Source organism: Mya arenaria, chromosome 14 (genome assembly GCF_026914265.1).
Source record: "Mya arenaria isolate MELC-2E11 chromosome 14, ASM2691426v1".
In the NCBI taxonomy this organism is placed as follows: Eukaryota; Metazoa; Mollusca; class Bivalvia; order Myida; family Myidae; genus Mya; species Mya arenaria.
The window spans coordinates 10,793,131-10,937,309 of record NC_069135.1 but is presented as its reverse complement, the minus strand read 5'-3'; the positions used below and the strand labels follow the sequence as shown (position 1 = coordinate 10,937,309).

General features: G+C 35.0%; 6 protein-coding genes across 8 annotated transcripts; 3 read left to right on the top strand and 3 right to left on the bottom strand.

Annotated features, from left to right (window-relative positions):
- The first annotated feature begins 50,778 nt into the window (after positions 1-50,778).
- LOC128217545 (uncharacterized) lies at positions 50,779-51,811 on the top strand. Its single transcript, XM_052924747.1, has 2 exons — positions 50,779-51,145; positions 51,479-51,811. The coding sequence occupies exons 1-2, from the start codon at positions 50,779-50,781 to the stop codon at positions 51,673-51,675; spliced, it is 564 nt and encodes a 187-aa protein (XP_052780707.1). The 3' UTR covers positions 51,676-51,811.
- Positions 51,812-67,032: 15,221 nt separating this feature from the next.
- On the bottom strand, positions 67,033-91,836 carry LOC128217081 (mitochondrial inner membrane protease subunit 2-like). The gene is made up of 7 exons (XM_052923947.1): positions 91,745-91,836; positions 90,586-90,682; positions 88,462-88,607; positions 87,263-87,366; positions 67,980-68,045; positions 67,577-67,679; positions 67,033-67,274 (listed from the first exon to the last, which is right to left on the bottom strand). The coding sequence occupies exons 3-7, from the start codon at positions 88,570-88,572 to the stop codon at positions 67,098-67,100; spliced, it is 561 nt and encodes a 186-aa protein (XP_052779907.1). The 5' UTR covers positions 88,573-88,607; positions 90,586-90,682; positions 91,745-91,836; the 3' UTR covers positions 67,033-67,097.
- LOC128217075 (leucine-rich repeat neuronal protein 1-like) lies at positions 72,097-78,656 on the top strand. 2 transcript variants are annotated; one of them, XM_052923932.1, is made up of 3 exons: positions 72,097-72,233; positions 73,187-73,830; positions 75,401-78,656. In XM_052923932.1, the coding sequence occupies exon 3, from the start codon at positions 75,682-75,684 to the stop codon at positions 77,875-77,877; it is 2,196 nt and encodes a 731-aa protein (XP_052779892.1). In that variant the 5' UTR covers positions 72,097-72,233; positions 73,187-73,830; positions 75,401-75,681; the 3' UTR covers positions 77,878-78,656. The 2 variants fall into 2 exon arrangements, with proteins under 2 accessions (XP_052779892.1, XP_052779893.1); XM_052923933.1 differs by lacking the exon at positions 73,187-73,830.
- Positions 91,837-100,291: 8,455 nt separating the features above from the next.
- On the bottom strand, positions 100,292-111,481 carry LOC128217079 (protein SSUH2 homolog). Its single transcript, XM_052923945.1, has 11 exons — positions 108,416-111,481; positions 107,233-107,262; positions 106,787-106,936; positions 106,430-106,496; positions 106,125-106,254; positions 103,772-103,957; positions 103,314-103,486; positions 103,035-103,127; positions 102,695-102,797; positions 100,849-100,953; positions 100,292-100,680 (listed from the first exon to the last, which is right to left on the bottom strand). Exons 1-11 carry the CDS (start codon positions 108,432-108,434, stop codon positions 100,534-100,536), a joined length of 1,203 nt encoding a protein of 400 aa, XP_052779905.1. The 5' UTR covers positions 108,435-111,481; the 3' UTR covers positions 100,292-100,533.
- A 145-nt stretch (positions 111,482-111,626) lies between these two features.
- LOC128217078 (uncharacterized) lies at positions 111,627-120,269 on the bottom strand. The gene is made up of 8 exons (XM_052923944.1): positions 119,802-120,269; positions 119,085-119,108; positions 118,494-118,615; positions 115,508-115,822; positions 115,284-115,367; positions 114,996-115,040; positions 112,687-112,758; positions 111,627-112,545 (listed from the first exon to the last, which is right to left on the bottom strand). The coding sequence occupies exons 1-8, from the start codon at positions 120,235-120,237 to the stop codon at positions 112,393-112,395; spliced, it is 1,251 nt and encodes a 416-aa protein (XP_052779904.1). The 5' UTR covers positions 120,238-120,269; the 3' UTR covers positions 111,627-112,392.
- Positions 119,987-127,130, top strand: LOC128217073 (proprotein convertase subtilisin/kexin type 5-like). Of its 2 annotated transcripts, none has more exons than XM_052923929.1 (4): positions 119,987-120,126; positions 121,301-123,808; positions 124,789-124,917; positions 125,323-127,130. In XM_052923929.1, exons 1-4 carry the CDS (start codon positions 120,094-120,096, stop codon positions 125,425-125,427), a joined length of 2,775 nt encoding a protein of 924 aa, XP_052779889.1. In that variant the 5' UTR covers positions 119,987-120,093; the 3' UTR covers positions 125,428-127,130. The 2 variants fall into 2 exon arrangements, with proteins under 2 accessions (XP_052779889.1, XP_052779888.1); XM_052923928.1 differs by lacking the exon at positions 119,987-120,126 and adding an exon at positions 120,331-120,468.
- The last annotated feature ends 17,049 nt before the right edge of the window (positions 127,131-144,179 follow it).

Here is a 144,179-nt window from a genome sequence, read left to right as displayed (position 1 = left end):
CCAGAAATGGAATTAACTATAAATCGTGATGTATACAAAATTTACCATAAGAATCAATACAACTTGTAATAACACTTTGTTCATTAGTTGGCTAGGAACGTAAGTTCTAGAAGACAGTTACTCTTCAATGATAATATTTACATAATATAAACGTCAAACTATGATTATGAGCTGCTTTGTCAGCTGTAACGTAAACAATATTATGATATTTTATAGACGCAATATGCTTTAACCCGGAATCCCGATAGGAATAAATAGCCACTTTTGGTACAAAACAATTTGTACGTGAAGGATTTGCCATATCACAAATCGTAAAAAAGATCCGTCAACGTACAATTATTTGGACTAGGCCTTTATCTCGTTCCTCCAAACTAGGCTTGTCCCTTTTTTAATGTATAGTTAAGAAGTATGATATCAAATTTATAATACAATTAAAAAGTCTTTATTCTGGCATTATTATAAACAGTTTTAGAGAAATAAGCCATATAAATCCCTCCATTTTAATTAAAACAAACACATTTATACATTGTTTGACTATGGTATGGCATTATGTTGTAGAATAACTTATTCAAAACTTCGAAATATCACATTTTTTTATAAATAGACTTAGTGATATTTCACCAGTGCAAACCCTGTGTGCTACCATATTTAGTCATTAAATCCATTAAATAGTCGTTAAACGTCAAATATTTTTCTTACGAAATTCTCTGGATCTTTGTGAGAAGCGATAAAATCCATCATGCCAAATCACATCTAGTCTCTGTGCAAATGCTGGTATTACCTATCATCACGGACGCGTTTCTTGTCTGAGGCGGTGATTGAATAGATTCGCCTTGTTGCGTACGATTCGTGGACAATAATATTTGTCTCGTTTTTTATGGATATTTCGTTTCGGATATCTACATAGTGCAGCAAAGGTTAAGTGGTGCTTGAAGTGTTCTGTAAGAAATAAATAAGACAATAAATTTATCACGTTCCCATGGCTACCCGCTCAGGATCTATTTTAATCCTTTTTTAAGGGACGCCATAAGTTTCAATACGGCTTGCTTCTTATAGTTACAGGCCGTTAAGCATATTTAGCATTATAGGATATCATTTATTAATCCTCTTTCAATAATTACGAAAAATGTGTATTAGTTCACATAAGTAGATCACGATTTGATAACCATATTTAAGTTCAGATGTTTGGATTAATGAATTAATGCGTATATATCCTATATCAAGCTGGCCAATATCACGTACAATGATTTGCTGAAAATTAGTATTATGACCTCACCATAAGAGTAAACAAGATTAAAGAGGATGCGATTTGTATGCGTTGCGGAAAAAATACTAAGTCGAATAGCAAAAGACGGAACATGGTGGGGATGAAGTTGCTGAGAAAAATGCAGATTGTTCTGGCACAGAATGAAACGTTGGCGCACAGCGAATAACGACATCAAGGGCACCTTAAGAAACAATAGAGGTACCTGCCCTAGCACCTGCCCAAGGAGACATGTCCCTTATTATGTATGTTTTAAGATAATGGTGCCGATAACCAGTTGCAGCTGCATGAAACGTTCAAATTTGACAATCATTTACAATCTCCCTTTAAAAATGGATATGGCCGACTACGGGCTCCATCTTAGTATGAAATAAAAAAAAACAATGGTGTGTCAATCCGGTCACAGGTAAGATCAAATTGTCTCTCCCTCCTAAACGTAATAAAGATGATTGAACTTGCAGCAAATTTAACAAAAAAACACCAGCAGTAAGAACTTGCAAACATAAAGCTATAATACACAATTTCATCTCATGCCCATGCCAATCTCTTCAGGAACAATTTCCTTTGAAGGAGAGAATAACTGGAAACCTATTCATTTAAAAAAAAGCATGAGCAAGCAGATGGATGGATCGGTGAGAAGTCAAGAAACCATTATCTTATGCTGATATTTGAAAGGTGGAGCAAGGGAGCATTATTGATGCAACATACCATCTAAGCACAGCTCAGACGAGCATATGATGAATAAGCTGAGAGTAGTCACTCTCGCATGCAGGGTACATGGTAATATACCAGAGTACAAGACTTCTGTTATGTTCTGTTTAAAGAATAACCTGCTGGTCAGTTTTTTGTAACATCCGAACGGAATCTATGGGGGATGGTGTTGCACGCGCTCGGTCGTATCAGCATACCATCTCAACTTTACATGCGAAAAGAGAGGAGACGCCACTCTTTGTCACGTGTGAGAACATATCTATATACAATTTAAGCTATGTCAAATGCTATAACAGCTTCCATAAATTGAGAAGTCTCACCACAGTTGTGAATGAATTCGCAACAATGAGAATAAAGGTAAGATTCAAAATGTGAAAGCTCACTGCAATGTATAGCCAAAAGGTTTACCTCACCAATGTGCCGCGAATATTACAATTTGAGGCAAGAAGGCCACATCAGAGTACGACTATCCAAGGAGTGCCGAAGTGAACAAAAGTAATCATGTTTACGTCATACGAGGCGTCTGAATCAAAAAGTGAGGATGAGGGCACAAACAGACCCAAGCGAACCTTTTTTTCAGCAATTTTAATGTATCTGAGTTTTCTGAAATCAGGGCTTCTTGACACCGTATCCTTAGTTAATCTCTTTCACAGGTATCAATAGAATGATATCGATGACTTTGAAGTATGTCAGTTAAGTTTTGACTCCAGGTGTCGGGTTAATGTCGCTTTACAAATCTGCTTTTGTTAATTCATTAACCTAGGTCACTTGTATCTCTATCTAAATATTTAAAAAGCCTGATCCAAAGTCTACCGTTCAAAACACATATTGAACTGCAGAAAGAGAGATGAAGGTGGAAGGGGTTGTTGCTAAGCCAGTTGCCATACATCAAGGCAATACCTCGTATGATGTCCCTCTTTGTGCTTAGCTCCAATGGCAGAGTCTATCTTGTTAGGTATATGGCGTTTTGTAGCACATAGCGTGTTTATTTACACCGCTGACTAATATGTGACACAGTCATACCTCTACACACAAATGCGAAAATCAACGAAGCTAACAGATAAAGTGTTAGTAGCGAAGATAAAACCTTAACCCTGAGTACATCAAGTTAATTGCTTGATAGTGTGTGCTTTTAGTGCTTGTTAAAATTGGAACAAAATGTAATTTCGGTGGATCAATCAAGTCCAGCAAATCACAATCTATATTATTCAAATGTGTATCCGAGTTAGGTCAAATTATATTTCGCGAGTGGTTACGCTTAGAGTGGAATGTGATTTTGGCACTGAAATCAACAATTTTTCATTTTAATTAATTCTTTTCTCGTGATTTTGTCATTTTCTTCTGGATTGAGACAGTCATGTTTGACAACAGCTTGCTTATGGGGTGGCGAGACTTCAAGAACGTTCAGTAGCAGTTTATAGTATCATATATGCTCGTTAAATTGTTAAATTGCGAATTCCACAAACATAGTGGATTCTTACTACGTTTTGCTGTGAAACGCAGTTTGAAATGCGATATGAAGGTAAAAATCTATTAAGATGTAGGATTTGATTTTGTGATGCCCTTTTGTCTGGTCTTGTTTTATAATAAGATATAGAATCATGAGATCATTCTCTTTCTTTGAGGATTTTTCATGAAAACAATCGATATTTGCAGTCGAATATATCCCACCATAAAAATAAACATATTTTTTTTATCAAGTCGTGCAGCCTTAACTTAAAACAAGTATTTGTTAACATAAGTTCACAATTTATATCGGGAAGAAAATCAGCAAAAAATTTCATATATGTAAGAATATCCAGTCAAAGAGAAGCTTTGAATAAATACCGATTATCATTATTCTTCCGTGCCAAATTATACACTGAATAAGGACGATAACTGCCATTGTAGCCATCGCTGCAGTTAAATCGTAGGTGGTATTATTAACTGTTTAAATAAACTTCCAGCCAATCAAATGAGAGTGAACTACTCTTCCTCATGATGATATTTACGTCACTGAATATTTTACACTTTAAAATCTGTTTAAATTGAAAATATAGAATGTATACAAATTTCTAATAGGCAAGTTAATATTTTGCCAAAACTTATAAAATGGTTAATAGGCTCTGTCAGGTCTGTATGTAGCACATGCTCATTTTCTATTCTAAAAACATATTATCAGTTACATCAGTAAACCAAATACAAAAAAAAGCTAAAAGAGGACATAAAAACTACCATACAATCTGTAGATAGGCACAAGGATTTCAGTGAAACATTAGATCACGTTCCGTTTGTAATCAATTTGGTAATTGATTAGAATAAACGATGTTGTTGTTGTTTATATGTGTTGCCTTGTTTCCTATTCTGTTGCATTTAAATAGACGTTGTATTGAACTTCATGTTAACCATTGTGTGCTGTCTTGTTTGTTTTCGTTTGTTTTGTGTTTTCGTTTTTTATTTGTGGCAATGAATGATATCACAGCAAGCTTTTGACTGCCGTTCTTGTCTATCAATATGAAAGGAAAAGGCCATTTAAGACTAGCGCACATCATTGCAACTGTTTTTGGAAATACCATGTAGACGACGCATGCATACTTACAATTAGATTAAGACAGGCCAATATCTATATCATTAAGTTTCATTTTCTTGTACTTTTACAGACACTATAAAAATACAATATCAATAACAGTTTCATAGATGATCGTTAAACAATTTCCATTAAGTTCTTAGACATTTGAAAATCCTGACGGCAAACACAGTTAGAGAATGGTAAAGAAGAAATTATGGATTGTGTTATTAGTCATACAGCCCAGTGAGAACAATTTTGCATTACTTGATATAAGATACCCATAGTCTGAGGTGCTTATTGAATTCATTTCCGCTCTGATCCGAACGACACATTGCATTTTTGCCTCATTACTTAGTCCTCAATTGACTGTCAGATAACTAGAAATTACAGCGAAAGGAATATTTATGCTGTATTTCTCACGATATTATCTGATCTCATTTCATATACCACCTTTTGCAATCCTTCAGGCAGGTCGGCTTGTTTTGCTCATGAAATACAATCATTCTTTGATAAAACGGTTAACCTCGTCTGTAGTTCGAAAAAATTTGGGTAGTGTGATATACTTGGTGTCGTCGTCGTAATTTATGACATGCTGTGTCTTCATGATCTACATGTATATTGTTTACATTTCACCGCATTTTTTTATTCTCATAACCGAAACTGCGTAAATATATTGAATACGTATTGTTCAACCAATTATTTTCTTTATCAAATTTTGACGTAGTTTTTACCCCTTTCCAATTTCCCAAACGATGCATTGATGTTCCTTAACAACTTCAATTTTGAATTGTTTTTTATATGTATTTGTTAACAAATAAAGAACAAGGGATTGGTCGAAAAAATACCGTTAAATGTCCAGATACGTTTGTTTACACGATGGATGAAAGCCTTTTTGCTTCGTCTAGTGCCCTTATAGTATGCCTCTAAACATAGTTTATATTTGAATGTTTGACTATTTGATTTTTGAGTTCAGTGTATTTGTGGTAAGCTTATTGCATCATTTAATGTGTATAATTTGAATAACTCCAGCGCAAATAGTTGTGATCAGACCAATGATCAAGGGTTTTGTAAATGTTAATTGATGAATTACGGAATCTATTCTGTCACCTCTTTCCGTTTATATTTTTCTTCCAGATGTAAGTTATGTTTGTAATTCTAAATGTTACTGTACGTTAAGAACATGTTTTACACATATCGTAACACTATATAACATTGAGAACATATACATATTGTATGGTTTTAAAGGGAAGCAAGATCAAACAATTGATAAAAGAAATTCATGAACGCTTTGAATTTTAGCTTTCAGTTGCTACGACAACCCATGATTAAAGAAAAATCAGACTGCGTGACAGGAGACAAACGCTAATTACTTTGTCGAATGAGTGTATGATTCACACAGACAGAGATTCGTTTTTAAAGAGGAATTGGCAAGCCAGGATATGAGGCAAACAATACAGAGCCTCTATGCAAATACCATATGGCTTGTGTTACGCATACCGTACATATTATTAGAAAAATAAAGGGTTTGCCACGTTTGTGTCTGCCTGTTGAAGGGAGGGTTTGCCAGTAGGTTACTCATAGTCGTGGATACATGATAGATACACTGTGTTATATATACATATACGTGATCACCTGTACTTGCCTAAATGGTTAATATATATGGTCCGCAGCTTGTATCTGCTAACTACCCGACTCCAAATGAATCCTTACACAAACACACAGCTGCTAGTGCATTTTACAATATGTGATCTTGCAAATAGAACATATCAAAGATAGCTATAAATGATAGATTTTTATAAAAGGAAACGACGGGGGAACCCGCAGTATATAAATCGATGCTAAATTAACCCAAAATAACAATTCACATTCTACATCTTTTAATGAGGAACATTTAATCTTACATTTTATACCAAGAAGTACTTTATCTTTTTCTAGCAATATTAGATAACTAAGTTTTTTTTAATTTTTCACCAAGTCAATTGCACGAATCGACCTTCCAAAGTGATCCAGATTCAACCAAGAGTAAACATTACTGAAATTAACTCTACTACGAATACATACTACTGTATGATCACGTATGAGAACGTGTATGTGCTTACAAGTTCCGGCTGCAAACTAAACGGTATTTATATGGAATGATAAGTATGTGTGTGTATGCTTACCAGTTTTTGGTCCTGCAAACGCAATGAACCCTTACAAGTGCAGGTCCCTACTCGTCCAGATAGAGGTGCAAGATGTGGATCCCAATTACCTGAATAGAGTGTGCGCGTATATTTTAGGAAAGGGCTTGCTTAATATTGAGATTCAGAATTTAGGATATGTTTAAATCAGTTTATCCATGTCCAGACATGTTTGTATATGATTAATTGCAAGCTCTGGGAGTAATTGGCTAAGAGGGTTAGATAGCTGTGCAAGGAACATAGAATGAATAGACGGCATTGTAGTAGTTTTGGCATCTAATGTGTCAGGTTTATAGAGATATTGCATATCTTATTTGATACAATTCTTACTACAAAGCTTTGTCTGGATGATTCAAACCATGCTAGATCGGAAACTGATATTTGAAGGCTAATTTCACTCTCAGCTGTTTAACTGTTTTATTCATTGATCATATAGATATTCTTTTCTACCCTAAGGCATTTGTGGTCAATACAACACCTTCATTTGGATGGGGTTTCAATGAAACTTGAAGCATAGACAGAGAGGAGAGGGAGAGAGATGGGCAGAGAGACAGAAAGGGAGAGGAAGAGGGGAAGGAGGAAAGGGAAGGATAGAGAGAGAAAGAAGGAGGAGCCAGAAAATTTTAAAACTTTGGCAATGTGCTTACTGTTATGACCTGAATGTGTTTGAATATGTTTGTCCTGAGCAAGTTCCTGTCAAGTTCGAAATGTCTTTAAAGTTTTGCCTTCAAACTATAACATATCTCATTGAAGAATTGTATTTTGCATTTTTGAGTTATTGCCTTTTGTTGTTTTTGATACATAATTTTTATCCGGAGCTGTACTCAGAATGTTTTAAATTTTAGACTTCACACTACATATATAGAGAGAGATCGATTGCATTGAAAGTGCATTGCATAGGAACCAATTACTGTCTTAATTAATTTACGAGGTATTGCCTTTAGTTCATGATAATACATTTTTGTCCGGGGTTAGATGAGAAATGCATTGAATAATAACCATTCGAGTGCTTTAGGTTCCGGTGGGGATTATGCAATCTGTGACTACTTAAGGCCTAACGTGTACTTCTCTCTCTTTCAAATCGTCTTTATGTACACACACACACACACACACGCCATTCATTCGAGATGTGTTTGTAAATGAAACGACCGGAAGTTGGAGTGTAGACTCGGTTTGGCTGATCATTATCAGTCAATTGTATCGTTGTGGTTCTGTCGATGACGCGGCTATCAACTGTGACAATTCCGTGTGCTCATTGGCAACTCATATCTCGATCAGAAGTGAAAAGAACTGGTTATTTTAGATTTGAACGAACGCCGGAAGATGGCATCATCATATGTGTTTCGTCGTTTATACGGCCATCAGGTTCTGGGTTTTCATCTTGCGCGTAATATATAAACCAAAACTCTGTGATAAATTAATACCGACTGCACCCCTCCACCCGAAAAAAAGAAGAAAAAAATACAATTCACTGATATATGTACACAAGTTAACAATACTTGAGCTATTATGAATTATAAGTTTTAAGGGCAATTACTCCAAAGCGTCTTTCTTCGCATTGGGGTGTTTTCGAACATACATTTTAATGAGAACATGAATAGTTTGGGATTTAAGTGAATGAAACTTAAAATACAAATTGATGGCTGTGTTTCCTGATTGTCTCCCTTGACTAAAGAAATATGTTTGAAAATTCTGAAGACAATAATAAGACAAAAAAAGTTGAACCCGACCGTATTTCAAGGAAAATATTTCCGTTGCCATTGCCCGTTCGCATGGAGTGATTAAGATAACTTTTCATCATAACTTGAACCGTTTTGTTGGAGGGGAATAAACTTTAAACGGTAATTTATTGCGATGTGGAATTCACAGTTTATAGGGACCATTGTTTTATGATAAGTTTTTCTCTATGAGTCTCTGATGGCAAAACATCCAAAGCATATTTTTTAGGAAAAAAATGGTTTTTGAAACAATTTAAGTACAATCATTCTTTAATGTTGCACTCAAAGCATTCGACATATTTGAGGCAAGGTCAGTCAGAGCATCTGAAACAGTGTAATAACAATCTAAACGATTCAACATTTTTAAACAAAATAATTAGTGAAAGGAAAAATTGTCATTATTGTTACATTATTGTCCAACAAAATGAAATTACTATATAAGTAAACCGAGGCGTAAGAAATGTTTTCACTGGAGTTAACTAAACGGGATATTGTCCCCCAACATAATAGGAATAATTTTAACAATTTTGACTTATTAGTTCAGTTCATAACAATATCTTATTGAATAAGGAGTGTTATAGCAATTAGCATCAATGCATATCTAGTGAAAACTGCAAAACGCAGTGAAATTCGTTACCTTCATTTAGAAACGATATAAGCATTGCTTTTGCCTTTAAGGCAAGTGTCGATGGACACATTGTAAGCACTTATACGTATTGATATACACTTTAAAGCATGATTAATGTTGATCTTTCATTAATTAAATGTGTTTTAGTTTATTTGCCAATAACCAAGTTTAAAGAGGAAAGGGTTCCGACCTGATAGGAACTTTGCTTACTACATTGCTGACATTGACTTTTAACATACATCGATTGTAAAATATTTAATTCAATAACAACTTAAATGTCTTAGAAAAACCGTTCATTTTCTTTGATGAGCATTATTTTGATTGCATGTGTTTTATTAGCATGGTTTCCTTACTTGACTTAAACATGCTTTCAACATACTTCCCTGGACAAATATTCTACAAAATGGAGGCCATTACATCCTGTGATGGCTCTAATGAAAACAAAACACAAGATAATATCCGACAATGTCTGCCTTTCGTTTTATTCGGCCAACGAAAAAAAAAGAGTTCCAAAAAAAGTGTTATTCAATTATACTTGTATTCCTCCAGTGCGCTGTGCACAAACCAATATAGACGTCGAAACACCATACTGACTTTGGAATTGGCAGCTTTTCAAATTAAGAATAAACACATCGTGGTCTTATTTGAATTGGAAATGATAGCAAAAGCTTTTAGCCAACTAATGGCAGATGTTGTAAAGACCTATTTTTGGATGCTTTGCATATTTCGTTTCTCTCCTTTTGGTAAATTGTTGCCAGGCGCCAACCAAATAAATGGAAATTAAGGATAGGATCGTTTTTAAAGAATGCCTTATATGTCATTTTACTTTTTCTGTTTAACCGAAGGCGTTTGACAACAGGTGAAGCATTGTTTCTGTAAAACTTACCAAACTATCATCATAAGGACATATTTAATGTGTTCTTTGCAATACCCGTTTCGTGTTTATATAAATACTTTATATCACTTACATTGTATGGACAGTTTTTTAGTTACTCTTTTGCACCCACTCCTATATGATCTTACAAATGTTGGTGCCACATTTCGGCCATCGTTCCTCTCCACAAAAAAACATTGATTTCTGGTTTTCTTACCAGAAGGATACCGGCCTTTATTTGAGCCCACTCTCTGATCGCTTCGCTCGTTAAGGCTTCTTGTTGTATAATGCATACGTATTAAGGAAAATACCCTCGTTATAATCATCCGTTGTCAGATCACTAAATTAATAGTGTGAAAAGGCATTTTTGATGCACAACTGGATAATTTGTTGCTTATATCAGTTGTCACAGTTAACATGACATTATAGTTCAACCTTTCTGCTGCAGACGGATTTTCCTGAACATTAATTTGCCTCCATCGTGATTTAAACCGACAATACAAACACGGACTTCATCTTCTTTCAAGAATGTTCCGCTACAGATGATCAAATATTCGTGTCCGTTAAGAGACTATTTGATTACAAATATTAAGCTACAGTTGATGATAAAGAACAAATTAGCACACTAGGCTAATGATATTATAAATGTTATCGATTGTCCCATAGTTTCACATTTCAGCTTCAAGACTGTCTCTGTAAAGTTAATTGATAATAAAGTGTTGATGGTTGTTAAATATGTGTCTATTGTCTTGTTATCTTTGAGTGAGTTTCTCTAGAATTAAACGTTGTTTTATGTTTTCATAATTGTTGAAATATTTGAACCACGGTAATTTTTACATACATTTTTGTCACTTAAGTTTATAGAGAATTTTTGATTATCAATTAGATTATGTTGTCTCAAACAGATGTCAAATCTCAACCGGAAATAATAACAAATTATCACTCTGTTCAAACAAAGCTGCCAAACTGTTAATTGTAGAACAAACAGAATGTCCGGCTCAGACCATACTGGCGGAAGCAAACCAATAGGCGTTTTTCGCATCTTGAAATGGCTCAGCCCCTCGCAGCTTCTGTGTCCGGGTGATTACTGCAATTGCATTGCTACTTATTTACTCAACTTTTTGTAACGCCCTTTTTCATTGGATGAATACAATATTGGCAATATTCTAAAAGTTATGTTGTTCCTTGTTTGAGTCACTCTGCTGTTGACTTGTATGTGTTTCACCTGATTGATAATAAATCGAGGAAATAGACACACTTCTTGATCTTTTTCTAGATCTCGGAAGGGAGTTAAACGGAGTCGTGCGCACAGCTCAAAACTTGTTCAAAGATAATTCTTTGATTCCTTGGCTTATCTTAGTAGTGTTCATTTACACGTTTAATTCATTAATGCATTTGTTGTTCATCATCTCTGCATTTGCATCGTGTTCGTAGGGAATTTAAGAGATTCACTGAAATTGAACGCTCAAAAAAAAACACTGCGAATATTTACAAGCATGCGATACAAATGAAAAACGCGTCAATTTGCATAAAACACAGGGAATGGGAATCTTAATTTATACTGCCGTTAACTGGAAAAGCATAAGATAAATCTTCAGTTTGATGACAGGTTTTTCACCAAAAAATCTTCAAACCAATAAATGAAATCCCAAGAAATCCTAAGTTTCATTTGATCACAATTATTCGACCTTTGATTTATCCGCTTATTCTGTATGACATGCAGATAATGATACACGTGTAATTACAATTTCATTTCCTTACAACAAAACAGGCCAGACAAGCCAGGGTCTTACAAGAACTGATAAAAAAGGCAACAACTAAATTTGACGGGATTCCACTGGCAACTACCGAGTCCGATTTTTGCATTGCGTCATGTTTCAAGTGGGCTTCTTAGATGGACATCAGTCAGTACCACGTCTGTATAGGTCGATAGCTTGATGTAAAACATAAATACCGCGATTATAAACGTATGGCAACTGTTTAATCTGGTATTAGAAGACTTCTACAAAGACAGAAAATCGGGTTCATTGGCAAGGTATAAAACATAAAACTGAATTCAACCTCATTCAGAACATAAAGGCCTCCAACTTATAAATTGATCTTAAATATTGATACAGTAGTGACATTGCTTAATGCAGATTTTATACAAACTTGAATCTCAATCTGCATTTTTTTACAAGTCCACCATGATTTGAACATTTTTAAACGCAAAACAATAACTTTTTTTCGTTAAATTAATAGTTATTTCCGCGTAGTATTCCGATATACTGTTTAGGTTTCCCTCAAATGAAAACAGAGGTCGTTCGTACAATGAATAAAATTTATCGATGTAAACCAGTACATTTAAAAATATTTAACGGATTAAAACATATATGATTTCAAATAGTACAGGTCTACACGACTGGCACAAGCCAGCAGGTATGCCTTATATAGAAAAAGTGTGCTCAAAGATGAGTACTATTCATCTCCCAAAATGCCATCATAAGTATGATACTAGCCATGTTTCTGTTATTTGGAAAGTTCATTATGTATACTCTATCCGACGTTAATTGAAAAACAATGGAGCTATAATGATATATTTAGTTTCCTTTTAGCGAGAAGTTTAACATTCGTAGCCATGAATCGTAGCTTCTTATAAAAGATAGTTTCCAGTCGTAATGCACCTTTTTGTATCTGCGGTAGAGGATAAATGCAAAACAGTAATTTTTTATACATGGCGTGTATTAGCATGCATGCAAGGGAATAAAAGTTGCAAGAGGCACGGGAAGCAACACAAGGTCCACAAGGGCTTGCACCAGTATGCTAACATTGTCATTTATTTAACACCAGATAAAAGCCAATACAAATTTCTGTCACCTTAGAGTACATCTATACCAAGCTAAAACAACTTCATTTATGCTTTAACTGGCATGAGAATGCTTGACATGCCTATTATGATCAAAGTAAAAGGTACAATGAACCATACTCTGCCAAGGAATAAAAGCGGTAGTTTATTCTGAAAGCTTAACATTTTAAAGTTTTACGAAAGAACTAAGGTTTAACTTCCCACACTTTTTGACTGTCTCTAAAGAAATTTGAATGACAGCTTTTTTCAAGAACAAACTGAATGTATTTTTTAAAGATATATATAAACCAAACAAGCAAAACCGTTATCATTTAATTATATCATAGTTGTCCTAGCACCAGTTTGACCAATGGATTTATAGGTACCAGTATTACACATCCAGTGTAACGAGTTGGCAGATATAATTGTTGGAACTGAAGACACTGCACATACTCTCATATCCTCGTCTCCCTTATTTATTTCGTTAGTGCATCGAAACAAAATTCACACTTTACTGAAGTTGGTACAAATGAGAACGTTAAAGGTATTAGGGTTCTCAATATTGACAAAATACAAACAATATTTGTTTTATTCCAGTTGGATCATTATCATTATTCGGCACTCTTACTTAAACTTTAGACAAATGTGGTTGTATTTCTCGACCTGTTTCGTATTACTCTACTAACAAATAAAAGTGTAGTTCAATGGTAGGATAGGATCACAGAACAGCAGAAACAAAAAAAATACAAACATAAAACAAACGTAGATAATAGACATGATATTCTGTAACAATTGATACTACTGGATTAAATGCTTTTTAACCCGAACACTTTTCAACCCTGTATTCATTTCTGAAATCAAAGACTTTTCAACTCCTTTGTCATTTTAACATCTTAAGTGCTATGCCTTTTCACCACCACCACCCATTAAAACCCCTAATAAACGAATACTTTTCAACCCCTTAATTTCTCAACATTGTTAAGATAATGACTACAACAATAAACAATTTATTTTGTAGTCTATTTTCAAAATTAAGAGTATATTAAGCATAAAAATATAACAAAAAGGTAAAAGAAATAGTATAACAAATATATATATATATATTATGTACAAAGTATACATAAATGAAAGACATGATAATACAATAACTTATAAAATATTTACATTGAAAAAAATATCAAAAAATGCATGACTGTTCATTTAGCTGTTTAGTAGCTTAGCCATAAATCTCCCCTATCTCCGTGAGCAATTCCTCGCACAAAACATTATGTGCGTCGCACTGGTCACACAAGTCTTTTTTGCTTGTGTCATTGTCTGAATACATACAGTAGAAATGCGATGCGCCACTAAATTATGACCACGGCTGCCCCAGGTGGACACGCAGTACCAAGTGGACTCGCTGGTTTTGATTTCGCGCCGAAAAAAGTTTGGAATATGCCTAACCTAGGATGTCCCGGGGTGCAGGGCAACTCGGTGTAACATAAGATTTCATTCATGTATTTTTCTCAGATTTAAAGAATCGGATATTCTATGATAAAGTGGTATAAATGTATATTTTTGCTATAAAGATTGTATTGTTTTCTACATGTACGCGACACTCCAGTCGCTCAAATTTAATGTCACAGTTCAAAGTCAAAGGGTTCTAGTCAGAAACTTTATATGGCCCAGTATCTCCGAAACTCTTCCAAACCCAAACCATTGGGGAGACGTATGTATTTGTTTTCCAAAAAAACCATCTAGTTTCGTATTAGAAGATATGAAGTGTTGTATTGTTGCAACCAAACTTCATTCCATCACGTTTACTCAATTACACAAAGCTGACTGACACATATAGATTAAAGTCGCTATAATTACTCTAAACCATCTTAGTGTTTATAAATAACTTATTGAACAATATTCGATGGAAATCATAAAAAGAATCGTTTTCCATACTTACATTTTACATGCTTTTCTGATTTTCTGATTACCTTAACATATGAATTGTTTCAATTGTCAAGCTACGAAGTTGTTTCCACAATTTATTAAGTTGCGGCCTCAAGTTACTAAGTTGTGGCCACAATTTACTAAATTGTAGTCACAAGTTACTAAGTTGTGGCAACAATTTACTTAGTTGTGGCAAAAAGTATTTAGTCGTGGCCACAATTTTCTAAGGTGTAGCCACAATTTCCTAAGTTGTAGCCACAAGTGTTGCCACCTTAATACGTATTAGTACATATCGCTTCTGATCGGTGTATCAATAATATCGCACAAAATATGTATGAAAAACTAGAGGAACAAGTCGAGTAGTCAAAAGTGTACAACAAAACCCCGTTTTTAGGTACAACACCAACAACACAGAACAGCCAAACAAATATCAACAAACCAGGAAACGGAACAACAACACAAAACTCCACTTACAACACACTGCATATATAATATATAAAACTAGGGTTACCCCAAGTCGTAGTCTCAAGAACGTACTTTGTGGCGCGGACATACTTCTAGAAATTACCTTAACATATAAATGTGTTAGTGTCCTTAACATACATGAAGGTCCAACTACCCTCAACGTGGAGGCATTACGGACATGCATTTGAATAATGAGGGCAGAATTTATTATGGGGTTATAAAACTCTAGTTCGTGTGTTTATTTGGGTTTGAATTCTATTTACCGCATAACATATCTTTGATGGCATTTCCTTTCCTATCATTAGGTGGTATTATTGGTGGTATTATATATAAAGCAAGCTGAATCACAACTGACAACAACAGAAACTGTAATACACACTGCCATCACTCAATCAAACTCAACATTGTCCCTACATAAGAAAACTCTCAGGTTTGTGTTAGCACAAGGAAATGACACTTGAAGAAAACAGTGGAACCAATTCGTTTCAGTGTCCTATATATAATGAAATTGCTACAATTGCGTTGATACGAGAAAAGCATTTCAATGTTGGGTCATCCCAATAAAAGAACGGGTAAATAGAAGAAATATATTGAGGAAATGATTGTCGTCCCTAGCATGAAAACATAGCATATGCTTTCCTTAAATTACATAGAAGCAATCACGATGCAGCAACTATACATTGTTGTCTAAAATTTGTCGAACATTGTGGCACCCTAAACTATTTCTTTTTTAGTAGCACAATTCCGTTCGACTCCAATTATTTTTCAAATAAACCCTGTTAAACTCATCTTTCATCTTCAATAATAAGCAAACAAAAACAACTTAGCATTTATAAAAGGATTCGAATATTGTTCTTGATAAATATAAGTCCTTATTAAACGCATATCGCCTTCCAAATATATCTTTGGCGTGACTATATAGAAGTCAGTAAAGCTTCGCGTCGACATGTACCAAAATGCATCATTTCATTCAAATTGTGTTCAATTGTTGTGGTGATTTCTTTAGCAGAATCGACATTTTGACTGAGTGTTCTTTTTTAAAAGCGGTAAAAGTTATTTTTGGCAATAAACTTTTAATTAATTGTGATAAACTTGGAAAACATGTATACATGAAGACATTGTGTATCACAAATTAAGAACAAAATATAAATGGTTATCTAAAAAATTCTATTGATAACTGAACATAATTATTTTAATAGAAGTACTCTTAATGTTATCATTTAATAAACCCTATATAACCCATTGTATCAATGTTCCTATTGGATTATACAGATTTGTCGAGAAAACACACATCAAAAGACACTTGCAGCTAATAATTACAGTCATGGGCTGCACAAGATAATACGTTTTCCATTGATTGCAAGCGCGGAGAATACGTCATATACGTACCATTTAACTAGGCTGCATAAAACTTACGGTTATATTACATGCTGCTTTCGTACTTGAAATTAAAAAAAGGAAAACAAGAAAACGAAGGGTTCTGATAGAATTCCACTTCTGTACACCACTTTCAAGCATGCTGTAGGTCATACACCACTTTCAAGCATGCTGTAGGTCATACACCACTTTCAAGCATGCTGCAGGTCATACACCGATTTCAAGCATGCTGTAGGTATAAAAACCACTTTAAAGCATGCTGTGGATTAAAAACCACTTTCAAGCATACTTTAGCTCATACACCACACCCGGACCAAGAGTGTGTGTAGCACGTGCTCATTTTCTACTCTTAAAACACATTATTAGTTACATCAGTAAACAAAATACAAAACAAGCGAAAAGAGGAAATGAAAACTAACATACAATCTGTAGATACGCACAGGGAATTCAGTGAAACAATAGTTTAAAAATGTTCCCGTTTCTTTTGCAATCAATTTTGTAATTGATTAGAATAAACGATGTTGTTGTTAATGATAAGTGTTGCCGTTTGTTTCATATCCTGTTGCATTTAAATTGGCGTTGTATTGAAAATGATTTTGTCCATTACGTGCTGTCTGATATCACAGCAAGCTTTTGACTGCTTATCTTGTCTATCAATATGAAAGTAAAAGGCCATTAAAGACTTGTGCACATCATTGCAGCTTTAATTTGGATGACGCACGCAGACATGCATTTAGATTAGGACGGGCCAATATATATAGCATTACGATTCTTTTCTTGTAGACAGTATAAAACTACACTATCAATAACAGTTTCATAGATGATAGTTAAAAGCTTTTCCTTTAAGGTCTTAGACATTTGAAAATTCTGACGGCAAACAACGTTAACGAATTGTATAGAAGAAATTATAGATTGTGTTATTAGTCATACAGGCCAGTGAGAAAATTTTGCATGACTTGATATAACATATCCGTAGATCTGTCTGAGGTGGTTATTGAATTCATTTCCGCTCGGATCCGAACGGCACTTTGCATTCTTTCCTCATTACTTAGACCTTATTTATTCCTCATTTGACTGGAAATGGTAGCGAATGATATATTTGTGCTGTATTTCTCATGATACTTTCTGATAGGAAATTCCTTAGTCCCCATTTTATAAACCATGTTTGTAATCCATCAGGCTAGTCAGCTTGTTTTGCTCATGAAATACAATCATATTTTTAAAATGTTAGCTTGTAAAATATTGGTATTGTAAGATTATATGGTTTCGTTGTCGTCATCGATTGAAAAGACGTTGTGCAAGATTTAACATTTTCCATAACTAGAAAACAGTTTTAGATTTTCAATTTGAACATAGGACATATTACAAAAAACATTATGTACATGTTAACCAAGGACCATGAACTGTTTATGCTTTATAGTACGAGTCAATGCGATAGCCTATCCTGAAGTTATTTAAGGCCAAATTACACCAACTCAAAAGTGAATACTCAGTGTTACAACTGTTTATTCTTCATTTCAGTGAATCAAAGAATTGTTATACCATATCAAACAATTGGCTTCGCTCAATCGTTGAAGGTTTTATAATTCATGTTTGTTGATAGTCTTAAAACCCGAAGTTACATATTTATATATATAGGTGATGTGTTTTGGAAGTTCAAACTGACGTATTGTCTAGTCTTGGGAAACAAACTTGCTGAACATGTTTGGTCAACTAGATTGACCTGTTTACTGTTTACATTTCCCCCGCACTGTTTGTTACCTTTCGCGCAAAATACATTGTAGATGTTATATTTCTTTAAACAGTTATACAGTCAATGCCGCTTGAGAGTATCATTAAAACAGGGTCTTCGTACAGTATCCGGCCACGGGGTTCGTTTCTAAAACTTTTGATGTATTATTGGTATCTTAATAATGATTGGCAATATTATGTTTTCAATAATAAAGAAGTAATTGACTGTATTTGTTTCGTGTGTTAATGCTGTATGAAGGCAGTAAATTACAATAAGCTTATGTATTCTTCGCTATCATTCTTCATTGTTTTGTATTCATGTAGCATGGTCATGCCGGGCAATATTTATTTCGGAAGTTACCAGACAATAATTCGTTTCCCGGAAGCTACGATTATCAGCTAACATGATTAATGGACAGTGATTGTGAGCTCAAGCATGTTCTTACTGCAATTTAACAACTGTGTACATGACAACATTCAATTTCAATTGACACTGGACGAAGCAAATATACTTATCTGGACATTTGACGGTATTGTTTCGCCTTTAAGTTACTCTTTAATTTTCGAAGACATCACATCGCATCAATAGCCTCCATATTACTTCACAAAATATATAAATCAAAATTTTAAAATGGAAGTTGATATGGAACATAAAGTGGATTGTAACTTAAGTATAATTTTACCCATATTTTATTATGTTCATCCGGACACCGAAGCTTTCGGCAAATTGGAAAGGGGCGAAAATTACCTAAAACTTAATAGTTTATAACCAAAATTGAACTTCACCTTCATTGTGTGGTGTTAAGTATGCGTGTCAATGCTATTTAAATACGTCAAAGTGTTATGAGTTGTTGTTCGTTCATACAACATAGTATTTGCCAAATTCAAAGTTTTATACAGTAATTCCGTTAGATAAAAGTGGTGTGTAACCAACGTCGAATTTGATATTGCTAAGGATCTGTACTAAATAATATTTTTATCTAAATCTGTCAACCCTTTCAAGACTTATTGTCCGGTTGGAATAAAACCGACACACCGACCACACGACTAACAAGCTCACTTCTTTAAACACTCTCCCCCCTTCCCAAACCTTGTTGTGTGGGGTATAGTAACTAAACATGGTGGCGGCGACATTTCCGTGTGCACATGGGCACCTCATATTTCGACTCAAAGTAAAAGGAACAGGTTGTTATAGATTTTAATGAGGACCGGAATTTCACTGCAAAATACAGTTAAATTTGTTACCTTCCTTTTTGAAAACGATATTAGCATATTTGTTTTGCATTTCAGTCAAACGTCAATTGCACACAATTACAAAACTATAACGTTTTGGCATAAACTTCTAAACATATCTTATGTTGATGGTCATATTTCATTAATTTAATGTTAATTGCACATAAATGTGTTCTGAATAAATAAATACGAAAAATAAATGTTAAAGAGAAAATTGATTTGTTAGCAGCATTATTACATGACTGATATAAATTTAACGTCCATTCATTGTAGTATATTTAATTCATTATAAAAGTTAATGTCTTAGACAAACTGTATATTTTCTATGATGAGCATTATTTTAATTGCATGACCTTTATTTGCATAATTGGCCTACGTGACTTAAACATGCCTTCAAATTGCTCTCCCGATCAAAAATGCCAATCGGGGCCCTTATCACCTCCGGTGATGACTCTTGATAAGATTGCACAATATGATTTTCGACAATGTCTTCCTAACGTTTTCTTCGGCCACTTGGCAACAAAAGAAAAAGGGTTGTGAATAAATGTAATACAATCAGACTTATATTCCTCCAGCGCGCTGTATACAAACCAATATAGACTATTGAATTGGCAGCTTTTCAATTTAAGAAAGTAAAACTGGATGCCTTTGTGATTGTACAAACACATCGTTGGTCTCATTTGAATAGGAGATGAAGGCGACAGCTTTTAGCCAACTAATCGCTGATGTTGTAAGCACCAGTTTTTGGATGCTTTGCATGTTTCGTTTCTCTCAACTTGGTAAATTGTTGTCGGGCGCCTACCAAATACATTTTAGATAGAATCTGCCGTTTTAATAGAATGCCCTTAATGTCATCATACCGTTTGTGTTTAACCAAACTCATTTCAAAACAGGTGCAACACTGTTTCTGTAAAACTGACAATACCAAATAAGAAAATACTTAATGTGTTCTTTGCAATACAAGTTTCGTGTTAATTTCAATCCGTTATATCTTTTCCGAACAGTTTTCAGTATTGTTTTTGCACCCACGCCTATATGAACGAAGACATTTCTGCCGTCATTCAATCTTATGAAAAGGTTGATTACTGGTCTTCATACTAGAAGAATACCGGCCTTTATTTGAGCCCACTCTCTGATCGATTCGCTTGTTTAGGCTACCTGTGGTATAATGGATACGTATTAAGGAAAATACGCTCGTATTATTCATCAGTTGTCAGATCACAAAAGTAATAGTGCGAATAAAAAGGATTCATGCAAAACTAGATAATATGCTGTTAACTTCAGTCAACACTGTTAACTAAATATTGAAGTTAAACATTTTTATTGCAAAAGGATTTTCCTAATCAATTATTTGCCTTCACCAAAATTTTAACCAACAATGAAAAATACGGACTTTATGTTCTTTGAAGACTGTTTTCTGGTGTGGATGCTCAAACATTTGTGTTCGTTAACAGCATATTAGAGAACACTTATCAAGCTACACTATTTGATAAAAAACAAAATAGAAAATCAGGCTAATGATATTATAAATGTTATCGATTATCCCATAGTATAACATTTCAGCTTCAAGACGGTCTCTGCAAGACTAATTGAAAATGGAGATTTGCTGTTTGCTAAATCTGTGTCTATTGTCTGTTGCATTTAGAGTCCGTAGGGGGCTTTCATCATTGTTCAAAGATAAATTATTGATTCCTTGGCTTATTTATGCGAAACACTACAGAAACAAGCTCATTAGCAAATAAATTAAATATAAACCCGGTTAAATGGCACTGGGTAATAGCTTTTTTATCTCTGTAGTGTCCATTTAATCGTAGAGTTCATTAAAGTACGTTGCATTTGTGCCTTATCTTTCCATTTGCATCGAGTTCGTATGGAATTTTGGATTCACTGATTTTAAACGCTGAAAACATATCCTGCGAGTAATGACAAGCATGCCATACAAACAAAAAAGGTGTCCATTTGCATAGAACACAGGGAATGGGAAGCAGATTTTATGCTGACATTATCTGGAAAAGCATTATATAAATCTTTAGCTTGATGACAGGTTAATCATCAAAAAGCCTTCAAACCCGTAAACGAAATCTAATCATGCTATATATACATCTTAAATAACAACACAGTAGTGGCAATTGCTTAATACTAATTTAATACAAATTGTAATCTCAATCTGCTATTTTTTACAAATACACCATGATTTGAAAACATTTCAAAGCAAAACATCAATTTCTTTTTTCGTTAAATTAATAGTCATGTCCGCGTAGTATTCCGATATACAGTTTAAATTTCTCAAAGTAAGAACAGAGGTCGTTCTTACGTAGACTAAAATATATATGTGTATACCTGTACATTTAAATTTTTTAAACGGATTAAAACATACTGATTTCATATTGTACAGGTCCTCACGACTGGCATAAGTCAAAAGTTACAAATACAAACAGAAAAAGTGTGCTCAAAGATGTGTACTATTCACCTCTCAAAATGTCATCATAAGTATGATACAAGCCATGTCTGTGTTTTTGAATAGTTCATTATTTATATTGTATCCGACGTAAATTGAAAAATAATGGAAATATAATGATCTATTTAGTTTCCTTTCAGCGGGAAGTTTTACATCCGTATCCTCGAATCGTAGCTTCTGATAAGAGATAGTTTCTAGACGTGATGCACCTTATTATATCTTAGAACAGTAATTTTACGACACATTGCGTGTATTAGCATGCATGCAAGGGGATAAAATTTGCAAGCGGCTCGAAAAGCAACACAATGTCCATATCGGATTTTACTAGTATGTTAACATTGGCATTTTTTTAACACCAGATAAAAGTAAATGCTCATTCCTGTCACCTTGGAGTAAATCTAGACCCAGCTAATACAACTACATTTACCATGCTTTAAGTGGCATTTGAATACTTGACATGCGTGCCTATTTATTTCAAAGTAAAGGTACAATGAACTATACTCTGCAAAGGAATAATAAATGAAAGCGGTAGTTTATTTTGAAAGCGGGATATTTGGAAGTTTAACGAAAGTACTAAGGTTAAACTTCTTATATTTTCGGACTGTCTCTAAACAAATTTGAATGACATCTTTTTTTCAAATACAAACTGTAATTCTGAATGTATTTTTTTTTTAAATATGTACAAACCATAAAAGAAAAATCCTTACCCTTTAATTATGTCATAGTTGTCTTTTAACCAAAGGATTTATATGCACCAGTATTACACAACCGGTGTTACGAGTTGTCCGATATAAACATTCTTTAATAAAAGAAACTGAAGACACTGCACATACTCTAATATCCTATTCACCCTAAATTATTTCGTTAGTTCATTGAAACAAAACTCACTCTTTACTAAATTAAGTACAAATAAGAACGTTAAATGACCTAACACAAACAATATTTGTTTATTCCAGATGGATCATCATATTCATTCGACACTCTTACTGAAATTTTAGGCAAGTGTGGTTTTATATCTCGATTGACTCGATCGAAGTGTAGTTTAATGTTAGGAATAGATCACAGCAAAACAGAAACATACAAATTAATACAAATGTGAACATAAAACAAACGTAGACACTAGACATAATAACAAATTATGATTCTCTTGGGAAACTTAACAAGGCAACATATATTGTTGTATGTAATGTTTGAATTTTAATCACGTTAAGAAAGTGGGAAAAACTGTGTTTGTGTTGTTTTGTTTTGTTTAATGCAAAATAATCTAGGGCTGTTCAACCCCAACACTTTTCAACCCCTAAGTCATTTGTGAAATCAAAGACTTTTCTACCTCTTTGTCATTTCAACCCCTAAAAGTTCTAAGACTAAACAACTTATTTTGTAATCTATTTTCATAATCAAGAGTATATTAAGAATAAAAATAAATATAACAAACAGTTATATTATATTATGTACAAAATTTGCACATGATAATACAATACTTCATAAAATATTTACATGGAACTAATTATATATAAAAAATGTATGATTGCTCATTTAGCTGTTTAGTAGCTAAGCCATAAATCTTCACAATCTCCGTAAGGTACTCCTCGCACAAGACAACATGTGCGTTGTACTGCCCCAACAAGTCTTGTTTGCTTGTGTAAATGTCTGTGTATACCAAAAGACAATTTCGGCCAATATCAACTCCTAGCAGATGGGCCTGAAGTGGGACCAGCTTCGTCTTCTTCAGTAGAAATGTAATGCATCAGTCAATTCTAACCACGGCTACCCAAGGTCCGGGGGTATATCGGGGATAGCGTTGGGGGATGGGCCGTGTTATTTCCTACCAGATGGCCCCGCAGTGCCAAGTGAAAACGCGTTGGTTTTGAATTCAGGAAATTGGCCTAACCTAGGATGTCCAAGGGTGCGGGGGCATTTGGTGGGGATTTTACCAGCAGCTTGTCCCCGCAGAAAGGGGATTTTACCTGGGATTGGCTGGACCTAAAGTCAAAATCCACGCTATTCTCCGGACCTGGGGGGTATGGTTACAATTGACTGGTGCATAATATACATTGAGTTTCAAATGCTGTCAAATTACAAATAGAATTATAATTACAAATGTCAAGCCAAGATGAAACATTTTAAAACGGTTAATAAACAACATTTTGCTACTTATCAAAAATCTCCGGAAGAGAATAAACAGTTTCATTCACTAAGGGGTAAATGCTTTTGAAATGTGTTGATAAAATGTAAAGCACAACTAGGTTTGACATAAGATTGTATTCATGTATCTTTCTCAGATTTGAGAAAAAAATCGGACATTCTGTTATAAAGTGGTGTAAATGTATATTTTTGCTTTAAACATTGTATAGAATTTTACATTTACAAAACATGCCGAACAAACACTCCAGTCACAAATGTTTAATGTTAGAGTTCAAAGGAATGAGACACATATTGGGGAGACGTATGTTTTGTTTAAGAAAAACATGAAATGTTGCATTGTTGCAACCAAACTTCATTCTTTTACTCAATTACACAAACTGACTGGTAGATATAGATTCAAGTCGCTATAATTACCCTTTCTCATATTAAATAACCCATCTTAGTGTCGCGGCATATTTCAAGTTCCAGTTACTAAACTGAATTATAATAATAAAGTTGCCGACTGTTTTCTATTTATCGTTACATTAATATACCATGCATTATGTATTCAAAAATTAAAATAAATTAACGGCAACATATTGAATATCACACTTTCGGTGCTTGTTACAATTACAAAAGCTGTTTACACAATACATTATTCATCATTGATCATCGCTTTGTATTGGACTTATCTAAATTGGAATCATCACCGATATAACATTGCTTTGTTCACGAACATTGACGGGTAAATATGCACTAATTTGCAAATAATGTTGAATTTCAAAGATAATTGCAAAAATACAGAATGGCTAGCATGAATTATTGGACACAATACACATATTGAACAGTTTTCGAAAGAAATCATAAAACATGATCGTTTTCCTTTCTTAAATTATAACAAGCTTTTCTGATTTTCTAATTACCTAAAATATGATTGGTTTGAATTGTCAAGCTATTACTAAGTTGTGGCCACAATTTAATTTAAGTTTTACGGATGTCAAATCTGTGCAACCGTAATACGTATTGGTCCATATCACTTCTTGAAACTGAAACTGAAACTGATTTATTTCATTAAACGCCTATTTCTATATAAATATTCAATGGCGTTGTACACACAATACAAAATATAAGAATCACAAATTATAGAACAAAATCAAACACTAAGACATATACCATATAAAACATGTCAAACGTAGGTAGCAAAACTTTTAAACAATAAGAGAATTATTAAAATATTAACTATTCACGATACATACTACTTCTAAAAATTTAAATAACCTGCTTTAAAAAATGGATCGTTGTGACTAAAATAAATTTATACATCGATGCCACGAATAACAGAGGCTCGAATCAGCTGAATTATATTAATAAAAATAAAAATAAATTATACATGAGCTTGATTAAGATGATAAAAGTACACTCAACTTAAGACTTTAAACACTTTAAATTGCAATATATTACAATAAAAAATAAATCAGGATTCTAAAAATTCATATAAATATCACAGAACACAAATAACAGAAACACGGATAAGTCCAATCAGTCTATCTTCTATTAAAACCACAGTATGAACAATGACTAGAACAATGCATAAAAATCTCTAAAGAAGTGGGTTTTAAGATTCTTTTTGAACTGTTCTATGGAAGACGAGTTCTTGACGTGTACAGACAGTTTATTCCAAAGAACTGGGCCTGCTGTAGCGAAACCCCGGTCAGAGAATGTTTTTCGCCTATTAAATGGGACATCGTAAATAAGTTCCGACGTAGCAGAGGATCTCAAACCGGCACGTCGATGCATTTTTACGGTCAATAGTTCCGTGAGATATGATGGGGCATTTCCGGTTGAACAATTAAACATTAAACACAGTATCTTAAATTGAATTCGTGCTTTAACTGGCAGCCAATTGAGCTCGAATAACGCGTCTTTAGCACTGTCATATTTTCCACGCTGAAGAACAAGTTTCGCACACATATTTTGTATACGCTGCAATTTATATAAATCACAATCGGCTATTCCGTAAAGTAATGCATTACAATAATCGAGATGGGAGATGACAAGCGACAAAACAAGAATTTTGGTAGCGTCTACGGTCAGATATTTACGGATACTTTTAATCCTCAGATAGTTGAACATAGCACTTTTACACTTAATTCGAATATGTTCTTTAAAATTTAGAAACTGGTCAAGGTAAGCGCCCAAATATCGCATAACTTTCACGGACGGGATATTGTCACCTACAATGTTGATTTCAGTTGTGCAACATTTATTTAGTTGAGAACTATGTCCGAATAAAATAAACTCTGTCTTCGATGTGTTCATCTTAAGTTTATTCGCGTTCATCCACTCATTTATTGTGGTCGCACACTCTTCAAGCTCTTGTATGGCACTGTGCTCCTCAAGCTCCGAGGCAGGCCGGAAACGCTTGCCGGCAATATGGTCGTCGGCAAACCCGTACACGGAAATTGACGGTGGGATGACGTCAAACAGTGTGCCAGCATAAGTGAGGTACAGCCAAGGGCCGAGGCAACTTCCCTGAGGAACACTGCATTCCAGTGACCTCGAGGATGACATGGCGGCGTTGACACTCACACGGCAACTTCTGGGACGCAGATACGAATCGACCCACGCCAAGGCCGAGTCAGCAATGCCATACTGTTTGTGGAGGACATCAAGCAGGATGCCGTGGTCTACAGTATCGAAGGCGGCGCTGAGGTCGAGTGCAATCAATGCCGTCACTTCCTGTTTCTCCATGCCGTCCAGCAAGTCGTTGACCAATCTGACTATTGCCGTTTCACACGAGTGATAGCGTCTATATGCAGACTGGTTCACCGGAAGGACACTGTTGGCTTCGACGTGCTCATTTAGTCTTAGTAAGGCTGCCTTTTCAATCACTTTTGAGAGGAACGACAGGTTACTAACAGGTCTATAATTAGATAGATGAAGCTCGAGTCCCGCTTTCTTCAGTAGTGGTCGAACGATAGCCTGTTTCCAATTGGATGGAAATACACCTTCTGCTAGTGATAAATTGACAATTCGCGTAATACATGGTAAAAGTTCGTTTAGAAATGACTTCAATATATGAGTTGGTAAGATGTCAATGCTACAAGACTTGGTATTCAGTTCACTTATAATTCGCTTAACGTCCATTTGCGAAAGCTCCTGGAAACTGTTGAAACACAAGGTGTCCTTAGGAATAGGCTAAAAACACTGGTAGTCATTGAGTGCATTTCTGATAGTGGCAATTTTGTCCATAAAAAAAATCTGCGAATTGTTCAGCTAACGTTGTGTCGTTCACGGCAGAGGGCATTGGATTTTCAGATTTGGTGCCAGTAAGTTCGGACACTATACGATACAGGTGTTTGGTATTTCCTTTTGCGTTTTCAATTTTGTCAACCATGACTGTTTACTTCTTATCGGTGTATCAATTATATTGCGCAATATATGTATGAAAAACTAGAGAAACAAGTCCAGTAGTCAAAAGTGTACACATAAACCCCGTTTAATGGCACAGGGACAACGCCAACATCACACACAGAACAGTCAAACCAATATCCACAAACAAGATTATGGAACAACAACAACACAAGCCTCCATTAACAACACACTGCACATATAATATATAAAACTAGGGTTACCCCAAGGTCGTAGTCTCAAGGACTTACTCTCGGGGCGCGGACATACTACTAGAAATTACCTTTAAAGATAAATGTCTCAGCATCTTAAACATACATCAAGGACCGACTACCCTCAACGTGGGGGGAATACAGACATGACTTTGAATAAAGTGGGCATACCATAGTATGGGGTTATGAAAACTCTAGTTCGTGTGTCTATTGTGGTTTGAATTATTTGTACCACATCACAAAAAATTTAGGACATAGCCTTTTTCATCATAAGGTGGTATTTTTGGTTGTTACATATGAAACAAACTGAATCACAACTTACAAAAGAATAAGTTATACCCATTGCCATTAATCAATCAACTGTTAGTAAGATGAAATTATATTTGAAGAAAACAATGGAACCACATCGTTTCATTGACCTATAAATAATGAAGTTACTGATATGGCGTTAAAACGAGAAACAGATGAATGGCAATAGAAAAGGGCAATTACTTGAACCGATTCATAATTTCACTTTGCATTTAATTTTGAGGTACAATATATTACAACGGTTGATAAGTCAAAATTAATGTTTGGTACACTTGTGTTTGAAGTGATTTTGAATAAGAGTGTCACTTTAATTAATCGTGATTTACTTGGAATACATTTATACATGAGCTCAATGGCGTATCACAAATAAACAACGAAAAATAAAAGGTTATCCTAAAAGTTGCTATTGATTACCAAACATAATCATCTGAATAAAAGTACTCTCGGTATGATCCTTTAACAAACCTTGTATAACACATTGTAACAATGTTCATATTGAATTATACATATTTGTCGACAAAACAAACATCATTAGACATTTGCAGGAAATGATTTCACAAAAAAATACGGTTTCCGTTGAATGCAAGAGCGGAGAATGCGTCATTTCTGAATCAATTAACTAGAATGATTAAAATTCACGGTTATATAACATGCTGCCTCGGTACTTGAAAATGAAAAAGGAAAATAAGAAAACGACAGGTTCAGTTAAAATTCCACCGATGACGTTCAAGGGAATGCAAACGTTGCCTGACTATACATCACATCAGCTAGTCACCAATGGTGTTCACCCCTGGGTGATCATTATCCTAATTTATGGAATCATTAACCCAGGAAACCGATGACATCTACTTGTTCTACAGAGAGACAGCATAAAAGGTTCCGTAAATGAAAAGAAGACAACAAGTATCAAACAGTAGTATTTAAGACACACAGTGAAATATAGACCTGGTTTTAAATGAGAATCATAATTTTAGTTTGTTGAAATCTTGCTTAATAAAAACCAGTCTGACGATGCTTTGCTTAATTTATTGAGCCTCATTTTTCAGCAAAACAATAACCGTTTTATTTTATTAATGGTCAACACGTAAAACAAAAAGGTGTACAATTAATGTAACGCATACGAGTTTATACAGCATACTTGAAAGCGGTGTTTAACAGAATGCTTCAGAGAGGTGTTTAACCTACAGAATGCTTCACAGTGGTGTATGACCTATAGCATGCTTAAAACTGTTTTATGACCATAAGCATGTTTGAAAGTGTTGTATGACCTTCAGCATGTTTAAAAGTGGTGAATGACCTAGAGCATATTTAAAAGTGGTGTATGACCTAGAGCATGTTTCAAAATGGTGTATAACCTAGAGCATGTTTCAAAGTGGTGTATGACCTACAGCACTCTTTAAAGTTGTGTTCGACCTACAGCAATTGCGATGAACGCAACGACATGCAAAACATATGCTCGGATTGCGAATCATCGCATAAGATTATACATGTAAATTATTTATGTTGTTATTGATTTATTGGTTTTGAAGATTAGAAAGTGTTAATTTATAAAATGTTTAATGTATTCTTGCCATTTATGTTTTAATTTTACGATTAAAGTGATTACACGTGGTTGGTTATTTGCCATGTTATTGTGACGTCAATCGATAAACTGTTTCTGGTTACGGTCGGGCTGTTCTATTTGCGGAATGGTTGAGAAAGGTTTACTGTACGGTTTTCTTAAATGAAATGAAGTATTATTAACAATTATTGAATGACATAATGAACTATTGGTGAAAATATTAGTAATGAATTGCGGGATTGGTGTCATTATCGGGGATTTGGACGCAATTTGGCTGGTCAAAGTACGCATGGAATACTTCGGACACCACACATTTTAACCACTCAAACTGCATTCATGCACCGATAGTGACATTAATCTCGCAAATAATTCCATATGTAAAATCTGCAAGGCTAAGGTGTATTAAACCATTAAATTGTATATTTACCAGATATATAAGTACTAGCAGATAACATAAGCGGATATTGAAATTATATTTTATTAATAACCATGTTGGGGTTATTTGTAATAACATATCCAATTTGCATTTTCTTGCAAAATATGTCCAAAAACCCTTTCTTGTACGATAATGTTCATAAACCTGTGAACGGGATCGAAAATTGACCAAGGACAACGTGCATTTGTAAATAGACTCAATTTGTGTCAGTTCAATAAAGAGCCTATGATAGGCTTTTAATGGACGGAAAATAAACACCACCTAGTTCAGGGATAACAATGACAGTCTTGATGTTGTAAAGGAGCAAAATATAATTGGTGCAAAAATAAATATTTCTTTTTAATGCATAATCGTGTTTAAATCGTTAGGTTTTTAATGATTAAAAAGCTAAGATTAAGGTTTGCATCAACCAATGTTATTCAGTGGGTCCAACGTAAATAAAAAAAAATGGATTTTTAATTGAGATACATGTTTATTGCGACCAAAAAGGGTATTTTTACTTATTAAGTGTCCTTAAACATTTTAGAAATAACCCTTATCACAGCATGTTAGTTTCCCTTTCTTTACCTTATTGCATTTAAGTGTATTTTGTTTCGTTGGTACTTTTTCTTGGAAAAAATGGGATTTCAAACATTATGTCTTTACCCAAAGGTTTTGTACCCAAAGGTTTTTATTTTTTGCAATGGCAAGTGTTTAAGTATGACGGAAGTAGAAACTATCTCACTTCTGCAACTTTTCAACGGCAAGGTGATAATTGAACGCTCCACAGAAGCTGGTGAGACAAAATCTTATCACCGACATTACTATTAAACACATATGCGAAGATTCGTTTTACCTCTAACGAAATTATCATCCTTCTAGGGACCATCAAGTTCAAGCAGAGAGAGCCATTTTCTAGTGTTGTTTCTCCAATTAATTTATATGACGTGCTTTTGTTATATATATTACAATATGATTTAACGAATTAAACGAATCAAGTGTATGTTCCTAGCTTTAAATTTCCGCCCAACGTATAAATCTACAATAAAATTCATTGTAACCAGTATTACTTATTATTACCCTTTCAATTTTCTCAAGAGGATGAATGTTAACGTTTGCACCATCGGCATTTGGGCAATAGCTTTTCACTTTCAAAATATAAAGTTTTTGTATTATAGCTAAAATCACTCAAGAATTTAATAGCAATAAAGCTGTATATTCCGTGATTGCGTAACCGCCTGTAAGGAGTGTTAGACTCATGTTGTCAATACATTTCAAATATGCTTTTTGGAATCAACATTGGCTCATTGTTCCCTTAGACAGATACATAGAGGATCTCAAATGAGTGTTTATTTTGTATCGAATTTATTAAACGAGTTCATTTCAAAGTAAAAGAAACGAGGTTCTATTGAGTTTTTTTATCGGTTTTAAATGACGAGTTTATCAAATTTGATACAAAATAAACACGAATTAAGATTCTATTTATAACATAACTCATTTACGGTCGAAATCTAGGTCAAAGTTTCTTCAATACACTTCTCTTGTCATAGTGCGAAGTATTTACATTGTGTGTTATTAGGATGCTTCATCCGCAGGAAAGAAAATAGCCCGACATAAGAAAAAATATATATACAATAAAAAACATAAATCGTGTCTCAATTATCAACCGATTGTCAAAGGATATGCTTAAAAACAACAGAAGCACATATTTCAATCCATTTAAATCAAGCAATCAATAAAAACAGCAATGTTATAACTGCGTGACGTCATTAGTAATCACGCGAGTGTGTACATGTCATTTGGCGGTTGATGTTTAAAAAATGCATAAGTCAGCGTCACAGTCGCTTTCAATAGTGCGAATTCGCTTTGTACCTGGTCGATTACAGCATGGATTTGGATGGATGTGCACAAGGACATAACCTCCTTGATTTGAAGCACCATAAATGTTGTAAAATCCACCAGAAAATATGGGATTTGATGTGGAATCAGTGACTGTGACAGTGTGTGAACTTGAACATTTCTGTCGAACTGCCTCGAATGAGCATTTTGCAAGAAAGTAGACGGGTATTTTGACTGATTTGATGCTGGACATCACCTTGTGTGGATGTGGCACCTCGGTGAATTGCATGTAAAAAAATCACACAATTACCTTAAGTAAACGTATGGGCTGCCCTTAAATGAACTTATAAAAACAGCACGTTATAAATCAGTGTATTGTAATTCATTGCAAAACGGTATTATAATACTAATTATTTACTACGTAAGTCGTAAATATATCCCAAGATTTATTAATAATTCTCCGCCGGAATCTCATGTATTATATTGTCCCATTGCTCCGTCGGAACTCCACGTGGTTTTGTAACTGCACGGGGCTTCCCGCAATTGTATTCTACGTGTTCCTCGGGAAAACTTATGTAACTTGCTACTGTATATATATACATATATACTGAAGCATATTTAAACCAGAGGATTTTTTAATTTTTTTTTTCGGCGTTTGGACTATTAAAGTTGGATTTATGTTCTATTGGATTTATATTAATACTTACAAAACGTGTTTTAGGAAAACGTAAAACAAAATGGTGATTTCGTTGTATTACTTTGTTATTCAACGAAACAAAATTATCTTTCCAATGTGAGCGATTAAAGGTGTCTAATTTTCCGTCTAATATAAAAACAAATATAAACTTCGCCACCACGTTAGTTGGTGCTCTCCTGATAAGATCGATGCCAGAAACAAGTGAAACGATACATGAGCTCCATGTCAAATGTTTGTGTCTCCTTGAGACACGCGATAAATGGAGTCTGTATGCATGCTTGAACCACAGACAACAACAGTGTAACATGTGCCGTATTTGAGCCACAAAGACAAATCACTTTCTATGAACGCCGGGTTTTGCATGCGAAATGCATACGATATCCGGTCTCTATTCATAGCAACACGACCGAACCATTCAAAAATTGGGCTCAAAACACCAGGTTTTTCTTGTTTACAAAATTAAATGCACTTGTTGAGAAAAAGCTTTTGGCAAAATCAAGACGTAGCACCAGCTAGCACTTGCTGCAATTTGTGTCAGTGAAACTACAGGATTCTTCGAGAAAACGAGCGATTTCCGAATATTTTATGACGTAAAAAATGCTTCTTCCCCTTACCATTTGAAATCGTCCTAATCCTTTGTATATGATCTTTTTATAGAACAGCTGGGCGAGAAAGCTTGTTTCTGATAATTCTATGTCACCAAAAAAAACGTGTGTACAGCTCAGTGGTTAAGCGTGCTGGACCAACGAAGAACGTGCGGATTGTTCGCTGTAAGTTCAAATCCGCTGAGCATCACCATTTGCTCGAATACATTTTTCTGTCTTATTGAGTTTTGATTAGTTTTTGCTGACATTTTACTACAGTTTTACCTTAGCCTTACCAAGTTTTAAAAAGACGTCCACACAACAAGACCCGCCAAATGCGACTGTGCGAAAAGTACAGCAGAAGATATTTAATCTCTGAAGTATTCATTATTTATTTCTCTCCGAGTGTAGGTATTGCACTGAGTTTAACGTATAAAAATAGCATGTACATCACTCAGATTTAAACAATATATCAATCTGGAGTAGCATTCTCATCATATAGAGAGGGCATCCGGCCTGAGACCACAGTTAATTATTGCTTTATTTTTCATATACACACCAACCTGGCTTTTCACATCTAAACAGTTCCAATCGAAGAACAAGCAATTGGCTGCTGTAGAACAATCCAAGGCAAAAACCGTAAGCGCAATTAAACGTGACACTGACCATTTCAGCGTTTCACAAACTTTAGTAGAAACACTTGATTCTAAGATCAAGAAGGAATAAGGCTACAAACACCCAACTTACAGACTTTCACACGCAATGCGTTTTCCAATATTTACACTTGAAATTATCCTTTTTGCGATACAGCGTCGAATTATGTTAAGTTCTTTGCAAAAAGAGCACCCGTTTCTCGTTTCTTCTCTTTCATTCAACCTCAATAACAGAGTGATTCTTGAACACAAGCACTCCTTTTTTTGTATTAACATCCTGTTCATGGTCAACGGGGCTTAGGGTCAGAAAACTGTGGTCTTGAGCTATCCTGGACAACATCCTGTCCTGTACATCCATGCTTTCGAATACCAGATACACTGTCTATGGTCAAAAGTTTACATTGTCTCAGTAAATGCTTTATATTTAGCATTCTTTCTAATCATGACTTATGCTCTACTTCACTATGTAAGCAATACAGATAAGTATTAACAATATGTACAATTCGTCCCCATGCATGTTGACCCATTTGTGTTGTACAGACGAAAGCAAATGGTGACATTTTAAAATCAGGTAATACTCGTCCGTTAACATTCTTAAAGTATGTAAACGGCGTGAGTTTTTACTACGCTCACTTGTGCAATCTACTTATACAGATTTAATTATGCACTAATCGAACTGGGACATAATTATTGTTTCTATGTGATTGCATGGTGTCCGCAACTGGCTGTGCGGCCTTCTTCAGCCTTCGCTGAATCGTTGAATTGAGTATGTTGACACCGACAAGATTTTTTTTGAAACATGTTTTCTAATGTTTGACATTTTTTGACAGCGTGTATGAATACATTTTTCTGTGATGCGGTTAGCTAATTTGCATAGTCTGTACACTAGCTATATATGATAAAATATTGCATATGGTTATATCACTCCTGCGCCGTAAGTTAAGTTATAAATTGTTTTCTCCTATCACTTTGACTTTGAACAGATTTTCCTGTGATCTGAACGATCTTTGAGTTAATCATTGAAAATGTGGACAATACCGGCTAGATATGACCACCAACACTCTAACCAGAAATCAATGACCTCATGAGGTTTACTAATCATGGGCAAGAAAGAAGAAGAGTATATGTAAATCCCATAAACATGTGTATTTGACTGTATTCAGTAAGATGACCTGATGAAGTGAGAAGTGATGAAACTGAAAGCAATGCACGAGTAGTTTAATGAACAAATGCTTTCATGTTTTCTAAAAAGGTGCACTTTGGCATTAGTGTTTACAGAAAACGCTCATCCATCCATTAATCAGACAAGATATCGAATGTGTACAACATTTCACAAACCTAGAAATACTTTTTTATTCCATATACTTAAATGTAAAGTATGTATTTCAATTTACATTTTTTTTCTTGTTTCTATTTTACATTCTACTATTTAAATGTAATTGTGTTTATACAGTTACAATTAAATAAGTGACGGTCGTATACAGTAAATAAAGGTCAAGCACTTAGTCTGATTTTTACGCCTTGATCCGCGTTACATCTAGATTATGTTACTGTTGCTTTTTCTTTGGCAAATTTCACTTTGACATCCTATCCCTCTCTTCTGAAGCAGAACAGGTATAATATATCTTACAAATTTACCTCAGGATAGAAAGCCTGTCATTTGTTTTTTCCTTTAACGAGCATTGACCAGTAGCTTATTTTCATCAGGTCGAATGTTTAGAAGAGTTGTTAGGAAATTACCAAAATGAAAATTCAGCTTGTCGCTGTGAAAATGGCTGCCAGAGTCCTTGATCGTCTGCAAGTTCGAGCTTATATACTTGTTCATTCGGTGAAGAAGTGTTCCTTCGTGAGTTTCCGTAAAAATAGAACGTTTATTACTGCATCAATTCTATCAGTGCAAACATTATTATAATGAATGAAATGGGTTCTAAAATTTTGTGTATGATTAGGGGAAAGTCTAATTTACATGACTGCGACAAAGGCACAAAAAATCGAAATGCTAAAAGAGAGAGATTACAATAGAAACCTCAAAAATGGGCAATATTATGTCAGCATCTTGACAGTTGCTAGAGAGATTTCCCAGAATGCAAAGCGGAAGTAGCTCATTCAAGATGGCTTCCCCCATACTGATAAACTTGCTCTTTAATAATTATTCAAAAAAGGGGCACATATAAATCGTGGCTGAATAAAAGTGAGTTATATTTATGTTATAAACTGTGGTTAAAACTTAAAATGAAAATATGAATGCTGTCATAACATATTACAAAAGAAACGGCTTTGTTTACATGGTAAACATTAAAAACACATCATTTATGAATAATGAAGATTTGTTGAAAGTTTAGGGATATTATAATACTAAAGACAATTTATAAACGTTAATGATGCCCAAAAGATTTTCAGCTAATTTAAAGTTGGCTAGATTGATTGTGTCTAATCAACATTGCAAAGACCCTTTGTTTTAAATCGTGTTCGTCTTTAACTATGGAGACTCATTTAATTTCAAATACGGGAAATACTTAAAGCCAATATTAATATTGGTTACCGAAATGAGATTGCACTGCTGTATCAAGCTCGAAATGTAATTCGGAATGTACGCGGGCGGAAATTATGTTCAATTTAGGAACGCGTTTGTTAAAAGTTATATCTAATAAATATATGATAATGCCTTAAGTGAAACAACTTAAAATACTAAAGCGCACAATTAAGGTTTGTTAATTTCAAAATCACAGAGCACAAAATGCAATTAATATAGGCTGTGCTGGACATAATTAGGCAACATCAGAGAGGAACCGATTGGTAATCATCTAGTAAAGCAGGCCTGTGTTGAATAGCATGGGCTGGCCATACATCATGAGTCCAGCGAGTTTCACAGCTGGATAAATGTCAGACACAATGAGGCCATTAGCCTGATATATGGAACCGGCAGCTGCCTAAGTCAGTATAAGGCCTAATGGTGAATATCAATGTATTCCGGAGGAAATATCTGTTCTATTCCAACATATGAAAAATATAATATTTGAATAAATGATGCTAGTTAACATCTGAATTGATATGAAATGCTTCCGAAGACTGTTTTCGTAATTATAACAAACATACTTATATTTCCTATTTCAAACAATTTGGTTTTGTTCTTACCTCAAAGCCTAACTCGATTTCAATGTAAAAGGAACATCTATAATGTTGCGTATATTTCCTGAACGAGCGACAATTATGTCTTGATAGTTTGACAAAGCCGAATCTCATGGGGATACTTGATGGATATGGCTTTTGTAAAATAGTCAATATCACAAAATGAACACACAGTGCAAAAAAAAAACGGTTGACAGCAGATTCATTAGTCTTAGATATTTGCAAGATTATAAGATAGCAGTTATATTACAGCAGTCTAAGAAACGAATCTCATTTTATACAAGTATGCTTGAATATTGATAACCATTTACGGGGTTAAGTAAGTTTATGACTGGCATCTGCATATTATATGGGGAAATCTCATCACATTTTCTTTATGTCTAATCTCGAAATCTTTTAAGTAGCTATAAAAGTGAAATAAAAAGTTGACTAATCGTAGAGTCCTTTCACCTTACTTACGACAAGAAATATTGTAAAGATTTACCGTCTTTGGCTTGGAATGTTCCGGCATATTACGTCCCTATCTTCAAAATATTCTACAGAGGTAATCATGTTTGGAAGAAAAGTTTAGCTAATACATGTCGATTTTTATTTGAACAATGTTTTCTTTATTTGTTCCCAGACTAAGTACAATGATGCTTTTCATTATGAAACGCTATGATCACACAGTCTAAAACCTTTTATTTTATTTGCCCATAATTTCAAACAATATCATCTAAATGGTATACCAAATTATAAAACTTAGCGATATTCCGGATTCCATAGATAGGTTGAAGGGATTTATCCCACTATGATGTCCCGTTTACAAATATGAATTAGCATTATGTGTATATTCAATTAAGGAATGAATTGCCGGATGTAGATAAAAGGGGACTTGTCCAAAAGGTCACAAATCATGGGTTAAAAATCGGACTATATGTATATCCGTCTCCTTTCCCTAAGCTGTGCTGGGGTATTTCGACTTAAGTATAAACTTACCTTGAACCCTACCATAGTGGGTGAACACCATTAAACTTTCTCTGGCTATACATAAGTAAAGCCGTGATCTATATAAAATATACGTAAATCAAGCAAATTTTGGATGTTTTATGCAATATTTATTCTTAATGGTATTCCAAATTACAGTTCAAAACTTATTGTTTTTCGGTATTCCGGATTCCAGATGGTAGGTGGAAGGGATTAATCCCCCGATGATGTCCCGTTTACAACTATGAATTACCATTATATATAAGGAATGAATTGCGGGATATGGATTAAAGGGGCCTTATCAAAAAGGTAAAAAATTATGGGTCAAAATCGGACTTTATGCATACCTTTTCCCTTCTACTTTCCCTAATCTGTACTGTGGACTTATGAAATTATTGTTATTATAAACTTCAATACGACAATGATATCATCAGGGACATTTTATTTTCAAGACATAAAGCAATATTATTGCATTTGTTCACAACAAAAACTGTCCACTTGCCAAGAATTGAAACTTGAAACATCTAATTATCTCAGGATTTATTTCTTAAACAATTTCGTAACGTTAAGAAATACAATATTCTTCTTCCATTGCCGACGGAGAATACCCCTTTGATGCATTACATTAGTTGGCTTTTGACAAATCTACAATTGTTCATTTGCAGAACAAACACGTTAAAGACAATAATCTGCGCCTCCCAATCATCTAGGGACATTATTATTGCTTCCGGGATAGATTCTACAATGTTTTCAGGAGTGCGTTTTGTAATGAATGTTCCACTTATATCTAGGTTTCATACTTTTAAGACTTTTGTTCTGCATATGGTCTTATACTCTTAAGAGCCCATATGGCTATTCCAAATAATGTTAAATTATCATATTAAACACTTAGCCGTTTGTTAAGAGCTTCGTTAACAACGTGATAAAGAACCTTGTTGTTAACTGGAATGGCTGAAATATTTCATAATGTACTGAAATATTTGAATAGAACAGCTTAAACTTTTATTGTCTTAGAACAGTTCATATCGCAAGTGTACCTATGGACTTTACAGAGCTGTAAATATTTGAAAAGTAACAGCGGTTGCCACTTCTGAACACACAGTGTTATAGGTGTCTAAAATGTATTCGTTTCTAAATCAAAATGACCATAATGATGCTGTCTAATTTCAAAAAGTTTTTATTGCCACGGGCACACAGCGCGGCCGGCATCTCGACAAGCCTCGTTACCGGCTTTTTACAAAGTATGACAAAGCATAGTTTAATTGACGATATTCATTGACAGCAGTCAAAATGCAGGTCTGTCTTCGTTAACGAGTGCGTGACCAAAGGTCGGTTCGAGTGTTATCGTTTATATATTTCGTAATTAAATTTCTTAATCTTAGTGGAGTTGGAGCCGTTCCTAGAGCAACACATTCGTTCTCATAGCACTATCTTTGGAATTTAATAGATTCCATAAACCAGTAAAGAAAGTCACTCGTCGTAGAATAAAGAAATATGATAATGGTAACTAAAATCAACTTTCAACAGAGCTTTCGGACATTGAATGGTCAATAATTAGGGATATAATTTATTTGGTTACCTCTAATTTCACCAAATCAATTTATGATATTCCCATAATCTGTATTCCCAAAAAGGGAATAGATAGCAATCCTCTTGGACCTCCTTGGACGAAAACTGACATAAAATGGAAATTTCGACAACGAAAACCAGCTTATAAAAAGATCAAACACACTAACAATCCAATTCATTGGACTAGGTTTGAGGCTCGCGTATGAAGTTGTCGCTCTAATCCGAAATTGAAATATTTTAATCGCTTGCTTTGAAACTCAAATCGGGTTAACTTGTTTTTTTTACATAAATATTGGTTCTAGATTTTTTGAAAACTCCTCATCTACCAGTCCGGTCATTCCCCAACTACTTAACCCACTAGATGGTCAGTGCGTTTGAGACATACAAGGCAAGGCTTATATCCTTAATGATGTCTGTGTCGATCAAACCTTTGTGGACGGTTCAATACAAGTTTTACCTTAACTTTTATGTTATCGAATAATCCGAAGTTAAAGATGTTATAAGTAGTCTCTCGCTTGGTAAAGCATCTGAGCCTGACGGCATTGATAAACTTATTCTACTTGAAGCTTTTTCAAAACTTAGCCAACCTTGGTTTATTCAATGCTTCGTTAGCTTCATCGGTTTTTCCTTCTAATTGAAAATACACAAATGGCTGCGCTGTCTTTAAGAGCGGGATCCTTCCAACCCATCAAATTTTTATCCAGCCTCTCTTGTAAATACTATGTAGGAGTCTTTAATTATATTTAAACATGTTATCAGCAATCACCGTGATTCACATTTTGAAAAACTATTTTTTTCATATTAGTTAAGCATTTAACAAAGTTTTTCATCGTGGTCAACTTTATAAACTCGAAAACGCAGACCCGTGTGATCGCTTACTCTCTTGTCATTACAACTACTTAATAAAATAGGTGTCAGTGTATGGTAAATCCGGGAGTCACTCAGGGCTTGAATCTGGGTCCTCTTTTGTTTCTTTCTATACATTAATAATACGTCTTTACTGATGATTCAAGTTTTTTTCCATACAATGGACTTCCCTCAAACTGCAGCATTCAAATTACAGACATACATATATCTATAATGGCTGATACGTGGCTTGTTTAGTCTGAATCAATGTTCATATCTCGGAAAGGGAAAATGAAAGTATTCATCCGCCTGTGTACATATTTGACACTGATATTCCGTTTGTTGAATCTCACAAACACTCGGTTATTGTTTTTATCTAATGAAGGTTATTGGTTTAGTCGTATTTACTATTTTTCTGGAGGGTATTTATTGTTCTTTCATAAGGCCAAACTTGGAGTATGCGGACGTCATCTGGAATAAATATACACAATATGAAAAAACACAATTGATAAAATTCATAACGAACGCGAACTTTTTGTTACTACTCGCCTTGTGTTTCTGCGACTGCTTCTTATTGAACCTTGCCGTAAGAGTTTAGACATAATGCGAGAAAAACAATTTCTACAAAATGAATAATGATCTCTCTCCTGAGTATCTTTAGTTTTCAGGCGGCAGGTCTAGCCTCAACAAGATTATTTAGAAACTCATCCAATATTTCTAGCCTCAGTACACCCACGTCATTATATGTATTCGCTCCTTCAACAATCTGAGCATTGAAGAGTCTGCCAGTTGAAGCACAAACCATTGACACTGTTTTTGGTTTTAAAGCTTACCTAAGACGGACAATCCCAAACCAAATAATCTGTATCATTATCTTCTCATCTATCTTCTTTTTACTGATCGAAGGAAGATTATGCTGAATTCTGTGGAAGCTTTGAATGACGCAAGGCTTTTCATTTTATAAAAAAGTGAAAGTGTCCTGAAAAAAAGCAAAATAAGACATTGTGTGATGCAGTTCACCTCTTTATTCAAATGTCAAAAAGATTTGATAGCCAGTGATCAGCCACATCCAACTTCTTATAACTGCCCCCACCCTGAATAGTATTTATTCTATAAGCATGTGCTATTCACCACTATCATTCGTTTCTCGTGGCTCAGTGGAAGAATTGGCACTAGAAGAATGTCATTTAAACCAACCAACCAACCCTCTTCATTCCTATTTCTTTCTCCTTAGCTTTCTCATTCTCGAACAGCATCAACGCCGTTTGAATTCGATTTATTAATGTAAATGGAGACTGCTTTAACATTGTCAAAACAAATATTTTAATTTTAACTCGTCAGTGTACGTCGTCTCCAACGTATTGCCTTTAAACTATTTTATAATATTAAATAAAACAAAATCTTATTTTGAAGATAATTTAAATTCCACTACTATAACAAATGCACAATATTAATCTCATCGTTGCATTGACATAGCAAGCTGTATTGACATCGGTCACTTACCATGTTTATTTGCTAAGGTTTGGAGAAGAACTTTTTAAGATTATAAGTATCTTTCATGGCCAAGAGTGTATGATAGGTTCATCCCGACCCGAGCGTAGGGTGTTTTGTGGAAACGAGGTTTACCTCGTTTACGCAAAACACCCTGCGCGAGGGTTGGGATGAGCCTATCTAACACAAACGACTATGGTAAGATGCTTTTTCTCACACCTCAGTTAAACAAAATAAAGTAAAAATGTATTTTTTTGCTGGAACTCTTTTGTGCGTTGTGAAAATAAATGCGTTTGAACATGTTATAATTCGCGAATGTCATGGATATGCGCGCAGTGATTCCGATAATGTTTATAGTTAAATCGACCTTTAAATAGTTCTGAGGAGAGTGCAGCATTTTTTCTTGAATGGTGCTGAAAATCTTTTTTATTGTGCCATTTGAAGCGAGAAATAATTAATAAGCATTCTAAATATTGCCACAAGACAAGGTTTCCATAATGCTACAAACGACAGTCTTCAACAAGGGAGGTAATTATGTGATTACAATAAAATAGGAGTTCCATACGGGTACTTATTTTATCTTTGCCTATGGGCAAGATAAGCATTTCTAGCATGGTTAAATTTTTGGATCTACTTATCTAAGGTGGGAGAAATATTTATATTTCGTTCTGATCCTTTTTGCCTAGACGCTACATGTGTACCAGTTTGTCTTTATGTTATGAATACGGTGATGAATAAAATATGTTTTAAAACGTGTTAGTCTGTTTTGAATAACTACTTGATAATCATTTATGAACATAACTTTAAGAGAACTACGCTTTGTACATTAACACTGTAATGCTTCTGAAAACGATTCTCTAAGAATACGTTACAAATAAATGATACGGAAACATTATAAAACACGAATGGTACGACAGCTATTCCATTGTCAACTTAGTAAATGAAACACGATTCAACTGGCATATATCTTGGTTCCAGTGACTATGAGTAAAAGCCATTGCTGATTATTTTCCATGGATCAAATTATCATGATAAAATGCTGTGTATATGCACAAGGGACACGTTTTAACGGTCACAAAGAGAATATCACACTGCCGCTGACTTAATTATCTATAACTGCAAATAGCATTTTAATTGCATGGTTGGCCTCTTACTCCTTTCTTTTTTTCTAAATTTTCTCACTTATAATATTTTATGTTTAATATATTAAGTTGTATGTTGAATACAACGAATAACCCGTGCACGGCCTACTTCGCCTTATGCTAATGTATACGGCAAACGCCAATATGGCTGTATGTATTTTTTTCCTGAGCCAGAACAGACAATAACAGAACAGAAGATAATAAATATCCCGCCAACAAACAGATGCAATAAGATCTTCAGGGAATCTCGTTGACCTGTATTCGAATATCAATAGTTATGAGAAAACAGAACGTACACGGACATTTCCTCTTATGGAATAAAATGCGTAATTAGCATGCGTTTGAACCGTATATGCATGATTTCGACTCCAGCTAAAGTACGTCATAAAAAACAGTTAAACAACTCATTACTTTATAGTTTTTATTCCCTTATGTTTCAGTGTATATACAATCCGTTGGATTTGTTGCACTTTATCAAAAATGTACACACTGTGCTCGTTGATATTAGGAGATTAATTAAAAAAGATAAACACTAGACAACAAATATTGCAATTCATCACAGACAAGTACTCATTAAATGAAGATGATTTCAATAGCATCTATCACTGGAAATGTAAAAACCAGATTAATATATATAACCTATATAGTTTATACTTATGCAGCAGGAACATAGAACAACGTCAAGTCAAATCAATATTTGTTTATTCTCGGACTTAATGTAATATTTTAAACAAAAGCTATGTAAAGGTTTTTACCAACATGCAACGTGCTTTCGTGGGGAATACTTGAGAGAGCATTATAACCAGGATATTAGTTTTCATGAACAATTCTGTCTTGTAAATACGCTGCAAATTATACGATTTGTACCAGAGAAATATTTTTTTGTTTCCATTTAATAACAACAAGCCAAACATAACAAGCCTCAATGTTGCCAACAGAAGTGTGTCTTTGGCAACTTTCCAATTGACCTATAAAGTTTGCTACTTTGCTTAAGCACACGGAATGCACATTGAATAAACAAGTTCAATTTAAAACAAAATGTGTTTAAATATTGATGACTATTGAGCAAAATTTGTGTGACAGGCAATTGCATTTTCTCTGGGAAAATATATTTCCGTTTTCCTTTGTTCTGGTCTCTAAATCTGTTAAGCGCCAATAAAAGTGACATAAAATTGTTCGTTGAATAATGGTGAATCCTGAAACAACAGCATGTTCTCACGACAAGTATTCATTGTAGTGCTTTCATGCAGGATTTGGGGACTGTTTCTTTTTTACTTTCAGTCGGGGCAGCTCGATGACTATTTGGCAGCTTATATATTTACTTGTGCTGTTCTATTTGATTTGTATGGTTTCGGCAGGATTATATCAATGTCTCTCCGGTTTAGATGTATTGTATCTCCCTGATTCCAGTACATATAGTATTAGCTGACACATTGTCGGTGTGTATAAATGGTGCAACACTACAAATGCACATTTCAAACCCAATGATATAGAACACTTATTAAGTTTTAAAGCGGGCAAAAACACATGGATGAAAAATAAGTGCAGTTTTAACATCCCTTCAGTAAATTATCGTCCGTTATGGTATAATACTTTCATACTTAATTTAATGCAGCACAACTCTAATAAGTAATTTTAGTAATTTTTGTTAGAAGATGGTTATAAGTCTGTATGACGTATTGCTTCCGAACACCTCCGCTATATAGTTGGTGTGTTCATTGTTAAACAATAATTCCCTTCATTATGGCAGTAATCCGCTTGTTTATCAACAAGCATGCAATGGAAAGTAATAACAAAAACTTGCATGTTTCTTGTTTCTGATTTTTTGTTTTTATGGGGGTTTTTGTTCTATGTCTTTGGCGTTTACCCAGTGCTGGATTAAACCGGATTTATGTTTAAACTTTTTGCTACTGAGCTTGTTTCTGTAGTGTTTCGCATAAATATTGTTTTAATGTGCAGCATAATCAGCAGATTAGTTTCGTAATGGAGGTTTTTTTGTTTGCTTATTATTAAGATATAATAAGAAGAACATAATACTGCGGAAAGAAGTACGCTTCAGGCTTCTTTTTAAAGAAAGCTATCGAATAAGGTAAATGGAAATGAGATGCAATTTTAAAATGACTACACCACTTTACTTGCTTAGCTATTGGTCACTTGTATGACAGCATTAATAACCGAAAACTAATTCAATAAAACAGCTCATTTTTATAGGAGTGTGTTCAAATATTGGTAACATGAATGTGAATTTTTGGCTGGTCTAACATCGGACTTCCTTGTCTTTTTCTGAACAATCTAATATATATCTAAGGTCGAAGGTGCATATGTAGGATACCGATGTCACAACCCTTACAGTCATTTGGAACGAAAGTTAAAACAACCGAATACTATTTGTTCAAACAAGAACAGAATTTGGATTTTAAATTTTCGATTATTCAAACTAATGTAACCTCGTTCAGTGCGATAGCTTCAATGAAAATGAGGCTTGGTTATTGAGATGACAACTGCGTTCAATATTGTAGTTATGTCTACCTTGCGGACATCTTGCGAACACATCTTGTTACATAAAAGTTGTTTGTATGCAATACCGAATCCTTTCTTTGACATAACAGTGCTATGGTGTACAAAACATGCAACAAAATTCTATAGTGTAATTTGATAGTCTGATAACAATGGAGGCGATAACGAAGACTTAAGTCAGCCGCAAGGGTGGTAAACGAGATACTTTTCCATACACAAACTTAACAAAGCTTTATTGACGAGGCCAAAACCAATGTTAATTAAAATTATTATCTTTATTCCTTGACTTATAAGTAATAAAAAAATCAATTAAAGAGTTTCAAGCATGCCATTGGTTTTGAGGTGTTTTTTTATTAAAACTCGAGCACAAATTTTCTCTTGACGCAAGCAAAGCTGGATGGAATATTTTCTTCATTGGTTGATAAAGGACATGTCATTAAAACGCTTAAAGCAATTAGTGATCAGAACAAGGGTATATTAAATCCAATAAAATGTATATCTATATATATTTCTGCCTATCTATATATTGCAAACTTTATGTTCATCGTTGCTTGAAGTCGAGGTTATTTTTTGGATTTTATAACGTATTTAAAGTTTATCACGTGCTTCACATTGTTGCATTTAAATACAACCATTACGATGTTGTTGTTGTTTTTTAAATAACTCATGTGTAATATAACTTTCCTTTAATTATATAGGCCCAAAAATATAACTGTCCGCATGTTTCTAAACAATTTGTAGGTTTGTTTGTTTAACGAGTTAACTACCTTGTCAACTGCTTCGTAAATTGGTTTATAAAGACACATATTTAGCTTGAATATAAAACGCTAATTCATGTTATCTTTAAAACCTTTTTTGACTGACTCGGAGTGTTTTTGAATGTTTTTTTCAAATATTTTACATAGGTAACCATTTGGAAGTAAAGATAAGCTTATATATGTCGCTTTTATTTTTAATAATGTTTTCATTATTTGTTCCCTATTTTAGTACAATGGTGCTTTTAATTATGAAATTCTATGATCACACAATTTTAAACCTTTTATTTTATAAGGCAAACTGTTTGTGATGCTCATAGTTTCAAACAATGAATGCGTCGTATCTTAGAAAAGTTTTTGCAATAGGTCTTCTGAATTGTATTACTCCGTCTGCAGATAGAGTTGGGATCTCTAATCGTAGAAGTATTTGGGGTTTACCTATAAGTTTATTATTATTTGTTTTATGTTTCTTAGAATTGTTTAACTCTTTATTCTGAAGAAATTTCATGGAAAAGATTAATGTTCTTGAACTAAAGTAAGGGTTTGTGTAAAACCAGACCTGTAAACTACAATGGATCTATGTAGAAAGTTAGTGTCATACTAGTTGATAATGAAATATAATAAGTAGGTAAACTGGCCTTCAGATTGCTTAAACATGCGGCTATTGAATGACTGATTAAACGCCACAATTATACATACTCGTGTTATTAACATCATACCATTGTTTACATATTTTACGAAACCAGTAACAATAACAATCGAAACTTTTGAAAAACCCTTTCGACACTGGCTATGACATATTGCAGCGATATGAGAAACACGTCACCTACTCGTAGGCGGTAAATCAGCATTCACTGTTAAGGTAATGTTAATTTCTATGGCAGTAATTTCGTTTTATGAGTTTGTGTGTCTCTCGATTAGTGTTTATCAATATAATCAATGGCATAGTTTAGCGTTTTGCCTTCTAGGCTTGTTCCTGTAGTTTTCATAATGCTTTTAATGCTATGTATTCCTTTCCTCCATCTCCTTGTTACTTCTGCTGACAACTATTTGCCGCTATATTCTAAACTTAATACCACAGTTTATAAACATGCTAAAACTTAAACCTTATTCAAAGCTTTGACCGTTGGCAAGTATTACTTCACTAGAAAACATTGGACAACAAGTCTTACGGTATTGGCTTGTTTACGTGTCGACGGAAATAAATTCTAAAGAAATAAACGTATACCATCTGCAGTACAGACATGGTAAAGACAATAATGTAAGACGATCAATCAGGATCACCATCAATCATGGCTTCGGGGATAGTGGAGATATCTGCAATGGTTATTACAATTGACATCCGATGCATGGTTATTTCAATGTTTGTAAATTGACATCCGATAGCGAAACTTTTTTCAATTTATTGCCCAATCGGGAAATAAGACACCAATTTCAAATGTTAATCCACGAACAATATATAACAAAGCTGTGTTCTTGAATGATACATATAAAATCCTAACACTCGGAATTAAAGGTTAACATTGAAGGGGAATCCACTTGATCGAAATATATCCCCAACCGAAGACGGTCTAAAGGGTCTTTATTAAAATATGTCCATCACATACACTTGCACCATAATTAGCACTGCAGTTATATCACAGTTGTACAGGTTCTCCCATTATAGTCATTGTGGCTGCTAGTTATATGACATGGCTTGGTATCAACCTGTCGGGAGGCAGTATTCATTGTAGAGGGATTCAAACGGCCTAGGAGCCACACAATGTGAGTCGCTTTGGTCTTAATCAACCCAAGCGGCACCTACAATAAATAGAAATCAATGAAAACTTTGGTTTATCATAGAAGTTCTTAAGATGATTATATCACGTACTTGATATGGACTAAGTCAATCCCCGTGTCTCCTGTCAGCTGGAAATATAAGTTATTGGATTGTGTCAAAGAAAACACTTGGTCATCCGAGTAGCAAAATTATTATTAAACAAACAATGTATTGACGCTACCAATCTAAAAAATCCTACGATTCATGAAAACATTTCCAATAGTCCTCGATATAGCAACACTAAGATAAAACTAAACTTCAATCCAGGATTTTCGATAGAGAATGTATGTCAAAACTTTGAATATCGTTTCTTACATGTCAACCAATAGATATTTAATTACTAATATCTAAACCAGTAAAACGGGGTCAGAGTAAAACATGTATAGCGAGACTAGAAAAGGCAAAGAGCCATACTCAACAGGGAGGAACATAGTCACTGACATCTCAAACAGATATGTAATAAAAATTATATATAAATCGCATATTAAGTCATCCAAACTAATATTTACAGAGGCTTGTATGTTCTTTAAAATGTTTCCGTTTAATTCAATCAACTGTCGCGTCTTCATCGTTGTTTGTGTTTGTCATTGAAATAGGGGAGAAATGTTGATCTATGAGCACCAAACCTCTGATCAATGACCTACAAGGCTTGGCTTGATGTATAACGACGGATTTTCTGTATATATTTTGAAATATTAAAAACGTTCTTAAATGTCCTTTCCCTTTGACATATAATTGATATTAAATACGTCAAGGAAAAGCTCATTTACCAACAAATTTAGTGAAAAAAGGCATTTCTTCAATAACACTTTGGACACAAAAGATGAGTAAATTCACTTAATTATACAAGCGGTCGATATTGTAATTAGGAAGGCATTCTAATCAATTTGAACTTTATCTGACAAATCACTTTAAAGATATGGTAAAACATATGGCGGATGGACAGACGGACGGACGGACAATACAAAACAACGTAAATGGGGTTTAAAATTCTAAATTGCACGCCTTGATTCATGTGCCAAACATAAAAAAATATCACTTCCTCGCCCTTAATTTTCTAGTTAAGGTCTACCCAACTTGGATATATTGATCTTAAAACTAAAAAGTGGCTAACTTCTAATCACGGCCAATCGTTATGAAAATTGTACACAAACTGAAAGAGGTTGTTGTTTCGATCCCACCAGGGTACTCTCTCATGGACACCAGTACTGCTTTCTTCCCAGGAAACGGACTACTCGAGAGTGAGTCAATACGCTTTCGTCACAATTGTGCTGAAATAAATTAGTATTAACTAAAATTGATTGATCTGAAACGAATGTATTCCAAGGTATGCAAGATTTTCATATACATTATAACAAAGTAATCCATTTTTGTTCGACCTGCGATTTATGTTCAATCGAACAAGAGACATAAGAAGACAATTATTAAAACTTAATTAACTTCATTTAATACCTAGTATTAAAGATTATGAACGATTCTTTTAAATTTCATAATCAGTTTTCAGTTATGGTCATTAAATGTCCATAATCTTTGATATAAAAAGAGTTCTAAACATAAGCTAATAAAAAATCATTTGCTTTATTAAAGGTCTCTATTCAATCGGAAGCGATATATTTGAACATAATTTTACATTGTATCAGTCTAGCGGTTTTCTTTTTTTAACAATCACTGAAACATATCCAATGATCTGGATGGCCACAATTGAAGAACCTCCAATGTGGATAACCACACTATATTGACCGTTTAGAGGCCTTATACTTTTAAGTTGGTTGTCATGTTGCGTTTTGTATCACTTCTTAAATGGTAGGCCTCGTACCGTTTGCCTGTAAACCATGCATGCTTACATAGTTCTTGCTTCTGATGATACTCATTAAGGTACATGACCACGTTACTCCGAAAAATATGAATGTCGGCCGATTTCAATGAAACTTGGAACAAACAATCGTCAATGACTCTACTTTAACGAGGTGTAATTTTTTTTTTTTTGAATCCCGTGTTTTGTTGAATTACAGCGCCACCTAGCGGACACGTGCTATTTGGCGCTAACATTGATTAAACCGTAAAAAAATATAACTTTACGGCTTTTTTTTACAAAAAAAAAAACGGAATATAATTTATTGTACGATGAATAAATAATCCTATAATTTTAGTATAAGTATTTAAGAAATAAATAATTAATTCTAAGTTTTATGACAAAAAGGCTTTAATAAGAAATCGCCAAAAACAGATACCCATCGGTGAATTTGACGTATTTATCTCGAAAACGAACTCGGGTAGGGTAAGTTTTTATTTAGTCATAGGAAACGGAACGGAATAATGAATAAAATTATGTAAAAAAATAAAAAATTGACGGTGAGGTTAATTGCTAAAAGATATAAGTAACCTAAGAAAATTGATAGAGTTAGCGTGATTTCTACGCCACCGTCAACGTCAATAAAAAACACGTCAAGTTAGTGACGCCATAGGTTTGTTTGATGCATGAGAATAGTTGTGCAGTGTCATTTTGTTTATGCAAATGATTTTAATTTCACTGTTTGCAAATGTTGTGAATTGCAATCAGAATTACGAACAAAGTCAGAATACTGATAATATTGTTTGTCATTTGTTATATATGTTCTGAATTGATATATAGTAGTTATGTATACGGGAGCGAACTAATTAACGTTAGTAAGCTTTCTAAACATATAAATAGATAACGAACTTAAGTTTAGTGGAAATGCCGCGAAATTGTCATTTATACGTTACTGACGTCATTTTAAACGGATTGTCCTTCCGGGCACGTTCCGTTAACAACATCCGGTAAAGATGAGGAGGAAAAAAGGTCAGTTTATTTCTAAGAGTAACGCAAATCGAACCTCAATAATAAACAACGTGAATGTGGAGAAGAAAACATGCATTTCTGTTCCCGAAACCGTCCCGCCTTGGCTAGAAGGTCGCAGAGTCGTAGAAATCGGTGTAATTTTGGAAAGATTAAGCTCCTGTAGTTCTTGTGGAAACAGTTTTTGCATCAATGGCATTGTAGGGGAAACTATATATGGCCTTGGATCTATCCTTCATATCAGCTGCAACACCTGTAGGATGGTTAATCTGGTGCCTACGGGAAAACGGCATTCCACGAGTGACGGCTCCGCAGCTAGAAGATGTTTTGATGTCAACACTAAATTAGCTGCAGGTAAATTTTGTCACCATATCAATAGCCAGCGTTGTGCCAACAAATGTAGTGAATGATGTTAGACTTGGCACATAATGTATAAGTGAATTAACGTCAATACATACAGTATAAAAAAACGCCCTGACATATTGTAACGAAATTTGATTCCATTGATTCCATTTCATAGATTCGTCATTTCCTAGAAAAAAAGCATTATTTCTAAAACAACATTTTAAGCAGTAAAATGAACAAAAGTATAAAATGAGTGCACCATGATTATCGATTATTATGTGAAGGCGTCAATAGCGCTTAGTTTACTTGGTCGAAAACAAGCTTGTTGTGTATCTCTTTTAGCGATGATCAACGCAGGTGTAGGAGAGTCTCAGATCAGTGCGATATTTGCTGAACTCAATCTGCCTGGAATCAGTAAGACCGCACTGAAGGCCCGCGAGCGAGAGATCGGACCATCTATTGAAAGTGTGGCCGAAATCTCGTGCACCACCGCTATTCAACAGGAGATGAAGTTGCTTCAAGAAGTTAACAACATGTAAAATATTATTTCAACACGCTTTTACCTGTGCATAATTAAATATCTAAGGATGAGTTACTACTGTTGATAAAATATAGATGATGTTGGTGATAGTGATTATGCTAACGATGATGATCATTCAGTCGGCCAAACGCGTATTATTGTATATATGAGGCTGTATGAACCCACAGACCCCCACCAGCCCCCCTCCAGCCACAAACACACGCACAAGTGGCAAACAGTCTATACAAAGTACTACTTTTACACATATGATTTTAGGGATCCAACTGGTGATCATGTTGAAACGGATGTCTCTGCAGATGGGGCCTGGCAAAAAAGAGGCTCCAATAGTTTGTCCGGTAATTATTTATAACGCATAAAACTGTATCTTTATATAAAATCTGAGAAACATGTATATTTAAAGTTTGATGTAATATTTTAAACATATGATGTCTTGAGCATAGGTCTGAGTTAGTTATCCCGTATATTTGCATTATATTCTAATCTGTATTTTACATGTATTTGCAGGACACGTTACTGTTATTGGAAAACTCACAAAAAAGTGTGTTTCATACTCAGTTGCTAAAAAAACTTGCAGGACATGCAAGGTAGCGAAAAGGAATAAAATAAAAGCAAAACTTCATTCATGTAGAAAAAACTGGAATGGCTCGTCAAAAGCGATGGAGCCCTTTCTTACATCTACCTGTTTACAGGAAGTGAAACAAAAGGGGTTGAATATCGAACGGTTAACAATGGACGGAGATTCAACCACTTTTACTCGCGTCAAGCGGTCTTTATTTCCAGAACTTAAAAAATCAAATGATAAAAATCATATTGTCAAAAATTTCGGAAATGAATTGTATAAGCTAAAATCAAAACACAAATCATTATCAAACAATAATATTGCCCATATTCAGAAATGCTTCTCTTATGGAATAAGTCAAAATAAGGGCAGCACGCATGGAATAAAGACCAGTTTAGACGCCCTGCCCTCCCACATGTTCAATGAACATTCCTCGTGCAGCCCAACCTGGTGTAAGTCTCTAAGGGACGAGAATTACCGACAGGCGCACATACTGCAGGGTCCCGAATTGAGAAAAGATTTCCAGAACGTGATACACGGGTACGCACTATATATGTCTTACACATTTTACGTGTTCTTCATTTTTGTAGCAGGGGTCATGCAAATGATAGTTATAATAATAATGATAATCAGTTTCGTAAAACGAAGTTTATTCAAACCTGAAATGTTTGATGTTAATTTTAGCCATCAAGACTCGTGAAAAAAAGGCTTTTATTTTTAATCGAACAGTATTAAATCTAATCATTAAAGTGACTCGCTCAAATATCGTCTTTGAAGACCACAATTTTCATTTGTGTTAATAATGCGATTGAAAATTTATCACGGCTATGGTGTTGCGTGATTCGTTGATTGACATTATCACGTGATGTTATCAATGTATCCTTAATAGGTCAACATATCCAGCATTTGTTAAAGTTCCCGTGGCCGTGTGGACTAGCCGGATGTTTTCTATTTTTCTTTTTGACTATAATGGCGGGAGTACGAACCCCACTAAATCAAAATACTTTTTTATGCTATAACAACTGTTCTGCTATATAGATATCATAGAGTAATATAATTATAACATTAGTGTTTTCAGATGCTATACCGGGAAAACATTTTGTCTAAAAACACGGTCGAGTCACTTAAAAGTCGCATTGATGACTAAACGTTAAATTACAATATGCAATGATTCAATTTTCAGGTACACAAATGAGAGTATGTTGGAAATTCTAGCCCATGTGCAAAGTACTAACGCCAACGAGAACATGAATCACATGGTTGAAAGGAAGGCGCCAAAGACTGTCACGTATTCAGAGTCAGAACCAACCTCTGGTGGATGCCGGTGCATTAGAAAAAGATGTTCATACAACGAACAATTATCATATTTAGTAATGTTATTCTTAATGTGCTATCCGTATTAAGCTTACGTGTTTGAGTTTAATACTAAGCGATCTACTTGCAGAGGCTCTAAATTAAATTAATTATGAGATTGTAAATCCGTCCATATACTACCATTGTTCCGATTGCTCATTACAGTTATGACCTAGCTGAATACTATATATATATATTTATAACATTATTTAAGACATTGCGGGATTGATGTCATTATCGGGGTTTGAACGCAATACGGCTGGTCAAAGTGTGGGGAGTCCGAATATTACACTTATATTTACACTAATAGTGCATTATTTCACTAAGAAATTGTAAAAAACACTTCAGTTTGTTTAAGAAAACCTTTCAGTAATCCTTTCTTACCCTATTGTAAATAGATAGACCCGACTGTAACCGGAAACGTTTTATCAAATGCCGTCACAATAACACGGGAAAATATCAACCACTTGGAATCATTATTAAAAAAATAAGATTGAAACAGTTATGGCAACAATACATTTAACATATAATAAATTAACGTTTTTTAAAATGTTTATTTATTTTTACGGGACCTGCTGACACAATACAAACAATAACAATATCAATAAATTTCATGTATATTGTTATGCGATCCGAACATATCCAAAGATGTTGCGTTCATCGGATGATCACCGCAATTGCCGAAAGGCAGTTCATTTAAAGAATGGAATTTGAGGTGTAAATATTACAAGATGAATTTTATAGGCAAATGATGGAAATAAACTAACATCAGGTATATAAAATATCACATTGCCGTGTCCATAAGTTTTACAGACGGTGTCGATACGATAAATAATTCACCAGTGTTTAAGGATTCTGTAATGGTTTTAAAGGGAATCAGTGGTTGTAGAATATTATCGAACAATGAATTATGACAATTGTTTGTTCTTTGTGCAAGTTTGCAGTTCAAACTATTGAACACGAATATCTATATTATTTCCCATTACGATTCATATGATCTGTGTCAAATTAATTCTTTTTCTAAAAAAGGCTTAAGTTCATAAATGAAAAGATAAAAAAGAAAATTATCCTGTGTCACATTTCAAAAAGTATTATCAAGGTAAAGTGTTTTGACAGTGTGTATCGAAATAAATTTAAATTATTTTCTTACCATAACTTTTAAATATGTTAAGCTTATGGTCGAACAATAAGAGATTCCATAGCCCATCCGCAACAAGAGTTCCAAGTCATGCGAACACGAAACAATTTAAGTATATTAAAATATCCATTTATTACAAAAGCATCAAAACTCTTCAATGACAGTTACATTAATGTATTTTATGAACAATTAAACTAACGTGATAACGTTTGTATGAAGAACTCACATGATAAGTGAAAAATACAAATACAAATCCTAATGACATAATAATTGCTATTGATTACCCAACAGTTTTCAGCTTAATTAAAGACCGTTTTATCGGTAGAGCTTTATCAACATTGTTCAGATCCTGAATTGGCAATTGTGTTGGTGGTATTGAACTAACGAGATTAATTCAACATCAAACACTAGAAAACAATATAGCAACTCATTTCATGTATGGGCGGCATTAAAGGAAAAGGGCTTTCATTGGCATCAAGAATCAGGGTTCGAAATCAGAATTGATGATGACAAAATCTTAAAATATTTTGGGGGAATTTCATGACGTTCAGATGTCACTTAAAATGAAAAGGCCACGAATGAAAATGCAAGATCACAATTATTTGAAGTTCATGATATGTATTAATGGAATAAAGAACCGTACATGTTCAGATAAGACAATGACGAACCAGTAAGGCACATCCGTCTCGGCAGGACTTCATCGGTGACCATGTATCCAGTGGCGTTCTCGGCTGGGTAATAACCAGCAATCGGTCTGCGACTGTTTTTAGAACCCCGTTTATGTCACCACAGAAGGAGAAGTGGACAAAACAAACTGCTCATTCTTTCATGATTCTTTTTAGATGCCTAAAACAAACAAAGTAAATACATCTTGTAAGATACATTCGATTCATAAATGATATCAAAAGGATGAAATATGCAGTATCTATATGATCGATTTCATCGACGGCAATGGTAATTGAATCCCAATAAACTACACCCACTAACAAATAAAGTGTATATTTCTTTATCGGTGAAATGAAATAGTACTTGAATAACAGTTTGGTCAGTTAATAGCACTTATAAACTGATAATACATGAAAGTAAAAAAGGGTTGTTTTCCTTTCAGTCAGATTAGCAGAAAGGTTTCATAATCATAAAAGCTAGCGTGAGGCCTTTCTTTTGTGCGCATATTTTCTATAACAACACGTTTACCACGTAACGTTCCAGATCAACAGTGCATCCTCAAAATAGAAGTGTGTTTTTACACATTTCTTATCATCTGTCAACAATGCATCGTATAAGTACGAATGCAGGGGAATATAAAACTACAATAATTGAAAATGCAATATAATACAAATATTAGTTTTCATGAATGGTACTTTATTTTCATTTCTTGAAAATATGCTTCAATGTTGCGCTCAAAAAAAACGTCATAAAACGGAGAAAGGAACAAGATAGTTGTTGATTCTTTCTATGAAAAGCCTGAAATTCGTGTTCAGTAAATTTAAATAGCAATACTCTGACGAAATACTTAAAGCACAAAATACTAAATCATTTGTAAAAGCACGATATAAACCTGGACATATCACAAATATTAAGACACAAATAGATCATCCCCGTTCGATTCAACAATTTATAGTGTATACACATGTTGTTGCCAAGATATGCTTGACAGCCGCGCATGCAATACTCCAATATCTATACGACCACTATTAAGAGCAATACCAGAACCATACAAAGGCAACAGTTAAATAACCCAGCTCCAGTTTAATACAAGACTGTTTAAATATTAATAAAAAATATTGTAAGGTGTATGATAGATCTGAGGAAAAATCTCACTTTCTCCTTCTCTCGGTTCATAATCTTTAAAGTATCTTTACATGTGACATTAAATTTCTCATTACTTATGTGTATCGTACTTTATACAGATATTAGATTCCTGTATTTTCGAGCAGAGGAAGGATTTGGCTCTTAGTCTCTAATGTCGTAAAAACATGGTAAGGGTTTAAATTGATTCTGCTATGAACGAAAATGCTCGGTTCTTTTTTTTCTTATTTTTACAAAAAAAACATTAAACCGTTTTAAACGTGGAAAATATTAATAAGTTCTAGAATGGAGGACATTTAACGACATAAAACCTAACCAATGGAGATTTTGAAGCTCAAAGGTCTAGACATTACCATTTACTATTGATTATTTTAGGATGTATGACGTCGATATTAAAGATGGACTCGTCCAGTGCTGGTTGGTCACCTTAACTATATAAGCACACATGATTGATGTTCTTACTACTTTCCAGACAAAACAGTTCTTCACATACATCGCTTCTGGAAGCGTTTACTCTAGGAAATTGAATAAGGTTGCCTTAACAGAGAATATAAAGAAAACAAGTCATCTGTATCACTATATGTATAATTCAATATATACTGACTGACACTTCTAAAGCCAAGTACTCTTTCCATCTTGGCTAATATCAATACGAACTAATGCAGTTCCCATCACAAATGTGAGCAAACAAAATATGTTTTTTAGGCTGAATATTGTCGAGAGCTGTATTTTATTGAAAGCATTGCCGACAGAGAAAGATGTTGCCGTCTGAACAAGGATATCTTGATATTTCAAAGGTAGTGCAAACATTTAGTGAACAAGTTATAGATTAACTGATGGAAGTGATAACTCCATGCAATATCGATGCTCTGTAAATACGTCTTAACAGCAGGAAATAGTGTTACGCTATGATTTATCCACAATGATGAATTAATGGTTTGTTTCTGGATTATATCAAATTGGATTAAATGGATGGTATAACACAGACAGAAGGAAATAACTATAACGGTAAAATGTAACAGAGTTAATAAATTCAAAATCAGTAAAAGATGAAATTTACCTTTCACAAAACAGAAGAAAATTCAACATCTGCGTAATATGGTATGATTTGAACACCAATATAACTTATGTAACTATTACAAAACGCAGTAAATGCATGATCATGGTTTCAGCAAACTTGATTATTGCAGTGGCTACACTGTAAGTAGTAAGTTTAATATGAGATTTTCAAACTAAATTCTTGGAAGAAATGTTTAACTAATTCACGTCGTTTTATTTTTAATAATAATTTCTTAACTTGTTTCCAGTTTTACTACAATGATGCTTTTTATTATGAAACTCTATGATCGCACAGTCTTAAAACAATTTATTCTGAGGCAAACTGTGTGTGATGCTCAAAGTTTCAAACAATAACTGGATCATTGAAAAGAGTTTGCATAAGGTTCTCTGAATTGTATTCCTTAGTCTGCAGATGAAGTTGGGATCTCTAATCCTTGAAGTACGTGGGGTTTATCATAATTTGTTTTATTGGCAGGTTACCTCAAGGCAATACATATTTGATAAAAAAATTACGTGTTTTTCTTTATTCAGGATTGTTAGGATAAGAGCGAGGTTTGTGCACGTAAACTGGTTTAACCCCCCAGTAAATTTACATTTTACTGACCTTTGCAAGGCGGTTCCTAACAATCCTTGATACACATACCTAGTTTTTTACATAGTATACATGCACTGTGTTGTTTGAGGAGTTTTGTGATATTGTTCCATAGTTATTGTTTGTGATATGTAGTGTGTATTTCAGCTTCTGGCTACTGAGCTTGTTTTAATAGTTTTACACATAAGTTTTCAAACACAAGCATTAAAATATCAAACACTTTTCTGTCAAAGCGTAAAACGTTTTCCTTATACTCATGATAACATGTATTGTATTGAACCAATTACATATTAAATAATTTCATGTTTTTATAAAGATTCAAGCGTGTTGTTTTTTCAATCAAATCAGTAGGTGTTTTTTCCTCAATTTTCTTACAAGCCTGTTGTAACTGATACATCTAGCTTGTAAAGAGATCTAAAACAACATATACTGCGTGTTATTGATACGTCAATCTTATATCATTCGGATAAATCGGATCACTTTCATAAGGTTCACTAAAGCTAAGGATTAACACAAAATATAGAATACACATTTCTCATACTTTTAAGAAACAAATAATATCATAGAAAAAATGAATGGATTCAAAATCATTTCAAAATTACCTACTTTTCTACATATAACAGTCTTATTAAAATATTTTTTTCTTAATCCAAAATTTGACTCACAATATGGGAACCAGAATTCCATATAAATCTTCTAATTATCACGAATATAAACAAACTTTTAAAGTCTGTGAAAATGAAATCTGAAAAACCAACATTTTAAACATCAATTGAAACTTGATACAATAACTTTAAATAGAACATATGCTTAAACCATTATTTAATTACAAAACCCTGCAAGCTAGTAAAATGCAGACTGGCTTCGTTGTAAAATTCAAATAGCTTATTTCTTAGATCCTAAATATAAGAGCCTAATAATTAGAATTAAAAATATCAATTTTCAACTTATTACACATTGTCTACCACTTCTGCAAAAAGTTGCAAAACTTTGGCCATCTTTCTTCCAGGATTTTGATCATACAAACTCAATTCTACTTTTCTTGTCATAAAATTATGTTGAGAACGGGTCACTCATTAAAATTACAAGAAAATCATATTGCAGCATTCCGACAATTACAAACAAAGTTTGCTGTACAGTAATATATCTGATAGAAACAATGGAAGCTAATTAAATGCGACCACCCCGTTTTCTTGATAAACTGTCATAGAGCTTGATTTGAGCATATTTGGCGTATCGATGGTTTCAAAAGAAATTGACAGGAACAGCATTTTACTGTTACTTTATACGTGTTAAAGTGACATAAAAGTACATTTACAAATGTTCCTCTCAGTAAACTGCGAGGTGCAAAGCTGTCTGTTTCTATTCTGGAAAGAAGTTATTCCAAAGCTTTTTAAACGTACTTGATGTATGATGAAATATAATGTATCATGCCTGTTGTCTGTGTCATATAACAGATGACTGTTATCATGTCATCGCAGTTTTATGTCAACCTCTATAGTGGACATGGCAGTGAATATGAAATTAAACCCTTTTTTAAACTATACGTTTATTGATACCACTCTTGTAAACTACAAGTTGAAGTGTTATTTCGTGAACAAGTATGTAGCTAACAAAAAGTTAGTACTTAATATATTTAAGGCTTAGCCCATAATTGTATTCATTTAACATCATGTAAAATACTTATTTAAGTACAGTTCACAAAACCAATAAAGGTTTTAATTTGATGAAAATTACCCCACTATCATGCATACATAATATATGTTCATGGCGATAACCTTATTATGTTTGTCTTCAATTTTGAAATTAAAATGATGGCTGTTACAGAGTCTGTTACAGGCTTCGATGAATAATTCATATACATTATATCATAGCATTTCTCCAGAGGCCCACACAGTAAGCATAGTTCCGAACAGGAAGATTTCAAAACAATTGTTTTACTGGCATTTACTTTGATCAGTGATGGAAATTTTATTGCTTACTCGAGTACACTGTATCAATAATATTGTTTCGGACTTTTGTTTTTATTTCATAATTGCTCGAGACACGAGAAACGATGACATTAAAAGTACGCTCATAGTACATAATAACGTCCAATCAATAGGCCATCTGCAGCCGCTTTGTCCTGCCTAATGCTACAGGAGAATAGGTGTGTAAATGTTTTTAATTTTCCAGTATTTCCATTCAATCACGTTATACGAAATGACATAGGGAAATAAATTTCGAGCATTTATGACATGACATCACTCTCCTGCAGCAGGATGCATTTCATTTCCTGATATTCTTAAAGTATGTGTTTTTATTTGTTTACGTTTAACAACTCCGCGAAATAAAGAATGAAATCATGTATAGTTTCAAAGTTTGTATAATATTTTTTTACTTTTTATTTGTTATACAGTTGATGATTTACAATAAGAGATAATGTGGTACAATCATGAAAAGCAGTATCAAAAGAGACGTATAAAACGCGATTAATAGTTTGATTGCATTACTTCAATGACTAAGTACACTGTATTCAAAATACACGATTTAGAGCGCGTGTTTTTATAGTCATTCCTGTTTTGAGTGTACTTGTAAATTTCAGAAAATGTGATGTATAAACCATATCTTGCTGTCTCATATAGTTATTTAATATGTTTCCTTGTATGGAAACATTTTGCCAATCCATTTAAGTAGTCAATCAATAATCATCGAAGTTGGATTTGCTTGTATGTGTGGTTAGGAGTGAAGTTTTGGAGTAGCAGAGAGGTGTGGACAGCGGCTGGTACACGTTCTGGAGCGAAATGTGTATCCCCTCTGACTCATCCTCTGCCCCAAATGGCAACTCATAATCCTTGTGGTGGATACAAAACTTGCGCACTAGAGTCACCATGCATGCACCTTATTGCCATGGTTATGCCTGGTTATGCCAAGTGCTGTACACACACCTGCTATGATTTTCTCGGTCAGGTATAGGTATTTGCTCTTGGTTGCAAACGTCTTACAGTCTGGTTTGTAATATTCAGTATCATACACATAGACAACACAACACTTATAGTAAGGGTGAGTGAGTTTGATTGTCTACTCATTGAGTTGTGTTGGTTTCCATTCCATGTGAGAGAAATATAGTCGACCGAGAGATTCATCAGCACGAGCCTCACGGGCTTGTTTGTGACGGTGACCTTTGTGGAGCTGATGTCAAACCCTACTTCATTCCTCGCTTTACACTCATACGTACCAGTCTTTTACACTGAGGAAGCGAACAACTAAAGCAAACGTGTCTATGATTTCTAATTTTCTACTGGAAGTACTGCTTGAGATTTCTGATCCATTAGTCAAGAGCCATAGGAGTTATGGTGCCCCTTTAAGTGGCACTCAAGCCGGAGCTCCTCGCCATAATCTAAGAGTTTAGTTCTCGTTAAATGGACGTATCATTGGAGCACATACTCTTTATAACTGACTTTCGTCAATTTTGGGTAATGACAAGCCAGTTACATTTACAGGGTAAGCACATTCGATGAAGTTTGGATGACTGAAAAGCTTACTAAAATTGTGTTCTTTGGCTACCTCCACCAAATCTCTGATCCAAGGGGCATTGCAATCACAGCGCATAGAATTGTGATACAGGTGGGCATCCTGGGGGCTTGGAACGGCCCGGGGCAATCCCGAGGGCAATGCCGACAGCCTATTGTTGTGGAAGTACAGGGTCTTGAGCTTGGGAACGTTTTTGAATGCATTCCCATATATAAAACATAAGTTTTGGGTTGTCGTGCATCTCCAGATTGGTTATTGCAGGTTTGAAAAGAAATCTTTACCACAACTGTCAACTTGATCATAAAGGCAAGAGTGAGGGAAATTACACTGATGCTGTTGAAATCTCCAGAATGCAAATTATGTATTAGGTTTCCATTCAATGAAACTTTCTTCAGTAAAAAAGTTGATTTCAGTTTTATTGTTGGCACAAATGGAAGATAATTGGTACCCAGATCAAGAACAAGGAGACTTTTCAAAACCATGAAAGCAGAGTGTTCAATTAATCTGATTCTGTTATGTGATAAATTAAGTAAATTGAGATTTTCAAGATTTTGAAATGAGTTCATTTCTATTTGCACAATTTCATTATGAGATAAATCAAGTTATCGTAGTTCATACATGGATGAAAACCATGTGGAATCAATAGTTTTCTGGTGATTAAATGATAAGTCTAATAATTTCAGGTTCTTCAATCCCAAAAATCTGTCAGAAAAAATATATTCTAGGTCATTTAAACTCAGATCTAATGTTAGTAAATGATCTAATTTGTTAACACTTGATAATGCTTTAAGTGAATTTCTTTTTAAGTTCAAATATTTCAATTGAGGATATTGAGCAAAAAATCGAATGAACTATTTGACATATCTCCATATAATAAAGAATATGATTTGGGCAATGATTTAAATATTCAAAATGTATTATTAGCGATGAAAAAAACTTCGGTGTTTTCAGGCAAGCTGTTAAATGTGTTTTTTTCCGGAGCAGTCCACAGTGTATAGAAACTTGTTTGATGAAATATTGTGGCGAGCGAGGGGGCGAGGGAGAGCTGTCATTTGTCATATGTACACTTTCTCGGACATTGGCTTGTAAACCACAACCTTTAACTTGAGGAATCGTTCTCAGCAATTGCGTCTTCTGCAGCACCAGTGATATCGGTAAACATAATGGCACACATGTATCTTAATACCGTGAGAATGTACATTTGCACTTCATCAATTACTTAAATAAATCCTACTGATGATGTATTTCTGGAACCATAATTTCATTTTACCACATGTATGTTTGGCATCATTATACTCAGCTGTAATTTTGTTTCTCTTTTCATTGACTCACTATGGCTCTCATACCATTATATCAAGGAAATAAATCCATTCACATTGTGTATGCAGGTATTTTCAAATTCTGGTTCATGCAAAATAGGTTCTCTGTTAATTTCTGCTAGATTCTGGAAAAAAGATATGAAACATACAATTAATTCTAGTAGAAAGTAACAAGCTAGTGGCCAGTGCTTTGAGAAGATATTGTTATTCAGTAGAAAGTGCCCAGATAGTGCTCGGTGCTTTAAGTAGAAAGTGACCAAAACATTAAGTAGATAGTGCTAAATGCATGTGTAATTAAGGAACGTCGCAGATTAGAAAAAAGTGAGTGAGTGAGTGAGTGAGTGAGTGAGTGAGTGAGTGAGTGAGTGAGTGAGTGAGTGAGTGAGTGAGTGAGTGAGTGAGTGAGTGAGTGAGAGTGAGTGAGTGAGTGAGTGAGTGAGTGAGTGAGTGAGTGAGTGAGTGAGTGAGTGAGTGAGTGAGTGAGTGAGTGAGTGAGTGAGTGAGTGAGTGAGTGAGTGAGGACTTTAGATGAAAACTTACTTTTACCTGACAACATTTATCAAAACTGAAAAATTTGTCTCAGTTTTTTATTCAAATATGACAATATACAACCACGCATATAACACATAATGAACACTACAATCTTAACAAAACCAGTATAGCCAGTATGGCTGCTAGTTATTTGATTTAAAATATTACCCTTTCAGAGATTACTGAGTATTCACTGTTAGAGAAGTCCGCACCAGCGACGCCTTGAAACTATAGAAAATAAGTATAACTAAGCTCTTTAGCAACTGCCACAAAAAGACCTCTACCAGGTTAGGGCACAAAGTTTGGTGAAAAGTGTTTGAAATTATAACCCTGGGCAACTTGGCTGGTTATCAAACCGGACAAACATATTATGCCCATACAGATTCTGACAAATTTCAGATAATTTCCATAATTAAATTGCGATTATTATCGAGTGACTTGAGCGTCCAATATAGTATACCATACACGTTATCACCATGTAAGGATGAATAGAAAAAGGCTTTTAGAGTTATTGAGCGGGCAAGGCACTGGACGTGTTTTTTTTTAAACTGGCATATAATAAAACAGAAATCCTGAGTTTCTTCAAAACATTACCCATAAGCTTCGTTACAACAAAACTGAGTTGAAACTGATTTTAAATTCAAGACATTTATAACTTATTCAGAGTTTCATTCAGATATACATTGTATGTGAAACCTGACAATAAAGCGTTCTTTACAGTGTGCATGCATCTTCTAATACACTTGAGCGAGTGTATTTGCGTGAACCAAACCGGTCCGAAGTTGCTTGGATCTCCCCAAATCCAACACTGGACCGTGGCATAGGCATCCGTACATCATGGTTGTAGACGTAGCTGAATTATATACACCTAACAAGGATGTTTTATTTTCTTGGTTAAAATATTACGAAGAAAAGCTACCCAAACTTTATGTCGTGTTATATTTTACATTCGAAACTTCGAATCGTGACTTCTGTTGTATCTAAATTCAACTGAGTAAGTAATACAATGACTACTGAAACATGCTACTGACATAATAATTGCTATTGATTTCCCAGCACTTTTCAATTTAATTAAAATCCGTTTGATGGGCTTTATCAACATTGTACGTTACAAATTGTGATCGTATTGAACAAATGAGACTCAGTAAACATTAAATACTGGTATCCTAATAAAGCATACTCGCATACATCAGTGGCAGAAAATGAAAAGGGTTCCCATTTTGTATGAAGCAGCGGAGATCTTAATCAGAATGTTTGCTTTTGGAAAGTAATACATAAAGACAAGATTTTTTTTAGTTTAATCTAAAATCTACCATTGAAATTGAATAATAATTATACTGACTAGAGATCACAGTTTAGTTGCATTTAAAATATGTTAACGCAATTGATAAGTGCACTGATTTCATGATAACACCGTCTGTATTAAAACAAACAAATATTCAAATTCAATCAAAACAACAATACAACAAATCAGCCTGATACAAACAAGGCAACATACGGTTTTAGCAAAACCTTATTGATGGTCATAAAGCAACATCTATTCGGATAAGAAAAAAACATAATTTGTCTAGCACAGTTCTGGCTGTATTCCACTAGTGATTGCCGAGTACGGCAAACGTAGACTGAAAACGCCAGCTACAAAGAAGATTTAAGCCTGATATATGAAGTTAATACTCTAACGAAACCATAACACCATGAAAACTGCTAAAGCCGACAGCAGACAAACATCGAACAACCATCTAAACACTGGATGAAAAACCTTTTCTAAAAAAAAAAAAAATATTCCAGAAGGTAGATCTTTCTGGCGCAAAAAATACATCCATGGATGGTATGAGAACAACGGTATTTGCTTGATCGGGCTCACCAAAAGTATTGGTCAATCGATCATTAGTTAAATGAATACACTGGTGGCTATAAACACAACATTGCTTTCATGAAAGGTTTTTGACTATCATATTGTTATTATAGAGTTGTATAACTTAGTTTGGTGAAGGTCATCACAAATTAATCAATATGTTTGAATTGAACGGACGGGTTCAGCAAAAAAAAAACTTTACTCAGCCACCGACACCGACACCGGGGTGTGTAAAACAGCTCTTTTTTCATTCTCCTTATTGTCGAGATAAATATGTAAGCCAAATATCTTATCAAAAAAATATTTCTAGTGTTTAAACCTTACGTATGTATTTTGTGCAAAAAGGGTTTGTCATCCCCAAAACAACTTGATTCTCATTTCAGCATGTAATTTAGGTTTTAAGCTGACCAGATGTTTCTTAGATTTGTTCAACACTTTATCCTTATATGTTTTTGCACGAACAATTCAGAAAATAAGGTTGGGGGTAAATGAAATCTTGAAACGACAAGACATCGCATTGTGGTATACCAGCTAATAATAAATGTAGGTATAAGGGCTTCATAATCAATATCCCAAAAAAGCGGTTGACAGTGGATAGCTTTAGCTGTTAGATGGTGGTTATTATACACAGTCCATCGTCCATCAAGCTGTGTTTAAATATTGATAATCATTAGTGGGTTTTGTATGACATTTCACTGCAGTTATTTAATGAAACTTCTCATTCGAGGTTGTTCTGGTCTCAAAACGTACCTATTAAAGTAAAAAAAAAACTGTTACAAAGAGTATTTAAATCTATACTCAAGGCAGGTAGACATGGCATAGAATGTTTTAATCTGTTTGTTGTATTTTTGCTACAGATTCGTGTGACAAAAATGGTATACTGATTATGGTGGTTTCAAGCAAGAGTTATTGCCCCACATGACGGACAATATTTAATTGTGTTATCACAATACTGCAAATTAAGAACCCATTTCACAGATAAGAACATCCACCTTAAAAAAATGTTATATTAATTCAGATATTAATATTGATATAAATGTTCTTTTAAGCTATAATAGGCGGACATTTGGTGCTTTGATAAACAGAGCTATGCATATTATGATAATACATGATTATTTTATATAACAAACTCAGCTTTCTCGAATGAACCTGTCCACATGTCATCATTTAAAACTTTTTTGAGCGCTCGTAACTTTTGATCATTTTAAGAGTATCTTCAACGAAAATCTTCAAAAGATAATCATTTGTCAATAAGACATCTGCTTGAGTGTCGACGGAAATAAATTGTGAAGCATTAAACGAATAACATCTGCAGGAAAGACATGGTAAAGACAATAATCTTAGACCATCAATCACGATAAATAACTATCAGTGTTTCTGTCATAGCGGAGATTTCTTCAATGTTTTCTTGGGCGATACTTTCAATTCTTGTTTATTTATATTCTTGTATTTATTTTATATCAATTTATTGCCCGACGGGGAACTAGACGTCCAATTTTTCAACATTTAGTAAACGGACAATCTAGAAAGATCTATCTAAATTCCTAACGTTCGGATGTAACAAGAAACACTGAAGGGGCTCCCATTCACGATCGGACTATGTGTTCCACTGGTTATAACAACAGAAAACGGGTCTAAAGGGTCTTTATTAAAATATGTACATTAACAAATGCATCATAATGAACACTCAAGTTATATCACAGTTGTACAGGGTCTCCCATTATAGTCATTGTGGCTGCTAGTTATATGATTTGGCATCACCCTGTCAGGAGGCAGTGAGTATTCATTGTTGGATGAGTTAAGTTTGCACCAGCGACGTGGGGGCCACACAATGTGAGTCGCTTTGGCCTGAATCAACCCAAGAGGCACCTGGAATATAGAGAAAACAAGGATAGCTTTTGTTTGTCATAGAAGTCCTTAAGATGATAATATCACATAATGCGGGTCGGTTGGGACTGAATCAACTCCAAAGTCACCTTAAATAATAAATATACTGAACTAAAATAAACCTTAATTTATAGTCAAGATATTTTATTCCAAATTTCATTCAGATATATATATATTGAATGTCAAACGTTTGACAATAACGCGTTGTTTACACTTTGCATGCATATTTATGTTTATAAGCCAGCTGTAATACTCATGACTGGTGTTTATTGGTGGAAACTTACTGGTCCGTATGAATTGCTGTCTTTGCTGAAACGTGGGTTATCCCCCTCAACCCAACACTGCCCCCGCGGCACACGTACCCAAACATCATCACTGTTGACGTGGCTGAAATATACACACAAAAACAGAGTAGATAATGCTTGAGAAAATGACTCCGGTTAAAACGCTAACTAATCAATGTGTTTTGTATGGAATTTGTAGTAAGTCTGAGGCAGCCAATCAGTGCATAGAAAATAAATGTAATCAACACTGCACTCAAGAGCATCAAAATGTTATGACGCATTAACACATTAACTTTACGGTGTTTCCAACACCAACTACAATTAATAGTCCCTTACAACGATATGTTATTCACAAAAAAGATAGTTTGCATATGTATCCAATGTTTTATGTGATTGTTTTTACCTAACTGAATCTCCTTCCAATGCAATTATCCTTTTGATCACAGTGTTTTTTGGATTATATGGAGCCCTGAAAATGGAAATGATTAATATAAATATGCGTTTCACAAAATGATTAAGATATGATATACATGCAGTCGAGTAGTTTGGCTCTCTGTATCCAAACTAGACGTGTGTCCATAGAACCCAGTGCCACACAACCGCGTATTTGGTTTTAAAGAATAACAATGCATTGACCCGGGCAATGGATATTGACAAATGATTTTACAGAGAAAGGCTAAAAGTGACTCCGCACAAAATATATCGTTAACAGTGACTCCATTTCAGGAATTTTAATTACTAATATCGAAAAAAGTGAAATGGGGTAAAAGTAACCACTGTATAGTGACACCAGAAAAAAGCAAAGAGCCATTCTATACAGGGAGGACCATATTCAATTACACCGCAAACAGATGTATACAAATCACATAACCAGACATTCAAACTTATTTTCACAGCGACTTGGATGTTCTTTAGAATATTTTCTGCTACTCAAAGCATCGTTCGTGTCTAAAGCGATGTTCGTTGAAACTGAGGAGACAGTTCGCTTTATGAGCACCAAACCTCTGATCACTGACTTTACTAGATTTGCTTGATGAATCTCAAAGACGATTGTTTGACTATTTTACACTAGTCCTCAAACCGCAAAAACCGAAGAAATACTTCTTTTTATGTCCGTTTTAACCAATTGCTTTGGTGTCAGAAGCAAAATGACGTCGATTTGACATTTTACTGATCGTTTCAAGGCGGTAACTAACAATCCTTGATAAACATCCCTAGTTTTTTAATATAGTATATACTACACTAGATATATAACTAGAGGTGTTTATCAAGGATTGTAAGGTACCGCCTTGGAATACTTCCTGCTTTATAAGCTCGATAACCGATTAATGTAACCCCTTCCACCAAGCATTATAATGTATATCCCTTGACTCTAAAACACGACCTGTAAACGCCAGCTCCACCACTTTACGGTGGTGCAAAGAAAAAGAGCTGTCGACACTTCGGTGGTGGAGTGTTGCCCTATGAATACATGGACAAACTTGAGTATGATTTATATTTTATTTGGTAATTTCATTTAATGGACATATTTCGAAAATCGGAGAATGTGGTACCGTGTAAGAACAATTTTACTGTAGGCTGGTTACTATTTCGTTTCAATATTGTGCAAACTGTGGTGCCAGGAGCTTTTCTCCCGAATCAGACTTGTGCATATTTTGGGATCTGATTGCATAGCAAGTACATTTCGGTGTTTACACCCCCGTAAGAACATTCTCACGCATGCAAACATAAATGTTATATAAAGTACCTATGCCGGAACACAACAAAACTAATAAGCACTTATTAAAAAGGAAAAATGCACATATTTATCAAAGTGGTAGCGCTGTTGCCCTAGTGATGGCGCTGTCGAGTAGTGGTGGCGCTATCGAGTATGTTTTGCGCATGAAGTAATATAAATAGTTAACGCTTATGGAATACATACTAAAGTTGCTATGTTTATCATTCATTGAACATAATGCTGATTATGCATACTACTTGCGGAAACAAAACTCTTCGCTAATTATCTTAACCTTACTTAAAACTATTTCGAAAACAACGAAAACTCTGCAGACCAAACGCTAGCTTGTGAGAAATAGTCTGTCGAACAAGGGATATAAGTCGACAATTATTAAAACCAATATCAAGTACATAAACGTTCCATGTTTCTTTTCGATAGCTGGAACGGGATTTTGGTCGTGGCCTTCGACTGGCCTTATCAAGGCATTCCCAAATCTATGAATGTTAAGCCTTGTACCATGAGCCCCTAAACCAGGTCTTTGTTAAATGTTTGAATGTTTACTGATCGACTAAATGACTTTTCAAATACTTATTTGAACCGTGGTTATAACTGTATAATTTTCCATCATACATGTTTTAGTATTTTAGAACAAATATCTAACAGAAAAACATAATTATGTTTATCTCAACATTCCGCAACATAATTTGACCAACATTTATGACACAACATTTCGAAAGTTGTGAGCGATTGAGTTCCCCAAGTAGTGCTGTTATTCTCGTACTCGGCATGGAAAGATTAATGGTAAACTATTCTTTCAATTACTTGTTTCCGATATTCATTATATCATTGTAAGATTAATTTAGTGTGCAAAAGATGGAAATAAAATAACAGCTGGTTTATAGAATATCACAATTGCCGTATATTCAAAATTTACAGTGGCTGTTGAGACGATAAATTATTCACCATTGATTAAGGAATCTATAACGGGTTTAAAAGGTTTAATCCCTACGTGCAGAATAACAGGTATTTATTGAAGAACAATGAACTTTGTGAAATATGTTCTTTGTGCTATTTTGCAATTGAAACTAGTGAACATAATAACGAATATCATTCCCTATAACGATTCTTCTTATCATTTTATAAAATGTCAAGGGCTTGATGAAAATAACATAAATTGGAAATGTTTTAACAAGCCGCGATACTCTGTTCCCTATGCATTTCAAATTAGTTTCTTATCATAGCTTTATCATGATTTTACAAGATGATGTTCAAAAAAAAGAGATACCATAGCCTTTCCCACAACTACGTGGCATTGTAAATACGTATGCCTAGAGCAGACTTCAATATGGCATGATATCTCTCTTCCCTGATGTAAAAGCAATAAAAAACAATAATATATACCTTGCCATCCATCAAACGCAATAATGTCGCAACACAGGACAAAGTTTCTATTAGTGTTTCTTCCAAACACGTAACAACTGAAGTATATCAAGATATCCATTAATTACGAAACAGCAAACACAATACAATGACAGTTTTTATATCGTGTATTGAACAATAAAGGTAACGTGATATAAACTGTATCAATAATCCACACAGCTAGTGAACAATACAAATGAAAATGCGAATGACATAATAATTGCTATCGATTACCCAACAGTTTTCAGCTTAATTAATGACCGTTGTATCTGTAGAGCTTTATCAACATTGTTCAGATCCTGAATTGTCAATTGTGTTGGTATTGAGCTAAGGAGACTTATTCAAAATCAAACACTAGAAAACAATATAGCAACTCATTTCATGTATAGATTACATTAAAGGAAAAGGGCTTTCAATGGAACCAAGAATCAGGACAGGAAATCATAACCTTTCAGAGTTGTTAATAAGATGTTCCCTAACATTTAAAATAATAAACGCCACAAATCAAAATGAAATATTACACAAGTTGAAGGTCATTATATGAGGTAACAAAGGAAAATCGTACATGATCAAACAAGACTATGATAAATCAGCAACTGTAAGGCACACGTCTACGAGAATGACTTGACCGGTGACCATGTATCCAATGGCGTTCTCAGATGGGCAGTGCCCAGACATGGGTCAACGCCTGGTAATAGAATCGTTACCATTGGTAATATATCACAACTGCCCAATCTCACCACAGAATTTAGAGGACACAAACAAATGTTCAGTGTTTCGGGATTTCTTTAGATTACTAACAAAACTTATTAAGTGAATACATTCTGTAAGAGATATCCTTTGGATACATAAACATATCCAAATGGATAAAGTATACAGCATATATTTGATCGACTCCATTGACCGCAATGGTAATTGCATCACAATAAACTATACGTCCCCTTACAAATAAGACCGCAGTGTGTACGTCCCTTATATGAAGTAAGACATTTGTAAAATGAAATCGTGGTTTAATAATAGTTGGACTGACTAATGAACTGATGTAACATGTCCTTGAAAAGAATTGTTTTCCTTTCAGTCCGATAACCAGCAACGCTCCACAACCATAGAAGCTAGCCCGTGTGCATATTGTCTCTGACAACTCGTGTACCAAGTATCATTTAAATATGTTTGATTACAATGGTTTACAATGAACGCTCTTGAAAGGTTTTTCTAGTGCGATTCCTCTTTTTTCAATATGCATGGAGTTTTCAAATATCCAGTTGATGTTGTAGTATATAGCATCTGTAAAGAAATGTTGCAAATGCTTCGCCTTAGCATTTATTGATAACAGATGCTCTGTCTTTATTGCTCATTTTACTTGCAAAACGTTCCCGATGAACAGTGCATCTTCAAAGTGTTTCTTTACACATTTCTAATCATTTGGCAACAATACACAGCATCTATCAGTACGCATGCAATGGAATATATAGCAACAGTGCTTGGAACTGCAATCTTACCTTGTGATTTGTTTTATGGATGGTAAGATATTCTTCTTTTGTAAATTTGATTTAATGTTTTTTCTAGTGACTAGTAAAATATAACGGGGAAAGGCACAGGAGCGTAAACCTCGTTTATTTTTAATCAAAAGCCGCATATGTGTGTAAATTGAAAAGGCAATACGATGACAAAATATTTAGAGCAGGAAGTACTAACACATTTGTAAAAGCATGCTATAAACCTGTACATTTCATACATATGAAGACACTAATAGATCATCCCAATTCGATTTAACTATAAATGTTATACATAAGTATAATGCCTAGAAATGCTTGACAGCAGAGTTCGCATTACTTCAATTTATTCAGAACAACTATAAAGAGCAATTTCTGAACCTAACAAAGGCAACAGCTATCGAAAAGAAACCAGCTTCATTTTAATTCACGGCTGTTTAAATATTGATAACCAATAAAGGAAAAAGTGTAACTTTTATTACAGATCTCAGGGAAAATCTAATCACACTTTCTGCTTCTTTTGTTTCCTAATCTTCGTATCGTTAGAAGTGACATTAAATTTCCCATGTTAACAGAACAGTACTTGATAGAGACATTAAATTCCTGCTTTTTCCGTCTGAGAATGGATTTGGCTCTTAGTCTCTAATGAAGTGAAAACATGGTTTTGAATGGTTATAAGTGATTATGCTAAATATTTGGCTCTAAAAGTGAGAACAAATTACTATTTTCATTTTATTTGAACAAACACCCATAAATCGTTTAAAACGTGGATAGTATAAATAAGTTCCAGTATGGAGGACATTTAATAGACATTAAACATAACCAATGGAAATTTTGTAGCTTAAAAAGTCTAGACATTACCATTTAATAGTAATTTCAATTGGGATGTTAGAAGTCGATATATAAGATGGATTGTTCCAGTGCTGGTTGGCCAACTTAACAATATAATCAAACTTAAATAATGTTCTTACTATTTTTCAGACAAAATATGTTTTCTATACATCGCTTCTGGAAGCGTTTACTCTAGGAAATTAAATAAGGGTTCCTTAACATCGACCATTTGTCAAGAAACCAAGTCATCTGTAGCACAAAATATATGATTCAATATATACTGACTGACACTTCTAAACCCAAGTACTCTTTCCATCTTGGCCAATAGGAATACGAACTAGTGGAGTTCCAATAACAAATGTGAGCAAACAAAACATATCTTTTAGACTGAATATTGTCGAGAGCTGTATTGTATTGAAAACATTGCCGACAGAGAAAGATGCTGCCGCATGAACGAGGATATCTTGATATTTCAAGGGTAGTGCAAACATTTAGTGAACAATTTATAGATTAACGGATGGAACTGATAACTCAATGCAATATCGATGCTCTGGAAATACGTTTTAGCAGCAGGAAAGTGTTACGCTATGCTTTACCCACAATGATGAATTAATTGTTTGTTTTTGGATTATATCATATTGGAATAATTGGAAAGGAATAACACAGAAAGAAGGAAATAACTACAACGCTAAAATACAACAGAATTAATAAATTCAAACACAGAAAGAGAAAAAAGTATAAATTGATATTAAACTTTCACAAAACAGAAGAAATTTCAACATCTGCGTAATATGGTAAGACTTGAACAAATATATAACTTGTGTAAGAACTATTAAGAAACATAGTAAACGCGTGATCATAGTTTCAGCAGACTTGATAAATGCAGTGGTTTGACTGTTATTAGCAAGTTTAATAAAAGAATTACAAAATATATTATTGCGTTCAAACACAAGCAGTAGAATGTCTAAGAAATACTTTCCTGTCAAAGGGGTCCTAAAACGTATTTCGTATACTCATCAAAACGTTTGTTGTATTGTATTGGACGAATAACGATTAAAATAATATCATGTTTTTTTATTAAGATTCAAGCGTTTTATTTTTACCCAAAGAGTAGGTGTTGTGTTCTAGACTTCTTTAAATGCACGTTGTAAATAAAGCTTGCAAAGAGATATAGAAACAATACCTTCTGTGTGTTACTGATACATAAGGCGAATACCAATCGGATGAAACGGATCACTTTCAAAAGGTTCACTAAAGCTAGAAACTAACATATTGTATAGAGTACACATTTCACATACTTTTAAGAAACAAATAATAACAAAGAAAAAGATGAACTCAAAATAATTTCAAAATCGGTTACCTTCTATTCTACATATAAAACATCTTATTTAAAGATGCACTCTAACTCCCAAAAAACGATTTACCACAATTAATGTAATAGTTTTAATATACCAAAAAGGATAAATAAAAGTCGAAAACAATGATTCTTATGAAGGATAACGAGTTTAATTTGAAAGAAAGGCGCAGAAAACACGGTATTTCTACCATATGAGATGATAGTAGATCGCAGTAAATCTTCTAGCATTCACCAACGATTTAATATTGTTGCCTTTTCAGCTATTAAATGCACGGTTACAATGTTGTTATCAGTAATTCATATTATCGATAAATGTATTATTCAGTAAGTAGTTAAAGGTTTATCAGTCAACATCTATATTTGTTATACAAGTGTTAATTTCGATTTTGAATAATAGTGTCACTTTTAAAGAAACCATCTTTAAAATCTCCCCGGCTCAAAATTATATCACAATAAGGGAACAAGAATTCAGTATAAATCTATCAATTATCACGAATACACATAAATTTAATTAGATTTGGGTTAAATGATACTTTGAAATTATAATAACAACCACAACCAACATCTAAAACATCTATGAAGTGCAGTTACTAAAATAGCAGTTGCAGATATGTAAAACCAAAATTTAATTATAAAACCCTTACAAGATAGCAGATGGGCAACGAAATTATTATTATGACACCATTTAACTTTTCTTAGCTCGTAAGAATTCGACACCAAGATTAAGACATAGAATGTTTCAAGTTTCAACTTATAACAGATTGTATACCAGCTCTGAAAAGGCTACAAAACATTGACCATACTTCTCCTAGAATTTTGATCATGCACGCGCAATTTTCAACTGGAATTTGTTGTCATAAAATGATGCTGAGAACGGTTCACTCATTAAAATTACAAGACCATCATATGGCATCATTCCAACAATTACAAACAAAATGAGCTGTACAGTAATATATCTGATAGAAACAATGGAAATTAATTAAATGTTCCATATCTTTTTTTTCCAGGGCCTAGCAGGAATTTACAGAGAACCTGTTTTGCGAGAACCAGACCTTGAAAATACCGGGAATTAACAGTGCACGGAAAATGTTCCTTTTTAACGCATCTGATTACAAAAAGCGAATGAATTTATTTCCTTAACATTATGGGATTGGAGCAATAGTGAGTCAATGATTAGGGAAACAGACATTCAGTTGATAATAATGGTGCCAGTCATATACTTGTAGGAGAAGGAAATATTCAAAATGGTTCAACAAATACATATCCAGTGGGATTTATTAAAGTAATTATGGAAGTGCAAATGTACCTTCTCACGATCTTAGGATACATGTGTGCCATAACGTTTACCGGTATCACGGGTGTTGCTGCAAAAGACAACATTGTTGGGAACGATTCAAGTTCAAGGTCGTGGTTTACAAGCCAGTGTCCGAGGAAGTGTACATGTGATAAAAGACAGCTCTCCCTCGCTCGCCACAATATTCCATCAAACAAGTTTCTTTACACTGTGGACTGCTCTGGGGAACAATTAACATCACCTCCTTCAAGCCTGCCAGAAAACACCGAAGTGTTCTTCATCGCCAATAATAGTTTTGGAACAATTAAATTATTGTCAAAATCAGATTCTCTATTATATTTAGATATGTCAAATAGTTCATTGGAAAGTATTAGCGGTATTCGATTTTTTGCTCAATATCCTCAATTGAAATATTTGAACTTAAAAAGAAATTCACTTAAAACTGTACCAAATGATACATTCAACAAATTGGATCATTTACTAACATTTGATCTGAGTTTTAATGACCTAGAAAATATGTATTCAGAAAGTCTTTTGGGTTTGAAAAACCTGAAATCATTAGACTTATCACATAATCACCTGAAAACTGTTACTTCCACATGGTTTTCTTCCATGTATGAATTACGAGAACTCGATTTATCTCATAATGAAATTGTGCAAATAGAAATGAACTCATTTCAAAATCTCGAAAACCTCAATTTACTTAATTTATCAAATAACAAAATCAGAAGAATTGGACACTCTGCATTCAATGTTTTGAAAAGCCTATTTGTACTGGATCTGGGTACCAATTGCCTACAATTTGTGCCAACAATACAACTGCAATCAACTTATTTACTGAAGAAAGTTTCATTGAATGGAAACCTAATACATAAATTGCATCCTGGAGATTTCAACAACATCAGTGTAATTTCTCTCACTCTTAGCTTTATGAACGAGTTGACAGTTGTGGAAAAGTTTTCGTTTCAAAACATGCAATATCTAACCAATCTGGAGATGCACGACAATCCAAAGCTTATGTTCATAGATGGGAATGCATTCAAAAACGTCCCCAAGCTCAAGACCCTGTACTTCCATAACAATAGGTTGTCGGTACTTCCCTCGGGACTGCCTCAATCCGTTCCAAGCCTCCAGGATGTCCACCTGTATCACAATCCCGTCCGCTGTGATTGCAACGCTCTCTGGATCCGGGACCTAGTGGAGGAGGCTAAAGAACATAATTTTAGTAAGCCTTTTTTTAGTCATCCAAACTTCATCAAATGTGCTTACCCTATAAATGTCACTGGCTTGTCATTACCTGAAGTTGACGAGAGTCAGTTTTCAAGAGTATGTGCTCCAGTGACACTTCCGTCATTTCACGAGAATTACACACTTGGTCTAGGCGAGGAGCTCCGGCTTGAATGCCACTCATATGGTATTCCTTCACCACAGCTGATATGGCTATTGCCTAATGGATCAGAAATCTCAAACAGTACATCCAGTAGAAAAATAGAAATCATAGACAAGTATAATTTAGTTGTTCGCTTTCTCAGTGTTGAAGACAGTGGTACGTATGAGTGTAAAGCGAGGAATGAAGTAGGGTTTGACATCAGCTCCACAAAGGTCACCGTCACAAACAAGCCCGTGAGGCTCGTGCTGCTGAATCTCTCGGTCGACTATATTTCTCTCACATGGAATGGAACCCAACACAACTCAATGATCTCAGACTATCAGCTGCATTATAAGGAAATTAAGGGAGTAGACAATCAAACTCAGTCATCATACAGAATTTTACCCCTTGATCCCCAGTACAGGAGTTACAAGGTGACGCATCTTAAGCCAGGCACTAACTATGAGTTTTGTCTAGTCTATGTATACGATACTGAATATTACAAAGTAGACTGTGAGACGTTTGCAACCAAGAGCAAATATCTATACCAAAGTGCAATAAAGAAAATAGTGAGCGAGCAAATTATAGCAGGTGTGTGTACAGCTCTTGGAATAACCATGGCAATCGCGTGTATGGTGACACTAGTGCGCAAGTTTCGTATCCACAAGGATTATGAGTTGCCATATGGGGCAGGGGACGAGCCAGAGGGGATACACATTCCGCTTCAGAACGTGTACAATCCGCTCTCAACACCTCTCTGCTCTTCCAAAACATCGCTTCTTTCCACACATACAAGCAAATCCAACTTCGATGAATATTAATGAACTATTGACATGGATATATAAAATGTTCTGAAACGAACAAGGTACACTTGAGGAGTGACTATAAAAACACTTAAACACGCAACCGAAGCTGTGTATCTAGAAAACAATGTATATATTTCTTCTTCACGTTTTATACTACCCTTGATTTTCATGACAGTTAAACCATTTACAGCTTCTAAAAATTGCTTCTTAATATTAATCATCAACTGTAATAACAAATAAAATGATAAAAATATATAACACAAACTATGAAGTTACACATGTTGTTCATACAACGCTGACTTTATTTGATGGGCGCAAGTGTTTTTTTCTGTTAAATCACTATAATTAATTCCTCAGTTGTGTGAAATGGACAAATGAAAAACACATACTTTTAGAATATCAGGAAATGAAATACATTCTGCTGCAAACAATGTAATGTCAGGTCATTATTGCTCGAAATTATTTCCCTATGGCATTTCATATAACGTGATTGAATGGGAATAATGGAACTTAAATAACATTTACACACCTATTCTCCTGTAGCATTAGGCAGGACAAGCAGCTGCAGATGGCCTATTGATTTGACGTAATAATGTATTGTGAGTGTACGGGTAATTTCAATATTTCATCGTTTCTCGTGCTTAGCGGTTATGAAAATACAATAATCTGAAATAATAATATTGATATAGTGTACCAGAATTTACAATCAAATCTCCACCACTATTGTAAATGTCAGTAACACAACTTTATTGAAATAAACCCGTGACAAGATAAAATCAGTGGTCTGTGTCGAACTATGAATACTGTGTGGGTCTCTGGAGAAATTATATAATATAATGTTTATGAATTATTCATCGAAGTCTGTAACAGACTCTGAAACAGCCATGATTTTAATTTCAAAATTGAAGCTAAATTAATTAGCTCAGTTTATCGCCATGTTCATATATCACTTATGTATGATCTGGGGTAAATTTTCATTAAATTAAAACATTTGCAAGCTGTTCGAAAATTAGTGATGTTCAATAACAAATATTATGGGCAAAGCTTTAAAATATTCGATACCAAGTTTCTGTCACTTATATACTAGTCCACGAAATAACACTTCAACGCGTTTGTTACAAGAGTGGAACCAATAAACGAATAATTTCAAAAAGTTTTAAGTCCAAATTTACTGTCTTGTCTATCATAGTGTAACATACAACTGTCATTACATGAGAACAGTTATCTGTCTAAATATGACAGACATGAAACATGATATAATATGATAATTAATAATAATTTGAGTATGGATATAAAAGACAGCTTTGCACTGAGGCACATTTGTAAAAGTGCGTGAAGTGGCATTTATTATATCATATATGTCACTTTAAACCCTTACACTATCATAAACACAGTTTATATGAATTTCAGTTTATATCAAGTTCTATTGAAGCCATTGAAACGCAAAATTGATATTTAGCTCAAGTCAAACTCCCTGACACAGTATATCAAGAAAACAAACTGGAAAAGCCATTATGAGTTTCCCTGCCATTGGTAAATCCTCATGCTATTCATCTTGAACGATATAACAACTTGTGATAAAGAAATGCCTCATACTCTGAAGTAGCAATTGTTTTCCTGCTCGTTTGTAATAGTTCCAATGCGGAGAAACACCTTCACAGATGTTGGTGTTTATCAGCTTCCCCGTTACCTGCGGGGAACATTAAATAATGCAAACATTGGCAATATATATCACAGCCATCAGACCATTTAAATGCCTATTTATTACCCTATTCCGGACTGTAAACAGCTCTAATAAAGACCGATATTAATGACTGAGCTTGCTTTTAAGATGTTTCTAGCATGCTGCATTGCTAAGAACAAAGGGGGGGGGGACTTTATTCCGGAGCCAAGGGATTATTCTTCACAGACATAACTCGGCAAGATGAAAAAAAAATGTCTGATTCATTAAAATCGTTAAACAATAAGAACATATAATCTAACACACAAGTAATAAATGATGTGTAAAATAAAATAAGGTAAACAAGAATAAATCATTCTGAAATCATCTCTGTACCAGTATTTTAACTAAAAATAATTGTGTAGCTAATGCATCAATTACATTCATTACCTGCTACTATCTGTTTTAATAGAACACACGTGTAATAAAAATGGTGTGAATCAAGGTATAAACTAGTAAATCATTCTGAATGTACGTTACAACTAACTGCCAAGTGCCTGGATGTGGTCCAGGATGCACTCTGTATATCTAAGAACCAGAATGCTACTTTAGGTTTACAATCTGAGTAATGCAAAGTATTAATTTCATCCAACACGAAAATTTTGTGTTGGATGAAATTATGATCAACCGTCGCCTTCCATTCTTTAAAGGTAAGTCTAGCTTAATCATTCAATCATTGCTATACTTTAGATTCAGACCAGATAAATTCAATGATATAGTAAAATAAGATAACATCTCAGACATATTTTCTGCTTGATTAAAATGTTGCTAACTTGCTAAATTGCTTGAACTTTCTTAGGAAAAACATGACATATCTTAAATCAATTGGCTTTGAAATGAATTGTAAGATATATGGTAATCATATATGTAAACGCTTTAAATAGCTTTATTGTCAGTCTGAAGTTGTTACATTGAAATATATAGGGAAAAAAGTAGTCTGTAGCCTGAAATCAGTTACAAGCCTTATGCTGCAGGGCTTGCCCATGAAGATTTTATTATATTTTTAAAATACAATGAAACTTATTTCCTCAAAATATTTGGTATAAAGTGAATCATTTCATAATTACCCCTTTATTAAAACATACTAGTATTGCTTGGCTCAAACACTACTGTCAACTCAGTAGCTTCCACAGCATTAGCATTTACGTTTTGATGAAATAATAACACTTCTTCCAATATAATTTCAGAATGGGAAGTTATTTAACATTTGGAAATAACTAACTTTTGGCATTGGGACCATAATGAGAAAAGGAAATCGCTGAAAAGAAAACCTGTCCAAGCAAAACTAAAGAGCATAGAAAATTTCCATAATCGGATTATTTTAGACTAATATAACAAAACAAAGACACTAGAACAGATGAAAAACAGATATGCATAGTACCGAAATGTGAATATGATCGAGAAGTTAATTTTATTTAAATAAGCATTGATATGTAATCTTAATTATATCAATGTAAATGATTCCATTTCCTTTATTTGAACAAAAATGAAATTACCAAGTGATCACAAGGTGTCCAGTCCTGCTGTTGTTGATTTGCAACAGAGGTATTTTGCTCAGTGTTAGTGTAACTTAAATATTATTATGAAGTCTTCTTGTTTCTAAGACCAACGCTTAGATGGCAACCTGATAGTAGATGGCGGCCCATGCTTTTAATAAGTTGATAGGGACCAATATTTTGAAATATACTTTTATAAGATAGTAAATACTAAAGAAGATACCAGTGCTTTTAGTCGATAGTAACCTATACATTTTGTAGAAAGTGACAAATGCTTTAAGTAGAAAGTGACAAATACGTTCAGGAGATAGTGACCAATTGACCAACGCTTTAAATAGAAAATGACCAATGGTTTCAGCAGATAGTGACCATCTGAAAGCAGGTATAAACCAATTATGTAAGTAGATAGTAGCCCATGCTTTTATTTCATATAAGCCAATTCTATAAGTAGATAGTAGCCCATGCTTTTAGTTGATAGTGACCATTTTGAAGCAGTTATAAACCATTATTGTAAATAGGTAGTAGCCAGTGCTTTTAGTTGAAAGTGACCATTTTGAAGCAGTTATAAACCATTATTGTAAATAGGTAGTAGCCAGTGCTTTTAGTTGAAAGTGACCATTTTGAAGCAGTTATAAACCATTATTGTAAATAGGTAGTAGCCAGTGCTTTTAGTTGATAGTGACCATTTTGAAGCAGTTATAAACCATTATTGTAAATAGGTAGTAGCCAGTGCTTTTAGTTGAAAGTGACCATCTTTGAGAAGATAGTAAGCAATGCTTTAAGTGCATATAAAACAATGAGTTTAGTGGATAGAGACCAATGCTTTAAGTCGAAGGTCGTCAAAGCTTTGAGTAGATAGGGGTCAATATTTTAGGAGACAGTGACCTGGGACCAATGCGTTTAATTGATAGCGAACAAAACATTGTTCGATAGTAACCTGATAGTGATCAATACTCTAAGAATACTGTCATCAATGTTCTAAATAGAGAGTACTTTTAAGTAGAAAATGACCAATGCTTTAACTTATGCTTTAAGTAGATAGTGACCAACACTTTTAGTAGTTAGTGAGTAATGACCATTACTTTTAAAAGAAAGTGACTTAAGCTTTTAGTAGATTACTTCTTGTAGATATTGACCAGAAAGAGTCCAATACTTTTAGTAGATAGTGACCAATGTTTTAGTAATTACCAGATAATGACCAATGCTTTAAGATGATAGTAACCAATGCTTTTAGTAAAAGGTGATCAATTAGTTTAGTAAATATTGAACAATGCACTAAGTAGATAGTGAACAACACTTGATCAATATTTTGAGTAAATAGTTACTTTAGTACTAGCTACAAGAGTATGATAAATACTTTTAGTAGATAGTGACCAATGATTGTAGTAGATAGTGACCAATATTTTGAGTAGAGAGTGAGCAATGCCTTAAGTTGAAAGTGTCCAATACTATGAATAGATAAGGCCCAAAAAATGGTTTGGTTAAAGTTACATTCTTTTCAAAAACAGGTAGGGTAGGTAGGTTTTTTAAAAAATAAAATATTTGGTTATATAGGAACGTTATTTTCATCTATATGCTAAAACACAGTATTGTCGGCGCCTCTTTCGTAGGTAAGGTAGGGTAACCTGAACCAAAGGTATTTTTAGGCCTTATGACCAATACTATTAGTTAATAGTGACCAATACTATTAGTTAATAGTGACCAAATAGTGACTATTGCTTATAATAGTTTCATCCAATCTACAGTCCATTTCTAATATACTTCATACACTTCTAATGCGCTTCGATAGAAAGACACATCTAAAGAGAGATAAATAGCATTACAGCTTAGTTCAATAAAGTTTCCTACTTAATTCCCTTCATTGCAGGTTGGATTTCACTCTCATGAGGAAACTTAAAACAAATTTTCAGTCCATGATTTAAACAAATCAGGAGAATCTGTATATTAAGATTTTGATGAAATAAATAACTCTTCAGATGCTTCGTAAATACAAGTACAAATTGTCTTCATTCTGATAATGTACAGGACAATATGTTATGTATAAAACAAACAGTATACATCTTTCCTCAGCAATATGTGATAGTTGCCATTTGGGCTATGTAAAAATTATATTGCTCACAGATCATTTACACTGAAATGTTTCATTTTGTCATTTATTCTATACCACTGTTTTAGTACCATAAGCTTATCATATAATTAAAGCAAGGTGCTCATAAACAAACATTGTGTTTAAAGGTAAGTGTCAATATGAGAGGAAGGAACCCTGCTACCTGCTTGGGTTCTATGGTGATAGGATCAAATCCTGGTTCTTCAAATGATTACAAATTGCCACCCACCAATCTCTTATAAAAATCATTTGTACCTTGTATGCTTTTACAGCATACTTGTTTAAATCAGAGAAAATTGTACTTAGGGATCAACTTGCACAATGTTTGATTTTATTAGAGTGTATAAACAGCATCAATTAATGCTTAAAGTTTCAATCACTTCCATCTATAGCTTTTAAAGTCCTGATGAAAGTTAATTCATTTCCTGATACACATTATGCCAACAGGGTCTTTTCATGGAACAATGGACAACAGTAATGGTTCCTGAAAATTGCTAAAACTCAACTTATTGCTAAAAAGTGATCTTTCAAAAAAAAAAATTGGTTTCATATTAATTGAGGCAATTGTTAACACTTGCGTCAGAGTATTACAAACACTTTCACATTATGGAACACTGATGCTTCAAGTCTCATTCAATTCCAGGGCTTTTTCTTACCATTTTGGAAAAAAGACCCTTGACATTTTGGGAAAATTTATGTCGCAAATAAGCCGAAATTGGGAAATTTTACAGTTAAAAGAAAAAGCTTTTCAGTCTCCTGTGAAAGAGAAAATTATTAAATGTTAGTTTCTTTTCCCTTTCAAAAGACCCAAAACAGCGGAAATATCAATCCTTGGAGTGTAAATATCCATTGCAATAAATCATGCCAGATAACATTTCATACTGATCTCTGAATGTGATAAAAATCGATGATTTCTGAATTCAATTATCCCCAAATCTTTACATCACATAAATTATTAGGATGTTGAATGAACCAGTTCAGGTAAAAAGACTTTTGAGTTGGATTTTTTTCTGAAGATTGGGAAAAAATATCGTATAAAAATATCTTCCATTTTGCTTTGGAAATTAGTCCGATAGTCGGCCTCGTGAGTGTGATAGAAAATCCCTGAATTCCTACTTTTCAAGTTTGAATTTTGATAACAAAGGGACATTAATCTAACAATTTTTCATTAGTTATGTAACTTGCCATAGAATATCATATTGTTATTTGATTAATTGTATGTAGCTGAAAGTTGATGTCATCAATAATTAAGAGGTTATTAAGAAAAACAAGAGGCCCAAAAGGGCCTATGCTCTACTGGCATGGCTCTTGTGGTCATTTTCAATCCAGAGCATGTACGTTTGAGTAATAGGCAACAAATATATAGTTCACTTTTAGTGTTTTGGTTAGCTGAAAACGCTGCACATTCAACATCTGAGGACAGGAAGTGTTGTAAGCAGATTAGTTGCATGAACTATTTTAATATGTGCCAGGTAAAGGTAATCCGAGGGTAAGAAATATTTTCTTTTAAAACTGTACTCATGATTTTGAAAATATTTAGTAAATAAGTCTCTAGGAAAATTGTGACACCCAAGGCAGTGGGGGGGGTTGATCCCAGGGGCATAATTTGAACAAACCTTCACAAGCAATTGCGAATTTACATGTACACTTGGCTAAAAATAGACTTCGCTCATGTAGTCTTGCCTAAAAATAGACATAGCTTAAAATAGCTTTTTTTATACTTCAAGACCCATTATCCAGGCATGCATGGGCAAATCTGGCTGGTTTTCAAAAGGAACCGAGTTCTAATGGATATCTAAATACTTTACAAGTTTCATCGAGATACAATCAAAACTGAAGACTGTATATCATGTTCACAAGCAATTGTTTACAGACGAACTGATTTTTTAATACTTTCAATGCCCATAATCTAGGCATGCATGGTCTGATCTGGCAGGTTTTCGAAAGGAACTGAGCTCTAATGGATATCTAAATATTGTACAAGTTTCATCGAGATACAATCAAAACGGAAGACTGTATCGTGTTCACAAGCTAGTGTTAACACAATAGCATTTTTTATACTTTCAAGGGCCATAATCTAGGCATGCATGGGCGGATCTGGCTGGTTTTTGAAAGGAACCGAGCTCTAATGGATATCTAGATAATGTACAAGTTTCATCAGATACAATCAAAACTGAAGACTGTATCATGTTCACAAGCAATTGTTTACACAGGGTTCCCACATTTTTCTGCAAGTAAAATACCAGACTTTTTCCAAGACTTTTTCCAAGTTTTTTTGCGAATTCCAGACTTTCTCTCAACCTTTTTCACAGTTATTACAACGAAACATTTCAGTGAAATATTGTTAACAATTTCTCTTGCTAAAAATAGACTTATTTGACATTTTCAACATTTAACAACTTGTTAAATAACATCAAATGTCATTTTCCAAGGGTTTTATTCTCAAAAACAAAACCTTTTACTTTCTGAACTTCTTAGACATTAATTGAACAACATGATTAACCTTTAGCATGCTGAATACTGTTGGCCTCTGTGAACAGTGTAGACACGGATCAGCTGGCATGATCAGGGTCTAGGCTATTTGTATTTGCTACTTGGAAACTTTAAGGCTTAACTACTATCTGTGCATTGAACAGTGTGGACCCTGATCAGCCAGCATGGTTTGTGCAGGTTGATCTCCGTATACAATACCAATTTTCATAATTGGTGGATAAATGCATGCTTAAGGTAAATATAATCAAATATCACATTAAAAAAGTTTTACTCTCTGAACAAAAACTTACTTTCTGAACATTTTTTAAAGCTGCAATCTCATAGATATACTATTTTAACAACTTGTTTCATTTGTTGTCTTAGATAGATAAACTTTTGACATAAATATCTGCAAACCAACGATAAAAGATTGCCAACAAAAGATCAGATCGCTGATTTTCATATTTCTGTTAGAAAATTGATGTTTTTGATCTTAAATATAAATATCTGTGATCTATGTTTTGGCCAGCAGTCTTAAATAATTGGTTTTGATGGATTTTTGCCAAAATTGGCTCGTTCCAAGACAAAAGTAAAAGTCAAATTGTTCAATCTGTGAGAGTGAAGCTTTAAACATTTATTGAACAACTTTAACTCATAACATCCAGTGTCATTTTAAAAGAGTTTAACTCTCTTTAAAAAAATCTACTTGCATCAGTCAGCATGCAATTCAGCTATATCTGAACATCAATGTTCATCAATCCATGTTCTTCGCTTCAACCATGGGTGAAAATGCAAAATAAGTGACTTTTTTGCACAAGTTTAAAACTATTATGTTGTCTACTGGCCAAAGAACTGTGGTCTTCTCAATGTCTATAAATACAAGCAAGGTCAGTCATCATTCATAGATTCACACTTGAATAGCAAATATTTGTCAGGCTGTGTAGCACTAGTGAGATCATTGCAATTAGCATTCATGTAGGTTATTGACAGCGTATCTCAAGTTTATTTTAATGAACTAGGGCCAATTTCACATATTAAAATATATTTCAATGAATGCAGAGATCGCTAATATCCATGATCATTAGCATAATGTAGATTAAGAAGATCGTTGTATATAGTACCCATGATTCTTACTGACAGCGTATATAAAGCGAATCCGGACAAACTGCAGCCAATTTCTCGTTTAAAATAACTTTTAAATGCAGACGGCAGTGCAGACACAGCTACTATGACAAATAAACACTTGCATGTGGTAACGGAAACCTTCTTAGTCTCGCTCATTCAGCTGCTCTGATCAGAGTCAATTTAATACAGAACAGTGTCAGATGCAAGCGTCTAGATGATCGAGACTACTTACTTTTACTAGTTTCGTACCCAAGACGGTTCGAATTTTAGTACTTTTCCCGGCTTTTTCCCGATTTTAACCTATAATTGCAAAATTCAAGGCATTTTCACGACCGGGAACAGACTTTTCGATATTCCCGGCCTTTGGCCAGTAGAGCTAATAAAACAAATGGATGAACATACAAGCTAGGAGATTACTTTAAGGCATCGGCATGTTATTGAAGGGCCCTAACTACTAAATCATGTGACAGGGTGTATCACCTGAGAGTGACAATATCTCCACGCTTAAACTGGTACCCAACTGTGGACCATATGTTCAGCCACACATAGTCCAAGCTCTTGTTCACCTCCGGATTAAAGCAGGGCTGAAATATATTAAAACACATAGCGGTATCACAGCTGCCAGTAACACCGTTTACACACATTACAATATGGGAATGATTCATTAGATTCATTTCAAATCAATTACCTTTCATCAGAAGAACTTTTCATTTATTAAAAAAAAAATATTGCTGTGCTCCTATACATTAAAAGACCCTTCATAACCTCATATGGTATTTAAGGTAGCACACCCCTAGAATGTAAACCTCCACTTGAAACTCTTCAATTTTAATGCTTAAGCCTATGTTGTTAAGCACAGGACTACAAATCTTTTGAGTGTTTCAAGGTAGTGGTTCGAATCCAGCAAGAAGCACAACTATTTTTTGTTATATTTTTCTTCTTTGTTTTCATTAGCTATCATTTTTTACAAAAGTTTAGTTTGTATTTTCATTAAAAAGTAATTAAATTCATTTTTACACATAAATATTAGCTTCTGTAAAGATTTTATAACTTGCAGGCACGGAAAGAAATAGGTGGTTGGGAATTACAAACTTTATTTTTTTTAAATGAGACAGTAAAACATTTTGATCTTTTGGCATAATGTTGCCAAAAGATTAAAGATAATTATTAACAAAGAACAGGTCAGGAGTATTTCTAGAACTTGTCATTTTTGTTCTGAAACATCAATGTTTCAATTTTATGGGGTCAAAACAGAATGTTAAAATTGAAATACCATATGGCTATTTCAGTACAGTATGATTATATTTGTTGGTGATGTGATCAATAATGTATTATTTCTGAAAGCAAATATATTTCTTGTTACTCTGAGACCAAATTATTACCAAAATGTTGAAAAATAAATTAAATAAAGGATTGTTCTTGTCTCTCGGGTGATGTCGTTTTTATCGACAATTCTAAAATGGGGGTAGGGTAATTCAAATTTAAATGAAATTGTTATTTGACAGTAAATTTCTTTTAAATTTTTTTTTAAATCCAGGAAATAAAACACATTAGGAAATTATCAAGCTGATCATAGTTTAAAATGGTGCCCATTAGGGGTGTGCTACCTTAAATAATTTATGTCATTACCTTTTACTCGGTTTGACTTTTTAATTATGATTAGAAAATCTCCAAACTACCTGCATAGATACACCCTCAACCCGAGAAACATGTCCAACTGTGTCGATGAAGGTCAAGGTTACTGGAGCCAGAAAGGTTATAACCTTCAGGCTTCTCCACTTCCAACTCATTTGTGGATTTGATATGTACCCAAGACAACACTCGTCTGTAAAAAGAATAGGATACAGCTTCAGAAATCTACATACTCAAAACAGGGACAGGTTACCGATCCATAATTATGTGGGTGTGTTAAGGTAATTAGATATAAAACTTTTCTGAAAATTTTATCAAAGTGATAAGTTAACATGGCCAAGTTTTAAAAATATATCAAGAAAAAAAGATATTAGAAAAGATATAAACAGAAGAAAAAAAATCCTGGCAAAAAATATTGATCACCAGTAATCGAACATTTGTAATGACCATTTGGCATATGAAGTATGAAGTTCCTGGGTGCAAGCTTTCTTTAGCTATTGAGTGGAAACTGTATTTTTACCTCACAGTTCCTACAACCTTTACAGCAACCTTGATCTTTGACCAACTGATTCCAAAATCAATAGGGGTCATCAACTAGTCTTGACCAACTGGCATACCAAGTATGAAGTTCCTGGGTGAAAGTGTTCTTAAGTTATTATTTGACTCTGTTTTATCCCCTCAAAGTCACTGCTTCCTTGACCTTTGACCTACTGATCTCAAAATCAATAGGGGTCATCAAATAATGGTGACCAACTGGCATATCAAGTATTACAATCCTTGGTGCAAGCATGTTTTTTAATTATTCAACAAGAAACTTTTTTTCACCTAAAGGTCACCTTGACCTTTTGACCTACTGATCCCAAAATCAACAGGGTTCATCAACTAGTAATGAACAACTGGCATATCAAGTATAAAGATCCTGGGTGTAAGAGTTCTAAAGTAATTGAGCGGAAACTGTTGGTTTCTTAACCTCAAGGTCACTGCGACATTGATCCTTGACTCCTGATCTTAAAATCATTTGAGATCATGTACTGGTAATAACCTGCAAACCAAGTATGATGAAGATCCTGGACCCAAAGGATCTTCAGTTATAGAGTGGACAACATTTCTTCCACCTCAAAGTCACCACAACCTCAACCAATGACCATCTGATCTCATCTGGTCATGACCAACCTGCATACCAAGTACAGTGGAAACTCACTAAACCGGATCTCCACAAAACCGGAATCCTCGAAATACCGGACTTTTTTCAGAGTCCCAGTTTTCCCCTTCTATTTTCAATGTAAAGTATACCCTACAAAACCGGAACCTCGGAATTCCGGATACCGGACAAAAAATCGAGAAAATTTGTTAGTTGTCGACGTAATTTTACCTCACAAAACCGGACGTATATTTGTTCAAACATGTCAAAATGATTTTGTGAATTAGGAATTCGCGAATCACGTGTCACTTTGTCACTTTGTTTTGACAGCCGGTGCGTTGTTAAATATTGGACCTGTGATGTTGTGTTAACTCGATAATGATGATTGCGCTGTGGATTGACTGCCGCGCGATAATCAAACGATAATCAAACTTGTGAAAAGAAAATTGATTGAAACATTAAATTTGTTTGTTGCAGAAAATAAAGAACTAGAAACGGTTATTAAGTGATTATTTTGGAGGGTTGTTTTACCTAAAGACTTCTATGATTGAATCAAATTAGAGCGGTGCGTTAATTAAACTATCTAACATACTTAACAAGCATTAAATTACACGAGTTGTTTTATTTTAAGACTTGGAAAAAAAAGATGATTATAAAAACGCAGAAATGTTTAATTATGTTTATCACTTTTGCATGTGCTTTAATCATGTCTCAACCTCCGTCTAAACGTCAACCTCCCTTTAAAGGTTAACTAAGTTAATATTTTGAGTAAACTTACTCCGTACATCAAATCCTCACTAAACCGGAATCCTCACTAAACCGGAAATTTTGCCCAGTCCGGACCTTGTCCGGTTTAGTGAGTTTCCACTGTATGAAGTATGTGGGTTAGTGATTTCCACTATTGAGCAGAAATGAAGTGTGACATATAGACTGACAGACTTGACAGACAGGGCAAAAAATATGTCACTTCCATTCATTGGGGAGACATAATTAGGGGGACAGAGACAGAAACTCCAATATCTTCACTTACAGTTGAGAGCTTAGTGGTCTGTCAGAAGTTTATGCCAAGCAAGACAGCAGCAATGAATTGTGTTTGACGTTCATCATGGCCGTGACATTTCTCATTTCTGAAAAGTTTATACAATGCAATATAATTAAATTTAAAAATGCTTTCTATAAAAAACAGAATATGTTAGCCAATAGAAAAATAGCAAGGGAGGTAAAACCATGCTTCTACAATGTGCATCAGCATGGAAGTGTAAAGCTGCAAAAGAGTTGGCTATGGAGCCGTCCAAAACTAGGCAAAGAAACGTAAATTTCTTAAGCTAAATTAAGTATGTGTTAAAACCTTAAAGTGACCAAAAACTGACAAAATACATTGCAGCATATCATAAAAGAGTAAGACAACTGACATACTGTTTCAGCATGGAACAAATCTTATTTTAAATCTCAATACACAAAAAAATAAATATCCAACGAATAATTAAGAGTTTAATGCGGTTTTCTTATTTTCATTCTGTAAAAACATAACGATATATACATGAAGGGCACCTGCAAGGCTGCAGTTCACAGTTTCACAACAATTGGAACACTTCGGCCATGGCCAAGTTGTTACAATTGAATTTACGAGGTCTATTTCGAAGCTTGTCTGAGGCGGCCAAGTTATTACGATTGGTTCGAGTTGTTCCGCTTGGCATAATTGTTGTCTGTCAGTCAAGTTTCTTTTATTGGAAAGGTAAATCATGTGTTTTAATGCATTTAATTCTTGTTTTGTGCAAAATACCTTTCCACTTACATGGCAAAATATTAATATAAACCTTTATTATACATTTCAAACATAAAATACTTCACTTTATACAATTTCAATAATTTTCAACCCCCCCTCCCCATTAGACTATTTTGTACATAAGCTAAGCTCTCTCAACATATATGTTGTTTGGGGTCGTGAAGCACTAGAAATCAGTGTTATCTTGCATGCAAATTGGTCAATTAACTGTAGAAAATATTCGAAAACATATTTTAATTTATTTAGTGCTTTCTGACCTACACATTATCCGTATGGTTTATATCCGAAATACTGCTGATTCCTGATAATTAATTTTCACAAAAATGTACTTAATCTAACAAAAGGGCGCAAATGTGAAAATAAAATAAAAGATATGTGCTCAATACAAATTCCATTAACTTACCATTCTTGTTTGTAATCATTAAAAGGTTAAAATAACCGTTTAAACTAGAGTTTCCTTTCCGGTAGCGTATTTTGACAAACCACCACGGTTACACGTAACCAATGCTATTATGATTTCTCTGTATCACCAGGCAGCGGTTACTTCCCTTTTCAGTCATATCTTGACAGTCACCGTAATTTTTACAGAGTACAGTGTTCGTTTACATTGCACATTATGAATTACACCTTTTAACTAGTACCAGGGATTCGTGAAGGCGGTACACGTTACATTACAAGTCAAAAAATGCCATTATTCGGACCACAACCACTCAAAACCTTTTGTTACGCCCGGTAGAATATGAAGGGAAATTCGGTAAGTGAAGGGGAGGGGGTTAAGTCCTGGATATGGTTATACCCCCCTTGAGGAATGTTCATTAAGCAAGGAAACGGTTAATTTTCTCATTAAGGGATGTTTGATACGTAAGTGTGTGTGTGGGGGGGTGGGGGGGGGGGGTTATACCCTCTTTAAGAGGTGTTCGGTGAACAAGGAGGAGGGGGTGGCGCCCTCCTAATGGGATGTTCCGTACGCAAGGTTACATTATTCTTAAATGATGTTCGGGCAAGCAAGGGTAGGGGCTTATACATTATTTAAAGGATGTTCGGTAAGCAATGGGGTGCGGCTCTACCCTCCTAAAAGGATCTCCGGTAAGAAAGGGGATGGGGTTATACCCTCTTAAAGGTAATTAAGGTAAGCCAAGAGAGATCTTATATTTTCCTTGAGGGGTGTTCGTTCAATAAGGGAGGGGGATGGGGTACCCTCCTGAAGGGACTTTCGGTAAACAAGAGTGAGGGAGATGTAAACTCTTAAAGGGATGTTCTGTAAGCAAGGGGATGGGGTTATACTCTCTTTGATGAATGTTCGGTAAACAAGGAGTAGGGAATATACCTTTCTTAAAGGATGTGCGGTAACCAAGGGGATGGGGTTTTACCCTCTTTAAAGGATGTTCGGTAAACATGGAGGAGGGGATATACCTTTCTTAAAGGGTGTACGGTAAGCAAGGGGATGGGGTTATACCCTCTTTAAAGGATGTTTAAAGGATGTTCGGTAAACAAGGAGGAGGGGATATACCTTTCTTAAAGGGTGTACGGTTAGCAAGGGGATGGGGTTATACCCTCTTTAAAGGATGTTTAAATTCGGTAAACAAGGAGGAGGGGTGTTCGGTAAGCAAGGGGGTGTACCCTCCTGACGGGACATTCGTTTAACACGGAGGAGGTTGTTTAGGTTAAACCTTTCTCAAGAGATGTTCTGTAGGCAAGGGGATAACATCCTCCTTAAAGTTGCATTCTTCCTCCAAGATAAGATTTTCCACAATTGATACAATTGTTGTAATATACCAACAAGGATAAATAAGTATCGAAAACAATGGTTCGTATGACGGATACCGAGTTTATACTAAAAGAAAGGTGCAGAAAACACGGTACTTCTACCTTATTAGACGATAGTTGATCGCAGTAAATCTTTAAGCACTCACCAATTATTTATTTATTTTCCCTTTTCACAAGGTTTCAATCTTGTTATCAGTAATAAATATTTTCCATCAATGCATTATTTGGTAAGTTGTGTAAGGTTTACCACTCAAAATATTTGTCTGTTATGCAGGTGTATGTTTTGTTGTTGCTTGATATTATTAAGTTAAAATGGTTAAATTCTTATTATGCAACTTGATATTGTATGGATACTGACTATGAAATATTACAAATGTGTTTTACTGCTTGTGTACGCATGAGCATATTGCCTAATGTATTTGAAATAAACTCTATATATGTATTGATGTTGAATAAGAATGTCACTTTAAGGGACATTCGGTAAACAAGGGGAGAAAGTTAAATTATCCTTAAGAGATGTTCGGTAAACGGTTGGGATGAGGTTATACATTCCTGAAGGTGTACTCGGTAAACATTTGGGATGAGGTTTAACATTCCTGAAGGTATGCTCGGTAAACATCGGGGATGAGGTTTTACATTCCTGAAGGTTTGCTCGGTAATCATTGGGGATGAGGTTACACATTCCTGAAGGTATGCTCGGTAATCATTGGGGATGAGGTTATACATTCCTGAAGGTATGCTCGGTAAACATCGGGGATGAGGTTGTACATTCATGAAGGTATGCTCAAAACATTGGGGATGAGGTAATACAATCCCGAAGGCATACTCGGTAAACATTGGGGGTGAGGTTATACATTACTGAAGGTATGCTCGGTAAACACTTGGTTTGAGGTTATATATTCCTATCGGAATGCTCGGTTAACATTTGGGATGAGGTTTTACATTCCTGAAGGTATGCTCGGTAAACATCGGAGATGAGGTTTTACATTCCTGAAGGTTTGCTCGGTAATCATTGGGGATGAGGTTATACATTCCTGAAGGTATGCTCGGTAATCATTGGGGATGAGGTTATACATTCCTGAAGGTATGCTCGGTAATCATCGGGGATGAGGTTTTACATTCCTGAAGGTATGCTCGGTAAACATCGGGGATGAGGTTTTACATTCCTGAAGGTTTGCTCGATAATCATTGGGGATGAGGTTAAACATTCCTGAAGGTTTGCTCGGTAATCATTGGGGATGAGGTTATACATTCCTGAAGGTTTGCTCGGTAAACATCGGGGATGAGGTTTTACATTCCTGAAGGTTTGCTCGGTAATCATTGGGGATGAGGTTATACATTCCTGAAGGTATGCTCGGTAAACATCGGGGATGAGGTTATACATTCCTGAAGGTATGCTCGATAAACATTGGGGATGAGGTTATACATTCCTGAAGGTATGCTCGGTAAACATCGGGGATGAGGTTTTACATTCCTGAAGGTTTGCTCGGTAATCATTGGGGATGAGGTTATACATTCCTGAAGGTATGCTCGGTAAACATTGGGGATGAGGTTATAAATTCCTGAAGGTATGCTCGGTAAACATCGGGGTTATACATTCCTGAAGATTTGATAGGTAAACATTTGGGATGAGGTTATACGTTCCTGAAGGTATGCTCGGAAAACATTGGGTATGAGGTTAAACATTTCTGAGGGTTTGCTCGGTAAACATTAGGGGTGAGGTTAAACATTCCTGAAGGTATACTCGGTAAACATTGGGGATGAGGTTTTACATTCATGAAGGGATGTTCGGTAAACATTGGGGATGAGGTTTTACATTCCTTAAGGTTTGCTCGGTAATTATTGAGGATGAGGCTATACATTCCTGAAGGTATGCTCGGTAAACATTGGGGATGAGGTTATACATTCCTGAAGGTATACTCGGTAAACATCGAGGTTATACATTCCTGAATGTATGGTCGGTAAACATTGGGGAAGAGGTTATACATTCCTGAAGGGATGTTCGGTAAACATTGGGGATGAGGTTTTACATTCCTGAAGGTATACTCGGTAAACATCGAGGTTATACATTCCTGAATGTATGGTCGGTAAACATTGGGGAAGAGGTTATACATTCCTGAATGTATGCTAGGTAAACATTGGGGATGAGGTTTTAAATTCATGAAGGTATGCTCAAAACATTGGGGATGAGGTAATCCAATCCCGAAGGCATACTCGGTAAACATTGGGGGTGAGGTTATACATTACTGAAGGTATGCTCGGTAAACACTTGGTTTGAGGTTATATATTCCTATCGGAATGCTCGGTTAACAATGGGGATAAGATTATTCATACCTGAAAGTATGCTCGGTAAACATTGGGGAAGAGGTTATATATTTCTGAGGAGATGTTCGGTAAACATTTGGGATGAGGTTATACATTCCTGAAGGTATGTTTGGTAAACAATGGGTATGAGATTTTACATTCCTGAAGGTATGCTCGGTAAACATCGGGGATGAGGTTATACATTCCTGAAGGTATGCTCGATAAACATTGGGGATGAGGTTATACATTCCTGAAGGTATGCTCGGTAAACATCGGGGATGAGGTTTTACATTCCTGAAGGTTTGCTCGGTAATCATTGGGGATGAGGTTATACATTCCTGAAGGTATGCTCGGTAAACATTGGGGATGAGGTTATACATTCCTGAAGGTATACTCGATAAACACTGGGGATGAGGTTAAACATTCCTGAAGGTATGCTCGGTAAACATCGGGGTTATACATTCCTGAAGATTTGCTAGGTAAACATTTGGGATGAGGTTATACGTTCCTGAAGGGATGTTCGGTAAACATTGGGGATGAGGAATCCAATCCCGAAGGCATACTCGGTAAACATTGGGGATGAGGTTATACATTACTGAAGGTATGCTCGGTAAACACTTGGTATGAGGTTATATATTCCTATCGGAATGCTCGGTTAACATTGGGGATGAGATTATTCATACCTGAAAGTATGCTCGGTAAACATTGGAGATGAGGTTATACATCTCTGAGGAGATGTTCGGTAAACATTTGGGATGGGGTTATACATTCCTGAAGGTATGTTTGGTAAACAATGGGTATGAGATTTTACATTCCTGAAGGTATGCTCGGTAAACATTGGGGATGAGGTTATACATTCCTGAGGAGATGTTCGGTAAACATTGGGGATGAGGTTATACATTCCTGAAGGGATGTTCGGTAAACATTGGGGATGAGGTTATACATTCCTGAGGGGATGTTCGGTAAACATTGGGGATGAGGTTATACATTCCTGAGGGGATGTTCGGTAAACATTGGGGATGAGGTTATACATTCCTGAGGGGATTTTCGGTAAACAATGGGGATGAGGTTATACATTCCTGAATGGATGTTCGGTTAATATTGGGGATGAGGTTATACATTTCTGAGGAGATGTTCGGTAAACATTTGGGATGGGGTTATACATTCCTGAAGGAATGTTTGGTAAACATTGGGTATGAGATTTTACATTCCTGAAGGTATGCTCGGTAAACATTGGGGATGAGGTTTTACATTCCTGAAGGTATGCTCGGTAAACATCGAGGTTATACATTCCTGAATGTATGGTCGGTAAACATTGGGGAAGAGGTTATACATTCCTGAAGGTATGCTGGGTAAACATTGGGGATGAGGTTGTACATTCATGAAGGTATGCTCAAAACATTGGGGATGAGGTAATACAATCTCGAAGGTATACTCGGTAAACATATGGGATGAGGTTATACATTACTGAAAGTATGCTCGGTAAACACTTGGTATGAGGTTATATATTCCTATCGGAATGCTCGGTTAACATTGGAGATGAGATTTTTTATACCTGAAAGTATGCTCGGTAAACATTGGGGATGAGGTTTTACATTCCTGAAGGGATGTTCGGTAAACATTGGGGATGAGGTTATACATTCCTGAGGGGATTTTCGGTAAACAATGGGGATGAGGTTATACATTCCTGAATGGATGTTCGGTTAACATTGGGGATGAGGTAATACATTTCTGAGGAGATGTTCAATAAACATTGGGGATGGGGTTATACATTCCTGAAGGTATGTTTGGGAAACATTGGGTATGAGGTTTTACATTCCTGAAGGGATTTTCGGTAAACATCGGGGATGAGGTTATACATTCCTGAAGGTATGCTCGGTAAACACTTGGTATGAGGTTATATATTCCTATCGGAATGCTCGGTTAACATTGGAGATGAGATTATTTATATGAAAGTATGCTCGGTAAACATTGGGGATGAGGTTTTACATTCCTGAGGGGATGTTCGGTAAACATTGGGGATGAGGTTAGACATTCATGAGGGGATTTTCGGTAAACAATGGGGATGAGGTTATACATTCCTGAAGGGATGTTCGGTTAACATTGGGGATGAGGTAATACATTTCTGAGGAGATGTTCAATAAACATTGGGGATGGGGTTATACATTCCTGAAGGTATGTTTGGGAAACATTGGGTATGAGGTTTTACATTCCTGAAGGGATGTTCGGTTAACATTGGGGATGAGGTTTTACATTCCTGAAGGGATGTTCGGTTAACATTGGGGATGAGATTATACATTCCTGAAGGTATGCTCGGTAAACATTGGGGATGAGGTTTTACATTCCTGAAGGGATGTTCGGTTAACATTGGGGATGAGATTTCACATTCCTGAAGGTATGCTCGGTAAACATCGAGGTTATACATTCCTGAAGGTATGTTCGGTAAACATTGGGGAAGAGGTTATACATTCCTAAAGGTATGCTCGGTAAACATTGGGGAAGAGGTAATACAATCCTGAAGGTATACTTGGTAAACATTGGGGATGAGGTTATACATTACTGAATGTGTGCTCGGTAAACATTTGGGATGAGGTTATACATTCCTATCGGAATGCTCGGTTAACATTGGGGATGAAATAATTCATACCTGAAGGTATGTTCGGTAAACATTGGGGATGAGGTTATACATTCCTGAGGGGATGTTCGGTAAACAATGGGAATGAGGCTATACATCCCTGAAGGGATGTTCAGTTAAAATTGGGGATATGGTTTTACATTTCTGAGGAGATGTTCGATAAACATTGGGGAGGGGGTTATACATTCCTGAAGATATACTCGGTAAATATTGGGGATGAGGTTTTACATTACTGAAGGTATGCTCTTTAAACATTAGGGGTGAGGTTATACATTCCTGAAGGTATGCTCGGTAAACATTGGGGATGAGGTTTTACATTCCTGAAGGGATGTTCGGTAAACATTGGGGATGAGGTTTTACATTCCTGAAGGTATGCTCGGTAAACATCGAGGTTATACATTCCTGAATGTATGGTCGGTAAACATTGGGGAAGAGGTTATACATTCCTGAATGTATGCTAGGTAAACATTGGGGATGAGGTTTTAAATTCATGAAGGTATGCTCAAAACATTGGGGATGAGGTTATACACTCCCGAAGGTATACTCGGTAAACATTGGGGATGAGGTTATGCATTACTGAAGGTATGCTCGGTAAACACTTGGTATGAGGTTATATATTCCTATCGGAATGCTCGGTTAACATTGGGGATGAGATTATTCTTACCTGAAAGTACGCTCGGTTAACATTGGGGATGAGGTTATAAATTCCTGAGGGGATGTTCGGTTAACATTGGGGATGAGGTTATACATTCCTGGGGGGATTTTCGGTAAACAATGGGGATGAGGTTATACATTCCTGAAGGGATGTTCGGTTAACATTGAGGATGAGGTTATACATTTCTGAGGAGATGTTCGGTAAACATTGAGGATGAGGTTATATATTGCTGAGGAGATGTTCGGTAAACATTGGAGATGGGGTTATACATTCCTGAAGGTATGTTTGGTAAACATTGGGTATGAGATTTTACATTCCTGAAGGAATGTTCGGTTAACATTGGGGATGAGATTTCACTTTCCTGAAGGTATGTTCGGTAAACATTGGGGAAGAGGTTATACATTCCTAAAGGTATGCTCGGTGAACATGGGGGAAGAGGTAATACAATCCTGAAGGTATACTCGGTAAACATTTGGGATGAGGTTATACATTACTGAAGGTGTGCTCGGTAAACATTTGGGATGAGGTTATACATTCCTATCGGAATGCTCGGTTACATTGGGGATGAGATTATTCATACCTGAAGATATGTTATACATTCCTGAGGGGATGTTCGGTAAACAATGGGGATGAGGCTATACATCCCTGAATGATGGATGTTTAGTTAAAATTGGGGATATGGTTTTACATTTCTGAGGAGATGTTCGATAAACATTGGGGATATAGTTGTACATTCCAGAAGGTATTCTCGGTCAATATTTTAGATGGTGTTATACATTCCTGATGATATGTTCGGTAAACATTGGGGATGGGGTTTCACATTCCTGAAGGTATGTTCGGTAAATATTGGGGATGAGGTTATACATTCCTGAAGGTATGCTCGGTAAACATTGGGGATGAGGTTATACATTCCTGAAGTTATGTTCGGTAAACATTGGGGTTATACATTCCTGAAGGTATGTTCAGCAAAGACTGGAGTTATACATTCCTGAATGTACGTTCGGTAAACATTGAGGTTATATATTCCTTAATGTATGTTCGGTAAACATTGAGGTCATACATTCCTGAAGGTATGTTCGGTAAACTTTAAGGTTAAATATTCCTTAAGGTATGTACGGTAAACATTGAGGTTATACATTCCTGAAGATATGTTCGGTAAACATTGAGGTTAAACATTCCTTAAGGTATGTTCGGTAAACATTGGGGTTAAACATTCCTTAATGTATGTTCGGTAAACTTTGAGGTTATCCATTCTTGAAGATATGTTCGGTAAACATTGAGGTTGAACATTCCTTAAGGTATCTACGGTTAACATTGGTTAACATTGGGGTTATACATTCCTGAAGGTATTTTCGGTAAACATGGGGTTATACATTCCTAAAGATATGTTCGTTAAGCAATCATGAGAGAAGTATATCCTCCGCTGTCGTATGACTAAATTGCTGTTGCATTTTTTATCCATTTTCTTTGAACGCATACGTGTATCTCCGTTTGAATTCCACGTGGTCTTTCTAAGGTCTTCAGAAAGTTGTTACATTTCATTTCCACGTGGAAAAACTAAACGCCAAGTAAATTCAAATTTACTTTATTCCTCGAAATACCATTGTTTTACAATGTAAAATACAGATGATACATCTAGGCAGATTACATATTTTTCTTTTAAATAAAACCTCAATGCAATGTTTTCAGCTTGTTTTTTTTTTAAGAAATAGAGTTTGTAAGGTAATTTGAATATTCAAGTTCGATCATTGGTTTCATTCCGACACAACAAGAATGAGAACTCCAATTGAATGATGGTATATTGATAATTCAAAGATTTTGACGATCGGTCCTAGAGGATTGAGCAACCGCAGCAACACTGCTGTGGGTAGTCGGGGGAGTGCACACGCCGCTCTCGGCCGTACACCCAGTAGCGAAGATGCTGGTCGTCCCACGTGTACGCCACTTCCGTCACCGGCACACCGCGCAACGTCTGCCTCTATAAGGGGAAGGAAAAAAGGCGCAGTGCAGTTGCAGGATTTGCAAAATATGGACAGTATTTAAAAAAAACTCTACAGAACTGTATCTCACATAAGAGTCGGTAATATAATAGCTGAAATACAACGAGTTCCGACATTTTCACGTAATGATCACCCAGTTTCCCTACCTGGCTGAGCTTCTTCTCAGAGGGCCAGTTTGAGCGGTGGGAGCTGACAAGCCGCTGGGAGTTCTGGTTGACTTCCGGCACAGGGTACGACTGGATCGGCCACACCTACGTGGAGAGAGAGGAAAACTAAGGCATTCAAGACTTCACTTTTCTGACGCCGAACTTTTTTATTTTACAGATTTCAAACATTGTTGCAGCAAAAGGTGTTTCCGATTGATTAACATTGGGAAACAAAGTGTAGGTTTAACACCGGACATTTAACTACTGCTAAATAATTACAACTTAGTGACATTGTTTATGCAATATAAGGATACCGGCCAGTTTCCATCAAAGACCATGTATAAAATTGTTATCTTTAACGTTACCACGATCATTAGACGTATGGGTCATGAAGAAACATTTATTGAAAACTGAGCCAATGAAAAGGTGACTTGTTTAATGCAATAGCTGTTCGCAGTTATGGTAAATTGCTAAAACAAGACCGAAATTTCACTTTCAATTAATGAAGGCTGTTCGTGTAACGCCCATATATTCAGTTGTGTACATCTTGTCACATAATGACCAGCAACATTAGTATACATATATTACTGTTTTGTCACGATAAAGATCATTATCGCTAGTCTTTTGGGATACAACCTACGAATATTGTGATTTTCTGGTCATGCGATATTTTAGTCGAAAATGACTGTCTTGTCCAGAGCAATGACATTGGAAAGATGCATATTTGTTTGCTTTCAGTACTGAACATTACGACTGCTGTTGTGTCGATTATTGTTGCGTGGATGATAATATTCATTATCGAGTATTATGTCTGCTTGAAGTATGTAATGTTATTGAAATTGAGTCTTATGATGTGCCGAGTTCTGCCAAAATACCCTATCAGTAATTATGAATACGTTAGATATTCTAATATAAATGATAGGGAATTTCTCACCTACATACTATAGCCCAACCTTTATAGGGTTAGACGCTCAGAAATACTCCGTTTGTTTGCAATGTCACAGAATGTCGTAAAAGAGAACCTCATGCAATATACATTTCACTAATTTACATTTCAAAGTACACACCATTATCTAATTAGGTATTCTAGTTGTTAATGTCATTACTTACAACCTTATTAAGTTAACTAATTGAGGGTATTTCGCTATGCCGAAATTGGTTTGAAAGACCAAATAAAAAAGGTTTCAAAATGTAACTAATTATTTATTTTGATGTTCAATATTTAGAAAACATGATACAAACATCCTTATTTACTATTTGTAGGTGAAATAAGGACTTTAATAGAGTTTATGAAGTACAATTTTGTTAGACTTTTTGTCGCATTATTTCTGAAAAGTCTTTTTACAACATAACTATGTTTTTGTGTCAACTTGTACAAGGGCTAGACAATGTATTGTGGTTTTGCGGTAATTGCTTCTAAATTCTTTTTTTTTTTTGGTAACCAGTAAGTGAATTGAATTCATTAGTTCACACTATTTTTTAATAAATCTACTTTCTTATTTGATAATATAATCAGGAAACCACAAGACATTGTTGATTGGTAATCTGTAGCATTTGGACACAAAAACATATTTACATAGTCGACAGACTTCCAAAAATATGCAAAGATTTTATAGCCTAAATCTGATGAAATCTTCCTCCGTAAAGTTTGCTTAACTCCAAGAAATGTTGCAAAGGATGTATATTTTACTTTTGAACACAAAAAGGAACTATTATACGACTTGCCCGTCCTTCCACCAGAAATAAAAGCTATATTGCCAAGGTACTTGTACAACACACAACAAATACGCAATTAGTATGTATATCAGAATTGAGATGTAAGTTAATGTTAGTGGCAACCACTGACCATTGGCTGTGTATCCTCGAATAGAACGGTGCCGCCGACGGTGCGAACGAGCTCGTCGGGCATGTCGGATGTCTCCAGTATGTAATCATCCTTATGGTTCGTGCTGCACCGGAAATAAAGACTTGAGTATTTGCACAAGGGAGAAATCAATCAACTGAAGTGCACGCGCTAATGGCAGAGCGTATTATCGATGTGAACTGTATTTACATAAAGCGGATTGACAGTTAATGGAGAATGTCAAAAATGTATAGAAGAAGTATATCGGAGATGTTTACTTTTTCAACTTAAATCTTGGACGCTTATTTTTAAGAATCTTAACACAAAACCTTAAACAACGTACTATCTCACGGTGAGGAGGATGAAGCATCGCAGCATCCGGAAGCCGTCACATGTGTCGCACGTGATCCGCCCGTCTCCGCCGCACGTGTGACAACTGCCGACAAAACACGATGCCGTTAGGCAATGGGTGACAAAAATGTAAAGAGAGTGTTGTGTTAACTGCCCAAAACTATCATAGTCTAGATAGTATATATTAAATGCTAGATCGACGTCCGACATGTATTGACTATTTCTATTCTAAATTAAAGTCCATTTTATTTTATGATATCGCTTTTCTGACCGAACTCTTCCGTCACCATGGCAGTGGTGACAGGTGCGCCTGACGTGCTGTTGGCGGTGGGCGTCATACTCCATTCGCTTGCCGTCTCCCCCGCACGAGTTACAGCGGTTCCGACCACGCCCGCTGCACCGCCAACAATAGTTCCAGCCCCGGGCATCACACGCCTGGCAGGGCTGCAAGAACGTGATGTGCGGGCATGTTTACGCCATGATGTGGAATAAATGGAATATTGCAAATCAAACTTTTTTCAACTCCGTTATTTTCAATGCATTTGAAAACGCCACATACCCACTCGTACGTCCATCTCACTGTGTTCAATTCTGACTGTAGAGTCACATTATGATTTTATGGGCTAAATTAATTATAGTTCACCTAAAGCATAATAAATCATTTGGGCTATGCATGTCCAGATATTCCTAAAGTGTTATGAGACATCACAGTCTTTTGAGTGTACTCACACTGACGACAGAGGTGTGGGGAACCTCTATCTTGATGTCGTGGTCGTGGAAAGTCTGGTGGGGCTGGCAGGGGATGGACCACGGCGGCGGCGCCATTCCGTTCTGAGGTCCGTCTATCGGCCCTCCCCTGTACGGCTCATTCGCGCTGCCTGTGGAGCGACCCTCGGCAAACGTCTCCAACACGTACTAATATATACATGTACATATTTGTAGCATTTCTTTAATACACACGTGTCGTTTTTTAAAAGAAAATTGCACTAAGGTGCTGGTATTTAAATTAGCAACTATCATACATTAGGAATTAGAAGATGCTAAACAATTCTTAGGTCGTGCCTTTAATCGCACAAAGAAATAAAAGAAACACAATTGCGTAGAACAAAAATAAGGTAAAATGCTGGTAATATTTTTAAGGTGTGTAAGAAATGACGGTAATGTATACAATATGATAATTGATAAATAAGATTTGGGCGGAAAGGGTTTTCATGGGCCCGTATTCAACTAAGATCTTACTTAAAGTTTAAGCGTAGAATCTGAGTGATTTGATTGGACTGAAAGAATGATTTACCAATAAACTAAATGGAATCACTGAAACATATTAAATTGTATTGATCAAGGTAATAATTGTATTGAATACTGCTCCAGGTTAGTTTTAAGGATTTTCGGGCGTATATGAGTTTGGTCCATGTACTTCAGTTTCCCCAAACATGAAAATACCACATCACGTATTACTTAAGATCATATAACTTTATCCACAATACTTGTAAAGTAAATACCTTTTAAACTTAGTGAATTATAACTTTAGAATATATACATATGGGACAATATTATTTTACATATGTGACATCCGAAAGCATGTTTGGAAGATTTTTTCATGTATACAGTTGTTTTCTGCTGAAAAAAAATGGCCAAAAACTTTTAAGAACATTTTATTTATCTCGTATTGTCTGTACTTCACCGTGTTTTGATACTTGAAACATGTAAAGGAATTACTTCATTGTTATCCAACACTGTGAGTCAATTCGTACGTCGGATTTTGATATACTCGTATTAATGTTTTTAGAAATAGAGAGATCATTTTTTTTACTAGTCTGCATTGATTATGTGCAAATGTACAATAATATGGCATTTTTTAACACAATACTTCAACCAAACCTTGCCATTTAAATCATCGTATCTAAAGTAGCATAATGAACCGAGATGTTAACGATTTAACGATTTACTTTTATCGATTCCTGACGAGCCCTTTACATTAAAATCGACCTGTTGAGGGGTACTTTACTTGTCTATATATTTTTAATTCGTTCAAACATTATAGAACAGAAGAACAGTAGGCTGAGTACACTGTGTCCGCGACCTTCACATAAGAAGCTGACTTAAATAAGTATTAAGGAACCATGTGTGTCAAAGTTTGGTGGATCACATCAATTATGACCCAGGTCGTGATCATGGAATGCAAGTGATTATTGTTTAGTAACTAGATTGAAGATTTAACAATTTAATAAAGAATTAAAAGCAATATGTTTTGTGGCGATGTATTGCAATAGAACAGTACGTAAATGACGCGCTCAAAAGTTGGATTGGAACTCATCTTAAATGTGTGATTATCCACCGACTGAGCCAGCATGTTGAGGTGAAGTTTCATTTAAAAGGGATTTCGGATGACTCGGGGAACAAATGAATACCCAAATTTTAAAAAAGTTTTCTAAACACTCATTATTTATCATCCTTAAATTCTGATGCTCTACCTCAAAAAATGAATTTCAGGTTCAGAAGATACCCCCAATAACCTGATCAATGTCATGTAATGTTTGTTTCACGGAACCCTCATTGCAACGTCGTATCCGACCTGATACAAGACATGTTACTAGCCATAAAATATCAGTGATGCCCCACACAAATTGGCCAACAGTGTGCATAAAATGAAACCAAAGTGCCCCAAGCCGTTGATGAAAGCAGGGAAATATACTCTCAAACTGAAGAACAGAGTGAGGCAAGCGTGGTATAAGTTATTTACATCATTCTAGATGTCAGTATGGAATACACAGAAGGCTAAACCAATGTTGTTAACAGTGTGGGACATAAACCCACAGCCCTCCGATATACGATATCCACGTAAAAGTTTGATGCTCTACCGACTGAGTTAGCCGGGCGATAAGCCATTGACCCAAAAAGGGAATTTTGAGACGGAGCTTCAATCAGAATAAGGATAGCATGATGTCTACTGTAGCTTATATAATCAGCAAGAATGGTGATTTTTTAAAGACACTCAACCGATGAATTATGTTTTGCGGTAGGTTTTTGTTTGTATGTAGGTTTGTGGCATTGCTTTAGTTTTATGATAGCGGGCACGTACATGCATGGCGGTGATGCCGGTGAACTTGGTTATCTTCATTTCCTTGGCTGGTTTGCTGCCATAGCAACAGTTCTCGCTCACGAACTGGATCATTGCCTGACGACAGTCCTCCTCCGTTAGGTTCGCCATACTGGGGGATAGATATAAATTTGTTGCATTGCAAATAAATTCCGTAATATATATCATTAGTCATGTAAATCTTAAAACTATTAGTAGTAAGTAGCCTTTTAAATTAATATATAGACCTTTATACAAAATCTTATTTGAATTTCGTCTTATCAGCGTTACTGAAAAGTTTTACATACTCTGTGAACGTCTGCGGTGGCGGGTCTCCCTGGGGTTGTTGGGGCATGGGCGGGGGAGGCATCGGCACTGCAACATTAAATGAAATTAATACCACGCACATTTAGTGGAACCTTTAAATTATTTTGTTTTAACCTCCAATCTATTGTTTACAGCTTGTTTTTGCAATGGGTGAGACGAAATTGTACTTCCTTCACGGACGTTTTTTTTCTGAAGAGAGCGATTGCCACAGAAAGTTAAGATTTCCCAATACGTCAGCGTTATCAGCGTTATAATAAATGGAATCTGATTTGAAATACTTTACACGACCATATACCAACAGGCATGCTGGCCTGACTGGAACATCTAGTTTGACTTACTCATGGATCCGAACTTGACGCCTTCGTAGCCTTGTATAGGCGGATAGGCTGGGTCCCCATAGGAGCCCTGGGGCGGCTGCGTCCCTTCCATATCATTCTGGGGCATGTTGGGGTTCTGAGGCGCTGGGCCGCCCATCCCAGGCTGCCATCCTGAAAGTGCGGGAAGGAAGAGCAGAGATAAGGTTTAATTAATTAATTAAAGGGGTCGGTATCGATATTAGCCTATTTTTCAATACATTTACAATACTTATCTCCTTCATAATAACTTCAAATATATATCCGTCACAATTTTTTTTGTTAAACCCAGATTCGCTTTAAAAAGTGACGAATTACGATGAACATTGCGATGGTAATATTTGTTTAAACTGTAATCGTTTTTCACTCGTATTAGTATATTTTATTTTTATTCGAGTTCTCGCATGGTAATTAGGTGGTATTTTTCTTACGTTGGGGAGCCTGGTTGGGGTCGAAGCCTCCTGAAAGAGTAAATAGTTAACAATTATGTAATTCACTATGAAGTTCTAAATATTATAGAAATACAATCTTGACCGCACCAAGAGATTGTTTCTATATACTATTTATTATGACTACGTTATGGCTACGGCTTAATACACTTACCGATACTTGTAGATCATTGATTTTGTAAAGACATTTTAATGGATCAATTGAGCTCAATACAAATGCTTTTAACAACATTCCAAATCTCAATATGTATCGTACACATGTATATACTGCAGGAGTAAATACACAAGCAAACAATTATGATGACAACTAAATCCTCGGACGATCTGAAAAAATATACAGTATAGGTATATAAAATGTGAAAATAATATTCAAATAGTGCCAGGTCTATTCAATGCAAGTCGTAGAAGTGATATTGACCCTATCATGTTTTCCTTTTAGTACCAAGATTTGACTATAAGACTTCTTTGAGATTACGTGCGCATACAAATTGGCGCGTTTTTTCTAAAACAGTATAATTAAATGATTTTTAAATCAAACTTTAGGCATAACGTAAAAAGAAAAAAAAATGTTTGTTTTAGTGTAAGATAGCATTATATTTCACCTCGTGTCGTGAACACCAAAAGTGAATATTTCACTCGTGGCTTTCTTTTGGTGCTCACTCGGTTTAATGTATTACGGTCTTACACTGAAACAAGTATTTATCCTCTATATAACTAACTGATATTTTTATAGTCTCATACAAACAATAATACGACTTTAAAATAACCCTTTGTGGTGCATGAACACTCGAAAATTCAGATATACAGAATAAAAGATGACATTATTATGTTTCTTCTTTTTCAGTTAACGCCAATAAACACTACTGTCTGTCTGAAAAATTTTTTTTTTTAAAAGTCACTATCGTCCAAGATAATAAAAGTTTGATAAGACAGACAGAAGTGTATAGTGTCGTAAACAAAATTGTTTATACTAGCGTCAACTCTAATTGGACATATTTAATATTATGGTATCAAAATACTATCAACAATATTCATCAGTCTAGAACATATATATTCTTTCTCACTAAGTATACGAGGCTATAAAATCGATCTCCGATACATGTTATAATTCATTAATTTCAATTTGGACGATTAAAAACACAAAATAAAACAATAAAATCCTTACCTGGAGGGTAGGCCGACATTTTGAAAATATTCTTAACTCCTTCACAGAAAACCTGCAATCTAAGACTGCTTAAAAGAGATTAAAATTGTCGTATTTACTTAATACCATTACAACGTTTTGAGAGAGTTTTGTATTGTTCGTAGCCACCATGTATATTGGATTGAAAGGAATTCAAGTTTAAAAGTTTATTGGCGATCGAAATACATGTTACTGCCTATGCCCATATACAAGATATACACATTTATGGCAATGACAAAACATACACACATTATTATAGGAAGTATAAAAGTGATACTATAGACATAATACACACAAAAACACGCGCACATACACCACACGCACACGCGAATCCACACACACACAACACACACACACACACACACACACACACACACACACACACACAAGCGCGCACACACGCGCACACACACACACACACGCACACACACGCGCGCACACACACACACACACGCACGCACGCACACACACAAGATTATATCTTTAAGATAATCCTAACATTTATTTGTCAGTATACTGAATGAAGTTATACAAAATACATACACAATAGAAGCTAATTAATAGAAGACCACTGAACAACTAATTTCTTAACGAAGCAACTAAAACAATTAACACCTCTTATCTGTGTTTTATAGCATGGTATACAAATGTTCTCATTTTCAACGGACATAAGTGAGGTATTCAAATTTTGACATTGTCGGCTCGGTGGCTCGTATACAAAATTGATTTCTAAGTTGTTATTTATAGGCTTACAGCATAACATAAAATGATATTCAGCTTCTACCGTATTCTATGCGCATAACTTGCAGGTTCTGTTTTCTCTAATGGTGTTGGTGTATCTACCCGTTTCTATCTCTAAACAATGAGATGAGACTAAATTTAGTCAATTCCTTTCTATGCTTATCACTCACTGACTCACTTATGCCTAGTTTAAGGAATGTTTGGCATGATTATCCCCTGCTCTGCATCTCCTGCTAATTGCACAGTTGTCACAGTAGGGGCCAATTTCCTGTGTGTTTGTTTATTGGCTCAGGGCCATTTAGGGTCCATTTCTATAATAAAACCTCCAAAACTTCACAGGAGGATACTCAGATCGGAGATCTGATAAGAGGCATTCTCATTCATCAGAGGTTCGATCGTGATCATCACTCTGGTGAACGAGAATGATAAGAGGGCACAAGGCACTAGATAAAGATCAATACACAGAGGTTGTGTACTGTACACAGATTGGGGGGGGGGGCACTTATAGAAGGCTTAAACTAGGCCTTTAATGTCAGTGAGATAATTATCAAATTCAAGGTAAGTTTTAAACAAACACTACTGATAAATATGTTTTGTTTGATTTGATAAAGCATCATGCCATGTTTGTACGTACTGGTCTTTTATTCTCTGCGTTAACATATGCAGACCATATTGACCATTTGTAGCTTATGTTCCTATATTATCCTTGTAAATAATTGTATTAAGATAATTCATATATGGTACCCATAGTGGTCAACGTTTCCTCAAATGGAGATTATGTGCGTATTTTAAAACAAAATGTAACACTTTGATTTATTGAAGCATACACTGTCCGTTTTTATTATGTTACAGTGCACGGGCAGTAATGTCAGGTGCGTCCGGGTTTCCTGGTTCATTGTTTGGGGTGAAAGACGTCCTCAATCCGGTGAGTATGTTTCAAAGAAATCTTTTAGAAACGACCTTGTGCACTGAATGAAGAGCGATTGCTTGTTTACGATGACGCTTGTTTTAAGTGAAAATTATGCTTGTTTTAAAATATCTCGTGAAAACAATACACGTTCTTACTAGGCTCACCGAGTGCACTGAATTCTGCAAAACCACGATTTAAAACCATTCTTTTTCGTGCAATTTTGCATTTTGTAAATGGTCATAGGCAATAACATGCTGGAAGAGAACGCTACAAGTGTGATGTATGCTGTCAGGAAAATGCATCATGTTGATGTACAGCAAAAACATCATCCAGACAAATGTCATGTGTGTAAAAGATGTGGAAAGTCATTCCGACTTAGCTTGATCTATATTGACGCAACAGAAATGCGGGATAGGAAAGTATTGAAGCACTATTGCATGTTTTATGAGAAGTAAGAAGCTGATCTACGTATCAGCATCTTTTATTATGTCATTGAGTAAAATGATGAGGCACATCATTTAAATTTGCTTTGTTTACATTGTTCTAGCCAAATTGCTGTGCTAGTTTTCAGCTTCGTTTTCCATGTTTAATGATTTCGTGATTGATCTGTGATTATTTTTTAAAACGTTAATATTAAGTGTCTGTCTTTTTATAACAACTCCAGCTAACTCGAGTTTTAAAAGAAACAACATCGTTTATCATGTTTAGTTTTAACATACGTACATAATAAATAATACATATTATAAAACTGAAGTGATATATATTACTATTGACGATATACTATCGATATTATGAAAACAATAATATACTAGTATGTAAGAAATAACAAGTACATTGAATGACACATGTGTATCTTGTACTATATAATTGCATGTAACTGTAACCGTTCTACATGTAGAAAGAACTTTCGTTGCCAAATCCGGTATTACATTGTTATTTTGTTTCTCTCTTATGCAGACATGGTATATTTGAGTGATCTGGTTCTGACATGTTTTGGTTAATTATAAGAAATGTTATTTATAGTTTTAATCGTACTCATTTAATACAATGGATAATGAATATTGTTTTTTTAAGATTTTTCGAATAAAGTGAAGCAACTCTTTCAATTTAAAAAGCTGATTTTGATTGATTTGATTCCCCTTTACAGCACAACGGATTATCAATTTATTTTTAGTTAGAAATAATAATTTTAAAAGCGATCGGGATTTACATACTGCATACCACCAAGTGAAGGGTGATTAACTGTGTTTAAAATTGAATGTTTTTCTGCCATGAATCAAAATATTTTGTGAATATGTACTTTGCAAAAAAATACATTAAAAAGTTTTAAATTTATTTCGATTAGCTGAAGTGGCAGAAGCATCTACCATGGCCGCTCGTTTAAGATAGATTCATTCCAACCCTCTCGCAGGGCGTTTTGCGGAAAATATTAGTACATTTCACCTTCGAAATATTGGACACGAGGGCGCGTCGGTAAGCCAGTAACGAGGCTTGCCAAGATACGTCGTTGCTATAGTATTTTGAATGCTTAACATTATAATGTGGTTGTTTGCTTCAATTTATTCACGTTTATTTCAAAGAGTTCAGTTCATAGCAAGATGCTTAATCTCAGCAGTTTAGTATTGGCGAATAAATGCCCGCTTTGGCCACAACCATCATAATATATACACAATTGGCCTCATCAAAATCAACAATTAAACACATTAATAACTGACAAGTATTAGTTTAAGCTAGACAAGATACATATATATATAACATTGATAAAGGAATACATTACACCAAATCAAGAAGCAGATAGCAAGAGTATGTTTTGTCATAGCATTAAATACAAATTTTGAAAGATTCCTAACAATACAATTAGTCAGTTATTTCTACACATAATGGATACAAAATACAAATTTGTTCATACATTTGTAGTGTTAAAAGATTGGTTGTTTTTAGTTCTCAGGACAAATGTGAAAGTATTACATATTTGTAAACAGTTGAACGGATGAAACATTTATGGAATAGGTTTATCTTGAACGTGGCTATATTGGAAAATAAACATTCATATAAAGGGTAATTGTTGGTTTCATTCTAAGAAAGCAATTTGTTGCACAGAGTAAGCAGCAACAACTACATTTGAACAGAGTGAAATATTTACTTTTGGGTGTTTCGATAAACCACCGAAAGCATGCAATAAGAAGTAATATTCCTACTGCGCATTGTAAACAATATTTACACATTATATTTTACTTTTCGTTTCACTATGTAGCAATGCATTTCACGAAGACATAGTTCACAAACGTTGGATCATGATATCGAATATCTACAACTTGTCAAGATCCAGTGATTCTTCAACTTGAATGCAAATACAGCGAGCACCATTCGTCATCTTGTGGCGCTCCAGACCGGGCTCTGGGTGAAACAGGCGGGACATGTCAGATTCCAAAAAATCATCAAATAGACGAACGGCGTAGTCCTGGTGAGTAAGTATCGGATTTATTAAAATTCATGAAAATATGCTACAGCCATAATTGATGAAAGAAAAAAATAGTACGTACAACGAGTGAATACTAAGCGAATGTACATATAAACATACTTTATATTATGACAAACTTACTTTCAATGTTTCATCCTCGACCTTCAATCTTTGCATCGTCTCTTTCCTTTCACATCGTCGAAGAAAATATGCCTAGAATTAAAAGTCGGGTGTACGGTGGCGTAGAAGTGACAAACCAAACGTGTTATTTCTTATCCCTTTAAAACGACTAGCGTATCTCGTATGACATATTTAACTCTTTAAAGCGACTCATTAGCTGGTGTAAATGACTTATGTATCTCGTCAAAACTACTTAATATCTCTTTTAAACGACTAACGTATCTCGCTTACGACTTAGTAACTCGTTAAAACGACATAAATAAGGTATCTCGTTAAAACGAATTCCGTTTCTCGCTCGTTAAAACAGCATAATGACTTATTTGGATTAGCGAGAGGGGATCGTTATAATGAGATTCTGAATGGCTAATTATGCCATTTTAAAAAGATACTTCAGTCGTTTAAACGAGATACTTAATTGTTTTAACGAGATACTTAATCGTTTAAACGAGATACGTGAGTCGTTGTAACGAGTTTCTAAGTCGTTGTAACGAGATATGTGAAGTCGTTTTAATGAGATACGTGAAGTTGTTTTAACGAGATACATGAAATCGTATTAACGAGATACGTTTATGACGTTAAAACGAGCTACATGTAAGTCGTTTTAAAGAGATACGTGTATGTCGTATTAATGAGATAAGTGAAGTCGTGTTAACGAGATACGCGTTAGACGTTCAAACGAAATACATGTTAGACGTTAAAACGAGATACATGAAGTAGTGTTAACGAGATACGTGTAAGTCATTTAAAAGAGATACGTGTAAGACGTTAAAACGAGATACGTGTAAGTCTTTTAACGAGATACATGTATATGTTACCAAGTCGTTAAACAACAAGCGATGTTTGTCAAACATTATGCCCCCACCCCAGTCACGAGTATTTGGACAATTTAATGAAATATGCATGGACCGAAATAAAAGCTGATTTGTCATTGACATTGGATGCCTTTGAGGCAGTTTTTAAGATTATGATCATTCAAAGTGTGAGGACAGTAAGTACAGTTTTTAATCATGTTCAGTTGGTGACTAATATTTGCAGACAAAAATGTATCCTCTTAGCAGCAGGGAATAAGTAAATATGACGCAATTCTAATGATGAATATGAGTTATGACCATGACCTTTGACTATATGACCTCAAAATCCATAGGGGTCATCAACTGGCCACACCCATCCTAAATGTCAAATTTGAGGGCAATGGATGCAGACATTGTCAAGTTATCACATAAACAAGCTCTTTGCGTTCAAGGTCACTGTGACCTTGACCTTTGACCCGATGAACCCTAAATCAAAATGGGTCATCTACAGGGCAGGCCCAACCCTAAAGTCAAGTTTAAGTGCTAATTGTGAACATTGGTGCAGGCACTATCGAATTATCGCTCGAACAACATTTTCGCACTCAAGGTCACCGTGACATTGACCCGATGACCTTAAAATCAACAGGGTTCAACTACTGGTCAGGCCCAGCCTCCATGTCATGATTGATGACCATAGGTTCAGAAATTGTCGAGTATGACTTCAAGGACACTGTGACCTTTGACCCAATGACCCCTAAAATCAATAATGGTCATCTACTGGTCAGGCCCAACCTCCAAGTCAAGTTTGAGGGCCATGGGTGCATGCATAGTTGAGTTATCTCTCGAACCTTTGATCATTCAAGGTTATTCTGACCATGACCTTTGGTCTGATGACCCCCAAAATCAATAGGGGTCATCTACTTGTCAGGCCCAACCTCTAAGGCAAGTTTGAGGGCCATGGGTGAAGGCATTGTTGAGTTATCTCGGGCAACCTTTTATAATTCAAGGTCACAGTGATCTTGACCTTTGACCCAATGACACATAAAATAAATAGGGGTCATCTACTGGTCAGGCCAAGCCTCCATGTCAAGTTTTATAATCATAAGTCCGGGCATTATTGAGATATTACCGGAAAAAGCTTTGTTAACTTTTTCTCATTAAAGGTCACTGTGACCTTGACTTTTGACCTGATGACCCCCAAAATCAATAGGGGCCATCTACTGGTCATGCCCAACCTTCATGTTAAGTTCATGTTAAGTTTAATGACTATAGGTCCAGGAATTGTCGAGTTTGCCTTCAAGGTCACTGTGACCTTGGCCTTTAACCCGATGACTGCTAAAATAAATAAGGATCATCTCCTGGTCAGGCCCAACCTCCAAATCAAGTTTGAGGGCCATGGGTGCAGGCATTGTCAAGTTATCACTCGGACAAACTTTTATCATTGGAGTGGGGATATATATATTCTAGTAATTTACTCACCATACAAGGATTGAAGTTGTACCGCATTATTCTTAAAGCGTCCCTCTGTCAGAAATGTCAAGGTTAAATATACAGTAATTAACGCTGTATCAAGCATAAAAATAAACGGTAAATATAAGGAAAATCGATTTAAATCTGAAAGTATGCTTGATGCTAGCTGAACATATCATAACTTACACAATTATTAAATGCATTTAAAATTCCATTTTACTAATACATTGAACTGACTGTCTAGCTACTAATATATAACTATTGAAACCTTATACGTTAAGAGGAAGAAAAGGATACATCGAGGTCATAGAAGATAAGGAGCTTTCGTTTTCTTGCTCTTTTATTTATCAGCCATAAGTCGTCTATCAATTTTCTCCATGCCTGCAATAAGAACTAGCTATGACCAATTGTAAAATACGTCCAAAATTACTCCTTAATATGATGCACTTTTTAACTATCAGTAATATGCAATATTATATTTACAAAATGCATTAGCAAGCGTAAAAGGCAGAAAGACTTACCTTTATTCGCAAACCCTTCATTAGCTGAAAGCACGACAGGCAATCCGCGCAACAGCATGCTAGAGGTACAATGGATGTCATTAATATCCAAAATGCACAGCCTAAAAACGCATCTGTAGAATGGTCAGATGAATGTTGTGTTCCGCGAGCCGCCGCCACTGTAGTAAAGATGGAACCGACAAACATCGACAGGAGCGACATTAAGATGTAAACAATAAATGTTATAAACTTGAATCTTTTAAAAACGTGCCGGTATCGAACAAAGGCCGATTTAGTCACAAGCTCTTCCAATGTGTCCAAGTTTTGTGTGCTCAACTGGAAATAAAGTATTATAATGATATGCTTACGTTTAGGATAATCGGTTATTCAGAAAAATATCGAAACTAAACACACTGTCTATGTTTGTTTCATAGTAAAACTCACATTTTAAGAATACAAACGGTTTAAAAAAATATCCTAAAGTTCCTTATCTATTGACTTATTCTAGTCAAGTATGGAAACATTGAACTATTTTGAATGTTTTTAAGTTATGTCATAATTTCTTAGTGTACAAAGGGCCATAAATATGACAATATTTAAGCATAAGTTACATAACTTGTCACAATAGAAGGTATACAATGTAATTACTTTGAGCAAGTTAAGAAAGTTTCAAATAAAAATCTTAAACACTTTTAAGGCATTTACACAACCATAGAATTTTTCATAATTTCTGAGTATACAATGGGCCATAAATCAGAAAATATTTAAGCATTAGATACATAACTTGTCACAAAAGAGCGTATTGATACTGTAAGGTTGTTATGTATGGATTCGAAATCTTGAACGAGATGACGAGAGTGAACAATTCTGTGACCAAGAGTTACCTGATGATGACACAATATATATCGAGCTAGATGAAGAAATTACAATACAAGAGGTAACTGATGCGATCAGAAACCATTATAGATGCAAAGCTGGATCAACGGATGAGCTTATTAATGAATATTTTATTGAATCTCGGGATATAATGGCGGGACATATGACAGACCTATTTAATCTCATTTTCTCCTTCCTGTCTTCAAAAAGGGCGACGACGCGGTGACGAACGACTACAGGGGAATAACTCTTATGAGCTGTTTAGCAAAAATATATTCCTCATTAATAAATAAACGACTGACTAGTTGGTGTGAGAAATACAACAAAGTAAAGGATGCACAGTTCGGTTTCCGTAAGGATTTTTCAACAACTGACGCCATATTCTGTTTAAAATCCTTAATTGATACGAGGCTTAATAACGGACTTCGTCTGTATTGCGCATGCGTGGACATGAAGAAATGTTTTGACAGCGTGGACAGAAATGCTCTGTGGTTAATGATGTCTAAAATAGGAATAAATAGTAAAATGCTTAGAACTGTGAGATATATGTATGCTTTTGTTAGATCTAAAGTTAAACATTGCAATCAATATTCAGATTTTATCGAAATATCGGTCGGTTTAAAGCAAGGTGATATTTGTTCTCCTCTTTTCTGGCCCATCTGTATAGAAGACCTGGAACTATATTTACAGTCAAACATTGATAGTGAAATTACAATTGAGGAAATCAGTCTTATTTTAATGTTGTATGCTGACGATATGGTGATTCTAGCCGAAACAGTAAAAGACATGCAGCGCAGCTTGGACAATCTTAAGGCATACTGTGATAGATGGGGACTAAGAGTAAATGTTGATAAAACAAATATTATTGTGTTTAGACGTCGCGGTCGTTTACGAAATGATGAACACTGGATGTATGGTGTCACGTCTCTAGAGATTGTAGACAACGTTAATTATTTAGGAACGATTTTTAACTGTTATGGGTCATTCAATTCAAATATACATCTATTGTGTGGAAAGGCCTTAAAGACATTAAACGTGCTGTTGTTCAATTTAAAAGAGTTTAGTTTTACAGCGAAGACAAAATGCCAACTGTTAGATGCGTTTGTAGTGTCTATACTCAACTATTCATCAGAAGTCTGGGGCTTTACAAAATCCAAAGAAATTGAGCGTATACATTTGCGTTTCTGTAAACAAATTTTAGGTGTTATAGAATTGTCTGCAAGTAGTGCTGCTATCTATGGTGAACTGGGAAGACGCCCGCTATTCATAAATATATATTATAGAATAATAAAGTACTGGTTTAAGTTGCTGTGTTCAGAGAATTGCATAATGAAAAAATTATATGTATGTTCCTTGAATGATTTACTGAATAACAAAAATAACTGGTTGTCAAATGTGAAAAACTTGTTGAATATACATGGTTTTGGTGAGGTGTGGGAACAGCCATATTTAGTTGATAAGGATATATTTTCACTAAGCTTTAAACAAATATTATATGATTGTTATATGCATACTGGAGAGATGATATAATGAAAAATTCAGTATTAAATGTGTATAAGGAAATTAAGGTTAGCTTTGAATACGAAATTTATCTTAATAGTAATATTCCCCACTATTTGTTAAAATTATTTACACAAATGAGAATTTCATGTCACAGTTTAAGAATTGAAACTGGGCTATATGGAAGAAATCGCATTGACAGAAATCTAAGATACTGTGAACTCAATGATGTGTTGTTGTTGTTTCGTTGATATTGCCTTTTCTGTATGTTTCATAAAAATAAGACTTAAAACTATGCTATATGCTTATAAATTGAATATATGTTATCATTGATACAAGTATAATAATTTCTTTGATAATTTGTTTTGATGCATGTTCTCCTTAGTAATAGTATATATTTGACATGTTTGTAATGTATTCTAAATGTAATACTATTCTAGTATTTTATATTGACTATTGTTTATATGTTTGATCATGTTGATGGATGATGAACTGTATGTTTAAATCCAAATAAACTATTCTATTATATTATATTCTTGAACGGCTAAGATAAGTTATTAACATAAAAAACATCCGTAAAAATGTGGACAGACAGATAGACAGACGGACGGACGGACGGACGACGGATCACCTTAAACCCGTTCCTCCAAATCTCTTGTCTGTCGTGGTAGTCGAATACCAGCCCGTATCTTGTAAAGCTCAGACAACCGGCAAAAGGCATCAGCTTAAAGAGCAAAGACTGGCCGTTGTTGGCTGAAATTTTACGCATTTGTATTATTCATGGCGAAAGTTCTAGATATGCCAATCATAATGGAAATGTTAAATAATTATTAATAAGAAGATCATTAAGTCACCAAAGACGAGTTTCCTTAACATAACAAAATTATCACTCTTTAATCAAAATATTCACTTTTAATTTATTTTGGGCGGATAATTTCATAGATTTTGGTTCAAATAAAAGTATATTAGCATTCACTTGCCGGGTTTTAATTTTTAAAATGTCACAAAAATGACATCACCACGTTACATTGCTCACGCGATCTTCCAATTAACACAATTTAAGATTCATTTTTCTTCACGTTAAGTAGAAAAGAAACAGAAATGTGTTAAATTACGGTGTGAGATAAATAAATCTATTTCACTCGTGACCAATATTGCTGTAATCACTTTGCAAGTAATTATCTAATTAAAAAACAGCTGAAATACAACAAATAAAACTCACTGTTTTTCAGCTCGAAACTCGTGTCTGAAATAGATTCATATCAATTTGCTATATTTAGTTTATTGATTTGTGTATATAACCAATCGTATGTAAACGGCTATTGTTACAGTGGTGAAGATCAAAGAATTCTAAACTTAAATAATAATATATAGCGTTTTAATTGTTAAGGTTTCAATTTTAGATTACAAATAGGTGTTTTGAGGGTTCATTTTCCTGTCAAACGAGGGGGGGGGGGCGGGCCCTTGCCCCCGCCCTCTCTAGACCCGCCACTGTTATATGTTAACATATTACGATCGCTAGAACGATACTAATATAAGTATATGATAAAACACAAACATTGATAATTTCAAGATTTTCTGACATTGTTTAAATGCAGTAATTCATAGTTATTTTATGCTAGATAGTTGGTAGGAGTGACCCCTTTGATAAATCTGAAGAAAAATACATGTTTTAGGTTAAATGTCACAAAAGCAAGAGTTCATTCTCATCAAATCACTGTGGACGTGCTACATATATTCTATTTTAAATAACCCGTGTATTTGTTTATATTTACGAATAAAGCAATCCATTAGGCCTTTTATATTAACAGAGCAATTCTTATTAACATTCTGACTGACAGCGAAACATGTTCGATATGAAATAAAAACTAAGTGAATTAATAATTTCACAATAAAAATCAATCAATTTATTACACAATACACTTTTAATAAGGATTACCTGTTTTCAATAAGGCATCGAGGATCTTATGGTGCATATCATTTACATCATCGTTTTCTGCATCGATCCAGGTGATGTGTTTCATCGCATCCGGTACCTGACATGGCTCGATTTTTATAGGGATAATAGAGTAACCCTCGCTTATTCGGATGTGCAGTGCCTCGTTAAGTTCATGAACAGCATATGGACTGTTTACAAAGTCTTCGGATAGAACAACAAGCATATGTAGGCTTCGACTGATAGTGTACATCATGTTATCCAATATGGAACTCCCTGGTGTAAAATCACGCTCATGGTAACAACACTGCAATCCTGCCCTCTCAAGGTTAGCAACGATTGTGTGCACATCATGTAAATTCTCCCGAATATAACAGACAAACAAATGAAAATCCTTATCCGGTGGAAGATCGGGTATATGAGACAAAGTAGATTCCATCGTAAACAAATACTGACGTGGAAGCAAGGGAGATAAGAATATAATTTATTAGCTTTGGAATTTCCACTTTCGTTTTCAAAAGCCAATAAGTATGTTTGAACGATACTGAATGAATTAATTAGATTTTTGGTTTACACGTATGTGATTTAAATGAAACTGGGATTTGAACAACTTTGGCGAAGCCAGATAATCGGAAATTTCACCATTGGACTTTTTACAATTTTACTTCAGGTAATACGTGAACATGCTTGTTTAGAGAAATACACCTTGTTTTAAAGTGTGATAATATATCCTTATAACTGATCATCTAGACGCAAACGTATTTTTAATTGGTTTAGTGGAATAGGCGCCTGTCTCTCACCTATAAAGTTGGTTAGATCCCTACTTGGACGAGAGGTATTCTAGTGGTAGAGTTGTAGCGTCTCAGCCATCTACCCCTCGACCCATCAGATGATGATCCCCGCAAGGCAAGAGGGGTCCAGTGATATAGGTGTCTTTTCTCATTCATGAGGTGCCCTCGATCCTTACCTGGGTGAGTGTGGTATTATGGTAAAGACACATGCTAATCACCCATGTGGTTGGTTCGATCCTCACCAAGGTGAAATGGTGTAGTGGTATAGGTGTCTCATTAACGTGTTTGCAATCGTGTTATGGCAGTACTCGAATATTTAACATTATCCAACGGACCTCGATCGTCAAATATTCTAATGTGCCTATCATTATTAGGAAGAAAAACAAACCTTCAGAATAGTATACCAGGGAATTTATTTAGATAAATATACTGTGTGTGTGGCGGTGGGGGGGGGGGGGGGGTCAAAACAGTTCATAAGTGAACGGAGTTTTAAGTGAGGGACATGTCCAGCAGGGAACAACATGGCGGATGTTGTTTTTTTCGAAGGGTATTTTGAGCTGTAGGTTTTTATCACAGTTATCGTGATATAAATACGCCTACTCGAAGTTTTTTGGATATTTAAGTTAATAGATTGGCTGTTTACAAATTGAAAATAGAAGGTTACTTAAAACTGTGTTTTTAGTCTAAAAATACCGTTGTTTTTACTTTCAGATACCAAGAGTCATATCCTGCATTGATGGGGGGTCGTGCCCACCTGATAAACCGTTTTGTTCTGCTGTTGGATGCTCATCTACCTGCCCGGAGCCTTATTTCTTGAACGGCTCTAACTGCGTGTTATCATGTGGTAACCTCTTAGTTAATGAACGACAGTGTGTGTCGTCTTGTCCAGATGGTCACTTTGAAAGAGAATCGTTAACTGTAGCCGGTGGTCGTCCTTACATAAAAAAGCAATGTGTTGAATTCTGCAACGAAGATGAGTACATCTTTAACACTTCATGCGTTAAGACATGTCCGTTAAGTTCACCATACATAGGGTCCGGGCAAGCTCCAGTGTACACAAAGACATATCATGGAACACGTGTGTCAACAAATGTGTGTGGAACAGCATGCTCTTTAAATGAACCGTTGAAAGAAAATTATACTGTTTTTGGCATCAATTATACGAGATGCATTTTAAGCTGCAAAACTATCATAGATGGAGACTTTTGTGTGTCTGAATGTCATTCAAAAAGGCCTGTGTTTGAAGGAAGATGTGTCACAAAATGTCCTTTGTCACACCCGCTGCTAAACTCAAAATATCAGTGTGTGCCTACTTGCACATCGTCGCTCGTTCTTCAGAAACAGGAGTGTTTATGTCCGCCACATTTACCTGTTGTATATGATGGACAATGTTCAGCTAGTTGTAATAATTTATTTATGTACCCTCGTACTGATGTGTCACTTTGTGTTGATAGTTGCAAAGACACCGATTTTACCTTAGATCGGGTATGCGTTGAATTGTGTCCAAGAAACATGTCGTTATATGTGAAGTCATGTGTCCCGAAGTGCCCTGTTGAATTACCATACTGGTGTGAGACTGATAAAGGGCAGGAGTGCTCTTTAAACTCAGGAAACATCAGTGGGGGTCATTTTGTTTGTACAAACAAGTGTCCACCTGGTATGTATGTTGTAAATAATGTCTGTGCATCACAGTGTCCACAGTTTTCGAGCAATGGAGAATGCGTTATGTCTTGTTCTACTGACAGACCATATGTTTTTAAAAACGTCACATGTTTAAACAAGTACTTATTCACGTTATATAGTGGTACTTATTGTATGCGCATGTCTAAAATTATAACTGACCTTACATGTGTTGCCAAATGTCCGGCTGGATATCAGATATACAGTAATGAGTGTGTTCTGTCGTGCAATGCTCAATTGGTAGCGTTTAATAACTCATGCGTATCAGCATGTCCAGAGGGAATGTTTGTCGAGGAAACCTCAGCAACACAAATATCTTGGCAAGACAATAAATTTCCAATTTCGGCCAATTATAAAAAGTTCGATGTTATAGGGATCAAAGAGCACATAAATGGAACGAAGTGTGTTGCAAAATGCGACAAATTCGTGTTTAACGGTAAATGCATCGATACTTGTCCAGACTCTTTTCCGTTTGAGAAAAACGGGAGTTGCGATAACTATACTTGCGGATCATTCTACTACGAAAGTAAAACAAACAAAGCGCACCTTCACTGTGTACCTCGTTGTAACAACGGTGACGTGTCAATTGGATATCAATGTTTTCAGGCATGTCCTGAAAGCGCGTATCAATATGGTGATACATGCGTCATGTCCTGTCCGCCAGAAGCACCTTTTATCGAGGTGAACATTACATCGGAATGTAGAGGGGAATCATGGTGCAGGCCTGGTTTAAGGCAGAAAAGTTGTAGAAAGTTCTGCTCAAAAACAGTGTTGAATATTACTAGCATAGCGAGTTGTGTTGACGTTTGCCCGCCACCATTGTTGGAATACAACAAGAGATGTGTTCAAAACTGTCCGGTGGAAGCTCCATTCATAAACAATACTTTTGTAGTTATTCAGCAGTGGCAATACGGCTCGGTATGGAAAGTAAAAAATGTTACAAAAACGTTCAATGAATGTGTCTTTTCGTGTGATGTAAGGGGAAAACCACTGGATAAAAGCAAGTCTTTTTGCACCAGCGAGTGTCCATCGAATTTGCCTTTTATTATTTCAAACGTATGTTCTTCAGGTTGTAATGAAGCGATGCTGAGAAATAATGAGTCTTTTGGGATAGAATGTGTACATGAATGCCCGAAAGGAAAGGTGAACGTAAATAATCATTGTTTAGACCCAGCGAGTTGCGGTGACGAGAATGCGTATGAATATGATGGCAGATGTGTAACTTCGTGCCCAAAGGAAAGGCCTTTTGGTATGAACGGAGTAAATAGAAGCTGTATTGCTGATTGTGGGAAAGATCATCTTTATTCCAATGGAACGTGTATTAATAAATCCAATTGCAAAGAGTCCATGATTGTCTTTAAAGGCCAATGTCTCGAGAAATGCCCAGACGGTTATGGAAGTTTTTATAAATGCTACCACGTGATGTTCTTCGTGTTGTTTGTAATCGGAGTGTTTGGTTTGTTGACCTTTTTCATTGGACTTGGAAGACAAATCTTCAAGGAATACTTCATCGTATTGCGCATGATTGTCTCTGATTCAGTAAGATTGTTTTCATTTTTTATTGTATTAAAATACTTATCAGTTTTCCACTGACTTTCAAGCCGCTGGTTATATACATTATCGCAATAACCTAAACGCATTTACGAACGAATGGTAGTTTTTTACAAATTAAAATAAAATGCATCAAGTGAAGGTTTGTAAATGGGCTTAAAGCTGCACTCTCACAGATATATCGTTTTTACAACTTTTTAATTTTTTGTCTTGGAAAGAGCATTTTTTTGCGTAATTATCTGCAAACCAATGATAAAAGATTGCTGACAAAAAATCAGATCGCAGATTTGAATATTTCCGTTCGAAAATTGATGTTTTATGGCTTAAACCGTTACTAACGGTTTAAGAAAAAGCATAAAACATGAATTTTTGATCTTTAATATAAAAATCTAATTTTTTGTAAGCAGTCTTATATCACTGGTTTCCATGGATTTTCGCAAAAATTGGCTCGTTCCAAGCCAAAAAATAAAGTTGTCAAAACGGTAAATCTGTGAGAGTGCAGCTTTAACATTGATTTCATGAAAACCAACGGTTTGGTATATGAGGATTTCTTGGGATTCTCGAAAATACCAAATCTATTGCTATGAATGAACTTCCTGAGTGATGGCATATGCTAGTACCACATTCTGTCCACGTGCCTAGGAATGACAACTGTTTGGATTTCCGACGAAGTTTAACTATCGTTAACAGCATGTTGTTTTGGGGCATTGTTCATAGGTGTAACTTATTTAAAAAACGTTATTGCATTTGTGCGAAAATATATGTACCTAATCCGATGTCGCTCGATCATTAAAACTAAGCTTTAGAATTTTAGCATGTAGATTATCCAATAAAATGCCATAACCATTGCTATTACTTTATACGTTACGATTATACGTAACAGCAAATTTAATTAAAGTTTTATATTGCAAAACTGATTTCTTCTTTGGATTTTTCCATTCACAATAATTTGTAAGTGTACCTTTCAGTATATATCTTCAACGACACACATACTTTCAAAAAGCCTTGAAACTAGTGGATTGGAACTAGAGGACGACTATGACATCGGCAGCTTTGGTATTGATATTCAAGGTTTTGATGACGACGTGCCTCTTTTGGTAAGTTCTAAATTCCAGTAAATAAAGAAGAAAGTCATGAAGACATTGTCTCTTTCGCTTATATGTTTGGTAGTTTTAGGTGGTGCTACAATACATTAGTTTTCATTTGGTTGTAGTAACTTGGGGTGGCTGTAAAAGTCGCCGCGTCTTTTGTCCTCAAAGAAGTTATTTATTTTGTGGTCATTCGAGATGATAAAATATGACTTTGAGATTCATGAAATGAAATAAATCGTTTTCCATGCTCAGATACAATGATGATGTTGCATCGACTGTTGTCGAGTTAAATATACGTAACGATTTTATTATGTCCCTAGTAGCGGATCTTTATACAGTTAAACTTTATCAATTAAATTAAATGTTTGAACACGGTTTTAATATGTTACATTGTTACTTTCTATACACCAGCGACTGACGGGAATCGTTGATACGAGTGAGGCCAGCACTGAAGCCCAAACGTTAGCAGATGTCCATGCGACGGAAAGTGATGCCGATGAGACTCTCTGTATATAGTTAAAACAATTATATATTTACTAGCCTATATCATTTCACCATTTGTCTCTTGAAACTTTGTGTATTATATTATTGGGTAAGGTGAAACAAAAGAAACAGTATCGTAATTTATTTTCTGGATTTTCAATACTGTCAATAGACAGTTTAATCAACATACACCACTGTTTTCAAACTTCACTAATGTAGAACATGTACATGTATTAGTATTGTCATGTATAAACTTCAAAGCTATCTTCATGCGACGATGTAACACATTATAACACTGGATGAAACTTGAACAGAAATGACAGAAGATTAGGTTGTAGCTGAGAATAATCTACATGAAGTTCAATGGAAAAGTCTGATTATTAAATTTTTATTTTTAGAATAAAGTGTATAATAAAAATTTGAATCTATGAAAGGTCAACCCAAAAAAATGAACAATAATTACCTTTAAGTGACTATGTTGAAGACTTAATAAAATTTAAAATCCCTTATTACTAAAAATAGAAAGTAGTGGAATCTCCAAAAGGGAACCATATAGCAAGACTTATAGCTGCCCTTGCTTCAAGAGTAAACTTTACATAACTATCAGATTTTAACATTTTGGCCATTTTGTTGTTGTTGTTGTTGTTGTTGATCAATCATCCCCTTTGGTGTATTTTTGTAGAGGGTCACCCAAGAAAGCTTTCTGTGAAGTTTAATTGAATTTGGACTGGTAGTATTAGAGGAGATGGGTTTTTTAAGCAAAATAGGAAGTTGGCCATTAGTGTTGTTGTTGTTGATCAATCGTGCCCCTTGCTGTATTTTTGTAGAGGGTCACCCAAGGAATCTTCCTGTGAAGTTTCATTGAATTTGGACAGGCAGTTTCAGAAGAGAAGTTTTAAGCAATTGTTGACGGACGGACGGACAGACGCCGGCCAAAACTTATCACAATAGCTCACCAGAGCAGAGTACATAAAAATGTGTTCATACGCGCTGTCAAAAAAACGTAAACAAACATCAGAAACATTGTTTCGAAATAAATCCTGTCGGTCTCAACAAACTCAGCTCCACGATGAAACGAATGATGAAGAAGGCTGGGCTTAATCCAAACAAACGGCCCCCTGATCACAGCGCAAGAATATACCTCGTCCAGGAATTGAATCATGAATGACAACAATGTTCCTGCGAACCTGATTATGCAAATAACGGGACACAAGAACATTGCATCTTTAAACAACCATAGCCACATAAATCCAAATCAACACAAGGAAATATCCAACATCCTGTACTGCAGAGGAAATACATGCACAATGCTCAGTCTATGTACACAGTTCGCAAGCAATGTTCAAGATCACACAGTCACTGTTTCCACATGAAATCTCACTTTATCTTTTACAACATTTTTAGTGCTCCAATTCGCGGAGGTAAAACTCATTGTGCATATCCATCAAAATGATAAAAATCCATAATGTAATCCAACAGCTACAAAGCGAATTCGCACTACAGAAAGCGACTGTGACGCTGACTAACGGTCTTTTCAAACTTCAAACGCCAAATGACATGTACACACTCGCGTGATTACTAATGATGTCATGCAGTTAGGACATTGCTCTTATCATTGATTTGCTTGATTTAAATGGATTGAAATGTGTATTCTTGTTTTCTTTTAAGTGAAACTTTTGAAAATCGGTTGGTAATTAAGACATGAATTATGTTTTTTTATTGTAAATAAAATGTTTTTGTCGGACTATTTTCTTTCCTGCGGAGGCATCCTTATAACAACGCAATGTAAATTCTTCGCTCAAGGACACGAGAATGTGTATTAGAGAAACTTTGATCTAGATTTCGACCGTAATTGAGTTATAATATCAATGGAATCTCAAATTCGGGATTATTTTGGCAAAGCCTCGTTTTTATCGTTTTAAAATGAACTCGTTTAATAAATTTGTTACAAAATATACACTCATTTGAGATCATCTATTTATTTCTATTTTTTGGACTGCACATATAGTGTTATTACATCAAGTATTTGTTCAGGAAATAAGAAAATAAGATCATCTTAAACAGGACTTGGTAAAAAGCTGATTCTCCACTTGTTCCAAATAGCAAGTATTAAAAAGTAAAAATAAAAGCCAATGGCTCAAAATATGACATTGCTAAACTGGTGCTTACGCTTTGATGGCAGCATTTTCGTTAGTGATATGATCTTTAACGGAGTAAATGTTTATTGAAGAAGGGGGAAGTGTTTATTTCTGGTCAATGAATGCTTTGTCAAATTTGATAATGCTACTTCAGTCATAGTGAATGTATTTGGTGTGATGGCGAAATCACCTAGATAAACTAGATGATCATCAAAATATTTTCCGTCAATCACAAAACTGCAGTACTGAACATACTGTAAAAAGCAATCTCCACACGAGCATATATACTATCAAGTATCGTACCCTAATAATTAACCATTATCAAAGTGTTAAACGAAGTACGGTATTTTAACAAACGTTTATGGTAAGATGTAAAGAAAATTATGGCTTTGTCGGTTTCAAAAGCATCTCTCCGTCTGCAGATAGAGTTGGGATCTCTAATCATAGTACTTGGGGTTTACCTATACGTTTATTATTATTTGTTTTATTGATAAGTTTCCTCAAGTTAATGCATACTTTGATAAGATTTATCTTTTGCGTTTTATCTTTATTAAGGATTGTTGGGATAAGAGTGAGGTTTGTGCACATAAACTGGTTTAAACCCCCAGTAAATTTACATTTTACTGACCGTTCCAAGGCGGTACCTAACAATTCTTGATAAACATACCTTTTTATATATATATAGTATGTATGCACTGTGCTGTTTGTGGAGTTTTGTGCTGTTCTTCTATGTTTTTTGTTTGTGATTTTATGTTATATTTCTTTGGCGTTTGCCAGTGCCACTAACCCGAGTTTATGTTTAAACTTTTTGCTACTGAGCTTGTTTCTGTAGCTTTTTGCATACATATTCAATTCGGCATCTTATTTTAACTTGTAGCGATAATTGCCAAGAAGTAATAGTTAACTTACACACCAAATAAAAATTCAGAAAATAACTTCAAGGTACTATTCCCTTGTAAAGGAAGAAAGGTGTTTGCTAGTGAAGCTCGACTTCATAAATTTCTCGAACGTCTTTGGTCTAGCAAATCCTTATGCGCCAGCGACTCAATATCCCGCGTTGATCAAATCTGCCGCATGCACCAAAAACACCAAATTAGTTAGATTTCAAATCAATAAATGCATCCACGCTAGTTTGAATGTCGTTCATTCAAACACTATCTAAATGATTGAATCAGTATACGTCAGGCAATCCCATTGATGGAGAAACTCAGGGATAAAGAAAGGAAGATATCTAGAAAAAAGACGGACGATAGGCAACTAGTTGAGTACATCACATGGCCGAACATGGCCGATCTAGAAATAAAGGAAGGACAATAGGCAAATAGTTGGGTACATCCCCTGGCCAAACATGGGCCATCAGTGAATAAAGGAAGGACAATGGGCAAATAGTTGGGTACATCCCCTAGCCCAACATGGCCCTTCTAGATATAAAGGAAGGACATTAGACAAATAGTTGGGTACATCACCTGGCCCAACATGGCCCATCAGTGAATTAAGGAAGGACGATGGACAAATAGTTGGGTACATCCCCTGGCTCAACAGGGCCCATCTAGATATAAAGGAAGGACATTAGACAAATAGTTGGGTACATCACCTGGCCCAACATGGCCCATCTAGAAATAAAGGAAGGACGATACGTAAATAGTTGAGTAATCCTCGGCCCAACACGTCCCATCTAGGAACAAAGGGAAGGGCGATAGGCAACTTGTTAGGTACATCCCCTGATCTAACACGTCCAATCTAGGAATGAAAGAATGACAATAGGCAAATAGTTGGGTACATCCCCTGGTCCAACATGTCCCATCTAGGAATAAAGGAATGACAAAAGGCAAATAGTTGGGTACATCCCCTGGTCCAACATGTCCCATCTAGGAATAAAGGAAGGACGATAGGTAAATACTTTGGCTCATCCCCTGGCCTAACATGGCCCATCTATGAATAAAGGAAGGACGATAGGAAAATAGTTGGGTACATCCCCTGACACAACATGTCCCGTCAAGGAATAAAGGGAGGACGATAGATAAATAGTTGGGTACATCCCCTGGCCCAACAGGGCACATCTAGGAATAAAGGAAGGCGATATATGAATAGTTGGGTACATACCCTGACACAACATGATCCATCTAGGAATAAAGGAAGGACGATAGACAAATAGTTGGGTACATCCCCTGGCACAACATGGCCCATCAAGGAATAAAGGAAGGACGATTGGCAAATAGTTGGGTACATCCCCTGACCCATAATGATCCATCTAGAAATAAAGGAATGACAATGGGCAAATAGTTGGGTTCATCCCCTGGCCAAACATGGTCAATCTAGGAATAAAGGAAGGACGATAGACAAATAGTTGGGTACATACCCTGGCCCAACATGATCCATCAAGGAATAAAGGAAGGACGATAGTTAAAAAAATATTTTGGTAAATCCCCTGGCCCAACATGGCCCATCAAGGAATAAAGGAAGGACGATTGGCAAATAGTTGGGTACATCCTTTGGCCCTACATGGACCATCTAAAAATAAAGGAAGGACGTTAAGCAAATAGTTGGGTACATCCTCTCGCCGAATATGGCATATCAAGGAATAAAGGAAGGACGATTGGCAAAAAGTTGGGTACATCCTTTGGCCCAGCATGGCTCGTCTAGGAATAAAGGAAGGACGATAGGCAAATAGATGGGTACATCCCCTAGCCCAACATGGTCCATCTAGGAATAAAGGAAGGACGATAAGCAAATAGTTGGGTACATCCCCTGGCCCAACATGGTCCATCTAGGAATAAAGGAAGGACGATAAGAAAATGTTTGGTTCATCCCTTGGCCCAACATGGTTCATCTAGGAATAAAGGAAGTACGATAGGCAAATGGTTGGGTTCATCCCCTGGCCCAACATGGTTCGTCTAGAAATAAAGGAAGGGCGATAAGCAAATAGTTGAGTACATTTATATTTGATGTCTGGTGAGCTCATATAATTTGATATCATTCTAACATGTTTTATGTGCAGACAATCTATATCAACCATCATTTACGGCTTTAAAAGATTGCATCCGATGATTTCAGAAGAAAAATGCAATCAATACACTGAAATTACATTATGTATACTTTATTTCCGTCATTTCATTACATATTAGTAGTCAGCAAATATTATCCTTTCAAGCGATACTAAAATTCAAATATGTCACAAGATATCAAAATTTAAATTGTCATGTGTGGCTTTCAGCTTCAATCGACACATAAAGCAAATGCATTATAAAATGTGGATTTTTTATGCTTTTCGGTTAAATATGGAGTTTTATCAGTGAAATAACAACCGCGAAAATATCAATTTGATATTTGCACTGCAGAATAAGTAGTAAAACTATCAATTTTTAGGACTACTTTTTAAAATCCATTGTAGTTACTTCTCCTTGGTCAAAACAGAACACTTCACTTTTGAAACAGAAAATGTTTGCAACTTAAATATTTGAAATTTTAAGAAATGTTACATATGAAGATATATTTGGGAATTAGCAACTTACCGTTTATTCGAAAAATGGTCATCCCGTTTTTTAAACGTTTTCTTGATCTTGAAGCTGAATGTTCGAACGCTTGCTTTCATACCAAACAAATAACAGACAAAAACAACAAAAAAACAACATAAATAGAATATTATATCATCGTTATAATGTATTTTGAACTGTTTGTCATTGTAATACGTAATACGAACTTCCCGGAAATTTAACACACCAATTTACAGATTTACTGATTTTTTTTTTAACCACCCACGCCTCAAAATGTGTCAACAAACTAGCGTGGTCCTGATCATTACCTGGAAATCGACCTGCCATCAAGCAAAACAGACTGGTCTCTGACGGTAATATGACCGAATATTCATGTATTATGAAACACACTCTTAAACTAAGAAAAATGTTTGTTTTATCCAATAATTATCCGCGATTGTTTTGCCAACACATTCGACCTTTCCTATTTCCATTCAATAAATGGCGGCGTAGTAATTTGGTTATGTATTCATACCACGCTTAAAATATAAGTGCTTTCGTTATTTTTTGGAACATGGATGCACTTATAATACTTCATTGATAATTGTTTATAAAATATTTGCACTAAAAATCGAGCGAATAATAAACTATAAAAAGAATATCAGAGAACTCATTTTTAACAAACCGGAAATATAAAACTGACAGCTATAATTTTGCATGAGGGGCAACCCACCGGTAGCGGCGTAAATAACACCCTTTTCGAAATAGGAGGTAATAAATAAATTAATATCTATAAAAATAAGCATAAAAGAAACAGAAAATTTGTTTATTTTAGTGTAAGATCGTAGTTCATCCACTCGTGATCATAGAAAAACTTTATTTTCACTCGTGGCTTCTCGTGAAAATATGTATTTCTATGACACTCTTGAAATAATACGATCTTACACTGAACTAAACAAATATCCTCTATATATTTACCATAGACGTTATTCATATCTAGTTTCAATGCGCTTTACTGCCTTTTAATTTAATTTTAATTGCCAAAAAACACGTAAATATAAAGCGTTAATTCTACTTACTTTTGCAAAGCCGACCGGTATTCATTTACACATATAACTCCGAATAAGCAGAAATCGAAGGACGCCAGACGTAAAGATTGTGTGCTTTCGTGTTCACTGCTTAAAGTAGGGCGGGTAGGACATTTTTTATATATTCAAAGAATTGTGGTGGCATTTGTTTATCTGCACTCTTCAAATCGTCGACAATTAGTTGTGTCAAAGTAATTACACGCGCCGTGTCGGTACAAGAAACAATCTAGAAATAATACCCACAACCGTTAAGACAATCTTCATTAAATGGCAATAAAACCATCATGGCTGGGCACAAACATTGAGCGTAGGTTGGAAAACCGGAATCAAACAGTTGTATTGTTACGCCTGATATTTACAACTGTAAAAAACAAACTCCATCAATTCTTTTTTTTTCTTTTTTATAAACTTCGTCAAAAAAGAGTAGGTATATTGGCATTTGACACTATGGTTTGCATTTCAAAACATACTGCCAAACTAAGTATTTTAGCGTTGTAAAACATATTTCGTCCATTATTAAGATATAGTTTCCATTGTCTAACTGATCATAATGTAAAATCATAACACAGCACTTTATCAGCAGCGTTTGTGGAAAATACACCTTCATACACAAATAGAAAATATCAATCTTGAATTCATTCGGAACACTTCGGCCATTTCCCATCGAAAACAACCTTGTATGTATGTCAATGCCTCAATAGAAATAGTTCGTAAAAATAATAGCATAAATTGATTGTAGAGTCTTAACGTGTGTTTTGTATGATAAAATATGAAACGATTGCCAGTAAAGTTTATTTTTTGCATAAATAATTTAAATTCCCAAGAGTAAAGATATTAATTTTAACTGCTTAATTGAAATTACTACGCGATCTTCTTGCAGCGTGGTTAAATGAAAGAATTCTGACATTGTAACCTTACATATACATTTGAGGATGTTTTCGATGGAAAATTGCAGAGGTGTTTGGAATGTATTGAATTCACCTTCGTTCTACTACTTGTTGGCCATCTTCAGTCTCATGACCAGGGTCTGTATATGTAGTATCACATACAATTAATGCACGAAAAGTATGCATATTGTCTATGTCAACAACAAATAGTAGAAAATACAGTTGAACAAAGTAATATACATATTTTTTTATATATCGACGAATACACATCTAACATGTCTTCTATTAAAAATTGTATAAAACATATAATGCAGGATCAGATGGGTTTTTTTTCTTTTTGGAACCATTTCCGTTGGCCCGTTTATTGGTCAAAAAAAAAAAAAAAATATATATATATATATATATATATATATATATATATATATATATATATATACATACAAATAGGAGTACATGCAAGACAATTAACATTTAAACATTCAATAAGTATCAAAACTTTTTGTGTTTGTGTCTTGAAATAAAACATTCTGTCGCTTATACTATTTAACAATATATAGCTATTCAAATCGATTGATTATTGATTAAGGAAAGGTAGCAAAATTAGGTTAAAACAAAATAAACAATAAAAATAAATAAAAGCAATACCAACAACAAAATACTCACTCCATACATTATATGAAAATAGAAGTACTTAATGAGTATGATCAGATGATCTTGATCTCACTTTGGTAAGAACGTGCATTTCTTCTCACTGTCCTTGAACAAACGATACCTTTCATGCTTTTTGTTTCAAGTTTTAACCACTAATGTAACGACCTAGGAATTACTACATTTGAACTTCTTGTATCAACATTTTCGTTCATAAACTATCAATGCACCAAAGCTGCTAGAAATGTAGTCCGCTCGAGTCGGTGCCAAAGGCGGGGTTTCCGGTGCCTGTATACGTGTGTTCAGCGTCCGGTGCGGGTGACAGTCGTTTTCTGTTGTGTACTCCACACTCACAAGACTCGCTCACTGAGATGCGGACGAGGTGAAAATGGTAAATCATGATATGAATGAGGGGAAGGCCAATCAGTAGAAACCCAACGGCCAGGATGGTAGTTCGTAATGTATCATCCCAGTCAAGCAAGTCATACACCGGGTCATGTCCAAGTTTGTAGTGGGTGACGGAGAAGCATGTAGCATAGCCAAAATATAACTGGGAAGTACATGTGGAAGATCCGGACCGGCTTTGCGGAGATCAGCAGTGTAAGAAGAGTGTAAACTGAAGATATCAGATGTACGTAGATGCTCGCGTACGACAGGGCTGAAAGACGAGTCCACATAAGCTCCATCTTGTATAGGCACGCATGATTTTATAATCAACAAATGCGATGCGGTATAAACAGATTATTATTACGATTACTGGATTTGGGAGTTTAGTAGATCTTCGGATTCATAGTTTACACCAAACAGTTTTGCAGAACAGATAAGCTTTACGGATCTACCTCGCAGTAACATTGGTAAAGCGCTCGTGTTTAACTTCAACATCTCGGGTTCTAGCCGCAATAACAATTACCTTCACCAAACAAATCAATATTGAATACTCACATCTGTCCCCTGCGGCGAAATAGATAATCGTTATTGAAACAGCAATGGCGCTGTTGGTGTTGAACAAAGCCCACTGGAACTTCATATACCACGGCGTTGTTTCCCATCGTCCTGAAACCAGACAAAGATATATGCATTGAAAGCAATACTTAAAGTCGTTATATTTTTCAAGTTACGTTTTCTACATATTGCGTCTTCTGCGGATTTTCTTATGGTGATCGTTCTTTTGAAAGTTTCACATAACTACTATTGTAAGCATTGGTTGTGTTGATTTCAAGGTGTGTTTACCTTGCATGATGTCCTTTCTGGCTATCTGGGTTTAGATGGTAACCACAAGATCAGTGCACATCAGAAAGCATTGCAGTGTAAAGGCCCAGTTGGATAGGTAGGTGAAGTATATCTCTGGTGGGTTGGTCTCTTTGATGATATCGTAGACTATGGAGCTCATGTAGAACAGGGCCCAAACCACTTCCCATAAGTTGTACACCCATGGCGGAAAGCACTGGATATCAACAATAAGCAGGTTTAGTGATACGGTGACAAAAATGCTATATCTTTTGGAATGTTTTGTTCATATTGAACATTTCCAACAATAGACCCTTAACTAACACCAATGTATTTACAGTTGCTTTAGAAACCTTGATCATAATTATCAGAGTCTCGCCCGAATACAGCAAAACATGCTATTTAACGGACTTTCTATACAAATAGTATCATCCATAACAAGTATCAGTGCATGACGTGTCGATCTTCTTAGAATGCATTCAAGTTTTCGTTTTGCAAGGGCCAGTAATCAATATCGGTCTTATCCTTATTCTAGGAGATGCTTCAGTAATTCAATTTAACAAACAGGGGCCGCATTTAATAAGCAAATTAGATTGAACTTAAAATCAAGATTAAAAACTTAGTGTTTTGATTGGCCTGTATATTAAGCTGGCCACACTGTTTGTTCTTAAGAGTAATGACATCAAATAAACAGCAGACTAAGCCTTTTGAACGTGTGTTATTTCCCTTCAAAAATGTCCACAAAACCGACAGTTCTGTTGTTAAGTAGGTTTAATTCATTTAACATAAACATTAAAATGTTGACAAATTTCGATATAAATTTGTAGAGTATTTAGGTTATAAAAGGTCTGTTAAACGCCGGCTTTATGAATTTCATTCGTATTGTATCTTTTGTTCTTTGATATTATTATAGAATATAATTGCAGAATTAATAGTAAATACTTTAAAAAGTTACAATATTTTCAAAAACTTTTTTTTAAATTGTAGGGTAGATCTAGTAACATACTTAAGCATCATCATTTATCTTATTTGTACTTAATGAATTAATTAATTGCTTTTGCAGTTTCCCAAGAATTGATGTTTCCTTTCAAACTTCGATCTGTGCAACGTTGTGCCGTTTGCATATCAATAAAATAATGCTGCAGGTGGCATTACTTATACGTAAAACGAATGTTATCGATACAGTACAAATACTGTCACTATTTGTCAATAACTCAAATTCGTATAACGGAGAGAAGCCCACTGCTCTTATCTGTGTTGACGCATCCATTAGGTATCGCTGCAAGGCATTGAAAACTCCCTATCGGCCATGAGTTTGTGTGTTACTTCCAAATATCGAAATACTTGTTACAGTCAAGCACAAGTTGAACTGCGTAGCGGAATTTACCCGCTGATAACTGGGTTAAAGAAATGGAATGGACTTTTCTTTTCTTTCTTTTTTTCTTTTCCAACACAACAAACTAGTGCGTAATTGTTCACGACAGAACATTTTTGTTCAGAACTAATTGATTAATGACTCGTTAAACTATTAGTTTTAGCCGTACTGAAATTACCTGCGTTGAAACAGAAAGATCAGAGTGTATGCATACTTTGAATGAACCCTTACTTCCATTTTTTTTTGGTATTATTATTATTTTCATTTACGTTGAATAAAGGTAATACCTTTATCACTCGAATTTGCTGACCAACCTCAACACCGATTAGTATATCGTATTAAATATATTTAAAGAATAGTGCATATAGTATGTACTAATACCCGTGCGCTGACACCTGGAGGATGGGGTTGATTAAAAAGTTTTTTTATATAAAAATAGGGAAACAAAAAAGCACATCTGTAACTGATCTCTTACATATTGAAATATTTTTTGCAGCAAATGGATTGTTTCATTTATTTCTGTTTTTACTTAACAATAATTTATAATACATTATATCGCTTTCAATGCGCCCTGAAATACTTTATATAATGATCAATCTTAAATGTTTCACTGCGAACTCCATTTCGACATTGTTGGGTGGACCAACACCAAATCGACGTAGTGCATTGCATAGGCACGTTGTTTGATCAATGTTTCTATGATCAATTCTGGCATGTGGTCTTATAATCGAAAAGTTAACAGTCAAAGGCTCAAGAAGGATATATTGCATCATATCAGCGACAAAAAGTACACTTATATGTATGATTTCATTAAGTTTTCAACGTCAGATAAAATATGGTATAACAGTAGATTTCCGCACTGTGATTCAAAGTGAATTAAAATATATCCAAAAAAAAGGACAAAATGTTATAATTAAAAAACCTACAACTTTCAAATGATTTTTTTCTAAAACAAACACAAAACTAAATTGTGTTGCCCTTTCTTATTTTATAGATGACGACACGTTTTCAGTAGGTTATTACATTGTTAATAAAACAAACTACAAATGTATTCCTCCAAAATAATCAAAGCTGTTTATACAAACAACGCCTTCCAGAAAATGTCACAATCCACAATTTAGTATCCTTTTTATTTCGATAACTTTGCTCAGGCTTATGACATCAAAATGATGGGAAATGCTAGAAACTCCAGTAATGTTTTCACATGTGTATCCAAGTCATGCATTACTTCTCAATTTAAATAACTGAATAAAGAGAATAGTTTGTTAATAGGTCTCCGAACAGAAAAGCAAATCTTAAGGCAAATCTGTGTTATTTCAATGGAGATTTTTAAAGCGTCAGAGGCCAAAATTTTAATTTTTATATCATTTCTTTTAAAATTAAGAAGAACATAAACTTACTACTTTCTGCTGTCGTCAATTGATATTTGAACTATAGATTATGATATGTGTTAAGGACCGGGCCACAATGCAAACGTCGTTTGAAGGACTAAAAATGTTTTTTTTTTTTTTTTTTATTTTGTCTTGTTGAATATTAAGTAAGCATAATTTATATATTCGTTGCAACATATGAAGCTGTAATATGGAGTTGAATTTTTTTTTACTAAAGCAGATTTTATGAGATTTCCAATTAAAAAGCACTTAAGTTATTCCGGAAATGTCTTAATACAAAATGAATAATATTATGTTTATGAGTCAAAATTATCTGAACTACCCAATCAACAATGTCTTGAGGCTTTGTGTTGACTGCAGCTATTTTATTTTTTTAAAGAAAAGATTTTCATTTTGTAACCAGAAAATAAATTTCATTCACTACTTTTCATTATTTTTTGAAAACTTTCTTATACTAAAGGATATCATTAAGGACTCTCAAGACACTGTTGATAAGGTAGTCTCGGGCATATTTACACAGACACAAAGTAATAATGTCGACAGTTTTTTTTCTGAAACAATGTGAAGTTTTTTTTATCCAAAATCTGATACAACCTTCTTTTGTAAAATTTGTTTAAGTCCTTACGTATATCCAAAGCATGTCACCAAGAATGTACTTTTTACTCCTAAAACTAAATAAAACATGAACTTTTCAAACGTTTTAATGTTTGACCTTCACCGCCCACTTTTGCACTGGGGAATGCCCGTAAGATTCCATGACAACACAAAAATAATAAACCTCTGTTCGTTATTTATGTTTGTATATCTTTAAACTAATTAAGTAACTATGTAAGTACTTGGTGATATTTGAGAGTGAAACGCTAAAAGAATTACTAATGGCCTCATTCCACAAAATGATTTAGAGATACCTTTAAAATGGTTAGGTTAAAAAAACTGTTACATATATAATATTACAAAATATGAAAAAATGCCCCCAGTGCGTCGTTAATAAACAAGCGAATTAATTATGGTTTGGCTCTTATATTACGCGAGATTGATCAAATTGCACTAAATTAAAAAATGCAAATTATAATAAAACTGAATTTAAATACGTTCATAATATTGCAACGTTAATGTTAATTTGAAATTAAGCCGCAGAATCTAAACTTAATTTGGAACCGAGTGGTATAGATTTACAATATAGATAATTACGGAGGAAATGGAAATGTGTTGACTGTAGAAGAGACTTCACCTACTACCTTTTTAACAGCGTCCTCGACCAATATCGGGTTTCATTGATTTAACCCACAATCGCAGTAAACTTGCGAGATCAAAGCAATGTTCATAATTATAACCGAATACATTACAGGTATATCAGTCACTGGTACGAACTAGTTCATTTTCTTAAACAACATCAATTTCCATAACATATTCTTAAGTCATGACAAGAACTCATTGGTTACAGTTTGGGGCCACTCAAAACAGTTTGGCTTTGAACGGAATAGTAAAAAAATCACGCTTGTCGGCCACCTACAACCTTTTAACGCTTTCAGCGCATGGATTCTCTATAAATATGTCTCCAGTAACCCACATCTCTTAACTTTGAACACAATTTATTTCTTTAGAAAATACTAGGGTAGTTTAAGTCTTTCCCGTAACACACATTCTTCTGAACTCTGAACACAATATAGCTCTATAGAAAAAACTAGGGCAATAAAGATATTGATTTATTAGCATGTCCCGTAACACACATTCTTCTGAACTCTGAATACAATATAGCTCTATAGAAAATACTAGGGCAATAAAGCTATTGATTTATAAGCATGATCCGTAACCCACATTCTTCTGAACTGTGTTCCTACTTTCCAATCATAATAATAAAATATGTGAACGTTTAATATAAACAACATGTTAAAACCACAGCACGAGACCCAGCCCTCGATATTCAACATGTGTTGTTGCAATTGGCAAAAGTCAATTAAAACTATTAACTTTAAAGTATCGGTCATTTCTCTGAGGTTCTCAGTATCATACAAAACTTTGGCCCATTAAATAATGTAATGACATAACATAGGTGAATTAAAAGTCATGTCCTGTGCTTAAAAGGGAATAAAATACATTCACATTATTCCGCTGAAATAAATATTCACCTTCCAGCCAACTCACCCATCCAACCACTTACTTTATATATATATATAAAGTAAGTGGTTGGATGGGTGAGTTGGCTGGAAGGTGAATATTTATTTCTCAAAAAGACTTAAGAGCAAATAGTTAATTTATCATTTGTATGTCTTCTTTTAAGAGCGCTGTATTGCTGTTGTTTTTGAAATATTCGACGTGAATGGTCAATCACTACGAGAAGTCAAGTTGTCACGTGCATGATCCATGTCAGAAGGTTAAACGTCGAGGTCACACATAAGGGTCAACTGTCAAATTGCCTAGGCTTGCATCTTTGCCATGAATTTCAAAATCATAAAATAACCTGGCACAAATGTTCACTATAAGAATACGGCATACCAACCCATATTACCTTAAAAGTGGCTAGTAGAAAGGACATGTTTTAAAAGTTATATCGTTTCATACTTTCCGCAATGATTTCTTTTATCATTTAAATGGATAACTTTTTCATGACAAATGCATAAAAGCAATGCCATTTTCCCGGGGGGGGGGGGGGGGGGTCATGCGATGGACCATCAACATGAACTATCTGAATAATTCTTCGTAAAAGTTAAGCCATACATGTATTCAGAACAGAATAGTGCTATATTCTGCCGTATACGAATCTTTTAATCATCAATATGCAGTAGATGATTATCATGCATTTAAATTTGGATAAACGTGGTTGTTTCTTTTTTAACGTTGTTCTTTGCCATTTTATAATAATGTTTAAAACTAATACGATTTAGCGAAAATCGAAATACAGTCTGATAGGCCGTTTATTGGCTGAACATATACGTCATATTCTAACGACAATTTAGATACCTCTGTTTCGATTTATTGAAGCAAGTTGTTTAAAATGATCGTACTAGTATATGTTATGTCTCTTTATCCGGGGTGCACTTATTGTAACTAATGCTGTAGAATAAAAAGGACATTTCTTAATACTGCGTGGAAGTATTTATTGTTTCGTAACATTAATATTCCTTTTGGTAAAATCAAAAATGGGATGTTGTTCACACTTTAAGGGTGAATTTAAATCTTCCAATTTTGGATTTGGTCATGAAGAACCGCGACTGTTTGTAATTCCTCTGGTAAGACAACTGTTTAGTTTCCATAGACAATTGATCAGCGGAATAATGTGAATGTATTTTATTCCCTTTTAAGCACAGGACATGACTTTTAATTCACCTATGTTATGTCATTACATTATTTAATGGGCCAAAGTTTTGTATGATACTGAGAACCTCGGAGAAATGACCGATACTTCAAAGTTAATAGTTTTAATTGACTTTTGCCAATTGCAACAACACATGTTGAATATCGAGGGCTGGGTCTCGTGCTGTGGTTTTAACATGTTGTTTATATTAAACGTTCACATATTTTATTATTATGATTGGAAAGTTGGAACACAGTTCAGAAGAATGTGGGTTACGGATCATGCTTATAAATCAATAGCTTTATTGCCCTAGTATTTTCTATAGAGCTATATTGTATTCAGAGTTCAGAAGAATGTGTGTTACGGGACATGCTAATAAATCAATATCTTTATTGCCCTAGTTTTTTCTATAGAGCTATATTGTGTTCAGAGTTCAGAAGAATGTGTGTTACGGGAAAGACTTAAACTACCCTAGTATTTTCTAAAGAAATAAATTGTGTTCAAAGTTAAGAGATGTGGGTTACTGGAGACATATTTAAAGAGAATCCATGCGCTGAAAGCGTTAAAAGGTTGTAGGTGGCCGACAAGCGTGATTTTTTTACTATTCCGTTCAAAGCCAAACTGTTTTGAGTGGCCCCAAACTGTAACCAATGAGTTCTTGTCATGACTTAAAGAATATGTTATGGAAATTGATGTTGTTTAAGAAAATGAACTAGTTCGTACCAGTGACTGATATACCTGTATGTATTAGGTTATAATTATGAACATTGCTTTGATCTCGCAAGTTTACTGCGATTGTGGGTTAAATCAATGAAACCCGATATTGGTCGAGGACGCTGTTAAAAAGGTAGTAGGTGAAGTCTCTTCTACAGTCAACACATTTCCATTTCCTCCGTAATTATCTATATTGTAAATCTATACCACTCGGTTCCAAATCAAGTTTAGATTCTGCGGCTTAATTTCAAATTAACATTAACGTTGCAATATTATGAACGTATTTAAATTCAGTTTTATTATAATTTGCATTTTTTAATTTAGTGCAATTTGCCCAATCTCGCGTAATATAAGAGCCAAACCATAATTAATTCGCTTGTTTATTAACGACGCACTGGGGGCATGTTTTTTTCATATTTTGTAAAATGACCCGGAAACTGATGCTTTCTGTCACGAAAAGCTCACGAGAGAGATTCGATTCGAATTTCTTGAGATTGAAATTGAGATTTAAGCTTGCTTAGATATCATCGCTGACCAAACTTTAAATCAAAATACTACTCGCGCCTTTTTTTAATATAATTGTGACTGATTTAAGTTCCTAGAATTATTCATCGCGTTTTCGCTTGTATTGTGAATCGTCATTTGATTTCGCAACAGTATTTGTCTATATTTTATTTTCTGTCGAGATGCACATCCAGGTCGAGGAGCGTGTGTTTTCTTCCTTTGCAGGTTCAAGTGGATGTCTTGGCAGTGCGCTTGTGGCAGGTGATTCCAACGTACATCGTATTCACGTAGCGATTCCAAACTGGTCCATTATTCGATGCCTCCCATTATCAGGTACACACATTTTTAAAAGGCAAATGGATGTTATTTAAATGATTATGGCGAATTATTTTGCTTCAATATTGCATAAAGATGTTAGTGAATGTATTATGACCAAATAATCTGCCACAATATTCAACTTATAGTCTCCTTCAGTTTTTCAGACGACATATTTCATCAACCCGAAGACCTTATTCCTTATAGTATCCAATTTGCTCTGATACATTTGATGGTTATTACCGTAAACACTATGTCATGCACCAGTCAATTGTACCCCCCCCCCCCCCAGGTCCGGGGGAATACCAGGGATAGCCGGGGAAAAGGGCCATGTTTTTGTCATAGCGCCAAATTAAGCCGAGATTGGGCCTTATGTAGATTCTCTGAGGTGCGGGGGCATTTGACCGGGATTTAACCATCAGTTCGTTCCCGCAGGGCAGGGATTTTACCCGGGGTTGGCTGGACCGAAAGTCAAAGTCCCGGCTATTCCTCTGACCCTGGGGGCCATGGTTACAATATTGACTGGTGAATTAGCGTAGCACTATTATCTCAAGGATATTCTGTGAGGAAAAGTGTGTCCATGCAGTGTTGGCTTTCAACCCAGAACTGCTCGAACCAACTGAGCTTTCCGGACATGTAGGATTTCTTATCCAAACACTCTATAATTTTCCCCATATTTACATTTAAGGGTAATTCTGGCGCGCGGTTCTTTCTTTTCTGACACCAATAAAGACATCCTTGGAGGTAGTGAAAGTACCTAGTGTGGTGGCTGGACACATGAATACCAGAACAATAGCACATCCCTCTAACCAATTGGCTAGCTGGGCTGCTGGTTTTCACACACACACACACGCACGCACGCACACACACACACACGCGCGCGCGCGCGCGCGCGCGCTTCATGCCTTCCGCCAATAACAAAATCCGAAATATAGTGTGCAGAAAGCGGTGCATATGCACTAACATACAGAAGGTTTTAAAGAACTTTTACATGTCAGCTAAGTCAGTTAAACACTAATGACATTATATAACATATTCTATGTGAATGTGATTATTTGGCGTCTTAAAAGACTTGCTTTTATAGAATCCTTAGTTATTATTGACACTTTCGCATTCAGTAACAACGCCTCTGTATCATCTTTTTTCGGCTTGCTATTTGATCATCATAGAAATTACTATAGAGTTGCAATGTTCTTCATACATGTTCATGAAAGTATGCAGAAATATGGAATCAGGTATTAGTCCCTACTTTCAACTTAAAGTATGTTTTAAGTCTGCATATCGTGCATATACAGTTAAAGCCTGTCTTTAATTATTGACTCAGCGCCGTAGCCACACTGAGGCACACCGAAAATACATAAAAGGGCAATGAAAAATAATAAAAGTTTGCATCTGAATTCGAGACACCACTACAATATAACAGAACTATGTACAATTTATTATGCAAAATGTTGTAGCAACAGACGCTGAGGCAAGTTGAGGCACCATCCTCGCTGTAATTGAGCTCTGTCGGGTCGGACTCTGTTCAATGTATTAAATTGTACTGCAATATTTTTTGCTCGCGCGCTATTGTTCAAACGATTCCGCATGAAATTTAGCCTACAATTATAGACATTGCTTTATACTGAGCAAGAATCGGTTGTTTCTCGATCGCTTCTGGGTTTTTGATAGACCTGGGCACATTTCTAGTGGTATGCTCCTCTTCATTGCGAAGATTGACGGTCAATGTA

Bases quoted from the DNA above. Each gene is read 5' to 3' on its own strand.
- LOC128217073 (XM_052923928.1), top strand. From the start codon at position 120,388: ATGAAACTGGGATTTGAACAACTTTGGCGAAGCCAGATAATCGGAAAT. The intron at 123,809-124,788 runs GTAAGATTGTTT...TGTACCTTTCAG, and splicing joins GCATGATTGTCTCTGATTCA to TATATATCTTCAACGACACA. The intron at 124,918-125,322 runs GTAAGTTCTAAA...TCTATACACCAG, and splicing joins ATGACGACGTGCCTCTTTTG to CGACTGACGGGAATCGTTGA.
- LOC128217081 (XM_052923947.1), bottom strand. From the start codon at position 88,572: ATGAGTTGGAAGTGGAGAAGCCTGAAGGTTATAACCTTTCTGGCTCCA. The intron at 67,680-67,979 runs GTAAAAACAATC...TGTATATTTCAG, and splicing joins TTGGAAGGAGATTCAGTTAG to CCACGTCAACAGTGATGATG. The intron at 67,275-67,576 runs GTAAGTTTCCAC...TCTATATTCCAG, and splicing joins ACAGCAATTCATACGGACCA to GTGCCTCTTGGGTTGATTCA.
- LOC128217078 (XM_052923944.1), bottom strand. From the start codon at position 120,237: ATGGAATCTACTTTGTCTCATATACCCGATCTTCCACCGGATAAGGAT. The intron at 115,823-118,493 runs GTGATCCGTCGT...CTTTATTTCCAG, and splicing joins TTTGGAGGAACGGGTTTAAG to TTGAGCACACAAAACTTGGA. The intron at 112,546-112,686 runs GTAAGTTTGTCA...CTTACTCACCAG, and splicing joins TCGAGGATGAAACATTGAAA to GACTACGCCGTTCGTCTATT.
- LOC128217545 (XM_052924747.1), top strand. From the start codon at position 50,779: ATGAGGAGGAAAAAAGGTCAGTTTATTTCTAAGAGTAACGCAAATCGA. The intron at 51,146-51,478 runs GTAAATTTTGTC...TATCTCTTTTAG, and splicing joins CAACACTAAATTAGCTGCAG to CGATGATCAACGCAGGTGTA.
- LOC128217079 (XM_052923945.1), bottom strand. The intron at 106,255-106,429 runs GTATGTAAAACT...TCTATCCCCCAG, and splicing joins CCACCGCAGACGTTCACAGA to TATGGCGAACCTAACGGAGG. The intron at 103,128-103,313 runs GTCAGAAAAGCG...TTTTGTCGGCAG, and splicing joins CATGGTGACGGAAGAGTTCG to TTGTCACACGTGCGGCGGAG.
- LOC128217075 (XM_052923933.1), top strand. From the start codon at position 75,682: ATGGAAGTGCAAATGTACCTTCTCACGATCTTAGGATACATGTGTGCC.